At 43.3% G+C, this 144,179-nt stretch overlaps 1 protein-coding gene across 2 annotated transcripts; it reads left to right on the plus strand.

Annotated features, from left to right (window-relative positions):
* Positions 1–47,599: 47,599 nt before the first annotated feature.
* LOC147434696 (uncharacterized) lies at positions 47,600–97,599 on the plus strand. 2 transcript variants are annotated; one of them, XM_086491147.1, is made up of 6 exons: positions 47,600–47,781; positions 47,851–48,589; positions 48,708–48,766; positions 70,519–70,647; positions 71,018–71,153; positions 97,193–97,599. In XM_086491147.1, exons 2-6 carry the CDS (start codon positions 47,897–47,899, stop codon positions 97,388–97,390), a joined length of 1,215 nt encoding a protein of 404 aa, XP_086347273.1. In that variant the 5' UTR covers positions 47,600–47,781; positions 47,851–47,896; the 3' UTR covers positions 97,391–97,599. The 2 variants fall into 2 exon arrangements, with proteins under 2 accessions (XP_086347273.1, XP_086347274.1); XM_086491148.1 differs by having other exon boundaries at positions 47,643–47,781; positions 47,868–48,589.
* The last annotated feature ends 46,580 nt before the right edge of the window (positions 97,600–144,179 follow it).

Consider the following 144,179-nt stretch of genomic DNA (forward strand, 5'->3'; position numbering starts at 1 on the left):
GTGGAGTCGGTCCCCCCTCCAATAGGCTTTTGTATTATAGATTCTCCCATAAAGAGAGACTTGGTATAATACAATCTTTGTGTTCTTTGTGACCTTGGTGATGCTATGAAGATGGAAAGCTTCATGCATCACGAGCATAACATAAACTATGTAAAAGAATTAACCATCCCCCCAAGGCCTCAAACACCTTCAAAGGTGGAGAGAGCTAGCGAGGAACGAGGGTAGGGAAGAGGAATAAGACACGTTCATAGGAGAAAGAAATAGTTCCTTACTTATTATCACTCTTCTTGCTTAGCATAGCATAATAGCATAGTAATGCAGATGGAGAAGATGGCAAGCTTAAGCATTGAAGCATGGCTCTTGGTTGGATTTGCATTCCATAGCCAAGAGTGTTGGTGTAGGCTCTCAACTTCTCGACGAGCTTGGAGAAGGAGATGGAGTTCTTGCACTTTCACCAAGTGAGAATGTGTGAAAAATGAGTGTGTAGAGGGTGTATCCCCCCAAGCACACCCCTTGCTTGCTTTGGTCAAACCCTCCGTTTTGCTCAAGCTTGAAGCTCATTGGACCCCTCTCATCCTAGCCAATCACATGCATAATGCATTTCAAGCAACACGGGTAGCATTAGGACAAGTGTCCTCCTTGCCTCTTTGAGAGAGAGAACTTGAAATTATCGAGATATTTGTTGAATTGAACTAGAAGCTCATTGGTCCCCTCGTTAGCCAAGCCAATAGGATTCAAGCACACCATGTGGCTAAGCATAGGGAGAGCCTAACATGTGTCCATGCGTCCCTTGAAAAAGGGGGTACCCTTTGGGTGAGTGGGAAAATATTGAATCTCTTGTAGGAAAAATTCACTTTTCTTTTGATTAATGAAAAGCTTATTCTCTCTCACAACTTGAAAGATCACCTAGAGGTGTCGCTTGTACTCCTCAAGAGAATTTTAATGGCTTGAAGATTTTTGTCCATCATGAGTTTGAATGCGTTCGGAGCATTTGTTAGGTCAAAACTTGTAGCTTATCAAATAGATCTTCTATCCGCAGCATGGGAAATATTTTTGTTATAGTGATCTTATTTAGTGCTCTATAGTCCACACACATGTGATATGTGTCGTCTTTCTTTTGTACTAAAAGTAATGGTGAACAAAATGGAGAGGAGCTAGACCTCAACACCCCTTTTTCCACCAATTCATGCACTTGCCTCATGATCTCCTCTTGTTGAGCTTGTGAAACTCAATAAGGATGTTTATTAGGCGGTGAGCTTCTTGGTAGAAGCTCTACTGCATGGTCATCGTCCCCTCATTTTGGAGGTAGCTCACTAAGGATGTCATTGATGAAAACATCTTGGAATCCATTGTCAAGGCTAAGGACTTGCTACGCGCCGTGTGCGAGCCACAAAGGCTCCTAGCACACAGTCATACAACAGACAAGCTCACAAGGAAGAATGGTGTGTCACTCACCTTCCTGCGTAGTTGCGAATGAAGGATTCCCGCGCCGCGAAGAAGAGGGAGACGCCGCTACGCCGCGCTCAACCGCCTCGCCGTCGTCGTGTCGTCGCAACGCTCGATCACACACACACTCTCACACTCTCTCTCACACGTACACACACACACACACACACAAGGAGATGGTGAAGGAGAAGGTGGAGATGGAGCAAGAGCGGCTTCTATTGCACAATGAGAGAATGAGTAAAAATTAGGTTTAGTGGCTTTTATATGAGCTCACCCCATTCACACTTGGGCGCCCATACTTAGCCAACTAACTCCTTGAATATTCCAGTTAGAGTGCGCCTGTCATCGGCAATCACCCTTACCCTGTTCCTATTGGTCCGACAAGCCCGGTACCTGACTCTAAATAATACAACGTTTATAGATCATAGGGTGTCCGTGTGCCGTGAGGGTTAACATGCCCCCCTTTCTGATGTAGATTTCATCTTCGGAAGCTATCCAGTTGAAGCTCGTTCGTCGAGATGGAAGAGCAGTCGACATGGATGTGCGTAGCCTTCTTCAATCACTGCAAAATCAAACAACATTGCCACAGTAATTTCATTCTCATATACAATTAAAAATCATAAGCAATAGACAGACAAATTGATTGATAATAGAATTTTAGACAATTTGTCAGCAATAAACATTAAAATGCAATATAATCAAATGCATAAACAGATGTAAAGGTAAAAAATTAAACAAGTCCGGGGTCGCTAATTTAACGGTCAAAAGGCACTAGAGCTCGACTATTAATACCATGGGTAACTTCTCAATTTTCTCTGGTCAATTAAGTTGTTTAATCGCGAGAGCCAAGTATTTGATGTTCGAGGGCTGACTAGAGGCTATACCTAGAAGACCTTGTAGTTAAGCTACGATAAAAGGAATTTCTCATGAAATCATCGCCTGACTGATTACCTTTTCTTTGTCCCCCCAAAGTCTTTTCACATTGATTCAATTTTGATGTGTGTGCTTATTTTGTATGCCTTGGGTTTTTTGCTTTTCAAGGAAAAGCGCCCACACTGGGAACCTCTAGGGCTCTAGTACCATAGGCGATACATGTGAGTGAAGTACCAATTTAAGCAGGGATTTCTCTTTCACCTTAAAATTTTACATTGTGGCACTTTGATTTTTTGTTTGTTCATTTTCAGCACATTAGTAAACTCCCTTTATAATACTTAAGCTAAAGGTCAATAGGGTTAAGCCCACTAGAAAGCCCTAGTACATTTCACACAATGCTGCCTAAATCGGATTAAGAACCTAAGTAACCATTGCGTATTAGGAAGGCATTCCCCATGGTATTAAGAGAATATTTCTAATACCTAGCTTGGTCAAACTAGCTTAGTCGGATTGCTTGATTTTTAAACCTAGACAAGTGATTATGACAAAACATTACATTGAATTAAATGTTTGATACTAAGCAAATGCGTTGAATATTATGCTACCAATCACAATCAAAGCAGACAAACATGGATGCAAAAAGATAAAGGCAATGTTAATGGACATAAAACACCTGTTTGTGTTGATGGTCGCGCTTGATTTGAAGTGTGAACGAGACAAAGGTTCCATGAAGGTCCAAATCCTATCAACAGCAACACGCTCCTGTACACACTAGGAAACAAAAGGAATACCCCCAGGAGGCACATTAGTGGGAAAAGGTACCAACACTTATTGAACACAACAAAAAACATAAGGAACCCTAACCTAATTATTTGCACTCCCCCTAAAGAGTCAAGGGAATAGGATATTGTAGAGGTTGGGGGGAAACCCTAAGGCTAAACCCCTATCCTCGTCGTCGAGATAAACAAAGTCATCATCCATGAGACCATATGTGCCATCCGTGTAGTCATGTAAATTTTCTTCTTCATCATAGGTACCCATGTTTACTAAGAAGGTCACTAGATGCCTATAGTCATCTTGGTCAAAAGGATAGGCTTGTGCAATGGGAGAAACGCTCTCTACTAAGTATGGATCAGACGTGGTCAAGAGACGTATCAGCCATTCTAACTCCTCAAAATTCCTCTCACATGCTAGCGTACCTATCAAATCCCATTCACATGCAAGCACTGGAAAGACCATGTGAAACATTTGTGAAAAGTAACGAGGGTACCTCTCACCCAAGGCAGGAGTGGATGACTCTAGCGTACTAGCCATATCTGTACATGCAAATAGATGATGGTTAGAGTGCAAATATTACAAGGATCGTGTTTTTGTGCATAATTTGTTTTTATTATTTTGTGTTATGGCTCTTGCTCTTTTACTTTTTTATCTTGTTTTTGTGAGTATAAGGCTTTATATATACATTCCCTAAGATTGGAGATTGAGAGGTCAGGGAGGAAGGTTGAGAGGGAAGCAAGTGAATGACACATGTCAGCAAACTCTCCCCCCTTCCTTGGGTAGATCATACCTTTTGGAATGATGTCGTCACCTTTTGAAACCAATTGTTCCAAGTTGTTATGGGTAAAGGCTTTAACCAATAGTTTTCGATCACCCTATGTGTTTCATCTAGTTGCAAGGGTGGTAAGGTACTCTCCCATGATTTTATTTGCAACATTGTTGGAGGTGGTGAATCTACAACGGGAGGTGCAAACTCTTTCTTGCTTGTATGGATATGTACAATGGTAGGTGGAGGTTGTGTCGAAGCTTCTATTTCCATATAGGAACTACATGAAGAGCAAGAAGCTTCATTTGCTTTTCCTGTTCCTGAGCTAGGTGGAACAAATCGTTCTTTCTTTGGTACCCAAACTAGCTCTGGAGCAGGTGTGTCGCATTCCGTGATTTTTTCCTTTCCACGATTTTCAATTCGTTTTGGAGCCACAGGATTGGGTTTACATGGGCCAGGTGACAGGTAAGAGTACAATTTACGTTTGGGCACCCAGATTTGATCATTTCCTTTATAGTATCCTTGGGCTTTTAATAGTCGTTTAGGAATCCAGCGCCACGTTTTCTTACATTTCTTGGAGCGAGTGGGACGTTTCTTACGAAGCTTCCGTTTTTTAGCATCAGCCATGGTTACTAAAGAAGATTTAGGGACCCACTTGTATGCTTTCTTTGTTATATTAGGATGGTTCTTGAGTGTCTCAAGCTTTCTTTCAACTACATCAGTTGAAGATCTAGAGAGTTGGGCTATGGGGACGTATGGTTCAACCTCCTGGACATGCAATGTCTTGGGTTTTATTTCCTTAGGCAATATCTCAGGGACTATGGCTTGAGTGGTAGGGATAAGAGTTGGTTTTTGCGTTGTGACACCCCCAGTCCCCCAATCAATAGTGCATTTGGTGGCTATCATCCACGTGCGTCCTAGGTTTATATTACCCTCTATAGTTCCAGTAGGCATGACCAAAAAGTTTTGAGCTACAATTCCATTGTCATAACTGACAGAAGTGTGCCAGATTCCAAAAACCGTAGTTTTTTTTTTGTTGACACCCTTGACTTGGATAATACTCTCAGATAGAGGTGGCTTCCCTAACTGACACCACACCCCATAGGATAGCAGATTATATTTAGCACCTGTGTCCAATAAGGCGTTATATAGCACTTTTCCATAGGCACTATTTAACTCAATAGGGTATCGTAGAGGTGTGTCAGAGTCCAACCAATCCTCTTCGATTTCCATGTGGAATGCATTTGTGACTCCAAGGTTAGCCTCTCATATTTGTCTTATACGTTGTTGTCACTCCTTAGCCTCAGCTTGAGCTTGTATCTTCTTTAACTCGGTTTGTGCTTTGGCGGCCTTCTTTTGATGAATGGCCCGTAGTTCTTCTTGGCTTAAAGGATCATAATATCTTTTGAATTTACTCTTATTGAGGAATCCAATGGTTTCAACTCCATCAAGAGTTTCCACACGAAGGGTACCTTGTGGAGTAATTTCACATACTCCATATGGTCCTTTACCAACATATTTCAACTTTTTCTTCTCTTTACGTACTCCATACATAAGGACTTTATCACCAACTTTGATGTCCTTGTTCTTCACATGGCGATCAAACCACTTCTTTCTCCTATCCTTTTCCACAAGAGCATTTTGCACAACCAACTGTCTCTCTTCGTCTAGTTTTTCTAAGATATACAAACGCTTGGTTAAGAGGTTACCATTCCATCCTTCTTGCGAAGCTACCCTAAGACTAGGAATGACAAACTCCCAAGGCATAACCGCTTCTTGGCCGTATACCATTTTGAATGGCGTACAATTAATAGCCACTTTATAAGCAGTACGATAAGCCCATAGAGCAGATGTCAACTTCAAATCCCAATCAGTGCGATGAGCTTCTACCGTCTTGGTTAAAATAGAGATTAGAGTCTTGTTGGTGCTCTCGGCTTGTCCATTAGCTTGCGGGTAATAAGGTGTAGACTTATGGTGGGATATCATAAAGGTCGTGGTAAGCTCTCTTATTACCTCATTTATAAAATGGGTACCATTATCACTAACAATTTCAAAAGGGCAACCAAATCTTGTGATAATGTTCTCAAAAAGAAACTTAGATGTTGTCCTCGCGTCAGCTTTTTGTGAAGCCTTAGCTTCAGCCCACTTTGTTACATAGTCCGTAGCAACTAGAATATATCGAGATTGAGTGTTGCGAGCTGCGGGACTAATTGGACCTACAAAGTTTAAGCCCCATTTTTCAAATGGTTGGGTTACTTTAATAGGATGTAAGGGCATTCTGTCTTTGTGCTGTGTGGTCTTGTAATGTTGGCACTCATCACACCCTTTTGTAAAAAGTGATGCATCCTTAAATAAAGTTGGCCACCAATAGCCTGATTGCAGCACCTTTCTAGCAGTCAGGTCTCCTGAAAAATGTCCTCTTGCTATGCCCATATGTGCTTCTTGCAAGATATACAAATATATATCCTCGCGGGCACAACGCCTAAGAATATCGTCCTTGCCTAGTCTATACAGAGTTCCGGCAATCAAACAATAGGGTTCACATTCTTTTACTAGCCTTCGAGCGATATCCTTACGAAGTTCCTTGGGTGGAAAACCATTAACTAAAAAGTTAACAATGTTCTCACTCCATTCAACCATAGTCTCAACTATGAATAGGGAAGTATCGGGTAATTCATCATCAACTCCTGTAGGGGCTTCACCATTGGGTATGCGAGACAAATGATCAGCCATGACGTGCCTTTTACCGGGTCTCACTAAAATCGTGAAATCAAACTCCAGAAGAATTAACAACCATCGTGTGATTCTTCCTGTGGAGCATGGCTTGTTTACCAGATACAGCAACGCTTGATGATCCACATAAAATACAAACTTGTTTGCCAGAAGGTAGTAGCGAAATTTCTTTACTGCATAAACCATTGCTAAACCTTCTCGCTCTGTAGTGGTGTAGTTCCTTTCAGCATCGTTCAATTGACGGCTTGCAAAGCTAATGGGATAGTCCAATTTATGTTCTCCTGGTTGATTGAGAACACACCCAATAGCAAAGTTTGATGCATCAATATGCACATGGAAAATGACATCCCAGCTAGGTGTCCTTAAAATCGGAGCACTTGCTAGTGTTTTCTTCAATTGTTCATAGGCCTGGTCACACTCTTCAGTCCATTTAAATTCAATGAGAAGCTTGTACAAAGGACGTGCTATCTCAGCGAAAAATAAAATAAACCGTCGATAATAACCCACGTGTCCCATGAACCTTTGAACTCCCTTGTAATTGGTTGGTGGTGGTAACTCTAGAATCACTTTAATTTTGCTCTCATCGGCTGAGAAACCATTCTTAGATACTATATGCCCTAAAATAACTCCATGCTTGACCCAAAATTGGCATTTGAACGGGTTCAATGAGATACAATATAACCTACACTTTTCAAACACCTTCCGCAAACATGATAGATGTTCTTTCCAAGAAGAGTAAACACAAAGGTCGTCTAAGAAAGCTTCACAAAACTCTCTCAAATATTCTTTAAAAGCAGTGTTTATTAATCGTTGGAATGTAGCAGGGGCATTTGTTAAGCCAAAAGCCATCACACGAAATGCAAACACGCCAAATTCTGTGATGAAGGCAGTTTTAGCTTGGTCCTCTAGCACTATCGTGATTTGGTTGTAGCCCGAGTACCCATCTAGAAAGCTATAAGCTTCCTTGCCTGCAACTCTTTCGAGTACATGTTCGGAATATGGTAGGGGGTAATGGTCTCTTCTAGTAGCTGCATTAACTTTTTTGAGGTCCACGCACACCCCGAGTTTCCCATTCTTTTTTGGCACGATAACTATTGGAGACACCCATTCAGAGTGTTCAATAGGATATATGAACCCACATTTGATAAGCTTTTCTAGTTCTTCTTGAATGATCTTTGCGTACTTAGGATTCATCGGGTAGGGTCTTTGTTGTACGGGCTTCGCAGTGCTAATCATAGGGATTGTATGTTGGACCACAGAAGGTGGAATACCTTTCATATCATGGTATGTCCAAGCGAATATGTCCTTGAATTCCTTGAGAAGCTCTTTGAGGACCGCCTCTTCAACTTCTGTGAGGTCTTGGGCAATAAAAACAGGTTTTGATTCTTAACCGGGGTTGGCTAATTCTATTTCTTTAACTATTGCCGGACCATCATAGATTCCATTATTCCCATCGATAGGTATTCTTTGGGCTTTTGTGTACACAACCTTTGCTTCCCCTGTGGTGTAAGATTTGAAATGTTCTGGTACAGGATGCAAGTCTGTGGATTCTGGTTGTGCTTTGGTCTGTGCTTCTATTTCTGCTTTCTTGTGTTGTCGAGCTAACTCTTGGTTTTGACGCCTCCTTGCAGTGCGGCTCAACTTTGGATCGTCTATGATCTCTAATTGGGCTATGTCATGGGGTCGTGGTCTACACCACATAACATTTTGGAGATACTCACCCCAATCGTCTACCAATTTTCGATGAGCATCACATGCTCCTATATAACTGAGCCATTCTGCTGAGGATCTCTTCTTTTTTATCCTAGCACGTACATTGGCTCGATATTGACGCCTCTCAAAGTTTTTCTTTTTCTTATTTGAGACCTGCTTTTGATTTGCATTTAGATCTGGCTCACTAAAGGAGTCCTCGTTGGTGTCCTCTTCACTCTCGGAGGAGCTATCATCGGTTGATGTGCTCGGTCCTTCCGAATGTTTTGACTCTGAACTTGCTCCACTCTCTAATTCATGAGATTCAGAATCCGTTTCACTCTGGGAGTCAGTGTCTAGGTCGTGTTGGTCAAAGTCTTCTATTGAGCTATTGGTGTCACTGTCAGATTGGTCTACAATTGCCTTGCCCTTAGAAGATGCATGTATGGCACTTATCATGTTCAGAGGTGCAATTTGTGGTACCTCTTCCCCCTCTGGTGTGACCCAAGTGGTTCCTCTATTTCCCTAGGTATCTATGGTTGCAGCTAGGTGTACCCAGTCTACGTTGTCTGATTCCGTCATACCTGGTAACACATCCATGTAAGGAGAATCTTGGCCAATGTCTGTATCCTTCTTACAAGTGTAACAATATTGTAGTGGGGCCGAGTGAACTGTGGTGTCAGAGCGATGATCAATAATGGTTTTACTCCCTAAGGGGTGTACCTTACCCGTCACCAAATCCACTCTAAGGACAGAGTCTTGGAATTGCAAATAGACATGATTTTTAGACCAATCATGAACCATTTGTGCTTCCCTCATGAATGGTCATCCTAAAATCATTTCATATGACATAGGGTGTTTAGAGAAATCCATTACAATGAACGTATGTCGTACCTTGTGTCCTAGAACTTTGATCTTAAGATCCTTGAGCATCCCCATAGGTTTGGCTATGGTACCATTTGCCATCTTTACCACAATGTTAGTAACACTGAGGCGGGGTTTTCCCATGGATTCCCAACAATCTTTTGTAACGATGCTAACTCCCGCACCACCATCAAGAATTCCCTTTATAGTTAATCCCTTGGTAGTGATGGGTAGGGTCTCATTAGACTCGTCGCCTTCAAACTACTGCCCTAATTCGTTAATGGGTACCTCAATCACAGACTCGTGTCCATCTAAGTCAAGTGATTGCACATGATTTTCCTCATCAATCATAATCGAGTCAGGCCTATTTGTTTGCGCAAACTGCGGTAATCCCGTTTGTAGCTCTCCGTTAAGGAATGCTCGAAGTGCAAAGAATAACTCAGGATCTCCATACAGCTTTGCTATGATCGTGGTTCGGACCTCAGAAGACATGAAGTCCACTAGTTTGGCAACATTCATTGGCATTTTGCAGGGTGTAGGTCCTTGACTAGGAACTGGTGAGGATGGAATCTCATATTCCTCAATGGGATCAGGTATTCCTTCGTTAAACATCCTTTCCAACAAGAAAGGTGTATGCTCACTTTCTGATGTCCCGTCCTCACTCCCTTCTTGGATGATACTAGGTATGGCTAACGGTCTATGGTTCATGTGGGGTGGATGAACTTGCGTGGGAAACACTGTGTCATGAATTTTGACATGCATGGGTTCTGGTTCTAGTTTCCTTTGAGTCTCCTCCACTAAACCTCTTAGATGTTTCACCTGCTCAATCTCGTCTACTGAGTTTAGGTACGTCCCAATCTTCTTTTTATGATTCTTCCCTTTTTGCCCCTGCGGTTTATCTTGGGGGTCTTGGATTGGATTTGGAAACACTTGTGGTGTTTTCAGAGGCTCTTTATGGTTTTCTCTTATTCGGTTTTCATTTGGTTCCATGTTACGGTTTTCTTTGTCGGTCTTTCCCTTTGTGGTATTGGTTCTAGTCTCCATTGTCTCGATTGAATCTGAATCATCCTCGAGGTCATTCATATACACGGGGTCATCTCCTGTTCCTATGTTTGTTTTGGAACTTGGCTTTGAATTTCCCGTATTCTGCGACCTCTTCCTTCGTGTCTTCTTTTTCTTTGCTTGGATAACTGACGCGGTATCTCTCTCTTCGAGGATATGGCCTGGCCCTTGAAGCATGGACCGTGTAATCGCATAAGCGGGTGCTACGGGTGGTATTGGCGATGTCACACTAGCAATTTTGACCAAATTTAGGGGTGTGATTTTAGGCGCATTTGGGTTATAGGGGCATTGGGCAATCAAGTGATCTATGCCACAACGATTACATGTGAGTATTGGCATTGCAGACGTGCTCCATTGATTCATTTGAATCTGTGCAGCATTCTTTTGCAGCCTAATAGGGCACTCCGCTGCCCGATGTGGTCCACCACACTTGTAGCATTGAAGAGGTGGCCTCCTAGCCTGGGTGTTGATATTTTGACCTCTGGATGCGAGAGCAGCAGCTTGATAAACCGGCTTGACTTGCCCCCAACAATCTTCCATGTAGTATATAGGACACTCTTCCAATATATCAAGTCTGTAGGCAATACTAGTGTCTATTTCCTCCTCACAGCCATCTGCATAAGCATTAGATGGCTCGCAACCCACTTGGTTCATAGGGGCGACTCTTGGATGCGGGGGTTGCGGTCCTAGCACAGGAGGTGGTAGCGGTGTAGCTTGTACAACATTTTGAGATCTAGGGGCCATGTGTTGCGGTAGTTGCTCAACAAGTGGAGCAGGCATCAATACAGGAGCTCGAGGCGCATCCGTCCAGGCTACAGGTGGTCTATTTGCCATCATATGTTTGGTCATTAAACAATCCTTAGCTTGGTGACCATACCTACCACATGCGTTGCAAGTTCCATTAAATTTTACTCTAAACGTAGGGCACTCACTAGTGCTATGTGGACCTAAGCAAATGGAACACCATTGTTGCTCCCTTCTTGGATACATGTGACTATTTTGAGGGGGTCGATTATCCTTAAGAGACTCTTGGATTGCCTTGGTGAGGTCTGTCAAGAATGTCTCAAATACCTTTGGCTCATTGGCAATGGGCTTTGCAGTCATGGGTTCATACTCAATGGCTTGTGAGCTAGTGGATCTCGTGTCAGTAGACACCCTCATGCCTGCTATCATCAAGTTGTCCTCTAATTGGATTGCATTGGCAGTGACATCTTCCCAGGTTGTGATACCTCTAATCACTAGTCCATTATAGATTCCTTCATTCCTCAACCCTCGAATGAATCGATCAAGCAGTTGGTTATTCTTGAAGCGCTCATTTACAGGGCAGCGAGAGTTTAAGTGCTTTAGACGACTAATGAAGTCCCTTACTGACTCTCCTTCCTTACGTTCGGCCTTCTGTAGCTGAGATGCTACACCCCAAAGCACACCTTCTCGTATGTACTCCTTTAGAAACAACCTTCGAAGGGTAGGGTAGATTGTTTTCTCGTCCACCCTTAGGGTTCTATACCAATCTCCAGCCTTCCCACTTAATGTCAAGCTTAAGGCATTGCACTTATGTAGTTCGTTGCGTTCCCCTAAGGAATCACATACTTGTTCAAACACTTCAATGTGTTTTCTAGCATCTTCGTCCCCATTGAATTTTTGCACGAGTTTGGCAATTTGTACTGCCTTACTTCTAGGCTCTCTATCAGATGCATGACGCATATTTTCCGCGATAGATCGACCTATGGTTTGAGCAAACGCTGCCAAGTCACCTATGTGAGGAGGCAGGGCCTGTGGAGGTACTCTTGGAATCATATGTGGGAGAGGGACGGGTACCGGTCTTGGCATATGTGTGGATGATGCAGGATATGGAACATAATCAGGCATAGGTCCACTCGGATAAGGGCTAGGGAGCGGCACTCGAGGAGCATAAACAAGTGGTACAATTGGAGGTGTGGGGGCCATGTGTGCACAAGGGGCTAGAGGCACATACGGTCGAGGCCCCATATTAGGTACTACGACACTAGGTAGTGGCACTGCGCTAACCGTAGATGTCATCGATACATTTTCTGTAAGGCCTATCCCTGGAGTGAGCACTGTGTTTTCCTTAATAGAGGGTTGAGCCAAGTTAGGGAAGCTAAAGTTGTCGCTCGGAGGCTCAGATTGCATAGAGACCCCAGGTGAAATGACGTAAGATGGGTCCATGGGACTCATTAGAGGAGTCTCCATTTGTGATAGAGTAGGCTGTTGAGCCTTGCTCGTATCCAGAAATCTCATGGGGCCAGTTGAGAGTATATTTACCCCTCGGTTTTGCCTTTCTGATTGAATAATGCCATGGATAACATTACAGATCATTTTCTGTTGATCTTCGATGCTCGTGGCACTAGAGGTGGATTGTACAATCTCTATCCATCCTACATGGTAGGCGTGGCCAGAGTGTAGATCCGTCAACACCTGAGTGTGGAGGTCGTATGTCCAATGATCATTAATGAACAATCCTTTTAGAGTCGACGAGTTAACGGTTTCTTGTAAGGTAGAAGCAATGTTGCTCCCCGTGGTTTTACTTGTCACCAACGGTACTCTAGAGGGAACTTTTGAAGGAGGCAGCTCAACAGGGCCTTCTTGGTAAGAAGTTGGCAGGATATCCACATGGACACTCTTTGGGGGTGTGGGGTCCACGTGCGATGTGATAGGAGAGTCCACTTCCCCACCCCCTTCGTGTGCTTCATTTGCATCAGGTTCCGAGCGAGTAGCTCTACCTAATGTTTCCATGAAACGGCTAAACATACTAGTACTAGGCTGTGGAGCTTCGGGAGGTGCATGGCCTTCTCTCTCAGTGTTTTGGGTAGGGTATGCTTCCATGATTTCTGAGTCGGAGGAGAAATCACTAGCGGCTATTTTAGGGTCTTGGGTGGTGCTACCTTGTGTCCCCGCTGAGGGTCTAGAGCCTATCGTGGATGGGTAATGGGTGTCCGTATGAACAGAGGCACCCTCAATATGCTCGTGTTCTAGCACCCGCCCAGAGCGTAAGTGCATGTGCTTTTGATACCCTAAGGTGTCAAAAAGCTGCTCTAGGAGGCCTTGTGACTAGTTTTTTGCGTGTTTTTTGTTTGTTTTTTTGCTAGATTTTTTAGAGCGTGTCGTGGAATGGGCCGTGTGATAGCTCAAAATGAGCGTATCGCTAGGAGGGACGCGTTGTGCTTTACAGCCCACCGTTTGGTTCTATTTTGCTCCAGAAAAGCCCGAAACAGTCTTTTCCTAGCTGAGGAACTACGCTCCAAATAGCAAGTCCTAGTGTGCAATGAAGGAGAGGAGAGTGTAGGACTTATCCCACATTCCTCACTCCCTCCTTGTGAGTCTAGCCTATATATATAGAAGTGAGACTACCCTATATCATAAGACAGAGACAGAGCCTAGGCCTGGGCTTGGGATTGGGATTGGGATTGGGTCAAATGATCCAGATCCCGATCTCACTTTTATACAAACCACCCCGTCCGTTTTTATAACCTCCTCCTCACTCACGTTTTTATTTTTCGATTTTTTCCCGTCCGTTTTTATAACCTCCCCCTCACTCACGTTTTTATTTTTTGAATATATATATATATTTTTTGGAAATTGTTTGGTACGCGTTGACCTCACCTAACTATTTACTGTCTCACCTACCTACTGACCTGCTAATCAGTGGTTCACCTAATTACTAACCTACTTAATTAACTAATTGTGTGCCTAACTGTGCACAAACCAGAAAATGCAGAAAATTGAAACTTGACAGAACTCTGCAGTGCAAACCAGAAAATGCAGAAAACGCAGAAACGCAAGAAATGCTAATTGTGTAAGCTGAAATTTGAGCTTAATAGAACTAGCAAAACAGAGCTTAACAGAACACAGAAAACTTGAATGCAGTCAACAACATTGTGTCTTTCTCTACTGTTTTTGCATAACAACAATAATAAAACTTAAGCCGCACCTTTCCTACATAAAAAATAGCTTCAATACAATTTACAGGTCGCCATTGGAGCTTCACGCGCAGCAGCGCCCCGGCAACGGCGCCAAAAATGTCAAGGCTAGGGACTTGCTACGCGCCGTGTGCGAGCCACAAAGGCTCCTAGCACACAGTCATACAACAGACAAGCTCACAAGGAAGAATGGTGTGTCACTCACCTTCCTGCGTAGTTGCGAATGAAGGATTCCCGCGCCGCGAAGAAGAGGGAGACGCCGCTACGCCGCGCTCAACCGCCTCGCCGCCGTCGTGCCGCCGCAACGCTCGATCACACACACACTCTCACACTCTCTCTCACACGTACACACACACACACACACACACAAGGAGATGGTGAAGGAGAAGGTGGAGATGGAGCAAGAGCGGCTTCTATTGCACAATGAGAGAATGAGTAAAAATTAGGTTTAGTGGCTTTTATATGAGGTCACCCCATTCACACTTGGGTGCCCATACTTAGCCAACTAACTCCTTGAATATTCCAGTTAGAGTGCGCCTGTCATCGGCGATCACCCTTACCATGTTCCTATCGGTCCGACAAGCCCGGTACCTGACTCTAAATAATACAACGTTTATAGATCATAGGGTGTCCGTGTGCCGTGAGGGTTAACATCCATTTAGGAAATTAGACAACTCTAATTCCTCTTTATTCTTTTTATTGCTACTTGTGAAAACATTGGAATCATTTACAAGTTTTCCAACAAAAATCATATACGCAGAAGTAGAGCTTTTCATGGACTTATCAAAAGCAAGCATATTTACCAGGGATATGGTGTTCCCCGACTCATCAACATTTATGTATATGCTCTTTTTCCTATAGGTGAAGTAGATTCTCCTTTGAGGAAACTTCATGTTGGCAGCCATGCGGTTGAACCATGGTACCCCTAAGATAACATCCTCATGTTGGAGAGAAGAGATGAAAAAATCTTCTTTGTCAACATAGTCTTGGACATGAAGCCTCAATTTCCCAATCAAGGGAGTAACTAAGGCTTCTTGCCCCTTGAAGGCTTCGGCTACAACCACATCTCCCATCTCATGAGCTTGAATGCCTAACTTGGTCGCCAACTCTGTTGATTTGGAATTTTGAGTAGAGCCAGGGCTAAACAAGATGAAGGCATCATGCTCCCTTACCTTTTCCCAAGCATAGGATAGAGGTGATTCTTTGCAATGAGCATCCTCTTTTGGAGCTTCGATCATGGAAGCTCTAGGAGTCTCATTGCAGGTATTTCTTTTGGGGCAAGAAGGATAGCCACGTCCTTGCTCCCCACACTTAAAGTATTTGTGGTCCTTACAGAAATCTTCTAGCTCTTTAGGAGAGAGTTTTTATTTACCTTGGTAAACTCCCTTGTCCTTGGACCGATTGTTGTTGGAATTCCCTTGGGAAGAGTTTTGGGCATTGTTTTTCCCCTTTGCTGCTTTTCGGTCCCTAGTTTTTGGGGGCATATAATTCCTTTTAGTCCCTTGTTGGAAATTGATTTGTGAAATGACCATAGTATGGTGAATCACTTCAATGATATTCCTAGGCCTTGAGAGTTGACATACTCAGATAGCATGATGGAACATTGGTTTGCCTATTGTAGTCCACTCAAGGTGCATAGGTGGAAGCAAAAAAGAGTGTCTAATGCATATGTCCAATGATGGGACATCCTATATATGCATACACAAAAATGCATTGAAAACAATATGATGAGCAAGAAAAAATTTTGAGGGGTTCTTTAAAAAAAAACGTGTAGCTATAAAGCATATGTCATGGCTTTACAAGATGTCACCCCATTAAGAAGGGTTTTCGTTGTTGAGGATATGTGCGTTGTGCGTGAGTGTTGGACTCTACGTCACCTCCACCATAATTAAGTTAATAGACTTCAACTCGTATGCTCATCTCATCCAGCATAAGCGACAGATAAGTTCAACTATTCCAGCTGGAGCATAAGCCTAATAACTACGACTCTTAGCATATAGTTTATTATGACTTGAAGCTTTGGGACTAACGCTTTGCTCATTTTGTGGCTCAGCAGCCCGACTCTGACTATGCCAAAGAGTGTTTTTTGCACCCTGGCGGGACGACTTTTTACATTCTTGAGCTTACTACAAACATTTCTTCAAGTAAAAATAAGCTTGAATCCTCAAAAAGAGGATTATTAAAGGACCAAGTTGGCATTAAGGGTTTCTCTTTCTATTTTATCTTGGAATTTGCAACTGTGTTGGTTAGCTTGTCCTTCTTTAACTGTGAAGACTCCATTGTCTCTTTGATTCTCCAATTAGGCATGTTGAAAGGAGTCTTTGATGTTGTTGTAGGCCTTTGTTGATTGTCAGTATCTAGCTTTTGACTCGGTTCATTGGAAGACTTATGAATCTAAATCTCTTGATGACCTTTATAACTTTTTTGTTCTTGTTGAGCTCTTCAAATCTTCTTGCACAGTTGGTTGATTGACCTGTAGCCAAATATTCATATAGCCTATGTAGAATGCTTGTCCAAGAGGAAGGTTCTTTGAAACCCATCTCTATTTTGTAAACTCTTGTGAGTTGTGGTAGACTTGAGTAACTTTCAATGTTGTCCTTTTGTACATTTGCTTCTTAGGTATCCTGGGATATTGTTGAGGTTGATACCTAGTGGGCCTTCTACTCCGGGAGGGTCTTGATTGCACTTCATATGCCCTGATCTTCGATTTTGGTACCTATATCTATATGTTACCTCTATAGTACTCCTATTCTTTTAAGCTCCATTGCAATGCTATCCATCCCATGTGTTTGTCTTTCTGTGTTGATCTTTTGTCTTCAATTCACATTGGATCACTAACTTTGACTAAACTGCTCCGAACAAACACTTACTTGACTTTCTTTTGCTTTCTCGAGTATTTGGGCTGATATACCTTTGATTTTTTGGGTGTCTCCCTAGAGGTTTCATTTGGGTCAGCAATTGACTTGAAGTTTTTGCAAATTGAACACACAAATCTCTAATTGGGCAGGACCATAATAGAAATCAATCATCACATTTGCCAAATTATTATGCACACATTGATTTTTACGTGCGCACACAAGGGCAAAATAGTGCATACACACCTAAAATTCGGCATACACGCTCTCAATTAGAATGCACACACACTTGATTTTAGTGCACACTTGCAGTTGATCATTCAAGCATGCAATTAGGCAAATTCACAATGCACATTAGCACATGAAACCATCAATTTGGAAATTCAATTTTAAGAAAAACTCGGCATTACGACGGCACGCAAATGAGCAAAATCAAAAGTTCCAAATCACCAATTTGATAACGACTAATTGAGTCCAATGGCACCATCCAACCACCAATTACACAATGTGTAGGCCGCTCCCGTCGATGCTCCAAAGCCCTAATCTTGCATTCAAAAATCAACAAATCATGAAGTGATTAGCACGAACCAACATTGTTAGAATGCAATCCAAGCCTCTAATTAGGCAAATATCAAAGTATAAGCACAATTATTAGTCCAAATAGTAAAAAATTAGTGTGTAAGTTAACAAAAATTAGTGAAATTTGCAAGGGGTTGGTGTGAAATTAGAGTGTGTAGACACACAATTAGCAAGATATGGTATCAAATTAGAGAAAATTGAACACAATGTCATATGCACACACATCTAAAATCCACAAAACCACAAACACAAAGTGAAATTAGTGAGGAAACCAATCCAATTATGCCAAAATTACACTAGTGTAGGCCATCGCTCCCCGGAAACGATGCCAAATGTTGGGGGTACCATCCTAGCATAGCTCCAATGACCAATATTAAATGTCAATCCGGAGGGATGAGCTACGCAGCTAGAGCATGGAAACACTCACCAATTAGTGAGCTAATCATGGCAACACTAATGGTGACTCTATGAAGTGAGCTTCCGGTCTATGGAGGAGCTAAGCCACAATGTCTGGCAATCTCCATATCCACTTCTCTTCACCTCAAATCAACCCAATCACACACACTAATGATTGCAAAGACACACATCACTAATCATATTATGCAACACACTAATTACAAGCACATATACGTAGATCTATTGAGCATCTGCACTCCAATCAAACCTACATGTACACACAAAGAATAGAGAGCAATCAAACAAGATTAGACCAGGATTAACCACTAAGAGTTTGCTCAGCCGTAGGCAAAACAACTCAGGCATCAACAATCCTGTTTTTCAAACCTCCAACATCCTCAGCATCCCCTATATCCACAGAATCAGGATGTACATCAATACCCTACACAATATTCCAAATGCCCTTTGATACAAGGACATGTTTCATCATGTAAGTGCACATAGGGTAATTGTCCCCATCCAATCTGTCCTCAACAGCAAACATCTTGAACACATCTGTGTTGTTGTCAGCCATGGTGAATGCATGCACTTGATGTGAAAACTGCTCGAAAAGAGGAGAAACAAAGTGAGACCAACATGTGCTATATAGCACAACACATAGAGGACTGTAAGGGGCCTATTATGCAAAAAACGGCACTGACAAAAATTTTGCACAAAATGACAAAATTGCATGCACAACATTGCTTGTAGTGGAAACGGAGAACGAAATGAGTCCGAATAAAAAATTTGATCCTGAAGTATTTTTCCAACCTGCTGACGCTCACCAAAGCTCACAGAAATATAAAAAAGTGAGCACGCGTGTGCTGGCGATGCTGACGACTAAGCCCGGGAGGACGCAACCTGCTCTGATACTAATTTGTGGAATTAGGGTTGTAGGGAAATGCACACAGCTTGGAAAAGATGAAGGAAGCTCAAGGCACACAACATAGAGAGTCTTACTTAGTGTGCAATGGAAAGATTAGATAGCCCTAGAGTGATGGGCGTATATACAATGCACGGAGGAAAAAACCTCATGGTGAGGGAACGAATACCTCAGTGGTCCTAAGTGTGTTCATACACATCACTACCACATGTGTATGGTAACAGTGGCAGGTTGCATGAAAGAACAGGTCATTCTAGCTTGTCAAATGTATCAAGAAAAGGGAAGAAAAAAGTTGATGATGCCTCTAAGCTGCCAAATTTGAGTGTTGGTCATGATGATAGTGGTAACAATGGTTCTCAGTAGAGTTAGATGAGGAGTTTGGCATACCCTCTTGAAAACTCTCGGGTGCAAAAAGAATGCAAGAAAGAAATAAGGCACCTAGAGGTGATCCTAGACCAGGTAGGTCTAAGAGAGTAAGGAGTCCTATTGAGAGATTGACTTATGATAGTTACCGAATCTATATTGTTCATATATGGCAAAGATTGCATATGAATTGGAGACCATTTGTTTTGAAGATGCTATCAAAGATGAGAAATGGCAACAAGCTGTGGATGAGGAGATGGCTACCCTTGATGCAAATGGAACGTGGGAGTTTGTGCCATTACCACACGAAAAGAAGGAAATTAAATGCAAATGGGTTCACAAGATACAACACAATTTTGATGGTATTGTGAGTAGGTACAAGGCGAGGCTTGTGGCCAAGCGCTATGCAAAATGTATGGGATTGATTATGAGGAGACATATGGCCCTATAGCCAAGATGGCTATCTTTCATGTGTTTATTGCAGTGGCACGGCTTTAGGATGTGTGTTGAAATAGATGGGTGTAAAGAATGCCTTGTTAAATGGCGACTTGGAGGAAGTTGTATATATGATGCAACCACAAGATTATGTGAATGTGAGGCTACATGACCTTGTATGCAGGTTAAAGAAAGTACTATATGGGCTGAAGCGAGCACCTAGAACTTGGTATGACAGGATTGTGGCACCCCTCGTGTCTTTGGGTTTTGAGATGCCTAATGCATGTCATTCATTGTATGTGAGAAAGAATGAAGCAGGAATTGTTGTGATATGTGGACGACTTGATTATTGGAGGTGATCATGTCCATGAAGTAGAGGTTTACATGCTCTACTTATGCAAGAGTTTGAGATAAAATACTTGGGAGACTTGCGATATTTTTTGGGCATTGAAATTGTTCGCACAGAAGAGGGTGTTTGCTACCACAAAGACAATTTGCTTTGGACATGCTAAAAAAGTATGGTATGGTTGATTGTAATCCATTTACAATTTGAGGTGAACCACATTGAGTTGCATTACCACTTCATCAGAGAGAGGGTCTTGGAAAAAGTGACATTGAGGTTGAGTATGTGACGACAAATGACCAAGGTGCAGATATCTTCACAAAGGCCCTTGGCTTGTGGACGTTGCTACAGTTTCGAGCAAAACTTAGCATAGGGGAGATTGCATTGATATTGTAGGGGAGTGTTGAGATTTCAAACTCAACATGTACTACTCTTAGATGCCTTGATGGATATGCATATCTTCACCAGTGATACCATAGTTGAACTACATTGACTTGGTCTACCTACTAGAGTAATGGCACTCTTATCCATCCAACTCAATCATTAACTAGTTTCCTCTTACGTTTAATTTTTCCATTTATGCTTTATAGACTTCTTATCTTGATTAAGTGAAGAAGAAGAAGAAAGGTTTGCCTCCATCTCTTTCTCTATGTGTATGTGTGGGTGGGTGGAAGTGTGTGCACGGACGCTTACAAGAGCTCAAGCTCTCTCCTTCTATATCTCTTAATAGTGTTGCTTCCTAAAAGAATTCAACAGTTCATAAAATAGATGAGTTTTGAGCGGCTTACAAAACTCAGACAAGAATTTTCATTGAAAATCATCAAAACTAGTCGTAGATTGGGTGGCAAATCCATTAAACCATGCTATTGCTTCTCCCTTCAAGGTGGTGCTTAAATAATTCATGAGATGCCCCTCTTCAAGAAAGCATCTCATCGTAAAGTTTTTGATATGTTTATCAGGAATTTTTAAAGGTGAACCATAAAACTTGGGTAATGGAATCAGTGGGGCTTCAAGACGAGCCAAACTAGAAGGTATTAAAAAGAGGTCATTGTACAATAAAGTAATCGAGCCATGATAGGGTTGGGTAAAGGTAGAGGTGGTATAGCCAGAGAGGTAATTGGTTGAATAGGTGGAATAATTAAAAGTGGGTATAATATTGAGGTGCTCAATGTGGATCTCCCAACTGATGAACTAATAGATCAAGATTTCTCCCACGTTTTCTTCTTGGATTCTCTCCTCAAATATCTACAAGCTCTATCACTCTTTCTAACATGCTCTTGCCAATCACTCTAACATGCTCTTGCCAATCATGAGTTTGTGAAAAAAAAAACTTCTCTCTTTTCTCTCTCCCTTTGGATTCAAATGTAGAGAGCATGCTCTGTCTCTTCCTTACTCTTTAATTCGCCATGGAGAGCTTCTCTCTCTCCCTCTTTTGTCCCCCTACTTTACCTATAGCAAGGGATGCTCTCCCTCTCTCTCTTCCTTCCTCTTCAATTCAACTCGGGCTGCATCAAGGTTTCACCCTCTCTCTCTCTCTCTCTCTCTCTCTCTCTCTCTCTCTCTCTCTCTCTCTCTCTCTCTCTCTCTCTCTCTCTCTCTCTCTCTCTCTCTCTATTCAGCTTCTATAGAGAGGCCAATCCTCTATCCTCAGATCAGCCAGAGGTCGTCCTCTCTCTTCTCTCGACAAATTGCAAGAAATGGCCACTCTCTCTCTATCCTTTGACTAGAGAGGAGAGCCCCCACTTTCTCTGTTTTTGACCTAATATCCTTCTCGGATTGCAACAGGAAGGCTTCCCTCCCTCTTCAATTGGTAATGTAGAGAGATTTCTTCTTTTTCTTGATTCACTACAAAGAGGGAAAACCTCTCTCTCTCTCTCTCTCTCTCTCTCTCTCTCTCTCTCTCTCTCTCTCTCTCTCTCTCTCTCTCCTGATTTCTCACATGCGATGTAATTGTACGCACACACAAAAATGCTCATAGCTTGCCCTGCTAGCATCCGACCCTCTGCAAATGGATCTCCTTTGCCTCTTCTCCCTCGTGAGTAGGCACCTCCCAAAACGCACCTTAGACTTATTGCAACTTGACCAGTGCTCTCCCTAGAAAAAATCATCGCTAACAATAAGTCTAAGGTTGCTTTTTAATTCTTTAAAAAAACAAACTTAGACTTTTTTCAACTTGATCAATGCTCTCCCTAGAAAAAATACCCCTCCCATAATTTTTATCCACCTTTGTGGTCACAGATTGAAGGATTTATTGATTTTCTTTACACAAAAACATGTGAGATTTTCTCGTTTTCCTCCAAGACAAGCTTAAAACTAGTCGAGATTTTACACTTTCAATCAGTTAAACATGCAACATGCAATTTGGTTTATAAATGTACGTATTTCAAGTACATCATGGGCACACACTTGTTTTGCTTAGAAAGTTTAGTACGAATGAACACCAACCAAGAATAACAGCTGGCATGCATAGCCATCGATGGCGTGCTTATATGTCAAACAAATGGAAAATGAGGTTCAACATGAAATTTGATCTCAAGGGAATTTACCCACAATTTTAAAGATTTTTTAAAGCTTGTTTAGGCTCTTTACATCCAAAATGGATTATTTTTGGGCTAAAAATAGCCAAAAAAAAAAGGCCATAGAATGGGCTAAAAATACCCATTTTGGGAAAAAAAAAGTCCACATCACCCATGATTCCATCACTCTAAGCAAGGGTTTGATTATTCTTGGCTGAATATAAACACTTTAAGCCTCTTTGAGATGGGATACAAAGGGTTCTCCTATGGTGTGTTGTGCAATGCCAGACAACTCCTATCTTGACTTGAGTGTGTGAGGGTTCCAATTAGGGTTCTCTCCCCTTAAAAATGTGTGTGGGCTTGTCTATGGAAGGGCCCAAGGTTCGATGAAATTTTCTCGATGAAGTATTAGAGGAGGAAGATAGAGATTTCTATAGGGTAAGTAGACACTATAACTATGCTTAAGCCACGAAACTCTTACATATTGCATCCGTCCTCTTTTTCTCTCAAGAGGTCACCTTAACCGATAATATCATTTTGTTTTGTAAAAGGTATTAGAAATTTTCACAAATATGTACAGTGGTAAGACCTTCTCTATGCTTCCTACCTCTCTTGTATGCCACACATCTCATGAGGTTATTAGGTGATCTAAACCGAAAATTTGGGAGAGAACCAAAACTCCCAAGTATGATTTTAGGTACATTTACCTACACCCTATGTGTTTAAGGGGAGGTTCTTTGTGGTATATACCTAAAACCCTTGACTCAGAGAAAACCTAAAACTCACAATTTTGAGTTCCTCTATGTGGCCTGAGTGTGATGAGTATAGTTTAAGGAGGCAAATGATGATAGTTGTAAAAGGTCCAAGTTTGGCTAAAGGGCTCAGTTGTTGGGGTTATCCCAACTTGGGCAGCCACCTTCTATGTGAACACCATGCACTAGCCTTCATAACACTCAAAAACCTACTCAATAATCTTTTCTTATTTTTGCGATACTCGTGCATATTGTCTTCTTCTTCCTCTCCTCTCTTGTATTCTCTCATCCTCTCCGAGCTATGTTGATAAGAGAAGCCATAGGATTCACCCATCAAACAAGTCTTGTAAACCAAGTCTTATAATCCAAGCCTCGTGATCAAGTTTCCTTAATCAAGTATCAAGTTCTATAATCAAGATCGAGTATTATAATTAAACACCAAGCTCTTGTATTGTGAGAGCCTTCTCTCCTCTAGCACGAGATACACTCACAAAAATTTTCATGATGTCATCTTTTATTTTACTAAAGGTGCTCTATGCTGATCAAGCCTTGATTGAAAAATAAGAATCCAATTTTCCATTTCATTATGAATATCTCTACATCCTCCCAAAGAGATAAAAGATTTGTCATCACCATCCTTTCTAAGACTATGTTGAGATGGCCACTCCATTGCATTTGTTGGCTGTAAATTGGATTGAAACACCGTATCGTTAAAGTAAAATTGTAAATTGCAATATATTTTGATTGAAACACCGTATACTTAAAGTAAAAATGAAAAAATCTAAGATTCACAAGTATGCATAAATCATATGATTGAAAAAGGAGTTATAACTTGAGACACACAAACAACATACAATTAAAATGGCATCCAAATGCTAGAAAAGAGAAAGTTTTAACATACAATAGAGCATGTACATAAAAATAATCATAATAGATTAAAGAATTGACATATAGATTGTATACAACTTAAGAATGCAATCATTTGTTAAGATGTTGGTGAAATTGGTCTCCAACTAGATCGATGCTTCATAGCATTCATCATCTACCTCTATGCTAACACAATGGCAACATCTCCTCACACACATGGCATATTGCAGACAGCAACAAAGCAATGTATCATAAATCCTTCTTCTTTTTCATTACTTATTTAGATTAAAACAATGCACCACAATAAATGAGTGTTTTAAAGTAGACATAAAAATCTATCCTCATCATAAATCTTCAATGATTGATAGATACCCACAAAAGTTTGTGTGATGCTCAATAGCCCCTCAAAGGGATTTAAAATGTGAATTGGTACCAAAATGCACTTTTTCCTCGAGGTTCTCTATAAAGTTATATGCATGTGGATCAAATGAGCCTTACATGACACTTTTTGTTGTAGATGATTTGTCCAAAATATTGTGTCCTTTGACGACAAGAAAAGAAAGTGACTACAAGGGTAGAAACGTACAAATGAGACGTATAAAATGTGAGAAAAATAAGAAGTTGTCATACTACAAAGATTGGAATTGGAGCTGATCTCTTCAGATAGCTGATTCCAGTGTTAGAATTAACAGCTATTGGTATGTCGTCAGTTCAGATAATAAGACTGGAACAAAGCATTGACTGAATTGAAAAAGATGATTGAACTGAAATTGATACTGAAACGAGAGACATAGCTAGAAAACTAAGAAGAGTAATTGCCAGTTTAGATTAATAACTCAGGGTTTACCAGTACAATGTGTAACTGTTCAAGCTCAGGTAATTACAGAGTGAAGCTAGAGGCGAAGAGCTTGAAAGTGCTAAGAAAGCTATAGCCAAGTATACATAGTTCGGAACCCCATTGCAATGTAACGAGTCCTATTTATAGCTCTCATGAGTTACTATAGTAACTACCTGTGGTAATTACTGCCTGTGGTAATTATCGATCTTCTAAGGGACAGTTCCCACCTACCAGGACCGTCTTCGCCTTCTATGTCCTTCCCTCCTTTCTTGAATTTTGGTATGACTTCAAAATTTCTAGAAAAAAATCCACCGCCTGATTCTTATTTGGTGTTGCTGAGTTGGCCTATGTTCCTCATGAGGTTAGCCAATGTTCCTCATGATAATACTCTTTTGGTATGGCCTTATGCCATACTTCATGCTTGTTGATCCCAGTGCCCTACTAGAAAAATCCATCATCTGATTCTGAGATGGAACTACCCAGTATCCTTCCACTGAACCCGCTTCTTCTTGCCCTTCTTGGTGTTGGTGCCTCAAAAGTCCCAATGCCAGCATTGTCCTTCTGGATAAGTCTGTAAATGGCCTCGTGTTCAAGCTAATCCCGCCTTTCAGTGGACATCTCAAATTCATAAGGCGTGAGAGGGTTGTAAGTTTTGGTGTCGGGATCATACATAATGCATTTTCCTTTCATCAGACAAGTTCTGGCCAATTTGTGACAACGGAGGTAGTGTGGATCCATCCTTGTGGAAGAGGCTGATTCGTCTTCATTTGAGCTTTGAAGAGAATCTCAGCCATTTCTCTGTATTGTGGGCCCATTCCTGGTTTAGCCCGTGATATCTTTTTCAGGAACTTTGTAAGACTCCATAGTTAGTTGCAGCAATTGATTTGTGATCTTCGTCAAACCTCGGAGCCGGATCTTCATACAAAATTTTACTCTCTACATCTCTGCCTGCAACTCCATGGCATTATTCCATTTGAGAGCATCATCAATAAGTGTTTTCCAAGTTTTCCATTCCACAGTGGCCCGCTCATACCAATCCTGAAGGTCATTAGTGATACCAAGGTAAGCGAGCTGGTCCACTGGTTCAAGATGTTGGGGATACAGGGCCGGAAAGAATCTGGGCAGTTCAGCTTCATGAGCAGGTAAGGCATACAGAAGAACTGGAGAATCATGTACAAATTCTAGAAAATTTAAAATGGTTTGATTCTCCTACTGCATCATCTTTCTGGTAACCCAGATTAGCTGAAAAAGTCTTCAGAGAGCAGTTGCATGTTCTCCTACTGTCATTTGAGTCCGAGGTCCCTTGCTACTGGAAGCCTGTTCTTCAATGATGGCCTGCACTCGCTGGTCTAGAAATCCTCTAGCTATTTGCATCTCAAGTAAAACTTCTTTCAACTGAGTTATGACTTCTTTCATACATTTGTATGTTGGCATGTTTCCAAGGAGCAAGTCCAACTCCTGGGCTAGGGAATGCCGGTCTGCAGTGGACTATCGTTGCCAATGTGGATTGGCTAGCCTATCATCAGAAGTGAGCGCCCACTCAGGTACCCTGTCGAACAACTGAATTCTGTTGGGATGCTTAGGCAATTGGCACACTTCTTGATCATGAAAGGCAACTGATTTCCAGTGCTGTACCATCTCTCTAGCTCCCACATATAGCATCTAAAAACATGTCAAATCAAAGATCAGAGTATCATCCTCCAGATACATCCTTGTAGTAGGAGCATATTGATGTCTCAATCTCTTGTTCAGTGTGATGAGTTGTAACGAGTGTTGCTCATCGTCCTCCAAGGATTTAGTCACAGCTTCAGCTTTCCCTCTGTTGTCAACAACGTGCTGTGACTGGTGCACTGGAAAATCTCTAGTTTGTCCCTTCTCTCCACTGCCTAGCTGCTGATCGTGAGCTCGTTGGTCTGGCTTGTCTTTGTACTGGTCTGGCTGGTCTAGGTTGGGCTGATTGCCCCCTGTAGTAGCAGATCCACCAGCTCCAGATCCTAAAGGAGGAAAGTCATCGTCTTCACCACCTGGCTTGTTGGCCTGGTTGTCCTCTCCTTCTTCATCCTTCTCTTCCTCTCTCTTAAAATCCTCATCAGGATTATTTTGTTTTTCAATGTAATCCATGATGGCTTGATTTGCCAACTCTTTATTGTATTCTGAGAGTTTATCCTACAGATCACTCTGAATAGTCTCCATCAAGGCTTTCCGATTGTCCATATTCATAGTGACATTGCCCTCTGGATTCAGAATATCAACAAGGTTATTGCAGAGATATCTCTCAGTCAAAGAATCCTTGATTGCAGTGTGAGTTGTCATCAGTTCGTTGAGATCAATCCGCTTCATTCGGAGCAGAGTCTCAAAGCGATCAGCATCTCTCAAGGCTGCTGCCTTGTCTTCCTTTAATTGCCTGTTTTCAGTTTCTATCTTCAGCAGCTTTGTCTGCAATTCATTGATTGTCCTTACTGACTGATTCTCAACAATAGTATGCCTGAGCCTTTGTGCAGCTACATCCTTCGGGAGTTTTTGAACCTACTGTTGGCTACTCTCCAGATCTTCTTTGGGCTTAACCACTTGCTCACTCGGCGTCGATGTATCCATCATCTGACCTAAGGCATTGACAATGGTATCCATGATGATTGGATGAGCATTGAGCATCCATCAACCACATTTTTCTGGTCAGATTGTGTTGGCTCATACACCATCACAGGAGCCATGTACGGTAGATGTGCTAAATCAGTAGTTTGAAATGTCAGTCTGCCTTTAAGGGGATTATGCTGCAATTGCTACAGTTTATCTTTCTTGGCTATTGACAAGGCTAATTCACTGAAAGGAATTTTGCTCGGACTGTCAGGTATTAGACCCTTGCCCTTACCTTTGACTACAGGTTGTTCAACGCTTGTCTTTTCTTTGGAGCCCTTTCCAGTGCTGCTTTCTCTACTGGAGTCTGTTCCTTTTGCTGGCTCTACTCAGCACAAGTCTTTGTTGGAGTTTGTTCTTCAGTTGTAGCTGAAGTTTGGCATGCTAAAGCTTTTCCAATAGTCTCTACGTGATTCTCAAGCTGCTTAAGAAAAGTAGTTCTTTTGGCTAGCATCATCCTTGGTTTCTTAACCACTAGCTTCCTCCTTGGTGCCTTTTCTCTTTTGTCTGGTCAAGGTCAGCTGATTGCGTGGATCTTCTTCATCTGAAAGCTCGACATTGGCAATCTCTGGGATGGGCTTCTGACTCCAAGCCATCCGTAACTAATCATGAGCTTGCAGTTGCCCAGAATAAAAATTGCCAGACATACCAAGCCTTGAATACACTCTGGGATTTTAGCTTGGCAGTCTGTTGGAGCACATTATGAGATAAAATCTGACACAAATTTATCTTAGCTGAAGCATTTGACCTTTTTGCCAATAGCATAGCAAACAATTTTTCTGACACATATGTAGGCTTGTTTTTCAGACTAACAACCTCAGCCACAAACCTGTACACTGAGGGAACGTCCAGTCCTGCTATTGGAACCCCTTGTGCATTGGCTTTGTGTTTCTTCATTGCTGCTTCATCACCGTGCTGATCTGTTCTGCAGAAGCTGTGGTCGGCTTTGGCTCATTAGGCATTTTGAAGGCATATGCAATGTCGTCAGGAGTTGCTGTAACTCTAATACCATTGATAAGAGCACTACCATCCTCGGCATTAAATGAATCAAGAACCTGCTTGATTATGGCCGAGTCAAAGTCTATTCTTGTGGCCTGTACTACCACATGCAAGTCCCAAAGTCTTAGTAGCACCTCAGCCTGCTCAGTGAATACATACTTTTGTATCTTGATATGCAGAATAAGTAGTAAGGAAGCCTTAAGAGAAGTGATGATAGTCGAGGTTTCATCCATGTTTCTTGCATCTTCTCCGACATTTTCTTCCTACCCATACACTATAAAGACGGTGAGTCTGTAGAGGAAGAAGACTTACTTGGATACTCAAAACCGTACCCAGGTGTGTCAGGAAGAGAGAGGTAGTGATCAACAGAGTTCGTTGACGATGAAGTTTGTGTTTGTTGTGAAGACTCCTCAGAGCTCGGCGATGGCGAATGTGTAATAGCAAGGAGACGTCGTGCAGGAGATTTATGAGGAAGAATACCCACCCTCCTTACTGTTATATGCGTTCTTGCCATAAAAGCTTCACTACTTACCATTCCTAGAGTTGTGTGCACCGTCGGCGACATGGCATACATGCATTGGCTTATACTTCCCATGTACCCATTAATGATTATCACTGGCCCTTTTTCCCCATAAAAACTTGGACTGACTCTGACATGGAACTGACTCTAACACTGGCACTGGTTTGTCATGTTGGAACTTTTCTGTCACCTTGACTAGCTCTGGTACTGATTCTATATGGAATAGGTTCAGAATAGATGGTTCTGAGAATTCCTGACCATTAGTGGCTAGAACGCCAGTATCCTCTTCTTGAAAAGTCTTTTTCTCATTAGAATAATATAGCTTGACCTTGGCCCCATTATAAACACCCTGCAACAGTAATTTAGATAAATCCTTCTGCCTTACTGTGCCATTGGAAAAGACCAAGTCCACTTCATACGGACCAGCCCAAGCTATCTTTAAGTTTGGCTTCTTCGGGCCCAATCTGGATTGATAAAGTAGAACCAAGTCACCTTTCTGGAATTCCCGAACTTTGATTCTCCTATCATGCCAGTGCTTCCTTCTTTGATGAATAATCTCATGTTCCAGCATAGCTCGTTGTCTTAACTCATCCAACTGTGTTAGTTCCTCTAGTCTCTGTTTAAGATTGTGATTAAAATCCAATCCATATTCCACTACCATCTTGAGACTAGGAATTATGAATTCCATAGGCACTACAGCTTTTGTACCATATACCATTTTGAACGGTGTCAGTCCAATGGTAACTTTGTAAGTTGTCCTATAAGCCCATAAAGCAGTTTGGAGCCATTGGTGTGGCTCCTTCTACACAATCTTGGTGAGAATGTTCTTGATGGTTTTGTTACTACTTTCAGCTTGCCCATTACACCTGGGATAGTATGGCATTGACTTTTTGTGTTTTACTCAAAGCATTTCTATCAGAATATCCATAGTATCATTAATAAAGTGTGTTCCTTGATCAGATACAATCTCCACAGGGAATCCATAATGACAGATAATATTTTCAAATAAGAAGACAACAATGGACTTCGTAGTGTTATCTGGAAGAGCCTTAGCCTCAACCCACTTGGTGACATAACAAGTGGCCATCAGTATATACCGGTTTTTCCTAGGGGTAATCTTCTTGAATGGACCCATGAAGTCCATACCCCATTTCATAGATACTCCCAGTGGCTGAACTGGATTAAGCGAAGTCATATCTGCTGCTATTTGTCTGCCTATCCTCTGACATATATCACATGTTTTACAAAAACTTCGAATATCATATATCAGAAATTTGCCACCACAATCCTGCCTGCAAAATTTTCTTGTAGGTAATATCAATGGAGGAATGTCCTGTAGAATCCCCCTCATGTGATTCGGAGATAACTTGCATCCTTCCTTCCATCGGCACACACCTTCGAAGAACCCCATCTACTCCCAGTCTATAGAGCAACCCTCCAATAATGGTGAACTTCAAACTTTTAATAATCAGAGCCTTCTTCTGATTTTGAGTCTAGTTCGATAGGAATCCTCCTTTGGAAGGAATTGATATACATCCGTCCATTCTGGATTTGTGTTCTCCTTAGTTGTTACCTGGAATAATTCTGCATCCACTGGCTCATCTCTCAAAGATACTTTTGAATAACCCTCGGTGCTTTTGGACAGGAAAATCAGCTCCACAATGGGATTTATCGGGCTTATGAAATATACAAAATTCAAATTCCATGAGGAACATCATCCATCTAATCAACTGGCCTTGAATAATAACTTTGTTGATCAAGAATAACAATGCCTGATGATCCACATAAAAATGAAACAGCTTTCCCAATAAATAATGTCAAAACTTAGTGGCACTGAAAACCATTCCTAAAGCTCTTCTTTCTATAGTACTGTATCCTTGTTCAGCCTGACTGAATCTCCTACTGGCAAAATATACTGGATAGTCGGTCCTTCCTTCTGGTTGAGCCAAAATTGCCCCCATTTCCACTCCCAATGCATCGACATGCACATGGAAAATCACTTCCCAATCAGGTTATAGGAGTACTGGCTTACTGATAATGGCACTCTTCAAACATTGAAAACTCTCCTCACATTCAGCAGTCCAAATGAACTTGCTGGTCTTCTTTGTGAGCTCATACAAGGGTAATGCCTTAGAAGCAAACATATGAATAAATCTTCTATAAAAATTGATGTATCCCAAGAATAAACTTAACTTTGATGTTGTGCGAGGTGCCTTGGCCTGCTGGACACTCTGAATCTTATCATTGGCCATCTCGATACCATTCTTGGACACTATATGTTCCAATAACTCTCCCTTCTAGACCAGAAATATAGATTTGAATGGGTTCAAATAGATCCTCTTTTCCTTACATCTTTGGAAGACCATTTCCAAAAATAATAAATGCTTCTCCTCTGTTGAAAATACAATGAAATCATCATAAATATGGCAAGGAATCAGTGCAGGCATTCACTAAATATTTCCATCATGCACCGTTTGAACATTGCTGGAGCATTGCAAAGACCAAATGGCATGACCAGATACATGAATGCACCCCATTCAATAATAAAAGTGGTTTTACTCCGATCTTTAGGAGCAATCTTTAAATGATTATAACCACTATAGCCATCCATGAACTATACATCTCATCGCCTGCAATCTCATCAAGAAGCATGTCAATAAAAGGTAATGGAAAAGGATCCTTGATTGTTTGAGCATTCAACTTTCGATAATCCACACAAACCCTAAGCTTGCCATTCTTCTTGGGCACAACCACAATTGGAAACAACCAGTCAACTGGCCACCTCTGTGATGAATCCAGCCTTAAGAAGGTTGTCAATTTCTTCTTTGAACTTCTTAGCGTAATTTGGATTCATTCTGTACCATTGCAGACGCATTGGTCTAGCATCTGGCTTCAGAGGTATTTTATGTTGACAGACCTCTGGATCTACACCTTTTAGATCAGTATGTTCCCATGCAAATACGTCTTTGTACTTTTGGAACATGTGTCGAGATTTTTCTTTCGTTCCTGGGTTCAAATGCTTGTTTACCTTGATGAGTCGAGCATTTTTGTCAGAACCCAGATTCCACTCTTCGGTTTCCTGGTCATCTGGGAGCAACCAGTTAGGCCTGCCTTCCTTCCTTTTAGTTGACTCCTCAACGTAATTCCAGGAAGGTCCTTGTAGTTCTAGACTGTCATTCTGAACTTCAGAAACATTTCCAGAGTGCCTTTCTTCAGTGCTCACTGGTGTACTAGAATGTAACAGTTCTTCTTTGGAGACTTTGGAATCTCTGGCCGTCCAGTTAGCTGAACTAATCTTTCTCCAGGATTTAGTTCAGTGAACTGATCTAGAAATTGCCTCCTTTGTTTTTCAGCTTGGTCTTTGTCAGATAATACTGTATTCAAATCTATCTTAGTCAAACGAAAAATATTCATTGTTGCAAGCATTCTCTCAATTTTCTTTATCCCATATTTCTAACAAAGCTCCTCTGGTCGCAATGCCTTCTTCCAGTTTCTGGTGTTGTTTGTCTCGACCTGAATTTTTATATTGGAACCCTGTATTGTCAAAGTCTGATTGGCATAGTCGTGAATAGCCTGTGTCGTTTGCAGTCATGGCCATCTCAGTAACATCCCATATGCACCTTGCACATCCAAAACTAAGAAACTGGTCTTGAACTTTTCTTTTCCTACCCTTATCATCATATTTTGTATCATCCTAGCTGCTTGCACACCTCTATGATCAGTCATCCGAATCTTGAATGGTGTTGGTTTCATGTTTGTTATACCCATTCTTTACTGAAGGTGTGTCCTCAGGATGTTGACACCTGACCCTCCATCCAATATGACATGGAATAGTGGTTCCCATTGTTTTCTGACTTTGTAGTCTACCTGGATCACTGGCACTTCATCATCCCTGACAGTCGCAAGGTCAACTGCTCTAGTGTTGGCTTCAATTTTCCTTTGTTGTTTGATGAATTTCGGTGCTTCAGGCAAAGTCTTTCTGATATCTTCTAAATCAACTGTCAGTTTCTGAATTCTTTCACAAATCTTCACATGTATTTTCTCTCTCTCCATATCAGAGTTATCCTCAGAACTTGAGGAAACTGAACCATCTGTACATTGCCAATCCTCCTTTCTGATATCATCTTTTCCTTCTGCACTGTTTCCTATTCCGGTTAGATCGGATTTGACATTCTCTAGAACTTTTGCCCGTCCTTGGACTGCAGCTAGCATAGTCTCAGAGAGTCCATATCCTAACTGATCTGACTGTCCTTTCTCAGAAGACTAGGCTAGTATCTTCTAAATGACTCGAGCCCCACCGAAGGAGCGAGAAAGAAGTGAGTCTCCTACCACCTCGGTGGAGATGGCTCCACGAAGACTGCGGCCAAAACGCTCTCCATCACCCCCTAAACGGAGAAGACCATCGCACACTTTTCCACACCATAATTCAAAGAGGGATGACAGAAAACAAGAGAAGAAAAAGGCGAGAAAGAGGTCACCCTCTTCTCCATCTTCTTCATCCTCTTCCTCTTTTGAAGAAAGTGATGGTGCAGACATGGAGGAAGAAGGCAAGAAAAAGGCAAGAAAGAGGTCACCCTCTTCTCCATCTTCCTCAAATTCTTCATCCTTTGAAGAAAGTGATGGTGCAACTTTTGAACCACCAAAAAGAAGAGGCCATAGGAAATCCTATGCCATGTGGAAGAGGTTGTCCAAGCTCAAGAAGTTCAAAGAGGGAGGAAAGAACATCTCTTTCCTTACCTACGATGGCAGCTTTGGTGCTACGGACAAAGTCTTGGCCTTCATCCAACAATTCGATGCGGCATTTGGAGATGAGAGCTTCACGGAGTCCTCTAAGCTAGCCATGTAGCTATGCATTTTCAAAAGTCCGTCAGGCAATGGTGGTCTAGCCTACGGGCAAACGGTGAAGCTCAATGAACATGGAAAGCTTTAAGAGCTTCCATCATGAAGCAGTTTTTGGCTACTGATGCCAAAGACAAAGTACTCACCGAATGGTGAAGCTTGAGATCTCTCCCTACGAATCTATTCACAAATATGTAGACAAGTTTTGGGACTTACATTTCAGAGCCACTGTCTTCAAAAAGATGGATTTTGGAGAGCAAAAACAACAATTTTGTGCGGGTCTAACTGAAGATATGGTGGAGTATGTCAACTCCCAAAGGTCACGCACCATATCTGCGGTCATATACCATACTATGGTGGCTTCATGAATCCATCTCCAACAAGGGGCTAAGAAAAATCTTAAGCCCACGGAGAACAAGGACTGTAACAATGAGCCTACGGGGAAGGACGATGTCCAAAAGTCTCCTAAAGGTAACGCCAACAACAACAAAGCTAACGAGAAGGGAGTTTATATAGGCAAAAATAAACTCTCTCCTGAAGAGCTTGAGCGTTATCGTAAAGATTACCGTTGTTTCAAGTGCGGGGAGCAAGGACATGCCTATCGTGCTTGCCCCCACAAGAATACACGAAACGAGCCTCCTAGAGCTACCTTGGTCGAAATCCAAGAACAGGAAACTCACCACAAAGGATCTCCTCTATGCCATGCTCGGGGAAAGGTAAGAGAACATGATGCTTTTATTCTCTTTGACCCTGGCTCTACTCACAATTTCATATCCACAGAGTTGGCCACCAAGCTAGGCATCCAAGTCTATGAGATGGGAGATGTCCTACCCGCCGATGATGCTTTTAAGGGGCAAGAAGCTTCAATCACTCTCTTAATTGGGAAATTGAGGCTCCATGTCCAAAGCTATGTGGACAAAGAGGACTTCTTTATCTCTCCTCTCAAGCATGAGGATGTCATCCTAGGGGCACCATGGCTTGATGGCAAAAGGCCAATGTTAAATTTCCTAAAAGAAAAATCTACTTTAGGTTCAGGGAAAAAGATATGTACATAGATGCCAAAGAGTTGGGTAACACCATACCCATTGTACATACACAAGCTTTCAATAAGTCAATAAAGAGCTCTATTTCCGTGTACATGATTTTTGTTAAAGATTCTCAAAATGAACCTAATGCTTTAGCAAAAGAAAATATAAATAATCACAAGGAATTAGAGTTATCCAATTTCCTAAAGGGATTTCAAGATGTTTTTATTGATGACATCCCTTGTGAACTACCTCCTAAATGAGGCAATGATGACTATGCAATTGAACTTCTTTCTGGAAGTTCACCACCTAATAAACCTCCTTATAGAGTTTCTCAAGCTTAACAGGAGGAGATTATGCGGCAAGTGCATGAGTTAGTTGAGAAGGGCATGGTTAGGCCTAGCTCATCTCCATTTTGCTCACCCGTATTATTAGTGCAAAAGAAAGATGACACATATCGTATGTGTGTCGACTATAGAGCACTAAATAGGATCACCATCAAGAATAGGTTTCCCGTTCCACGGGTAGAAGACCTATTTGATAAGCTACAAGGGTCGACCTACTTCAGTAGGATTGACCTAAAAGTGACTACCATCAAATAAAGGATTGTTATAATAATCAATATCTAATTCTCCTAAATGATTTTCTCATGTTAAACTGATCATTTAATATGGGGAAGTGCCAAGGGAGAAAAAGCTAGAATATTGGTTAAGCTAGCAGACCGGCCAAGTAGGGATCCAAAGGAGGGAAAATAGGGATCCAAAGGGGGGTCCATCTGCAAAAGAGCCATGTGCAACAATGGGCTAAAAAGACCCTAAGGTTCAGCCCATTAAGACTTCCAAAATGCTAAGGTTCCAAAATTCAAAGGTTGAGTCCAAAGGTTAACCATGGGGGAATTGGATGCTTTGTGTGTGTCAAAAAAAGTCTTTACAAATCCCTACTTAGGAGGGGGCGAGCCTTGCTTGTAGGGGATGAGAGAGAAAGCCACACACACACACACACACACACACACACAAGCTCCCTTTACACAAAGGGAATGAGGGACACATGTCAGCTCCCTAGGCGAGATGCCCACAAGGTGTACCCAATTCCTATTGGATGGCCTTAGAGGTGGACCAATGAGAATTAGGCTAGAGTAAATCTAGTTTAATTAATTTAAAAACACTTAATAAAAGAACCAATGAGAATTAATTCCTCTAGAAGACTATTGGACACTCTCCCAAGGGGCCCAATGAGCATTTAGTAGCCCAATGGCTTGCCTGATTCCTATTGGCCAGGAGGCAAAGGGGTCCAATGAGAGTTTAGTTGAATTATTAAATTACCTAAAGCTCTCACAAAAGGGGAAAGGGGGACACATGTCAGAAGGCTATCACTTATACTGCTTAATTACCATTGGCTAGGCCTGGGGAGGTCCAATGAGAGTAGAGCATGAGCAAATAGCAAGAGGGGTCGACCAAGAGAGAGAGGGGGCTGATTTTTGCAAGGCATTATCACACACACACTCACACAATCTCATGTGTGAAGAAAAGAAGACTCTCTCTCCTTCTCAAGCTTTAATGGAAAGCTTATCACCTACTCCAAGCTTGTGAGAAGGGAGGCCTACACCAACAACTCTTGGCTTTGTGATGCAAATCCAACCAAGAGCCAAGCTTCAATGCATGCTTATCTCCTCTACCATGCTAATTACTAAGCTAATCTATGCTAATATGAGTGATTATGTGAGGAGATGTACATCTTTCTCGTAAGAATACTCCTTCTTCCTCTCAATCTACTCTCATACCCTGCTAGCTCTCACCATCTTTGAAGGTGTGTGAGGTCTTGGGTCTGAGACTGGGGATAATTGATGTTGTGTTTGCTAAGTGTTTTGCTTAGTGCATGAATCTTTCATCTTCATTGCACTAGCTAGTCTTGAAGGAACACAAAGAATTGTATTGTACAATGTCTCTCTTGATGGGAGAAACCATAATACAAAGCCTTTTGGAGGGGGGACTGGCTCCTTGCAAATCCGGTCCTCAACTGTTGTCAATAGCTTAATTTCTCTCTCTTTTGAAAGTATTGTTCATGCTATCTAACTAGGTGTTATGCTTTTTGTTGCTCTCTCCACCCAAGCACTCTTGTAATTTCTCATTAGGAATCTATTCTAATGAAATGCCCACTATGTTCATGCTAATTTCCGCTACACACAAGTTTTTAGGCCATTAAATGTTACAAGGATAGTTGATCAAGACATTGTAAAGACCGCATTTCGCACCACATTTGGTCTTTACGAATACATTGTCATGCCTTTTGGCTTGACCAATGCAACAACCACATTCAACCACTTGATAGAAAAGCTATTCAGGCCTCACCGAACCTTTACTGGAGTGTTCTTTGATGATATAATCATCTACTCTAATTCATTAGACGAGCACAAGCAACACCTACAAGTAATATTTCAAGTCTTACGAGAGCTCATGTTAAACTGATCATTTAATATGGGGAAGTACTAGGGGAGAAAAAGCTAGAATATTGATTAAGCTGGCAGACCGACCACAATAGGGATCCAAAGGAGGGAAAATAGGGATCCATGGGGGAGGGGGGGCATCTGCAAAAGAGCAATATGAATCAATGGGCTTCAGTGACCCTAAGGTTCAACCCATTAAAACTTCCAAAATGCTAAGGTTTCAAAATTCAATGAAAAGTCCAATGGTCAAACCTTAGGAAAATTAGATGCCTTTGGAAGAACAAAAAGTCTTTGCAAATCCCTAGATGGGAGGGGGCGAGCCCTAAAGGTAGGGGAAGAGAGAGAAGAGGTGAGTGAACACTCACACACACACTCAAGGCTCCCCGTACACAAAGGGCATAGTGGACACATATCAGCTCCCTAGCCAAGTTGCCCCCAAAACGTATTCAAATCCTATTGGATGGCCATAGAGGTAAACCAATGAGAATTAGGCTAGAGTAATTTTAGTTTAATTCATTTAAAAACACTTGATAAAAGAACCAATAGAAATTAACCTCTCTAGAAGACTATTGGACAGTCTCCCAAGGGGTCCAATGAGCATTCAGTAGCCCAATGGCTTGCCTGATTCCTATTGGCCAGAAGACTAAGGGGTCCAATGAGAGATTAATTGATTTCTTTAATTACCTAAAGCTCTCACAAAAGGGAAAAGGGGGACACACGTCAGCAGGCTAGCCATTATGCTTCTAAATTCTCACTAGCTAAGCCTGGCATGAGCCAATGGGGTGCCAACATGAGTAAAATGCATGAGGGGTCAACCAAGAGAGAGAGAGGGGGCTGATTTTGGCAAGGAATTAACACACACACCCACACCCACACAAACACACGTGTGAAGCAAAGAAGACTCTCTCTCCTTCTCAAGCTTTGATAAAAAGCTCATCATCTACTCCAAGCTTGTGAGAAGGGAGGCCTAAACCAACAACTCTTGGCTTTGGGATGCAAATCCAACCAAGAGCCAAGCTCCAATGCATGCTCATCTCCTCTCCCATGCTAATTACTAAGCTATGCTAAGCTTTTATGAGTGATTATGTGAGGAGATATACTTCTTTCTCGTAAGAATACTCCTTCTTCCTCTCAATCTACTCTCATACGCCACTAGCTCTCACCATCTTCGAAGGTGTGTGATGTCTTGGGTCTGAGACTGAGGGAATTGATGTTGTGTTTTATAAGTGTGTGCATGGTGCTTGAAGCTTCCATCTTCATTGCACTAGCAAGTTATTGAAGAAACACAAAGTATTGTATTGTAAAATGTCTCCCTTGATGGGGGAAACTTATAATACAAAGCCTTTTGGAGGGGGGACCGCCAGCTCCATGAAAATCTGGTCCTCAACTGTTGTCAATAGCTTAATTTCTCTCTCTTTTGAAGTATTGTTCATGCCTATCTAACTAGGTGTTATGCTTTTTGTTGCTCTCTCTCCATCCAAGCACTCTTGCTATGCTCATTAGGAATCTATTCTAATGAAATGCTCACTATGTTTATGCTATTTTCCGCTACACACAAGTTACTAGGCCATTAAATGTTACATATTCGTTGATGACATAATTATCTACTCCAATTCTCTTGAGGAGCATAAGCAACATCTCCATGTAATCTTTCAAGTACAAAGAGAGAATAAGCTTCTCATTTATAAAAATAAGAGTGATTTTTTCCACAAGAGATTCAATACTTAGGTCATATTATCTCTTGAGATGGCATCCGTATGGATCAAATAAAGTTAGAGGTAATAAAAGGGTGGCCTAATTTTAGGAATCTACACGAGCTACGAAGCTTTATTGGTATGTGTGCATACTACAAACGCTTCATATAAAAATTCTCGCTAATAGCAAGACCATTACATGATTTAACGAAAAGGAAAATTAAGTATACATGGACTGCAAAAGAACAAGATGATTTTGACAAGCTAAAAGAGAAGCTTATCTTTGAGCGTGTGCTTACACTACCGGATCTGTCAAAGTCATTTGAGGTCCAATGTGATGCTTGTGGTGATTGCCTTGGAGCAATTTTGCTTCAAGAAGGGCATGCCATAACATATGAGAGTCAAAGACTCGACTCCGATGAGCAAGTATTGGGCATATACGAAAAAGAGCTACTAGCTGTTCTACACACCCTAGACTCATAGAAGAACTATCTTTTGGGGACTCCATTGAAGGGGATCGGGGAGCACCAGAGACGGAGAGTGAGAGAGAGAGAAGGAGACACACAACACGATGTGGGTGGGGAGACCTCCCCTATGCTCTATGCCGAGATCAGTCATCGAACAACTAATCAACCCTACTGCAAATGCTCCCACTGCAGCTACTATGTCAGGCCTCGAGATCAACATCTCATACATGAGGACACCGAATGTTGATGCAACCCTGGCAGCCTCTGCCACCTCCAACTCAGAACTCAACTCATGGCAATCCTGTCCCCTATCATAGAGACCATGGCACTCTGACTCCGAGCTCTGGAGTGACTCCTCGTGCCCACCACATATCACATGTGTACCAAGAGTATCCATGTGTCCTGAATCTGCATCAAGCTCTGGCATAAGCATATCAAGAAATGACTCCACAATAGTTGACATCTCAACATCCATGTGAGTCATCTCTGTCATCACCTCTGATGACTCATCCTGCTGTGACTCACTAGAGCTGTCCCGCTCTACCTGTGCATCCGTAGACGCAACCTGCACAACAAGGTCACTGCTCTGCACTCCATGCAAAGCATGCTGCAACCCACAAGCAAAAGAGACTCGCCTGCTCTCTCGCTCTCTACCTGGCTGCATGATCACAGAGACAGCACCGTCTCTCGTGTGATCCACATGCAATGGGTAACTTGTACCACTCCTGGCACCTCTCGCAATCACTAGAGAACCCAAATGCATCACAAAATCTCGCTCTCGTAGCGAAATCTGACATCCACAATCTCTAAGCTGACCAATCGAGATCAAACTCACTGTCAAATCTGGTACATAGCGCACATGTCGTAACAAGTAAGATGCACCACTCGGTAACGACAGTCTCACATCTCCTGCACCTGCTATCGCATGCACCGATCCATCGGTCAAACGTACACTGCCAAGCATCCCGCTAGAATAGCTACAAAACCATTCACGATGCGGCGTGACATGAAACATAGCATCTGCGTCTAGCAACCACTGCGAAGGGAGTGCACTATCCACATGTATAGCATCTCGTGCATAGCTCGAGGTAAAAGTGACATCCCCGTCACTAGTATACTCCGACACTACATCTGCCTCAAATGTCAAAGCAACTGAGTCCATGGCATCACTACATACATCTCTGAGACTGCAATGTCTCCTACGATGTCGCATACGATGAAAACAGCGCCGTCTAACGTGTCCAGAATGACCACAATACCAACATGTCACCTGTCGGCGTGCTCGTGAATGTACATGTCTCACACGAGTCCGTGATGACTCAGATCTATCATACATATCATGTAATCTGCGCCAAAGTGCTCTCGAAGTAGTCTCATACATAACAAGAGCATATACAGATTCCGCAAGGTGCAAAGAGAGCGTAGATAGTGCCATCTCCTCTAGCTCCTGCCACTGATCGTTAGACATGTTTGAAGGTCTACCTGCATCACCACTCAATGGTCGATGCAACCCTTGCTGTGTCAATGCGTCAAGCATACACTCTCTCCATGCCGCAAAGTCTGACCCATCAAACACGCGCATCTGTGAGCGGTCACAATCTGATCGATCACCTGTCTCTGCCATGAGCACAAGTAGCAAGCTAGATAGCAAAATCACCTCACCAACAACACCTGGAAACTGTCTACAAATATGGCCAGAAACACAATGTAAAACCTGTGAGACACACTCCAAAATAGAGCTCCCGCAATGTCAATACAAGCCTCGCATGCTCTAGTATCACACTGCAATCTGTGAGCTAATCACCAAGCCCACACTGTGCGGTATCGATGCATACATACGCACAAATCTCCCACCTGCAGAGAACACTGCACGCAAATGCTGAGTGCAACCCGCAATCTCTACCTAGATCGCATAAATGATACGCATAAAACTCCTGGGAAAATTTCGCCAGAGTTTCGACGTACAATGGCTATCAACACAAAATAACCATTGTCCTGCAAGCTCAATACAATGAGCAATCAATACGCATCAAACTACACTCAATATACATGCATAAGCTCTGCAAAACTATGGCTCAAAACCTGATGCAAAGTTGCACCAGTAACCGTGCAAAACCTTGCACAAAATCACAAGTCAATATGACTTAATCGTGCATAAATATCTGACAAAATTTTGGCAGAGTCTCCTTTGTAACTAGAGCAAAAATCTCAACAGTAAACCTCAAAGAGACAATAATATATGCCACAATGGCCAATCCGGGAATAAACTCGACCGGAATCACCTCACAAAGTCATACATATGAGCATACCCGCTCTTGCCGGAGTACCACTCAACGGCACCTCAAATGACATACATGTGAGTGATGATTGCTGCCAAAATACCTTTCAATCGATGACCAAATGTCTGCCAGATAACTATAGCAACATTTCGCAAAACCTTGCAAGATCTGTCGCTATGCGCAATGCGAAATACGGCACACAAAGGCATACACAAGTGACTCCAAACTCCAACCAAATGATGACTGAAAATCACTTGTCAAAGTGGGAGTAAACTCAACCACTAAACTGTCAAAGAGCAACCTACGGATACGTAGAAGCTATGGCGAGAACCTGGATAAAATCCAATAGAGTTTCTTCTATAAATTGAGCCAAATCTCAAATAATCTCAGCCATAAACAAATACACAAATCCATATATGGCATACATAGACCGCCAAGACCATGGAAACATAGCTCACTCTTGCATGAGTGGCTCTCTGGACAAATGCATTTCCAAAAACCTGTGTACACCTATGAATTTGTTGGTTGCTACAGAAAATACTCCGTGTGTGTGAGATATACCAAAAACAGTGTTTTTGGGACCCGAAAGTGCACAAATAAACCTACTGCTGTACCTGCTGTAATTCAAAGCATAATTTCAGCAAATAGACATCACCATCGCGTCCGGAGCGTGCCAAAACCTTGACCTAAACTCCTGGATCATGTAGATCTGACTATGTATGACGGAGCTACGCAAAAAACTGCGTTTTAGAGCCCGAAAATGGCAAAAACGAGTTGCACATAGTTTTGAACCTGCTCCTGCTCCACTCTGCGTGATGCAATGTCCTCTCAATGCAAGCTCCAACACAAGAGCTTTGCCACAACAACATCCAAGCACTCGAATGTCAAGCTCTCCTCCACCGAGCACTTCTCTAACGAGCTCCACTAAGCTCAAAAGCTCCTCTCACCAAGGAAGCCGCAACCGCCTCCTCGACCAAGCTTGACCACACCAAGCTCCTAAGCTCCAAAGACAGTGCTCCTCAAGCTAAAATCGCTCTCCGTGAAACTCCGCGATCGAACTCCACCGTCGAGAGCGAGCGAGCTATCGCCTCGAAGCTCTCAAAGCCGTCGTGCTCTCCGCGGTCACCATAGCTCTGATACCAATTGAAGGGGATCGGGGAGCACCACAGACGGAGAGTGAGAGAGAGAGAAGGAGACACACGACACGATGTGGATGGGGAGACTCCAAAAGAGTGGCAGCTCCCCCTATATAGTATACTCACTAAAAGTATAGGGTAACAGTGGGCGCCCGCCCATGACCTGGGCGACCGGTCAAGGCACATAGGCCTTAACCCCAACATCCATTTATTCTACAAATAGATAACCAAAGCCTCAAGTACTTCATGATGCAAAGCAAGCTCTCCGAGAAACAAATGAGGTGGGCAAATTTTATTTCGCAATTTAATTATTTTTGGAAGGGTTTCTTTGAGAATATAGGTACAAGGTTAAATTTTTCATCGGCCTATCATCCCCAAACGGATGGCCAAAGTGAGATAGCTAACCTTACAATTCTAGATCTGCTAAAAGCCTATGTTACAGAAGTAGATCAATGCTCACAATGGGAGAAGTACTTACTCCTTGTAGAGTATGCATACAATAACACTGTACATACTTCTACAGAAAAGACACCTTTTGAGGTCATAGAGAGAAGATCTAAAAGTCCCTTGCTACTTAAGCCACATGGGAAGATCTTTGTTGTTGATGAGTATAGCCGAGAACTAAAAGAATATTTTTAAAAGATTAAAGAGGCTATATCCATCTCACAGCAAAAACAAAAGGCTCTTGCTAACAAGCACATAAGAGCCTTAGACTTTAAAGAAAATGATTGGGTCTTGCTAAAGTTTCCCAAGGCTTGTATAAGGCAAACTATGGGTAAAAATCCTACGGGACACCAAAAGTATTATGCTAAACTAGCAAAAAGCTACTATGGTCCTTTTCAAATTCTTAAGCTAATCAACGAGATGGCCTATCAATTAAAGTTTCCCAATCATTGGCCTATACACAATGCTTTTTATGTGAGCCTACTTAAGCCTTACAAAGGAGAGCCACCAAGAGAAACGATAATTGAGGACCCTCTCGAGATCGAGGATCAAGAAGAGGTGCTCCAACTCGAATCCATCCTTCGAACCTCAGTGACATTTATACATATCTTTTTCATTCTTCAAATTACATCAATCTTTGCAGGACAAGGTTCATTCACACCAAACACTGACTTTTGCCGAGACAAGGTAAGGTTCACTTCTTCCAACCTTGACAGGATCTTATCACAATCTTTGATATGATTTGCCACATACTTGCGGCACCCTCGAGTCTAGAGCCACATCTATATCACTTACATCACACCCCTTGATTGGCACATCATCAAGGAAAGGCATTGTAGTTTGAGGTATGAAGTCACATAGGACTGTGTTCATACCATTCATCATATGCGCAACTGAATTAGTTGCTCCCCGAGGTAAGGTGCACATCCTTACCAAGCCCACAGGTGTCCTCATGGTAGTCAGGTCCCTGCTTTCCTTTGCTAGTTGGAACTAATCATACCTCGAGTACAAATATCCCATAGAATATATTGACCTTCCTGCAAATGCCTCTACAAATTCATCTACAACTAGCCTTGTACCCACATTTCTAATTGTAACCTTATTGACAGGTTGCATATCCTAGATAAAGCGTAAAGAACCATTTTTCTTTGGAACTGTGAACCACCTGTTTGAATATGGACTAAAGATAATATGAACCTTGTAATGTTTACAATGCTACAATAGAGTAAGCAAATGTAATGCTCTTTTAAATAAACAATGTTTTTGTCTTGTAAGGCTTTCTCTCTTTCTTTTACTGTGCACAAATTTAATTAGTATGCATGCTTAGAATCATGTTTGTGGTGACAACGTCTCCCAAACACCAAGTAGAATCTGTCACTCTACTTTGGAAGTATGATATGGACTAAAGAGCAAACATGCTTGCGGCAGTTAAGTCTCTCAAGCAGCAAATGGATTAGTCATCCATTCTGGAATGATGTCTTAGGGTAGAAAGGGATCCTTTACCCGCTAAGAAACCATGGACTAATGACTAAGCTTTATTTTCTCTACCTCATAGTCGAGAGGACAACTATGATTTTAAGAGAGAAGTAATGTCATAAAATCTAATATCTACCTATCCCAAATGATTTTTCCATACTAAACTGATCATTTAATATGGGAAGATAAAGGGAACAAGAGTTAAGATATGGATATGTACTGCTAGATCTATTCTCAACAAGGGGCCAAGAGGAGAGATAAGCTTATCTCATTAAGGGCCCAAATGGAGAAAGGTCTATCAAAAAGCAATGTACACTTAATGGAGCTTTGCAAGACCTTTGTTTAAGATTCATTAAAGCCTCCAAAGGTTAGTGTTAAAAGTCCTTAGGGCCAAGACCAATGGGATAGTCTATTACCAATGCTAGGTAATTTTAACCTTTGAATTTGTGGTCTAAGTTCTCCTAGTGGGTGCAAGTGGCCAAGTGGATCTCCCACTTGCAAGGGGCAAGCCCTCCTTGTAGGGGGATGAGAGAGAACACACACACACTCACCAAGAGTCATCTTTTCACATAAGACATAAAGGAGCCATTAAATGAGTCAATAAAATTAGGACCTCCTTTATTCCTATTGGACAATGTACCTCCTTTATTCCTATTGGGCAATGTACCGAGGTGTCCAATGAGAATTGAGTAGACCATGTGCAAGCTTAATTCCTCTTGGCCAATTCACCATGAGAGCCAATAAGAATTTAGCTTCATTTAATTAATGAATTAAACACTCTCTTAAAGAGGGAAAGAAGGACACTTGTTACAATACTACATCCCTTGCTTGAAATGATTTGGAACTCCCATTGGCTAGCCCCAGGCTTGAGCCAATGAGCTTCAAGCTCGTGTATTGAAGCTAGGTTGACCCCCCCCCCCCCCCCCCCCCCCCCCCCCCCCCCCCCCCTCTCTCTCTCTCTCTCTCTCTCTCATTGTGTGTGAAAAACAAAGTCATCTCCTTCTCCAAGCTTGAGAAGTCGAGAGCCTAAACCAACTTCTTTTGGATATGGAATGCAAATCCAAGCAAGAGTCAATCTTCAAAGCATGCTCATCATCTCCTCAATCTCCATTTCTATGCTAAGCTATGCTCTAAGAGTGATAATATGTGAGGAGAATACTTCTTTCTCGTATGTTACATCTTCTTCCTCTTCACTTCCCACACTCCCTGCCTGCTCTCTCCACCTCTGAAGGTGTGAGGTCTTGGGATTGAGGCCGGGGACGAGTTCTTGTTTATTGCAAGTAAGTTAATTGTTGTTTTGAGCATAATATTGGTGCATGAAGCCTTCCAAAGATTGCATTGTACCAAGTCTGTATTTATGGGATAACATATAAGACAAAAGCTTTTTGGAGGGGGGACAAATAAATCCGGTCCTCAATTGTTGTCATTTTCTCTATTTCTCTCTCTTTTACAACTATTGTTCATGTCAAGCTAAACTAGGTGTAATGTTTGTGTTGCTATCTTTAATCAAGATTTCTCTCTATATCTTCATTAAGAATTCTTTGAATGAAATGTTCACTACTACTTTAATTCCGCTACAATCAATGTTATTAGCCTAATTACGTTACACAAAGTAATTTCTTATCACAATGGATTGAACTTTGATGGTGAATACACTCTAATCATCCTCCGGTGGAATCCATTTGAAGATGAGGTGAAGTGTGCCGCTTATGTGGACGTCTAGTAGGAATGTGAGGCTCTGTCAACAAAGCAGCCACGAGAGCCGCCTCTTCATATCTCGTAAGGGCCACCATGGAGGTGACCCTCCGTATCTCATTCGAGGTGATAAATACCATGCCAAGGAGTGATGAGGGGAGCAACTCTTGAGCCAGTATCCACTATCAAAGGCAAGTGGAATGCTAGAGTTTGCCCTCTTCACCCGCCTCATCAACAACTCATGATTCATCTCCTCTCTCTCTATGCTAGATCGCATCCTATCTACCCTATGTAATAAGCTTGTATTAGGCATGACAAATAATGTAATAGTCGTTCATCATGTGTCTTCCAATTCGCAGTGCTATACATTACATTAATTAAGCGATCCTCATTTAAGGGGGTATTTCACAGGCTTTTGTGCTACTTTAAATAGAGCGCGGCACGATTCATCCGAATGACTCCGTAAACTAGCCTTGGTACTAAGTGACACCTATATTTAATGCGGGGGGGGGGGGGGGGGGGGGGGGGGGGGGGGGGGGGGGCAAAATCTCGAGGTGCGTTAAACTTGGCTAACAAAAAAAATGAAGCACGTCGCCAAAATAGAGGGGCGTAGTAAACCTGACTAGTGGAAAAAACGAAGCACGACGAAGAGATTTGAACCTGAGACCTCGCAATCCGAATTTAGGGTCACATAGGCTAACCACCTCACCCGTGCATGCATTGTGTGTCCACAAACATTCTTACAACGTTATATTGTAAGTAAACATACATTGCCCAGGTTTAGTGTGTGTCGAGGTTTAGTTTTTGATTTGATATTTGCGGTTGCGATCTTCTCGGCCTTCGTGCGTGAACTTCTCCATGTTTGATCCCATTGCCTCCCCTCTTAAATATATATATAGGTGTTACTTAGTGCTGATGATACCGTCTGGGAGAACGGGCTACGGGATGTCATGCTGACGCGTATCACTCATTGAGAGTGATAGCGAGTGTGCGTGTTAAGCGAGCTATTGCGCCAGCGTGGATAGCAGAGAGGTACTAGCAATCGAACCTTGACAATCGCTCGCTGGTATAGTACATTGGCGATCGCTGCAGAGAGAGAAGCTGCCCATCTTCAAGGTAAGCCTGGTAGATCTTACAAATTGAGATTTTCATGGTGGGTTTTGATTTACCTCATCTTACTTGCAGGGTCTTCCCGTTTGTAGTTTTCCTGCTATCTGAGGCCAGATTCTGAATGTCCCTAGGCGTCGTAGAGGTTGCGTCCCTGTTGGGGTTTGGCCGCTATTTTTGCAAGCGCTGCTGCCATTCGGGCTACAGCGATAGCAGAGACTGGAGCCCTGCCTCTTATGATGATTTTGAACCTATCCCGCGCATGTGCAGAATTGTGCTTGCTGTGTATGAGGATGATCTCAGCAAACCCAAGTGGGCTCCCGAGGGTGGTTACCGAATGGACATTGAGTCTGTTTTAAAGCGAGCTGTGTACAAGGACACCCATGGCCACGTCTCTCCTTACCTCATCTATGTCGACCATGATGCCCAGGACATTGTTCTCGCTATCCGTGGGCTCAACCTTGGAAAAAAGAAAGATTATGAAGCTCTCCTCGATAACAAGCCTGGAGAAGAGCATTTTGACAATGGTTTTGTACACCATGGCCTCTTGAAGTCAGCCAAGTGGTTGCTTAATAAGGAGGCAGATAGATTAAAAGGCTTACTGTCACAGTATCCCTCTTACAAACTCAGTGTAGCGGGTCATTCTTTAGGCTCTGGAGTTGCAGCTATGTTTGCCATGCTTGTGGCCAATGACAGATCCATATTAGGCAATGTAGCCCGAAGGAGAATCCGGTGCTATGCCATTGCACCTGCTCGATGTATGTCATTGAACTTGGCTGTACGACATGCTGACATCATTTACTCAGTTATTTTACAGGTGAACAATAAGGACCTCAATGAGCTGTTTTTCCTCTCCGCCCTTTGTTTTGCCCTGCTCTACTCTAACCATAAAATGTGTGTTTTTTCTTATCCGCTTGTTTGGCACAAATATACAGGATGACTTCCTACCTCGTACTGTGACTCCACTGGAAGACATTTTTAAAAGTATATTCTGGTAAGGGTTCTATTCTTTCAGTGTGTGCTGTCAAATACTTTGTTCATGGCAGTTCAAAAGACTCATAGAATATACTGTCTGAGTATCCTATTAATTTTGGTTTTGCACGTTAATAGCTTATTTGTTAGAATCAATATGGGCGAGCATGAAGGAGGAATAGGATGAGTGATTTTGGATGTTCTTGCTCAACTCCTTATCTTTTTTAGGAAGAGTTTCAAGGCCTAATTCGAGGCCTTTCCAAAGTAGGCCCAAAGTCATGCTTCGAAACCACTTGCACTCATTCATGTAGACTTATGTGGGCCTATGTCAGTTCCTTCCTTTTGTGGATCCTTATAGATGCTAGTGCTTGTTTCAGGAAGAAGCCCTTGAGCATGACTCTTGGGTGCATGCCATGCATACATAGTTAGATGCTATTGAGTGGAATGGCACTTGAACATTGGTTCCTTGGCTTAAGAAGCGGAAGATCTTTGGAACTATGTGGATCTTTGAGACAAAAGTTCAAAGGTGACATTTACATTTAGAAGCACAATGTGGGAGGCTCGTGGCTGAGGGTTATACACAATGCCCTTGTGAAACGAACACGCAGAGTGGATCTCCCGGCTACACGGACCGCATACAGACACGCGTCAGACGAACCACCCGACCATAGCCACCATTCGGTAGCTCCCCCGTGCTGGGGCAGCATTCGAGGACGTAGACGTGCACCTGTAAGACCGAGCGTCTCATACCACCCAGCCTCACCTCTTCGAGGTGACCTTGCACACTCCTGCAAATGAGGTCGATAGCTACAAATGAGGTCTTGGATTCCCTTTTATAATAATGGCTGGCCACACTGGCCGGGCTCACACTACGTGCGCCCGGACATTGGATGCCCATTCCTACGGCGTCTAGGCTAGATCCCCGCTCTTGTAAGCGGGACATAACATACTTCCCCCCTTAAGAACCATTGATGTTCTCATCAACAAAGTGGGGATACTGAGCTTTCAAAGCTCTAACCGATTCCCAAATAGCAAACCTTTCAGATCGACCCTTCTATTTAATTAAGTACTTGTCATAAGCTTTTTGGCGTGAATGACGGGTACGATGATCTAAAACAGCCTTTGGTTCTCGAGGAATATACTCAATTTGCATATCTTGCCATTCATTTTCCTCGATAGGCACAATAACGTCAGCATCCCCTAATTTTTCTTCAAGGCGGCTGACATGAAACAGTGGATGTATTCTAACATCCAAAGGAAGAGCCAGTTTGTAGGCAACTTGGCCAATTTTCTTGGTGATCAAGAACGGACCACAGTATCTAGCTGAAAGCTTATAATACTTTCTTGTTGGCATAGTCTTGGAATCCTTGGGTATCTTTGTCACGTGCGCACTTTACTTGCGCTACGTGGACATGCTTCTACCATGGTTTAGCATCAGTCATAGCCTAGCTTAGGAGTGAGCATGGCGCGTTGTGATCCTCTAGTAGGACGTGCATGCCCAGGCCGGTCTCAGTTGCATACCCTCTCTTGCACAATCAGTTAGCATGAGCATTTTCTAGAGCATTGAACCCTTTTTGCCAAAGTACACAGTTTTCACTTATTTATTAATAAGTGACTTTTGTTGGAAAAGTAGGTTAGGAAAATTGCTAAAGAGTTTTAAAAGAAGTCATTGGGTACTCAGTAGAAGTAGAAGAAGCAGGGACACAAAGGATAGGCTCCGCAATAGACCGGCAAGCACCCTCAAGCTCCCTAGCGTTTTCGTAGCAGTTCAGCCCAACGTTTTTCAGCAGTAGCAAATCAGCGTTTTCAGCGATCAGCCACCAGCGTTTTCAGTTTTCAGCCCTTAGTTTCGCAGGTCCTCCCCATCCCGTGGCAGATCATCGCCGCATCGGCCAAGCAGAATCCAAATCAGCCTAGCGTTTTCAGTTCTAGCCAGATTAGCCTAGCGTTTTGTAGATCTAGCCAAGACAGCCTGGCATTTTTGCATTTCAGCACTAGTGCGACGAGACGGTTGCAGATCCAAGCCGCAGTGCTGCAGCAGTAGCAGATTCCCAGCAGGAAGTCTAGCGTTTTCAGTTTTCAACCTTGACGCTGTCGTCATCGACGCCTTCGTCATCGTCATCGCAGTCCCGGACTGGAGTCATCGTCATCGCAGTCCCGGACTTGACGACGACACCATCGTCATCATCCTCACAGTCACCATCGTCGTCGTCGTCGTCGACATCATCGTCTTTGACATAGAACCTCAGTACCCAGTACCCAGCATCAATAGTGTTAGTATCCATCAACATCAACATCAACATCTCAACATTTAGTCATTGTATCGGCATTGTGCAAGAATAAAGAAAGTACTTGCTCTAGCAATAGAGCAAGGGGGCCCTTGAGGGTTGGGACCCGACATCCCTGTGTCGTCTCTTTTCTCTCTCTCTCTCTCTCTCTCTCTCTCTCTCTCTCTCTCTCTTTCAAGTGAAGTAAAGTGTCCCTTGTGTTTGCGTGTGGAGTAGAGCAAATTCTTACTCTTCCGCTGCACCTAACATTGGTATGAGAGCTCTGTGGGTGCTTCGGCTTCGCGAACTCAAGGGAAGAATCATCAAGTACGAAGAACCTCAAGAACCAAGAACCCCAAGAACCCAAGAACCACCACCAAGAACCCAAGAACTCAAGGAACCTCGCCCAATTTTTTTTCTTGAAGAATCTTTGAGTCCCGACCATGGACTTACCAGATCCCATCTTCATTGCAATGTTTTTGGAGGAAGATTGACATCGGATACACGACAACCCAGACTCTTGAGGGTACAAAGATCTCCTAGCCTTCTATGCAGATATGGAAGGAGTTGGAGACTGGGTCCCTAACCTCTTCTGCATTCGCATTCACATGTAGTGTGCATCCATTTCCCTCGTCATTGAACCTTTGGAAAGGACTCGGTGTTTCTAGCCCTTAGCTTCGCAGATCCTCCCCATTCCGTGGCAGATCATAGCCGCATCGGCCAAGCAGAACCCAGATTAGTCTAGCGTTTTTAGTTCCAACCAGATCAGCCTAGCATTTTGCAGATACAGCTAAGACAGCCTGGCATTTTACATTTCAGCATAAGTGCGACTCGGCGGTTACAGATCCAAGCCGCTGTGCCGCAGCAGTAGCAGATCCCCAGCAAGAAGTCTAGCGTTTTCAGTTTTCAGCCTTGACGCCGTCGTCATCGACACCTTCGTCATTGTCATCATCATCGCAGTCCCGGACTTGACGACAACACCATCGTCGTCATCGTCACAATCACCATTGTTGTCGTCGTGGACATCATCGACATAGAACCTCAGTATCCCTTTAGTCCCTGTAATGTTTTCACTGCAGTCAGTATTTGGGAAACAACTCTTGCTACAACAAATAGAGTCAACACTATCTGGTATAGAGCCCAGGCTGAGATTTGGCAATCGTAGTAAGGCTGGACAGTGACCATTACGTAGTGTTTGCATTGCCAGTAGTACCCACAACACCCACAACACCCGTAGTACCATCAGTTCCTGGTTTCGGAGGAATCTGCATTGGTTTGTGCATCCACAACATCAAATGCATTCATCAGTCAGCATCAAAAGTAGAGATAGAAGTTCGGCAGCTGTGTCTCACTTCTAACAGGGGGGGATGTCACGTGCGCACTTTACTTGCGCTATGTGGACATGCTTCTGCCATGGTTTAGCATTAGTCTTAGCCTAGCTTAGGAGAGAGCGTGGCACTTTGTGAGCCTCTAGTAGGACGTGCATGCCCAGGCCGGTCTCAGTTGCATACCCTCTCTTGCACAGCCAGTTAGCATGAGCATTTTCTAGAGCATTGAACCCTTTTTGCCAAAGTACACATTTTTCACTTATTTTTGGAAAAGTAGGTTGGGCAAATTGCTGAAGAGCTATAAAAGAAACCATTGGGCACTCAGTAGAAGCAGAAGAAGCAGGGACACAGAAAGGGAAGGCACCGCAACAGTGTTAGCAGGGGGGGATGTCACTTGCGCACTTTACTTGCGCTATGTGGACATGCTTCTGCCATGGTTTAGCATTAGTCTTAGCCTAGCTTAGGAGAGAGCGTGGCACTTTGTGAGCCTCTAGTAGGACGTGCATGCCCAGACCGGTCTCAGTTGCATACCCTCTCTTGCACAGCCAGTTAGCATGAGCATTTTCTAGAGCATTGAACCCTTTTTGCCAAAGTACACATTTTTCACTTATTTTTGGAAAAGTAGGTTGGGCAAATTGCTGAAGAGCTATAAAAGAAACCATTGGGCACTCAGTAGAAGCAGAAGAAGCAGGGACACAGAAAGGGAAGGCACCGCAACAGTGTTAGGCACCCTCAAGCTCCCTAGCGTTTTCTCAGCAATTCAGCCCAACATATTTCAGCAGCAGCAAATCAACGTTTCCAGCCATCAGCCACCAGCGTTTTTAGTTTTCAGCCCTTAGCTTTGCAGGTCCTCCCCATCCCGTGGTAGATCATCGCTGCATTGGCCAAGTAGAACCTAGATCATCACTGCGTTTTCAGTTCCAGCCAGATCAGCCTAGCGTTTTGCAGATCCAGCCAAGACAGCCTGGCGTTTTTGCATTTTAGCATTAGTGCGACTCGGCGGTTGCAGATCCAAGGCGTAGTGCCGCAGTAGTAGCATATCCCCAGTAGGAAGTATAGCGTTTTTAGTTTTCAGCCTTGACGCCGTCGTCATCGACACCTTCTTCATCGTCATCGCAATCCCGGACTTGACGACGACACCATCGTTGTCATCGTCACAGTCACCATCATCGTCATCGTCGACATCATCGTCTTTGACGTAAAATGTCACAAACTGGTGACGTGGAAGGTCCCCGGGCTTCCATGAAATGTATCGACATGCTGACGTCGCAGCAGGTCAGCAGAAATCCTGTCGGAAAACGCGTTGATAGGTGACGTGGCAGGCAGTATGGACTTCCACAATATTCGTCGGCATGCTGACGTGGTAGTGTACGGATTTTCGGAAATTGCGCTCTTGCTTTTGGCTGAATTAGCGTTGGCTGCTTTTGGAGAAGATTGCTTTTAAGTTTTTAAGCGTGAACTTTTGGGGCAGTAAGCTTTTGAGTTGAGATTTTGGGGCTCTTCTTTTTGGGCAACCCTTGTAACAATTAAAAGGTCATTTGGGCCTCATTACTCAGAGCATCTAGACATAGAGTTTTGAGTGTGAGTTCCCAAGAAATCGCTTGTACTTTGCATATAGATTAATATAAAAAGAAATACCAAAAGGGGTGCCAGTCTTTGGGGTCAATACCTCTGGGCACGGAACTACGTCGGGCCGTGTCGTCTTTTGTGAACTGTTTTAAAGTGAATCTCTGCTATGTCGCGGTAGAATCTTGATTTGGGGTGTTGAAGTTTGTTACTCGGAGCACGGAGAGATTCTTTCCTACAAAGGATTCGATTCTTTTTGCAGCACACGCAAACTATTGTGAAAGAATCTTCGTGTCCCGACCTCGGACTTAATAGCCACTCCCACCCTTCATACATCGAGCATCGGGCGCGCTTCGTCTTCATCGCTTTGTCTTACAGGGCATAAAGCCATAAAGAATCCCAGATTACACATGGGTTCTCATGGGAATCTGACAGAGATGACACCTCGCAGACAAAAAAAAGTTGAAAATGCGCGGGGACTGAAGAAAAGAATGAAGATTTTGGCAATTTTTTTCTTCGATGGATAGGTTTGCCAGAACGGAGTACAAACGTCAACTGCAGATTGGCATATGTGTGAACAGATTGATTAAGTACTCAAGGGACCCGAGATTGGTGAGGCACCTGAAGAATCACTCGATTGATAAGATTTACTCAAGATGGCATGTAGCCATTGCTTCTCTTCTCAGGTAGGGAGGAAAGCCGAAAGGACAGACGAGTGCTGAAAAGCGGAACCTGTACACGCAAAAAGAGATGGACCATAACTCAAAGGACCACCCGAAGATAAACTTGAGAGTTACAGAGCAGTAGCCGAGTGCGGAAGAAAAGGAGTGATGAAAGCAGAACTGGTACCACATTGAATGGGGCCCGAAGATTGTACTTGATGAAATTCAGTTTCTTTACTCGATTTTTCTTGAGAGAACTGAATGATGATTGAAGGTCGAATATGTTTGACCTCAAAAAGAAACGACAAGATTTTTTTGCAATAGAGGCTGACTGTTTCTTTGAAGGCGTACAGAGCGAGTTACCTGCATTACGTAGTGAAGATCACACGATTGATTTGTGGTAGTATACCATCAAACCAGTCACCTTACAGAGTTAGCCGAGGCCAAGATAAAGAAACAATGAACCATAACAGATTTCCACATTACGAGGATCGATGATATACTTGACAGACTTCAGAATTCTACTTTTCAAATTGATATGAAGAGTGATTACCATCAGATTTGTATTGTTCTTGGAGACGTCTACATGACAGCTTTCAGAACGACTTTTTGGATTTTCATAGAATATCAATTATTTGTGCGTTTTCCAGACACTAAGGAAGCATAAATTGCTTATAAATGTAAAAAAAAAGAGCGACTTTTTCTTGCCTGAGATACATTCCTCGAGACACATCGTCTCAGTAGCAAGGGTACAGATAGACTCGGCCATATACAATTTGACGTCGCCTTCTCTGGATAGTGGCTCTCACAAGAGTCCTGGGAGCGACAGGCGGCATTTTACTTCAAAGGAACGGTGCGGATGAATGTCATCACGACTTGGAATCACTTGAAAATGACTGAGAAAGATACATTGGATGACTATCACCAGAGATTTTGGGACACTTGTTTGCCAGCGTCTTCTTTTCGGAAGATTACTTTAAAAGACCAGATTGAGCGGTTTTGCTGTGGTTTGCTAAAGAGATTCAAGACTATGCTTTGAACCAGAAGTCTGACTCCATTCAGAGACTTATGGGACATGACTAAGCAACGATTTGGAATGCATGCAGGCTCATTGACTTATGCGAAGGGTAGGATAGTATCCACCTCAAAAAGGCAAGAGTTGGCCAGTGAAGAGAATGAATCAAGGGAACCAGATGATAGCTCATCACAGGATTTTGGAGAATCAGAGGGTTCCGACGAACTAAGGGAACCAGATGCAAGTTCATCAAAGGATTCCAGAGAGAGCGGAATCAGATGATAGTTCGTCTTAGGGTTCTGATGATTGACTCTGACGTGCCAATGGACAGGGGAAGCGAAAGACGCTTGCAGGTCCCAGGGCACAAGGAAAGAAAGGATAAAGGGAATCGGCTGGTAAATCATAACATTTCCCAGACACAAGATAAGATTGAGACTATTTCCGATTGGCAAGATTTGAAGAAAGTTCATGAAGTTGGAAGCTTCTTCGCCTTGTGTTCTTACTACCGGTGGTTCATTCAAAAGTTTGCAGAGGTAGCTTCCCCTTTGCACATTCAGACATAGAAAGGAGTCCCTTTCTCGTGGGGACCCACAGAGGTGACTACCTTTTAGACATTGACAGAGAATTGACACTGGACCAGTGTTGGCTTTGCCGGACTTGCAAAAGCCATCCGAAGTATGTTGTGATGCTTGTGGTCGTAGTTTGGGAACGATCTTAATGCAAGAAGGCCATGTGATTGCCTATGAAAGCTGATTGTTTTCAAGGCCAGAATTGACATCACAGATTTATGAGAGAGCTTTTGGTAGTGATCCATGCTCCTACTAAGTGGCGACATTACCTACTTGGAGCCGATTTCATGGTGTTCGTTGATCATCAAAGTTTACGCTACTTCTTGTGACAGAAGCAGCTTTTGAAAAAGCAGATGCGTTGGCCTAACATCTTGTCACAGTTTTACTTCCAGATTGTCCATGTTCAGGGACAAAAGAACTGGTGGCAGATGCTTTGTCTCGGAAGCCGCTAGTTTTGGCTATTTCCACGATTCATCGTAAAAGCTTCGAGGACATGGTTGATCAATACGCCATAGATCGAGATTTTTCCGATGTATTCACTCGAATACAGAATGGGGAGGTAGTAGCGGGATATTCCATACAGGATGGCTACTTGATGAAGAAAATGATGTTGTGCGTTACACAGCCGTTGAGGGAAAAGGTTTTGACCGAGTGCCATTGTCCACCTTTTATGGGTCACCGCGGCATCGACACCACCTTGAAAGGTGTGGAGCGTTACTTCTTTTGGCCGAGACTCAAGAAAGATGTGGACGCCTTTGTATGCAGTTGCTTGGTATGCCAAAAGGTCAAGTTTGACAGGCATAAAGCACAGGGATTGTTACAGCCTTTACCCATTCCCATTCGCCCCCGAGAAAGTGTTGCTATGGATTTCATTTTTGATCTCCCGAAGACACAGAGTGGGCATGATGGCATTTGGACGGTCATCGACAAATTTAGCAAGCAAGCTCACTTCATTATAGTGAAGAAACCAGTCAAGTCGGATCATTTAGTGAGACTGTTCATTGCATAGATTTTCAGATTACATGGCATGCCTGAGACAATAGTTTCTGATAGAGATCCCCCATTCACGAGTTTGTTTTGGAAGGCTATTTGGGAGAACATTGGCACACGGTTGCAGTTCTCGTCATCTTTCCACCTGTAGACAGATGGGCAATCTGAGATTGCAAAATTCAGTTGTACTGGATTTATTATTGAAGTCTTACATTTCTGATCAGAAGACTCAATGGGAATTTTTTTTGCCCTTGGTGGAATTTGCCTACAATAACACGATCCACTCTTTGACGGGGAAGGTGCCATTTGAGATCATTGAAGGTGCTCCGAAGGTTCCACCCTTCCTTAGCACGAAAGATAAGATTTTTGAAGCCGACTAGTACACGAGGAACTTGAACATTGCTTTTGCTAAGGTCCGGGAGGCTTTACCGAAATCTCAGGAACGACACAAGAAGGTAGTAGATTGACACTGTCGCGATTTGAAATTAAAGAAAGACGATTGGGTGCTCTTACGTTTTGAGAAGGCACGCTTAAGAAAGAAAAAGGGAAAGGAGCGGCTTTTTCCAAAGCTTAGCATGAGGTACTATGGCCCTTTCCAGATAAAAGAAAAGATAAATGATGTCTCCTTTAGACTGAAGGTGCTCGATACTTGGAAGATTCATAATGCTTTTCATGTGAGTCTATTGAAGTGGCGATGTGCTCGATGATGGGGAGCCAGATGAGCAACCCGAAGTGGAGGAAAGCAAGGAGATACTCGTTTCAGAACAGATATTGCCACACAAGGACAGAAAGATAAAGGGTAAAGTGATTAGGTGGTTCTTGGTTAAGTTAAAGAACTATCCTGCATTGGATGCGAAGTGGATGGAGGAGGAGGACCTAGCAGGTACTCCTCAGATTTTGGAACTTTACCTTGAAGCATTCGCTTTAGCATAGTCTACTCCGGTAGAATCCCGATTTCAGCATGGGTGAATCTAGTGCAGTGGGTTTGCACAAGAGGGGAGTCACTCCACTCCCTTGTCAACGGACTTCTCCGATTTTGAATAGAGTCACTGATGTCCCCCTTTGGGTTTGAGGGATATTGATGGGTTTACAGTATTCTGCTGTATGACTTTATGAATCGGAATTCACGATAATGAAAATGATTGATTTTTACTTGACTTGTTTGAGTGCAGGAACTGAAAGACGAAATGACTGCAGCATTTCGGTCTCATAAATCTCTATAGACATGATTGCAATAAGGATTAGTTAATCGGGCATCTGTGAGGTCCCGATTGGATCTAGATGCGATTACTAAATACATTGCCGATTAATCATGGTCTGAGATTTGGAATGAATTTCTATGTGATTTGTCATGTGATGTCCTGTGATGTTCGGTGATGTGACTCGATTTGTACAAGTGCTAAACGTGTTGTGTCTAGTGCATCAGTACTAACAATCAGTTAAGACATTTTATGGCCTCTGTCTTACAATTCTTTCAAGAGGGGGGTATGTCACAAACTGGTGACGTGGCAGGCCCTCGGACTCCCGTGAAATGCGCCGACAGGCTGACATGGCAGCAGGCCAGCGGAAATCTTGCCGGAAAACGCGTTGACAGGTGACGTGACAAGTAGTACGGACTTTCGCAATATCTGTTGACATGCTGATGTGATAGTGTACGGATTTCCGGAAATTGAGCTGTTGCTTTTGGCTGAATTAGCGCTGGTTGCCTATGGAGAAGATTGCTTTTAAGTTTTTAAGTGAGAGCTTTTGGGGCAGTAAGCTTTTGAGTTGAGATTTTGGGGCTCTGCTTTTTGGGCAACCCTTGTAACAATAAAGAGGTCTTTTGGGCCTCATTACTTAGAGCATCTGGACGCAGTTTGTGTGTGAGTTCCCAAGGACTCGCTTGTACTTTGAACACAGATAATATAAAAAGAAATAGCGAAAGAGGCGCCAGTCTTTGGGGCCAATACCTCTTGCACCGAACTACGTTGGGCCGTATCGTCTTTTGTGAATTGTTTTAAAGTGAATCTTTGCTGTGTCACAGTAGAATCTTGACTTGGGGTGTCCCAAGTTTGTTACATAGAACCTTAGTACCCCTTCAGTACCTCAGTACCCAGTACCCAACATCAATACTTTTAGTATCCATCAGCATCAACATCTCCGCATTTAGTCATTGTATCAACATTGTGCAAGAATAAAGAAAGTACTTGCTCTGGCAATAGAGCAAGGGGGCCCATGAGGTTTGGGACCCGACATCCCTCTGTCGTCTCTTTTGTCTCTCTTGTCTCTCTCTCTCTTTCAGTTCAATTTTTTCAAGTTAAGTAAAGTGTCCCTTGTGTTTGTGTGTGGAGTACTAAATCCGAGCAAATTCTTTTTCTCTTCCGCTGCACCTAACATTGGTATGAGAGCTCTGTGCGTGCTTTGGCTTCGCGAACTCAGAATCATCAAGTACGAAGAACCTCAAGAACTAAGAACCCCAAGAACCCAAGAAGAACCACCAAGAATCCAAGAACCCAAGGAACCTCGCCCAGTTTTTTTCTTCTTGAATCTTTGAGTCCCCGACCATGGACTTACCAGATCCCATCTTCATTGCCATGTCTTTGAAGGAAGATCGACATCAAATACATGACAACCCAGATCTTGAGTACCAAGATCTCCTAGCCTTGTATGCGGTTATGGAAGGAGTTGGAGACGGGATCCCTAACCTCTTTTGCATTCGCATTCTCATTCACATGTAGTGTGGATCCATTTCCATTGTCATTGAACCTTTGGAAAGGACTCTGGTGTTTTCAGCCCTTAGCTTCGTAGATCCTCCCAATTCCTTTGCAGATCATTGCCGCATCGGCCAAGCAGAACCCATATCAGCCTAGCGTTTTTAGTTCCAGCCAAGACAGCCTGGCGTTTTTGCATTTCAGCATTAGTGCGACTCGGCGGTTGCAGATCCAAGCCGCTGTGCCGCAGTAGTAGTAGATCCCCAGCAAGAAGTCTAGCGTTTTCAGTTTTCAGCCTTGACGCCGTCGTCATCGACACCTTGGTCATCGTCATCGCAGTCCCGGACTTGATGACGACACCATCGTTGTCATCGTCACAGTCACCATCGTCGTCGTCGTCGTTGCCATCATCGTCTTCGACATAGAACCTCAGTACCCCTTTAGTATCGGTAATGTTTTCACCATTGTCAGTGTTCGGGGAACAACTCTTGCTACAACAAATAGAGTCAGCACTATCTGGTATAGAGCCCAGGCTGATATTCGGCAATCATAGTAAGGCTGGATAGTGACCCTTACACTGTGTTTGCAGCGCCAGCAGCACCCACAACACCCGCAATACCATCAGTCCTTGGTTTCAGAGGAATCTGCATTGGTTTGTGCATCCACAACATCAGAAGCATTCATCAGTCAGCTTCAGAAGTAGAGATAGAAGTTCGGCAAGTGTGCCTCACTTTTAACAGGGGGATGTCACGTGCGCACTTTACTTGCGCTACGTGGACATGCTTCTGACATGGTTTAGCATCAGCCACAACCTAGCTTAGGAGTGAGCCTGGCACTTTGTGAGCCTCTAGCAAGGTATGTATGCCCAGGCCAGTCTCAGTTGCATACCCTCTCTTGCACAGTCAGTCAGCATGAGCATTTTCTAGAGCATTGAACCCTTTTTGCCAAAGTACACATTTTTCACTTTTTTTTAATAAGTGACTGTCACCAACGAGTGACTACTATCTATCCTTTTTGTTGATTTCTTTCTTATTATTTATTCACTTTCACTTTTTTGAAACACCCCTCTGGAAATCTAACAGCCCTGCATTGCATAGCTAGTGTGGAATTGTTCAGAGGGAGTCCAAGCCCGAGGGCAAGAGAGCACTAAGGTTGGACAAGGACTATGGTTAGCCAAAGTGGGGTCATTGACTAGCCAAAGTGGAATCCTTTGCTACAGAGGCTACATTTCAGTTCTTGGTGTGGTTGCAGTGTACAAAGAGGGTCAGATGACCTAGAAAGATACAATGGCAGCATCTCCTAAAATTTAGGGAACTGCTATTTTGGGACATGAAAATGTGTTCGCGTCATTACCTCCGGAATGACAAGGGGAACATTTTATTACTCTGCCGTGAAGTCAATCGGGCAACCGATCGGGAGATTTTTAGGTGGCAACCCCGAAACGGGAAATAACCTGTAAATGTGCCAAGTGGCACATTTCTGTGCACTTTCCTCATGCAGGAAGAAGTGGCGCTGATTTTAGGAGAAGGGAGGCTCATTTTCAGTTTGACACAGGTTGAGAGCTATGGAGTGCTTCCTTTTCCTCTTATGTATAGTGCGGTGCCAGGAATGATGCCCTGCATGCTACGCACTGCCCTCTCTCTCCCCTATGGCAGTATGTTATGCCCCTCTAGTGGGCTTTTCAATTGACCAATGTACAATTGTGTGGGTTCATGCGCGATTGCCGAGGCAAGAGCCTCTTGCATAGGTACTGGATTAGCTAGCGGCTAATCCCCTGCAGGTACAGGTGATTCGGAGAGGTTTCACGTGCGAAATCTTGTCCGATTCAAAGGGCAAGTAGCCCTACAGGTGCGGGAGCTCGAGGACATGCTACGGATGCAACCGGCACGCAAAACGGAGCCCGAAACAGTGAATTACAGCCTGCTGTGTATTTTTGCAGGTTTAGGGTTTTGGTCCTAAACGGACCCTAATACCCCCAGGAGGTTCGGGGACGCGAGGGGACCGCTCTACAGGTGATCTGGCGCATTTTCGGGGCAGAAAACAGAGAATTCATTGTGCTGCAGATTCTCGCCAGGTTTTGCAAAGTGTCCGTATGCGTGGGGAAAGTCATCCAATGCGTGGGAATACTGACTGTGAAGGGTCCTAGTACAGTTATGTTGCCGAAATCGGGCCAAAACAGTTGAAATTCAGCCAAGGTTGTGCGGGGCAGCTTGTAGGGAACCACAATGTTTATTCCCTCTTTTAAAGAATAAAGAAATACCGAAAGGGGCGCCTATTTAGGGGCCAATCTGGTGTCGGTCTTCTCATACAGGTGCAATCTAGCAGCGTGTATCCCTTTCCCCTTTGTTGTGTCTTGAAAGTACAGGTAAAGTGGGCGACAAATTAAATGGGTGAAAGCAAATAAGGTTTAAGTGTAAGGTCTACCGCCCTTTTCGGATTAAACAGGCCGGTTTCAGTGACTTTTGTTGGAAAAGTAGGTAGGGAAAATGCTAAAGAGCTTTAAAAGAAACCATTGGGCACTCAGCAGAAGCACAAGAAGCAGGGACACAGAAAGGGCAGGCACCGCAACAGTGCGTTTTCTCAACAGTTCAGCCCAGCGTTTTTCAGGAGCAGCAAATCAGTGTTTTCAGTTTTCAGGCCTTAGCTTCACAGATCCTCCCCATCCCGTGGCAGATCATCGCCGCATTCGGCCAAGCAGAACCCAGATCATCGCTGCGTTTTCAGTTCCAGCTAGATCGGCCTAGCGTTTTGCAGATGCAGCCAAGACAGCCTGACGTTTTTGCATTTCAACATTAGTGTGACTCGGCGGTTGCAAATCCAAGCCGCAGTGCGGCAGCAATAGTAGATCCCCAGCAGGAAGTCTAGCGTTTTCAGTTTTAGCATTGATGCCATCGTCATCGTCATCGCAATCCCGAACTTGACGACGACACCATCGTTACAGTCACCATCATCGTCGTCGTCGACATCATCGTGTTCGACATAGGACCTCAGTACCCCATCAATACCTTAGTACCAAGCATCAATAGTGTTAGTATCCATCAGTATCAACATCTCAGCATTTAGTCATCGTATCAGCATTGTGCAAGAATAAAGAAAGTACTTGCTCTGGCAACAGAGCAAGGGGGACCCTTGATGGTCGGGACCCGACATCCTTGTGTCGTATCGTCTCTCTCTCTCTCTCTCTCTCTCTCTCTCTCTCTCTCTCTCTCTCTCTCTTTCAGTTCAATTGTTTCAAGTGAAGTAAAGTGTCCCTTGTGTTTGTGTGCGGAGTACTAGATCGGAGCAAATCCCTTATTCTCTTCCGCTGCACCTAATAATCTTAAGATAGACAAGAGTCCTGGGAGATCTCTTCTGATTAGCATAAATGGTGACTTGATCACGAGCCGTGCTTATACTATCCTTAGCCAATTCGAGCATTTCTTGCAAGTTATACAAGAAATCACGAGCTTGGTGATCCTTGACTTTCTCTAAGCCAATAGCAATAGGGGATTTAGGCTCGCATCCAAATATGAGCATGAATGGGCTAAATCCAGTAGCAGAATGCTTGCTACTATTGTAGGCAAACTCTAATTGTGGAAGATACCTTTCCCAATCAGACTGCCTGCGAGAGACATAAGCCCTCAACATGTCCTCTAACGTCTGATTCGTGCTCTTAGTTTGCTCGTCGGACTCACGATGGTCAGAAGACGACATACTCAACTTCGTCTGAAGATGAGCAAACATATCTCGCCAAAATCGCCCAATGAACTTAGTATCTCGATCACTGACGATATCCTTTGCTAGACCATACAGCTTGTAAAGCCGGTCGACAAATAAAACTACCAATTCATGGCTTTTTACTGTCGACTTCGTTGATCTCCGGAGTCATGACAGAAACTCAGCACGCTGAACTTTGTGTTGATGTATGCTCATGTGTGTGTGTGCGTGTGGTGTGTGTTGTGTTGGGGAGCATATGTTAGTACCTAGTTCTACATCCACTATTGGGCACTGACGACGTTAGTGGGGATGTCGTGGTATTTAGTCAATACTATGCATGATGGAGCTGATGGTTATATTGTCTTGTGGGTGACTACCATGGGTCTATACCTTGCACTTTCCTTCAAGGGTGAATCTGGGCTTATCCTGCATTCATCTAGGTATATATAAATTTTGCCATTTTTGTAAGTCTATCGACCACAACCCAAATGATATGCGTAGTTGGTTCTAGTTGTCATATGTACCACACTTTCTATGAGTCTAGAGGCTCGTGTCTTGTGTCCAACACCGCACATCTGCACTCTCTTTGCATAGTGAAGCCTCGACACCCCCATTGAGTCCTGGGCTTGGAGCCGAGTGTGCTGCCAGCCAGAGTCGTTCTGTCACAAAGTGATGACGTGGCGGACAATAGAAACCCTAATTTCTGCCAAAAACCCTAAAATTCTTGCAAACCCTAATTTTTGCCAAAAACCCTAAATTCCGGAAATCGCGGAGGCGGATTATTATTATTATTATTATTTTTGGAAAATGATGAGCAACGCGAATTTTGCTTTTGCTTTTTTTTATAAAAAAAAAAAAGAAAAGACTCTCTAAGAGAGAGAGAGAACTGATGCTTTTGATTTTAAAAGCTTTTGGGGCTCTGCTTTTGGGCATCCCTTGTAACCTTTAAATTAGTGGTGAGGGCCTCACTTCTCAGAGCATCTGGACGCAGAGTCTCAGAGTGAAACCCTAACCGCTCTCTTGTACTTTGATGATTGATTAATACAAAAAGAAATACCGAAAGGGGCGCCAGTCTTTGGGGCCAATATCTCTAGGCACGGAACTCCGCTGGGCCAGTGCAAATCTATTGTGATCTGTGAATTGTTTTGAAGTGGTTATTTGGTGCTGTCGCGGTTGATTCTTGACTTGGAGTGTCCAAGTTTGTTACACGTTCCATGTGTTAGTCGAGGTCAATTGAAATCTGAATCGGTTGTTGCGTATTTGAGTTCCTTGTTCCATTGCTCTTCCCACTACGGAGTCCTCTGCAATACTACCATAGAAAGTGACAGCCTTTCGTGCCGAGTAGAAGTCTTTCACCTGAGGCGTAAAATGCAACAGATGTCTTGCATAAAGCAGGGCTGAAGATGCAGATGTGGATGATGCCGACTATGGACAGCAATGGAGCACTTGATGCTGGTGAGGGAATGCCTGAGGAGAGGCTCAATGGGCTTCCGAAGTACCGGACCGCATCCGTGAGGACTAGCGTTAGTAGATCCAGCTCAAATCCGGCAAGGAAAAGGGCTGAAACTGAAAACGCTGGCTGATCCGCAAGGCTGAGAGCCAGCGCTATGGCTGATCTTGACGTTTTGTGCAAAAACGTTAGGGCTGATGGCCACATGAGAGAACGCTGGCTGACCTTGAAGCAAAATGCTAGGATTGCTGTGCTCCTCAAGCTAGGGTTGGTAAATCTGCTGAAAATGCTAGCCTCAGGGGCTCCTTTACAGGCAAGAATTTTGACTTAAGAATCTCCTTAGGCTGTAGTTACAGGTGCGGGAGCTCGAGGGCTTGCTACGGAGCCCAAAATAGAGAATTACAGCTTGCTTTAATTTTTTGCAGGTTTAGGGTTTTGACCCTTTTTGATGCCTAAAGGTCCCAGGAGTTTTGGGGAAGCTAGGGTTTGCTAAACAGGTGTTCTGGAGCATTTTATAGGCTGAAAACAGAGAATTCAGTGTGCTGTATATTCTTGCCATGTTTGTAAAAGTGCTCTAGTTTGTGTGAAAAGTCATTCTAGTAGATGGGGATTTTGTCTGTGAAGCCCTCTACTGTCGTTACGTTGCCGACATTAGAGCAGGCAATTTTCAGCCCAATGAAAGTGGAACAGCTTGTAGAAGTTAACAGGTTTTCTCCAAGTTTAATTGGAATAAAGAAATGCATATTGTCAAGGTTGAACTTAGTAGTACTTTGATTATGTTTGTCTCTTCTAGGTAGGCTCGTAGTAGTATTCATTTCTAGTGTTTAGCTTACTTCTGGATTAAAAATTTGTTCCTTTAGAAGTTGTTGTGTGGAGTATGATTTCTAGGACTAAGTTTTTGAGATGTTTTGTCCTTGTTAGTTGAAAGTTGAGTACTTGTTTCAAGTTGTAGTTAAGTAAGCTTCTTTAACTTATTTTGCTTATGCTTTTTTCTGAAAGCATTTTAAAGGGAACAATGGTTTGTGTCATCTAGTTTTGCTTTGTAAGTAATTTAGTTTTTCCTTCTTCTGTTTTCTTGATCGTTAAAGAGTCGATATTGTTGAGGAAAGCCATAAAAAATAAGGGGGAAAGTGCTACGTGCCCAAACATCAGGATGGGCGCATGAGGTATGTCGTGCTAAGTCTGGTTAAGGAATCCTATAAATAGGAACCTAGGCTCATTTGTGAGTTATCTTGTGATATCACCACACTTGGACTCTAGGCCCTTGGCAACTCTACCCACACACTTGTACTGGTGTGGGCTTGGTGGTATGGGACACTAGCCCTTGTTGTTTAGGCCAGCCCGTTCGCTAGGCTTGGGGGTGAGCTCGTATTGGCTTTGTGGCTGGGAAGTGAGCTCGGTGTCCGCTTTCTACCCGTCTTTGTGTGAGTATGGCTTGTCTCATGTCGTGTGGGGGATGGATCCGGCGAGTAACATGTACTCTCCGATTGACATCTCCATATGCACGTACGACACCAATCACTAGACAAAATAGGAATATCAAAGGTCATAACCCTAAGATAGGGTGCCCTCTATGAGTCGCTAATGAAATGGCTGGGTCGTTGGACGTGAAGTACGCACCGCTCAAGACCTCTATATATGATAAGACCCTCACAAGGCCAAGCATAGCCACAAGGAAGCCCTCTTTCCAAGATCTAGGTGGAAAACCAAGGAGATGACCCTCAAAACTCCAACACCCCCTCTCAAATCTTGGGGGCATAGCAAGGCGAGGAATTTGGGGACCATAGAGTGATGAAGAAATTTGACGAGTCTAGTAGCAAACAACAAAGACCACCACAATATCAAACCCACCACCTCTAAAGAGAAACATGTAGGGCACTAGGATAGACAATCCCAATGGAAAAAACTGTAGTTTTGGGATTGTGAAACCACCGTTAGCGTCAGTTAGGTTCTAGGAACCTGTTTTAGTCGTAGGCTACTACTCCATTGGTTGGACATCATGGTGTGAGGGCATGTAATCAATAGCTATACTTTGTAGAAGGTAAGTAGGAGATTGATCACACCTCCTTTGAGAACGAGTTGAACTACCTAGATCTATTAACCGGCTCTCAATGCCAGAAGCTAACATGCCGGTGTGTCGTGATTGAGGATCACAAAGATGAACAACCTTTGCCTCATTTGCCACAACATCCTCCCAAGACTGGATGGGTCCTCTAGGCTGTGTCAAGGAAGTAGGAGCAACCACGTGTGTGGTGTAGCGAATGAAATTGGGCAAGAGTGCTATCCTTATGTAGGTCTTTGAATGTATCCGGTGAGATACAAGCAAGTGAACTAAATGTGTGAAAGCCACAACATGTGTAACCTGAGCCGCCTCATCGAAATCAGAATCTGATGCAACATTAGCTGACTCAGACTTCTTTGGGAATTCCTTTGAACATGTCCTTGACCACCACGCTGGTGACAAATCAACTCTCACTAGATCCAACAGTAGCATCCTTTTGGTGCTTCTACTTATGCTTTGATTGGATGATACTCCAGTCAAGGCCTCAAGCCCATTATGGAAACAAGAGCTCAATAATTGATCCTCTTGATCCAACACCATGAGAATAAGCCCTCCCAAGCCAAATCAGTGCCCCTTGCCAAAGTAAACAAGGTTTAGCAGAGAGCACGATGACTCATCAAGATGATAGCATATCTTCCTAAGAGGTCAACTTCCTTACCCAAAGAATCACCTGTTACATTTCCTGCATCTTGGGTATACGATTCTTTATTGTCTTGGGCTGTCGAGGGTCGATAGTTTGGAATTGTACCTCCAAGTGAGCTCCCTTCATAGACATCGTTCGATTGTAAACCTTGTCCAGTTGATTCCAATTCTACTGAGCATTAGTCAATACCTGAACATGTTCATGTAATGGGAGGGCACCACATGCCAACTTAAAAGAATAGATTGGAATAGACTATTAGCACTTCAAAAAAATTGAACAAAGAAAGAGAAAAGATCCACACACTAGACACGGAGTGGCCAGAACACTAGCCTGGCGCCTCTTCCGGTGTAATGTGTGGCATAAGTGATTGAAGGTGACAACTCAGGACGCGTGCTTAGTGTGTACTCAAGGTTCCTTTTAGTTCATGTGAGAGATGTGCAAAGACTAAGAGAGACATACTGAGTGAAATTTTTGTGAGTGATAGGGAGAGAAAAAAGACTAACACCGGATGGGTCTCAAACCCCCTCCAAGGGTCCCCCTCGTATCGCTAGAGGTATTTGCTTTAGATTGCACTAGTGATGAGACAATGGTCCTAGATGCTGAGATGTTGATGGGATCTTGCTACTGATGCTTGGATTTGAGAGGCTAAGGGCTGAAGATGGAAAACTCTAGGGATGCTCTCTGGATCTGCAAACTTGACGAGGCCAAGGACTGATCTGGTATGGTTGATGTCAAGGATGGCTTAAAATTGAAAATGCTAGTGCTAAGGATGGATCTGATAGCCGAATACTGCAATTGCTGATCTGTAGAAAAAACGCTAGGCTGGATGCTGACCTGATGAAAATGCTAGTGCTAAGGATGGATCTGATAGCCGAATACTGCAATTGCTGATCTGTAGGAAAAACGCTAGGCTGGATGCTGACCTGATGGTTGAATTCTGGAAATGTTGGTACTATGGGCTGGAATCTGCAATTACTAGGCTAATCTGGTACTAAGACAAGGCGCCAAGGATTATCTGTAGAAAACGCAGGGCTTGATCTATGATGATGGTGAAAAAATGCTATGTTGCTGGTCTTGATGAGGGTACCACTAGCAAAACGCCCGAGGGTTGATGAGGGTGCTGCTCATGGGCTGTACTGACTTATGTGACCTTGGGGGTCTCCTTTATAGGGAATGCAAGTTGGGTTGAGCAGTATAATGAGGCCTAAAAACCCCACGACTTGCAATTGCTGGACATAATGTCAATTATTAATAAGTTTAAGAACCTACTAATAAGAGGTGCTTCGTAAGCAGATACTACCCAGGCTTGGCACTAATGATACTGTATGGGAATACTCCCCATAGCCTACACCTGGCAGACACTGGCTGTGCTCATAGGTTATGCAACTACTCTAAAGTGCTTGGACATGCACGTCCTACATACATGCTCACAATGGTGCCAGAACACTTCCTTGGCTGTCCTAAACCCTAGAAGTAGGAGTTAGCTTGTCCACGTGCCATAGGGTTAGATGTGCACGTGACTTTTGGATGCTTTTCATGTCTGATGCTTTTGGGGCCGAGTGCCTATAAATACAAGCCTTGGAGGCTCTCTCTGGCATTCTCGCATGTGCGGAATTAGAGGCAGAGCTCCCCGACACTTGTACCTTTTGTGAAGCAATCTTAATCCCTCCTATGTTCTCTCGAATTTTCCCAAAAATCTTTCTCCTTTGCACACACTGGACCAACACCGGAAGAGACACACACCCCCGTAGGCTTGCACAAGACAAAGAAAGAGATGGACAAAAAGTAATGAGGATGAAACCGTAGTGTGGAATAGACGGCTATGGACAGCTTGATTGCATAAACTACATGTGTACAACCATGGAGAAGTGTTCCCTGCTATCCAAACTCTCTCTACACTCTCCTCTCTCTTGCGCAGCTTGAAAAACTTCAGAACCGAAAAAAACTGGAGAGGAAAAAATGCTCAAAACACCGTTTTTCTTCCTCCCATTGAGCCGTTTTTTCAAAAACACTTTTTAATGAAATTTTTCCTAATCAGCACATTTTTTCGCATGAGAGATCCCTGCGCTCACATGCACTAGAGTTAGTTCTCACTCACTTTCCTCTTCATAACTCACCCCTTGGCACCATTCTATCCACCCGCTTTGCATAGTTTATGAGATTATTCACACCAAAAAGCCCTTTTCCCACCTTTTGGTGCACCAGCTTGCATTCACCTACTCTTGGCTTGTGTCCAAACACTGCATCACCTTCAAACATACATGCACACGCCTGCTTCTGGCATCTCTTTATGTCGACATGGTTTAGGTGCACCAATGTCATCATCCGTCTAGAATCAAGTCTTTGTGCTATCTTATCCTTATTGTGATTGCTCAAAGCTGCATGCTTGTTTTATAGTTTCAATCATGTAAGCTTTTCAAACTTATTTGTTCCTAGACCTTTTTTAAAGCAATTTAAAGTAGATATTGGTTTGTTTTAATGAAGTGTTTGTTTAGAAACAAATAAGGTGCTCTAGTTTCTCTACTTTATGTGTTTTCTTGTGTGCCTCGCTTTTGTGTTTTAGCAGTAAGTTCAGACTTTCTGACCTTATGAAGGTATATATATGTCTTTGCTTGTCCAAGTCCATCAGTTTGTCAATACGTTCACAACCTGGTTTCTCTTAGATTTGTCACATAGTTGGTATGTCTATCTATATGATAGAAACTAAGTTTTGTGCAGAGATTTTACTGCTGTTTCTTGAGCAAATCATTTCTATTCTTGAATTCTGCCTTTTTTGCCTTGTTCCTTGAATGTGTAAATGCTACATATAATAATTCAGTGATTGAACTTGTTACAGCTTGCCATGCTTGATATTCAGCCGATGCTTGAAGGATACATTTATGTGGGAAAAGAAAGTATTGAAAGATCCCAGAAGGCTGTACACTCCTGGAACTGTGTTTCACATAGTGGACAGGAGATTTTGTGGGTATGTAAAGCATAGGCTTTTAAAGCACAGCAACACCAATTATCTGGAAGTAGATCCTTGAGTATGAATCACATATTGTGTCTAGTTCTCTCTCAGCACAATTGCTTGTCATTTGGCTTTTGTTCACCACTTTCAGTTGCATGACTTTAGTGCATGCTAGGGTGGTGGGTCTGTTATATTCTTGGATTGAGGATTATCTGGAAGCTTGGCAAGAGCAGCTGCTTACAAAACACAATAGCAAGAAATAATTTAAGCTGCCACAAGATATTTCTGTTCCTTGCTTTAATGCTCGAAAAATTCAGGAATGGTTTTTTATTGAGAAATGTTCAGGGACTTTGGTTTCATTGATAATAAGCTTTCATACTTCCAGGATTGGTACATTGCCTCCTTTTGTAAGGACAGCTGTGCCAGTTGAAGGGCGCTTTGAACATGTGATTCTTTCTTGCAATGCAACCAAAGATCATTCTCTGATCTGGATAGAGAAGGAATCACAAAAAGCACTAGAGGTATGTTCATGCACTCAATCTTTATGTTGTGTGTTCTTTCAATGCTCAGTTTATTCTATGTCCCATTGTTGCCTGTGAAGCTGCAGGAAGTTATGGCTTATTAATGATTTCTTTTCAGGACAAAATATTATCTAAGTTGAGGATGTGTTATAATCTGCTGGCTGCTTTCACTTGCAAAAGTCGAAGGAGGTCATTTCGGAGATTGATGCGTCTTCTTGCCCTGGGGATGATGTATCATGTTCTCTGTAGAGAGCGTTTTTTGGCTTTTATGGAGTTCTTATATGCTCGTGGCTTGCAGCATATGTGTGATGTTGGATACATGCCAGAGTCTTTGTGCTCAGGCTCAATCTCTCTTATTTGTAAGGGAGGTGACACAAGCTTTGGGCCTCAAAATCCGCTTAAGTGGTGTAACCTGAAAACACACACCATGAAACTCGAGACTGTTTGTATAGCTTTTGGAAGATGCCAAATCTAGCCAATGACACTACTTTGCTTTTTTCCGAGAAAAAGATCCTTCTATTAGTTAATGGAACTGCCCATAGGGCTACAACAGTCATAAGGAGAGACTCTCCCAATAAAAAACAACATATGTACAATGAGGCTAAATCAAGAGATGGGAGGAGGGAAAAGCCACACAGGTGGATGGTAGTGCCATCTCAGCACACCCTGGACCACTGCGAAGAAAGGCCCAGGGCGCCAGGGTCGAAGGAAAAGCCTCTCTACGCTCCCGCATGCGGTCGGAGCTGCCCTGGAGTCTCTCGAACTGTCCTTTGAGAGTATGGACCAGCTCTAGCCAAAGGTCACGAACAGTCTCTGCTGGTGGTACAGGGCGAGCCTCAAAGATGCGGAAGCAGCGGGCCCGCCAAATGAACCAGAGTGTTAGGCTGCAGATGAGCTCCCAACACTCCTCTCTCTCACTGCACCACTCCTGTGGAGTAAGCTCTGTAGCAGGCTGGAGTGTAGGTCGACCCCCTGCATCACTATCATCCTGCTGGTTGTGGATAGCTCAAACTGAAGTGCCGGGCACATGAGAGTGGACCAAACAGCTGCCCCCCAAGTGTACTGCTGTGCCGTGAAAAGAGCTGGCATCAGCCAAAGGACACGAAGCCAAACCTGTTGTGCCAAAGGACAATCCCAAAGACAATGGCGTTGACTCTCCACAGGATGGTCACAAGCTGCGCATGCTACTGAGAGACCACTGTGTACAAGCAAGCTCCCAACTGTTGTAGCTCGATGTGCAACCAGCCATTGGAACAAAGTGACTCGCCACGGCTGTCTAGAGTCCCATAACCTCGCCCAAAAAGCTGACAAGAACTCAACTGTGAGACCCTCCTCCTGCCAATGAGGTGTTGCAGCAGGACGAGCCTCTCTCCGTGCTGCCAGTATGTGACGTCCCAGTCGAGCAGTGTACTGAAAGAAAGGGACACCTGGATGGTCGGTTGAGGAGAAAGGGTCCCTCCAAAACGACTCTCCAGGATCCCACTGTACTCGTGCTAGTGGACAACACTCCCAAGCCCACAGCCTATAGTCTCAAGACCTGCTGGGTCAGGATCTATGACACAAGTCCTCCTACAAATGCCCACAACTTGGATCCTCTAAAAACAGCACTCTGCCACATGTGGGGCCTCTACTAAAACTCGATGTAAGCGACCCTCACCTTGTAGCTCGAAAAACAGGGAGGGTACAGTCTGTGAGCAAGCCCGAATTGTGATGAGAACCTCCAATCGCGTGAATGCCCCCATCCATCTGGGCGCTGTTGACTCGAGAGGTGTGAGCCACTCAGCCGGTACTGCCTCTGTGATGTCCTTACACATGCTCTGCACCCCTCTCATACCCTGTAGCTGGATGGTCTGAAGCTCCTCTGATAGGCCTGAAAATTGTAGCCAATCACTTAAAGTGCGTGCTGGATCCTCTGCCAAGGGACCCCAAGAAACATGAGGCCTACTACCAACCAAGTGGCCTCTCTGAGTGCTAACCATGGGATTCCAAACAAGGGGCTATCTCGGGCGCTCCTCCGTGCAAGTAGACTGATGCAGCTCCAAGCCTCTCCGCAGCTGCTCCCAGGAGCGGAGCATACTCATAGCGAAACGGTCCTCCAGTCTCTTGCTCAGGCCAACTCTGCGCATCTTTGTGGAAATCCATTTGGTCGAAGGTCGCCAGGGGCCTCCGGCTTGAGGCACTCGAGCAGTGAGCCGCTGAAGCAAAAACTCCTTCCAGGGCTCCTCCCCTGGAAGTAATCCTCTGACAACAAACTTCCCAAGAAAGGCTCTACTATGCTATGCTGGGTCTATGATCCCGAACCCTCCCTGAGAACAAGGAAGAGTGATGACGTGCAAGGCCGCTTTGGCCCGGGCTATCTGAGTGCCCTGGCCAAAGGAAGTTCTCAATCAGCTCCTCTACTTGGCTGATGCAGAAACTCGAAAAGATCCAGCAAGAAGTGATGTACCACATAGTAGCCAACAACACCTGGTTGGCCACTACAACTCTGCTTGCCAGAGAAAGTCGTGCGGAGCTCCAATGTAACAACTTCCTCTTGATGGACAGGAGGAGGGGAGCAATCTCTTGCTCAGGAGACAAGTCCAAGCCAACCTGACAGCCCAAGCATCAAACTGCAGTCCCCGGGGGAATCCATTTGAAACCCTCACCTGGTAGCCAATCAGGCGTAGGTGCACTACCAACCGAGAAAGCCACTGTCTTTCTCTAGTTGATCAGTGCGCCTCAGCATAGAACAGAAAGAGGAAGGGGGCAAGAGGGCAGCCCAGTCTGACCTAACGTGTGAGCATGAAGCGATCTCCTCTACCACATGACAAAAGTACCTGACTGTGTGCCCGTCTGTAAAGAGCTGACACACCTTTGATCCAGGCATCTGAGAAGCCCATCCTGCGTAGAGGACATAGAGTGTCCTCCAAAAAGTCCAAGTCAACTCTATCGTAGACCTTCTCAAAATCGAGAAGAAGTATCACCAGATCCTCACCACGGAGGCGCGAGGGCAGATGCCTCCTAGAAGGTAAAGATGTTGTCAAGGATACTACGCACCTTGACAAAACGTGTGTGTCCCATGTATGATGCTCTCTAGAAGTGGTTGAATCCTCAAACTCAGAGCCTTGGCAAGAATTTTGTAGGCTGAGTTGAGGATGGTGATGGGCCGCCACTATCGAATCTCATCCAAGGAGCCACCCTCCTTGGGAATGAGGTAAATTAGGCCCTTAGTCATGCTGTCAAGCATCTCTCCTGTGTGTAGGATGTATTGAAAAGCGTTGCAGAGATCTGAGCCAAGCAAGTCCCAGTACCCTAAGAAAAAGCTGGGAGTCAAACCATCCTCATCTGGACAACTACCACGGGGAAGTGCTTTGAGGGCCGCATGCAGCTCCTCTAACTGAAGAGGCTCAAGCCTCTCGCCCATCTTCTCAGTCACAAGACAAGGCTTCTGTGCCCACACCTGCTCTCTGCATGCATCTCGACGCTCTGACTGAGGCTCTGTTGACAGCAGGTCACGGTAAAAGTTGGTGGCAATTGCACGCATGTCCTGTGGCTCTGAGGCAACTGACCCAATAGGCCTCCTCAACTGGTTGACCTTGGCATGCGCATATCGGGGCCCCACTGTCTCAAAGAAAGCCCCTGTCACTCTCTCACCCACCTGGTTCCACTGAGATGCCCGTCGATGAAAAGCAAACTCCTGGCGCCTCTCCTCTGTGCTGGCAAGCTCCTGGCGAGCCTACTGTAACTGCTCCTCCAACCAAGGACTGTCTGGGTGCTGCTCCTACATCCTCTGCAAGGAAGCAACGCCCTGTCGGAGATGCTGCTCCTCCTCTCTCGCTGCAGCCAGGTGGGTCGTAGACTCCTGGAGAAATAGCCGACTAAGCTAAGCAATCTAAAGGTCACTCTGTTAGCAGGAGAGTCCTACATGTCTAAGTCCTCTGTCCAAAGAGCCACCACTCGCTCTCTGAGCACAGAGTCCAGCAAGACCCTCTTATGGATGTGAAGCATCGTGCTTCCCCTCCTCTGTCTATCTGTCACTGTGAGGATCACTCGTGCATGGTCCGAAAAAGAAGTCCCAGCTAGAATGCAAACTGACCCACCCAAGTCACAGAAGTGGTCACTGTAACTAAGTCAGACTTTATAAATAATTAATTTATTTACGAGAAAAGAATTATCTAATTAGTTGTGTGCACACCAGAATAGACCTAGCAGTTCTAAGGCCTCAGGTGAGCCTAAATGCGGGCTAGAACACCTCAGAGGGACCTTAGCAGAAATTACCCTGAAGCCCTAGTGATTGGGAAATCGGGTCTTCAGAAAGGGGTAAGCAGTAGCCTCAGATTTTAGGCTCAGGAAAAATACGCGCGTCAGTACAAGCACATGAATGAGATGGGGTCCTTAGAACAGTGACCCTAAGGCTAATAAAGCTAATAAAGCCTTAGGGTAAGTTTCGTGAAATTAAATTTAACGGTCCGTGCCGGGGCAGGCGGCCGGACAAGTGTGAACAGGTAAAGGCGGTGCAGTGCAAGTGCGGCATTGCGCCGGCAGACCTTTGGTGTTCTCATAAAAGAATCATTGGTAGCAGTTGTTAGTTAGTTGCACATTTTTTTAAATTAATGAGCTAGAAGTTTTTAAAGTCAAAAGTTGAATGGTTTTTAAGTTTTTAAAGTAAGTGTGCCACTTACCAATGCAAACTAACTCTCTCTCACTCTCACTCTCACCCTCTCTCTCTTCCTAGCGTCCCCTCTCCCTTATGGCTATTTAGGAGCCCCCCCTCCCCCATTTTTAGGGCTGGCAGTGCACCTACCCCCCCCTAATGTGAGCGTGCTCTACGCGGTGGAGCCCTCCATTGAAGCTTGAGAGCAGCCCCTTGCGACATATGTGGTAGCTTTGTGCTCCCATTGTCAAGAACAAGGGATCTCACAGTCATAGACACCTTCTGGTGAAGTTTCATCGTGAGAAGCTGCCGTAGACGCTCTCTTAGCAGAGTGCGGCTGTTGTAATTCTCTGTTTTCAGCCCCTAATCACCTCGATTAGGGCTGTTTTCAGCAGATCAACCATAGAAATTCTCTTCTCTCTCCTTGTCCTAAGCCTACATCAAGTTTGGTGCGATTCCATCGCGAAGAAGACCTCTGTTTCAGCGTAGGGGTGTGCACAGGTAAGAATTTCAGGTTATGTGCAGAAAATTACAGCAAGCATGTGCGTGTGCATTTTGCTTGTTTCTCTTTTGTGTTCGATGCATGAATGAATGAGCATGAAGGCAACACATAGCGGAAGATGGACTTTCCTCTGCGAGAGCTTCCGATGAGCTGTTTTGGAAGATAGACTCTCTTTTCCAGAGCTTCCAACCAGTCTCGCAGAATAGGGGAAATCCCCTAAGCAGAAAGAAAGTGGATACACTTTCTCACTCAGTAGTCAAAACAGAATTGAAGAAAGAATAGAGGACGGGCGTATGCCCCGTTCCTGTGCTTGTAAAGATTCTCCCTTAGTAATAAAGATATTCTCTTTATGGGGGGGGACCAGCCCATCTTCTGGTCCCCAATGAAGTGTCAAGTTTTCTCGCTCCCTCTAATTCTCTTGAGTATTTGAAGTGCAATTAAACGTCAGTTTACGCTTCCGTATTTTTGTGACAGTCACTAGTGTAGAAGCGATCTATCCGAGATAGATTCACTCCCATTCTGCGGTCCGAACGAGAGAAGGCCAGGTTGTCTGGGGGCCTTACAAAGCTAGAATGCTGCCACACATCTGAAACCCGTAGAGTCATACATAACCTCTCCCAAGTTGCCAACTCAACTCCGTACACAGTAGTATGGCTACCTCCAATCCTGTCAGAGGGGTGTCACGTGACACATCCCAACCCTATGTGTCCGTGGACAAGCTACACCATAGCAGGGTTTCCGTCAAGTCCAGTCAAGTTAGATTAAAAGTGATCTGGCACTTTTGTGAGTCTATTCGTAGACCGTGCATGCCCAGTCACTCAGTATAGATACATATTCTCTGGTTGCACCTTGCATAAGCATAAGCATTTCCATCAGATTCCATCAGAGTCAGTTTGGGGATTTTTCAGATGACTTTATCCCATTTTTCCCTATTTTTGACATTTTTCACTTATTTATTAAGTGACTTTTGTTGGGTACTCAGTAGGGCAAATTGGGTAAGTTAATTTATAAGCAAACCCAAGTTAGCACTGATTGGCAGATGAACAGAGAGCACAACAGGCTTCCCCAAGCAGCAGGTGTTCCCTCCCTCTCTCAGCAAGAACCTCTCCTACCCTTGGCGAGGCCACACCCCATCAGCCAGCGTTTGTCCACAGCTTGCTTCCTACCCCATTTGGCGTTTTCCCCATCCAGCCATCATCGCCAGCAAGACCATAGACCTGGCGTTTATTCCTGCTCTCAACAGCGTTTTTTAGAGACACTACCGCTAGACAGTCACCATCAGCATTGGAGGTTTCTCACCATCAGCGGGCAGCAGCAGATAAGTCCTTCCATCGCTAGCCTTGCTTGGGAAATTCAGCAGTGTTTCCAATCACAAAAACGCAGCCAGAACCAGCCTTCAAACTGCAGGAATTTCAGCGTTTTTACATCAGTCAAGACCTTGGAAAACACAGCATTCTCAGCAGCAATCTGCTTTCAAAGGGCAGAACTCAAACTCTACTCCAATCATAGGGAAGTTGAATCTAAAGGTCGACGACTACAAGGATCAAGAGTCTTTCTTACTAGCTTCACTTGAAGGATGCGATGTTATCTTGGGAATGCCTTGGCACTACAAGATGCATCCCATTCCTGAGTATGTTCAGAAAACCTTATCTTTTGCTCATAAAGGAAAGGAGTATCTTGTACTTGCAGATGCAGGTGATTGGCGTATTCCTATCGCCAATCACGTTGCCATCAAGAAAGAAATGAAAAAGTGTGTTTCAACGTACTTGATTTTTGCAAGAGAGAGAGATGTGTCTGTTTCACAACTTTCTTCCTCTTTAGAGCAAAAAAGAATTAAGTTAATAGAAAGATATAAAGATTGTTTTGCAGATGAACTTCCAAATGAACTCCCACCTTCGTGACCTGAGGATCATACGATTGATTTGATCCCAGGAAGTTCTCCTCCAAATCAGCCCCCTTATCGAGTTAGTCTAATGCAGCAAGAGGAAATTCTCAAGCAGGTTAACGAACTTTTGGAGAAGGGCTTAATAAGGCCTAGTACTTCTCCATATTGTTCACCTGTCTTGCTAGTACAGAAAAAGGATGGCACATTCCGCATGTGCATAGACTATAGATCTCTAAACAAGATCACAATCAAGAATCGATTTCCAATCCCTCGGATTGACGACATTCTTGATAAGTTACAAGGAGCCAGTGTCTTTAGTCGTATAGACTTGAAGAGCGGTTATCATCAAATCCGCATAGCTCCTCAGGATGTGCATAAGACTTCATTTAGAACTACCTTCGGGTTGTATGAATTTCTAGTGATGCCTTTTGGGCTCACTAATGCACCAGCTACATTCAACAGAATGATGGATAGAATCTTCCACTCCTACAGAAGCTTTACAGGCGTTTTCTTTGATGATGTCTTAATCTTCTCAGAGACGGAAGACGAACATTATAAGCATCTTGCCTTAGTGTTTGAAGAATTACGCAAACACAAATTATTTGTGAATGCTAAGAAGAGTGAGTTCTTTCTAAAAGAAATCCACTATTTGGGCCATATACTATCTCACAACCAGGTGAGAATGGACCCTGATAAGATTCAAGCAGTTGTAGAATGGCCTACGCCAACTACAGTACATGATGTACGAAGTTTCCTTTGCCTCTGTTCTTATTATCGGCGTTTCATTCGAGCTTTTCCCGCGATAGCAGGTCCCCTCCATGACCTGACAAAGAAGCGGATTCCATTCCATCGGGGGTCTGGACAAAAACAAGCTTTCGAAAAGCTTAAGTATCTACTTAGTCACGGACCTGTTCTCACCGTCCCTGATCTTCGCAAACCTTTCGAGGTATACTGCGATGCATCTGGAGATTGTGTAGGAGCAGTTTTGAACCAAGAGGGTCACGCGATAGCCTATGAAAGTCGGCGCCTTAAAGATACAGAGTTGCATGTCTCCATATATGAAAAAGAGCAAATGGCAGTAATTCATGCTCTTTCCGTTTGGAAACACTATCTATTAGGAGCCGATTTTATTATCAAGACAGATCATCAAAGTCTTCGCTACTTTCCCACACAGAGAAAGTTATCAGAAAAGCAGATGAGATGGGCCAACTTTCTTTCAATGTTTCATTTTCAGATTTTACACACTTCTGGAACAAAGAATGCAGTTGCAGATGCTCTCTCCAGGCGTCCAAAGATCAATGCACTAACAACAATTTATCATGAGGAACTAGAATCTCTCAGCGAGATGTATCCTCAAGATCCAGACTTCGCCACAATTTGGGCAGATCTTCAAGCTGGTCATTCAAAGCCACCTTATTGTATCAGGGATAATACACTCTATCGTCAACAAGCAATATGCATAGCTCAGCCCTTACGACAAAAGGTGATGGATGAAGCATATAATTCTCCTTATGCCGGGCATCGAGGAATTGCTTCCACCACTAGTGCCCTCGAAAGGTATTTCTTTTGGCCAACACTCCGTGCGGACATTGAAAAACATGTACGTGAGTGTTTAGTATGCCAAAAAGTGAAATATGACAGACATAAAGTTTATGGCAAGCTTCAGCCGCTCCCTGTGCCTAACACGCCATGGGAAAGTATTGCCATGGATTTTATTACGGATCTTCCTAGATCCAAGAATGGAAATGATGCAATCTGGACTATAGTAGACAGGTTCAGTAAGCAAGCACATTTTCTTCCAGTAAAAAAGATGATCAAAGCTGATCACATGGCTAGAATATTTCTAGCTCAGATTTTTAAACACCATGGATTGCCAAAGACTATTGTCAGCGATAGAGATCCCCGCATGACTAGTCTATTTTGGCAGGCATTGTTTGAAAACTTGGGAACTAAGCTTGATTTTTCATCAGCTTATCACCCTCAAACAGATGGTCAAAGCGAAATCGCTAATGCCACTGTTTTAGATCTCCTCAAGTGCTATGTTTCGGAACGACAATCCGAATGGGAACATTACTTACCAATAGTTGAGTTTGCGTATAATAATACCATACATTCCTCAACTGGTAAAGCCCCCTTCGAAATTATTTACGGGAAGCTACTCTTACTTCCTATTATGGTGACCAAAGAAAACATCTTCGCCGCAGATTAATTTGTGCGCAATATTGATATTGCCCATCCACAAGTAAAGCAAGCGATTCTTCGTACTCGAGCAACAGAAGAGAAAAGCAGACAAGCACAGAAGGAATCTCAATCTTGAGAAAGGACAATATGTCCTGCTTCGGTTTGAGAAAGCTAGATTGAAAAAGCGGGTCGGCAAAGGGAAAGTTGTCAAACTTTCCCATAGATTCTACGGCCCTTTCAAAATTACAGATAAAGTCAATGATGTGACTTTCAGGTTGGATTTACCTTATAATTGGCGAATCCATAATGCTTTTCATGTCAGTCTCCTCCGACCCTACACCTCAGAGGGACCTTAGCAGAAATTACCCTGAAGCCCTAGTGATTGGGAAATCGGGTCTTCAGAAAGGGATAAGCAGTAGCCTCAGATTTTAGGCTCAGGAAAAATACGCGCGTCAGTACAAGCACATGAATGAGATGGGGTCCTTAGAACAGTGACCCTAAGGCTAATAAAGCTAATAAAGCCTTAGAGTAAGTTTCGTGAAATTAAATTTAACGGTCCGTGCCCGGGCAGGCGGTCGGACAAGTGTGAACAGGTAAAGGCGGTGCAGTGCAAGTGCGGCATTGCGCCGGCAGACCTTTGGTGTTCTCATAAAAGAATCATTGGTAACAGTTGTTAGTTAGTTGCACATTTTTTTAAATTAATGAGCTAGAAGTTTTTAAAGTCAAAAGTTGAATGGTTTTTAAGTTTTTAAAGTAAGTGTGCCACTTACCAATGCAAACTAACTCTCTCTCACTCTCACTCTCACCCTCTCTCTCTTCCTAGCGCCCCCTCTCCCTGATGGCTATTTAGGAGCCCCCCCTCTCCCATTTTCAGGGCTGGCAGTGCACCTACCCCCCCCTAATGTGAGCGTGCTCTACGCGGTGGAGCCCTCCATTGAAGCTTGAGAGCAGCCCCTTGCGACATATGTGGTAGCCTTGTGCTCCCATTGTCAAGAACAAGGGATCTCACAGTCATAGACACCTTCTGGTGAAGTTTCATCGCGAGAAGCTGCCGTAGACGCTCTCTTAGCAGAGTGCGGCTGTTGTAATTCTCTGTTTTCAACCCCTAATCACCTCGATTAGGGCTGTTTTCAGCAGATCAACCATAGAAATTCTATTCTCTCTCCTTGTCCTAAGCCTACATCAAGTTTGGTGCGATTCCATCGCGAAGAAGACCTCTGTTTCAGCGTAGGGGTGTGCACAGGTAAGAATTTCAGGTTATGTGCAGAAAATTACAGCAAGCATGTGCGTGTGCATTTTGCTTGTTTCTCTTTTGTGTTCGATGCATGAATGAATGAGCATGAAGGCAACACATAACGGAAGATGGACTTTCCTCTGCGAGAGCTTCCGATGAGCTGTTTTGGAAGATAGACTCTCTTTTCCAGAGCTTCCAACCAGTCTCGCAGAATAGGGGAAATCCCCTAAGCAGAAAGAAAGTGGATACACTTTCTCACTCAGTAGTCAAAACAGAATTGAAGAAAGAATAGAGGACGGGCGTATGCCCCGTTCCTGTGCTTGTAAAGATTCTCCTTTAGTAATAAAGATATTCTCTTTATGGGGGGGGACCAGCCCATCTTCTGGTCCCCAATGAAGTGTCAAGTTTTCTCGCTCCCTCTAATTCTCTTGAGTATTTGAAGTGCAATTAAACGTCAGTTTACGCTTCCGTATTTTTGTGACAGTCACTAGTGTAGAAGCGATCTATCCGAGATAGATTCACTCCCACTCTGCGGTCCGAACGAGAGAAGGCCAGGTTGTCTGGGGGCCTTACAAAGCTAGAATGCTGCCACACATCTGAAACCCGTAGAGTCATACATAACCTCTCCCAAGTTGCCAACTCAACTCCGTACACAGTAGTATGGCTACCTCCAATCCTGTCAGAGGGGTGTCACGTGACACATCCCAACCCTATGTGTCCGTGGACAAGCTACACCATAGCAGGGTTTCCGTCAAGTCCAGTCAAGTTAGATTAAAAGTGATCTGGCACTTTTGTGAGTCTATTCGTAGACCGTGCATGCCCAGTCACTCAGTATAGATACATATTCTCTGGTTGCACCTTGCATAAGCATAAGCATTTCCATCAGATTCCATCAGAGTCAGTTTGGGGATTTTTCAGATGACTTTATCCCATTTTTCCCTATTTTTGACATTTTTCACTTATTTATTAAGTGACTTTTGTTGGGTACTCAGTAGGGCAAATTGGGTAAGTTAATTTATAAGCAAACCCAAGTTAGCACTGATTGGCAGATGAACAGAGAGCACAACAGGCTTCCCCAAGCAGCAGGTGTTCCCTCCCTCTCTCAGCAAGAACCTCTCCTACCCTTGGCGAGGCCACACCCCATCAGCCAGCGTTTGTCCACAGCTTGCTTCCTACCCCATTTGGCGTTTTCCCCATCCAGCCATCATCGCCAGCAAGACCATAGACCTGGCGTTTATTCCTGCTCTCAACAGCGTTTTTTAGAGACACTACCGCTAGACAGTCACCATCAGCATTGGAGGTTTCTCACCATCAGCGGGCAGCAGCAGATAAGTCCTTCCATCGCTAGCCTTGCTTGGGAAATTCAGCAGTGTTTCCAATCACAAAAACGCAGCCAGAACCAGCCTTCAAACTGCAGGAATTTCAGCGTTTTTACATCAGTCAAGACCTTGGAAAACACAGCATTCTCAGCAGCGTTTTGTAGCCGGTAGCAGTCCCCAAAAACGCAGCCTGAAACCCCTAAAACCAGCGTTTTATTCAGCCTTAAACCTCAGCAGAAAACAGGGAATTTCAGCCCTTAAAAGTCACCGGATATTCAGCCCCTAATCCTTTGTGGACAGGAGACAACAGGTGGTCCAGATCAGCCATAACCAGTCCCAGTTTTAGCCACGAAGCCGCCGTCATCACCATCGTCGTCGTCACCGTCGTCGTCATCGGCCTAGTCCAATAGCATCAGTCCTTTGCATCCGCATTGTACTCTTTCGTGCAATCAAGTAGACCACTCTCGCAGACGAGGGTGGGGCCTCTGGAGGAGGGTTTACAACCTCTCGGTGTCGTAACTTTCTCTCTCCTTCTCTCAGTCTCATTCACTTGCACGCACAATCCATTCACTTTGTTCCTGATCATAGCACTCTCCATAAGACGGAAAGCTCTCTCTTTCCCTAAGAACTAAAAGGAACCTTGAGCAGTAAAGATCACTAATCTTGAGAAAATACAACATTCATTCCGCTGCACCTAACAAGAGGTCCTTCAACATGTTGAGTCACCCCTAATACACCATTGCTCTGCTTGCGGCAGAGACTCTACAATATGAGACCAAAACTCTGCACATGTTCTCGCCACATTGGGCGCGTAGATGTTTAGGAAGCCCATGAGGCAACCTTGAACCTGCATAGTAATCCACTGAGCCCTGCTTGACACAATAATCCCTTTGCCCACAATGGCCTGCTGCAAAGAATCTGCAATAGTCACGCATACCCCACCGTGGATGCCTCCATAGCGACTACGCAAAATCTGACCACACCGTCTAATGCGGCTCTCACAAAGGTGATGTTCTTGTAGCATGAGAATGTCAATCTCACCACCCACAAGGCATCTATGAAGCTCCTGACGTAGCGGACTCCTTTGACGTTGAAACTGGGGCCCTCCTAATCCGTGCACATTTCATGAGGTGATCCTCATGGAGTCAGTGGGAGAAAACAGCTGCTGCCACAACAGCCAACCTCGCTATCTTTGAGGCTTGTTTGGATGGGTAGTAATCCGCATCCGAACGACCTCTAGACAAGCGCGAAAGAAGTGACTGTCCGCCCAGGCCCAAGCCGAGCGTGCAGCCCGAAGGGCTACATCCTCTATCCAAGAATCCTCATGTACAAATACATAACAAGGAGGGCTCTGAGTGTCAACAAACAAATGAACCACAATGTGCCTGCAACCCGCTGCATCCGGAGGCGTGACGCTGAACTTGGCAAGAGGCCAAAGTGTCTACACCAGATCTGTCACCCCTAAAGTCCCTTGTGTGGTGTGAGAACTCAGTAGCCTGAGTCTGGAGCCAGTCAAGAACTTTGTGCTGAGTCCACTCTGTGAGATTCCTACCGCACAGTGGGAAGGAGAAACCCACCGTTGTGTCCAAAGCCTCAATGCCTCTAGCTGCAAGAAAGAGGACGTGGACTCGAAAGCAAGCCTCCTCCAGGTTGGGAGAAGAGTCATCCAGAAAGCGTGTGAAATTGTAGTTGAAGAAGTCCCAGCGTCTGTGAATGTGAAAGCTAGTCAAACCTCTAGGGACTGCTGCAAAGGGAGAAGTCTACACCAAAAAAGGTGGCCTCAAGTGGGGCTGTCCCTCACGAGTCACACAGCTCGTAGCAAAAGCACTACCAAGAGATCGCCTCGCGGCAGACACGTGACCGGTTCCCTGCGTCTGAGGAGGAGTGGTGGAGGGGTCGGGAGATGAGGCTGTGGGCCCCATCGGGGAGAGAGGAGGGACGGGAGACGAAGGTGGGGGAGGGGGAGGGGCGGTAGCGTCTGAGGGAGGAGGGGGAGGAACTGAAGTGGACAGGGACTACTCATGCGGGTCCTGCTGAAGGGGGTCAAAATGGTTCCCAATCGGAACCCAGTGCTGTTGAGTTGCAGAAGGTCGATCACCAAGGGGAGCAGTGGGGCGAGCCCGCCCATGTCGGCGGCGGCCAGTCACCTGCTGCCAACTGTCAGCCCATAAAGCTGCCAGTGTGAATTGCTGGAATCCGTACAGCCTGCCACGTGGCACAACCAGTGCTGCTGAGCTGCAGAAGGTCGACCACTAGGGGGAGCAGTGGGGCGAGCCCGCCCATGTTGGCGGCGGCCAGTCACCTGCTGCCAACTGTCAGCCCATAAAGCTGCCAGTGTGAATTGCTGGAATCCGTACAGCCTGCCACGTGGCACAACCATCACAAAACGTGGGAAGATGTCACAAACTGATGACGTGGCACAACCGTACAAAAGCCCCGCAAATTGCGTTGACATGTTGACCTGGCAGCAGTACGGACATCATCGCCACAAAAACAAGTGCGGAGTATTGAGACAGGAGCTCAATTACACACACATAGAGAGAGAGAGAGAGAGAGAGAGAGAGAGAGAGAGAGAGAGAGAGAGAGAGAGAGAGAGAGAGAAAGAAAGATTTTTAACGTCTATGTCAGGCCGAAATCGGCCTATGAGACAAATCAAATGTACATGGTGTGTATGTCATCCGTCTATCGGAAAGACAAATGATACAAAACTGAATTGAATGTAGGTAGTGGAGTATCTGAGGAGGGATGGAGCTCTATCTCTAGGGGTATATGCATGTCTATATGCTCAAGGTAGTACAATCATGAGAATGCATCAAGCTATCTAGCTCCATCCTGTACTAATGGGGGGATGTAAGATGTGGTACATGGGCGGGGTTGGTGCCAAGGCTACCCGGATGAAAGCTGTCGGGTCGGCCCTCATCTGAGCTACTCGCTCCTCAGTGGCACGACACTCCCGGGCTCGGATCTCCTCGATCTGTCGTTGGTGGGAGCTCGCGCCCCTGTAGCCTGTGACTCGTGGTCGTCGTCTAGCTCGGCTCACCTCCGCCTGTGGGAGTGTCACTCCCCTCTGAGTGTCTGGTGAGGGAGGGGCGGCAATCCTCTGAAAGAAGTCTGTGAGCTGCGACTGTCTCCCCTCTGTCTGTGTAGCTGTGTGTGGCTGTAGTAGTGTGTCCCGATGGCTCTGTATCTCTAGTAAGAAACGTCCGAGCTGTCTCTGATCTCGAGAGTCCATGATCTGTGGGGGAGCAGGAGAGAGAGCCCACTTGCTGTCCTATGCAATGAGAGTGAAGGAGAAGAGGAGAGAGGCGCTGAAGAAGCACACGCAGAGAAGAACGTGAGAGAGAGAGAGAGAGAGCTCGTTGAATTTGGGAAAAAGCCACGCTATATCTTTTTGTGCTTCACCTTTGAGTATATGAGTAAGTGACTAGGGGGCCATTCACACTTGGGCCCCCTCACTTATAAGTCTTTTTAACTCATAAGTTAGTAAGTACAAGGCACTTAGGCCTTTATTCCCTAACAACCTCCCACCTAAAGGCAATGTACCTTGGGAGATCAAAGAATCAGCTAACTATGATACAACAGCTGATCATGCACTTACTCATCCAACACCCATCATTTGACGGCAATATGCAAACCGCTCTGCTGGAAGACTCTTGGTCAAAAGATCTATAGGATTGTCATCTGTGTGCACCTTGACAAGTGTAATGCTCTTGTCATCAACTTCACTTCTGATAAAATGATACTTCACCTCTATGTGCTTTGTCTTGGCATGAAAAACAGGATTCCTTGCAAGCATAATAGCACTCTGACTATCACAGTGTAGCACAGGAACCGGTGACTTAATGCCAAGCTCTTCTACCAAACGCATGAGCCACAAAGCTTCTTTGCATGCCTCAGTGGCAGCCACATACTCAGCCTCAGTGGTAGACAAAGCAACACATTTTTGCAGTCTAGAAATCCAAGAAACTGCACCTCCTGTGAATGTAAACACATATCCAGAGGTAGACTTCCTGCAATCTGGATGTCCAGCAAAATCTGCATCTGTAAAGCCATGCACAGATGTCTCACTCTTCCCAAAACAAATGCACAAGTCTTTAGTGCCTTTCAAGTATCTCAAGATACACTTCACTGCTTCCCAATGCTTTTTGCCAGGATTGCTCATGTACCTGCTTACCACTCCCACCGCAAATGCAATGTCCGGACGTGTAGCAACCATAGCATACATCAAACTGCCAACGGCTGATGCATAAGGAATCTTGGCCATTTCAGCCCGCATATCATCTGTGTTTGGGCAGTCATGTGCAGTCAGTTTTACATATGGAGGCAGCGGAGTACCAAGTGCCTTTCCCCCATCCATATGAAAACGATGTAGCACCTTATTAACATAATCTCGTTGAGATAGATACAGACGCCTGTTGAGTCTATCTCGAGAGATACGCATGCCCAAAATATGATTAGCATTACCAAGATTCTTCATGTCAAAGCGATTCTTTAAGCTTTGCTGTAGTGCATCCAACTCCGTGACATTTTTACCCGCAATAAGCATGTCATCAACATACAAAATCAGCAATAGAAGAGATCCATCACTTGCCGTTTTGATATACAAACAGTGATCAGAATTACTTCTTTTGTATCCTTGAGACCTCATGAATGTATCAAACTTGTGATACCATGCACGGGGAGACTGTTTCAAACCATACAAGCTCTTCAAGAGTCTACATACTTTCTTCTCTTGCCCCTTTGACACAAAACCTTCTGGCTACATCATATAGATCATCTCAAGCAAATCGCCATGCAAAAAAGCTGTTTTGATATCCATTTGCTTTAACTCCATATCTTCAGAAGCAACCAGGCCTAAAACAAGACGTAATGTGGCAAGCTTTACAACAGGAGAAAAAATCTCATCAAAATCAACACCATGCTTTTGCTTGTACCCTTTAGCAACCAAACGTGCCTTGTACTTAGAAGAAGCATCAGATGTGACCTTGGTCTTGTAAACCCATTTACATGGCAGAGCCTTATGCCCTTTAGGCAAATCAACCAAGTCCCATGTATGGTTTTTCTCCAAAGACTGCATTTCCGAAACCATTGCTTTGAACCATTTCTTACTGTCTTCCCGTTGCATAGCCTCTTTATAGCAAGACGGCTCACCACAATCAGTAAGCATGACATAGTCCAAAGACGGTTCATATCTATCGGGGGGCCTTGTCACCCGAGTAGACCTACGCACCCAATGATCCATAACAGGTGGATTTTCAGCCTGTAAACCATCAAAAACAGCAGGCTGTTCAGCCGGTTGCATCGCAACAACGGGCGGTCTAGGAGCATCAACCTGTTCCTCTACCTGTGGTGCATCAATGGCAACTTGTTGGGGCTGATTTTCAACACCATTTTCAGCATGTAAAGGCTGCTGAACATTGGGCCTTCTTGGCTGTCCATATGTAACATCTTCACGAAAAACAACCCGGCGCACTTCCTCGACCTTTGTGGGCTGTTTGTGCATGCAATTCTCATTGAAGATGACATCATTGCTGCGTATGATTTTCCGTAATGCGGGATCCCATAATCTATACCCCATTTCACCATCCTCACCATATCCTAGGAAAATGCATTTATGAGACTTTGGTTCTAGTTTGGTGCGCAGTTCACTCCGGATGTGAACATAGGCCTCACAACCAAACACTCTTAAATGTGCATATGAGGGTGGCTTGCCAGACCAAACCTCCTCAGGCACCTTTCCACCCAAAGCCTTGCTAGGTGAGCGATTAATCAAGTGAATAGCTGTTTGTACAGCTTCTGCCCAAAAACCATGAGGTAATGCAGCATGTGACAGCATACTCCGAACTTTCTCTTGGATAGTCCGGTTCAACCTCTCTGCAACTCCATTCTGAGAGGGATTAAAAGGAGCCGTGAGCTCTCTTTTAATACCTTTAGTAGCACAAAAGTCAATAAATGCTTTTGATACATACTCCCCCCCATTGTCTGAGCGCAAAGACCTAAGCTTCTTGTCAGTTTGATTCTCAGCAAACGCAAGAAACTTCTTGAAAGTATCCAAAACATCGCTTTTAGCACGTATTGGATACACCCACACCTTACGTGTAGCATCATCGATAAACGAGACAAAATATTTCTTTCCCCCTAAGGACAACTGTGGCATTTCACATACATCGGAATGCACTAAGTCTAACCTGTCAGACTTCAAAGAAAGTGACCTTTTGTGCGGTGTTTGACTGTGCTTACCATAAATACAGTGCTCACAATGAGAAAAATCAGCATACCTCAAACACGGCAAATAACCACAACGAGACAGAGTTTCCATTCCTCTTTTACTCATGTGTCCCAACCGGCCATGCCACAAAGAAACACTTGGCTGCTCGGCTACGGCGACAACATGGTCACGCACACTAGATACATGCAAAGGATACAAAGTGTCCGATTTACAACCCTTGGCTACAATCCGGGCCCCTTTACAAATTTTCCACTTGCTATCACCAAAAGTGGTGTGATAGCCTGCATCATCTAGCTGCCCTGTACTAATCAAACTCTTCTTAAGTTGTGGCACATGGCGCACTTTGTGCAAAACAAAAGTCATACCATCAGCAAAGGAAAACTGGACACTGCCAATACCTGCAATGTCACATGCATAGTTGTCTCCCAAATAAACAGTGCCCTGCACCTCACCTGAGTACTGTGTAAACCAATCCCTATGAGGTGTTACATGAAAGGAGGCACCTGAATCAAGAATCCAAGTATGCATGTCCACATCAGAACCCATAGCAAGGGTATGTGCATCCACAGAAGAGGCATTGAGTACATCAGTGCTGTTGTCACTGTCACAACTACTAGCAACATTGATTTCCTCAATCAACACAGTGCTCTTCTTGGCATTTCCCTTGTCCTTTGCATCAGTTTCAGCACCCTTGTTCTTCTCTTTCTTCCACTCATAGCATTCCCATTTATAATGCCCTTTCTTTCCACAATGATGACACACAACATCTTTCCTACGAGATTTGCTGCGTGCCCTGTCCTTACTGTCAGATTTCTCCCTCTGTTGAGACCTGCCTCTCAAGTGCAATGCATTAGAAGACCCACCTGTGGTGTTCTTCTTGTTCATCTCTTCCATCAGGAGAGAACTCTCTACATCTGCATACTTAAGTGACGCACTTGAGTTACTAAGAGCTGTCCGGAATACATCCCAACTCTTGGGCAATGTGCATAGCAGAAAAGTAGCTTTGAACTCCTCATCAATCGTGAATTTCAGCTCTGTCAGTTGGCTGAAAATAGAATTGAATTCATTGAAGTGCACTGACATGTGCGTGCCCTCCTTCATGCGGAGATCCATAAGCTTCTTGAGCCAATACACTTTACTGGCAGCACTCTGCTGTGCATACAACTCGTCTAAACGCTTCCACATGCCCCATGCTGTCTGCTCATTCTCTACATTGAAGAGTAAATTGTCAGACACCGAAAGCATGATCGTGGAGCGAGCCAACTCGTCCACTTCTTCCCATTCTTCAACCTCCATATCAACCGGTTTCACACCCTGTAACTTAATAGGTTTCGTCTGTTTCTTCTACAACATCACATTATAACATTGCTTCTTCCATATAGCAAAGTTATGGGCACCTTCAAGCTTGCGAATGTGCAACAAATTGCCACTTTCACTGCTAGAAGCCATTCTGAGTGATTGCAAACACCGAAACCCTGTTTTGCCGACCTAAACACGCCCAAATGTGCGTAATCGGGCAAAAAACAGCTTGCTGTTACAGAAAAACAGCGAGCAAATTTCACGCGAAATCACCCCAAAACGGCGTACATTCACTGCCAAACCCTTACCAAAGGTTTCCACAAGGTGTATACATCATTTGCTTGTTGAAATTCCCTGTTTTAGGGCAAAAATCAGACCTGTAAACACCTGTTTTGCTGAATTTTCAGAACCTCGTTGGTGGAAACACCTGTAAGATTGACCTGTGAGACTTGCCCTAATGAAATTGCATCAAATTGACCCCGAAATTGGTCAATTTCAGCAGAAATAGGCTGCTGTTCGCCAGTTTTTGAAACCCTCATTTTGGGGAAACTGTCACCGGAGGTCGATTCTACACGGTGAGAGGATCCCTTCGCGACAGAGTTGATCGAAAACGGTTGAATATCCTTCCCACAGCGAGCAAGAACAGAATTCTGATCTGTGTTGCGAAGATGGCTCTCTTGGAAACCCTAAAGCTCTGATACCATGTGTGGGGGAGCAGGAGAGAGAGCCCACTTGCTGTCTTATGCAATGAGAGTGAAGGAGAAGAGGAGAGAGGCGTTGAAGAAGCACACGCAGAGAAGAACGTGAGAGAGAGAGAGAGAGAGCTCGTTGAATTTGGGAAAAAGCCACGCTATATCTTTTTGGGCTTCACCTTTGAGTATATGAGTAAGTGACTAGGGGGCCATTCACACTTGGGCCCCCTCACTTATAAGTCTTTTAACTTATAAGTTAGTAAGTACAAGGCACTTAGGCCTTTATTCCCTAACATGATCTCTCGGAGAGTGGGCTGTCCTCTGAATAAGGCCTCATACCTGCCTCTGATCTCAGTGTATGCTTTGCATCTACATACAAAGTGCTCCTCACTCTCCACCTCCTCTGTGCAGGCTCTGTAGACTCGCTCCTCCCTGGGAACACTAGTATGTCTCCCGATCTCAATCTCTAACCTGTGTGAAGCCACTCTCAGCTGACCAATCGCCACCCGTGAGCTATGTGGCATATATGTGTCCATATAGCGTGGTCTCTGTATGAACCCCCCAGACAATATGGTGAGAAACTGGTCTCTGTAATCTGACATCCTCGTCCCCAAGCCAGGTGACTCTCAGACTCTCCTAGTGTATAGCTGCCACAGATCCTGTCTCAATACCAAGTTCCTCTCACTGCGAGAGAGGTGAACATATGGTGAGTGGGGGTCGTACTGGAATGGTGGTAGGCTCTCCATGTCAAGACCGTGTCCCTCAAACCATGCTCTGACCTGTGAGTACCATGCTCTCTCATGCCCACTCTTTGATAGCTGTATAGCTGTCTCAAATGCTCTACGAGTAAGTCTGTCAGGAGGTAGCTCTCTCATCCTCTGGATGAAGCAGACTGTCTGGAGTAGTGCCTCTACAACCATAGGTGGTGTGGCGAGCTCGGCTCTAATAATGTCATGTGGCACTGTCTTCTTGCCGCGGAGCAAGCGTGAGATCATACATACCTGTGGCCTCTCAAGCTGTGTCCACTGGTCAGCTGTCAATCCTGGTGCCCATACTGCCGCCGAGTACATCAGGGCCGGGGTGACTAAGGTGTCGAAAAGCCACCCCTTCGTGCGGGGCTCCTGAAAGTGTGCCTGGTGGCATCTCCGCTCTAGCATGGTCAGAGCTGCATATCCTCGGGTGAGCCTGTCAGCAGCAGCCTGCCTCATAGTGAAGGGTCCTGGTAGGCTGGTGAATGTGATGCCAAGGTAGACATAGGAGGTGACTACATCAACCTGTCCTCCTGCTGCTGTGAAGGTGGCAGCGCTCCTCACTGCACTGGATGTGTGAAAGATCATAACCTTGGTTTTGCCAAGGTTCACAGTCAACCCCCTGTGTGTGCTGAATTCGTCCAAGGCCTCAAGATGGCGTTGCAAGCCCTCGGGTGACTCTGAAATCAACACAATATCATCAGCATATAACATGATGTGGACCGGAGTACCTTCCAAGTCGCTCCCCTCTCCCCCTGCTCGCAGTATGTAGTCGGAGATCTCGTCGATGTAGAGCCCAAAGAGTGTCGGGGAGAGTGGGCATCCTTGCTTAACACCAATGGTGCCAGCAATGGTCTCTGAAAAACCGCCTGGGCAACGAACTCGACCCGTCACCCTCTCGTAGAGAGCATATATGGCCCAAATCATCTCTGTTGGTACCCCAATGCGGTGAAGGCGTTGGAAGAGTCTCTCGCGTGGGACTGTGTCAAAGGCCTTGCGGAAATCCACAAAGCAGCAGTAAAGCCTCTTCTTCCGCGCCTTTGCCCCATCAATGAGGCAGCGCAGAACGAAGATGTGATCAGTGGTGGAGAAAGCTCGTCTGAAACCTGCCTGGCCTAGAGCTCGTAAACCCTCGGTCTCTGCGTAGCAGCTGAGCTGTGCCTCAAGTACTGCTCCATATAGCTTGGCCATCGTGTGGCCAATCATGATAGTCCTGTAGTTCCCTGGGTCCAGGGTGTCGCCAGATTTGTGGATAGGCACTATGGTGTGCTGTGTCCACTCCTCTGGGAAGCCCTCCCCTATAGCCCGGTTGAAGACATGTGCAATCAACGGGGCTATAGTGGAGGCCGCATAAATGATGTGCTCACTCTGTAATCCAGTATGGTCAGCTGATCGTCTGTGCTGCATGCGGCGTATGGCCCTCTCTACCATCTCTGCTGTAAAGAAGGAGGAACACGTGGGGCGTGGCTCGTGTGGTTGTGGGATAGGAGGCTGCCCTGGCACCTCATAAAGTCGCTCTTCATAATCATGCCATATCTGTGGATCCTCAATAGCTGTAGTCGGACGTGGCTCACGCAGGGTGCGCCATGCCGTCGCGCTATCCATGCTCATGAATAGGCGGTATAGCTCAAGCTCCTGTGCTTCTTCGAATGCTCGCCGCTTTTGGCGTGTCAGCGTCTTCATATGCCGTCTGGCCTCTCTCTCTGTGATCTCTCCTAAGGCTCGCCGTGCACGGAGGCGTCGGTATAGCTCTCTGCACTCATCATCATACCAGCGGTTCTGAGGCATAGTCCCGGGGGGGGGGGGGGGGGGGGGGGGGGGGGGGTGCGTCCTGTGTGAGTGGTGTGTGGAAAAGAGCTAATAGCTGAAGTGTGGAGAACGGAAGAGATATGTGATGTGAGAACTGAGAGTGGTGTGGATGGGTGGAGGAGGCATAGGCCATGCTCGACCTCGGCCGAGTAAAGAGAGGCTAGCTCATGTGTGAAATGGATGGTGGTGTGTGGAGTGTGTGCTGTGGAGCTGTGTGGGATGGTATCTCCGGTGATGGAGAAAGAGAGGTATGTGTGGTCGGCTTCGATGGGTATGGGTGGAATGGTGAAGGATGTGATAAGGTGTGTAGCCTCCCTGGGTCCCAGAATATAGTCGACTGTACTCCCTCCTCCCTCTGTAACTCCATGTGGCATACAAGTCAGGCCCCCTGAGGTGGGCCACTGGGCCATCCCGTTATAAATAACGAGACGGTGTTGGGAGCCAAGTCGAAGTAGATGTCGTTCGTAGGCTTTGACTGGAGCTCTGTCTGCTGTATCTCTCATAGTAGCCTCCTCATCTAGAGTGTGTAGTGCCTCTGGGTCCTCGTGGTCATATGCCTCACACTGCTCACTGCGCGTACGAGCATTGAAGTCTCCCATAAGGAAGACTTCACCCAGTGTGGAGTACTCCATAATCTCCTCCGTGAGGCATGCGTACGGTGACTCCTGCTCAATAGGGGCGAATCTGGAGCCTGTGGGAGCAAAGTAGCAAAGGGCAATGTAGACGATCCTGTCTCGTGAGAGCTCGAGGCGAATCCACATGTAGCGGGCATGTGGGTCCCGGGCAAAAATCTGTAGTCTGCTGTGAAGCCCCTGTCTAAAGAGTATGGCCACTCCTCCTGAACCGCGAGTGGTGTGCTGGCGCATACATCCCCGATGTAGAGACTCCCACTGGAATCCATGTATCCGTGGTAACCCTCTCTCTAGGCTCTCGTGTGTCTCTGTAAGTAGAATGATGTCTCGACCTCTCATCACCTCCTCAAGTCTCTCTGGGTGTGTCCATAGGTCTCCATTGCAATTCCAAACCGTGACATGAATCTCCTCGTGTGTCCCACAGGCCGCGAGTCCCTATGCGATGGTCTTGCCATCAATGATAACCCTACCATCTCGATATACTGCCTTCTTCCCTTCTTTGCGGGCTTGGTGGACTCTAGGCATGCACGCGCGACGGTGATCTTGTTGCATCTTTGTGAGGTCATCATCAAGATAAATCGGGGGGCCTTCTAGCCCTCTCAAGATGACCCTCTTTCGGAGGAAAGAAGTTCGAGACTCCTCGGAGGCGAATTGGAGGATGAGAGCTCTCTTCTTTGGATCTTTGCCGGCTCTCCAAACTTTGGAGAAAGGGATCTCTTCTTCCTTGTATCCCACTTTCTTGCATAAAGCTTTCCCATTTCTCTCGGGTGTAGACCCTTCTTCTTCTTTGATGCCGGTCACTCGCACATTGAGACGGCGAGCATGTCGCATCTTCTCCTCCTCGATGATTGTGTGTACGATGAGTACCTCATCTTTTTGGGCTTCCTCTCTTGCTACCTTCTTGATATTCTTTTTGACCACTTCGACCCATCCTTCTTTGGTGGCCTCTAATTTGTCCTCAATGCTTGCGGTGAGGGCTTTGGTGATCTCCTCCTTGAGGGCTTCCTTAGCCTCCTCTTTAATCTCTCCTTCCTCGGGGGTGAGGGATGTGATGGAAGCATGAAGGAGATCGATTTGTGCCTTCATCTCTTCTTGCTCTTTCCTCCATCTCTCCCTCTCCTTGTCGTTCTCCCGTTCCCTTCTCTCCTTCTCCTCTTTGAGGTTTTGGATTTCCGCTCTCATGTCCTCCTTCTCTTTGTTCCATAGCTTGATGAAGGTGGCTTTCTCCTCCCTCCATATCTCTCTCTCCATCCACCATTCTTTCATGTCCTTCTCCAATTGTGCAAGCCTCTTGTTCGTGAGCATGAAGGTTGTCTTCATTGTCGATGTCGGCGTCTTGATGATGGGGGAAGACATGGTTGTCTTCGAAGCTACCCTCTCTTCATATTGTGAAGAAGAGGGGAGAAGGGGAAGAGAGGGAGTACGTGTGTGTATGCGTGTATGTGTGTAGTGTGTGTGTGTGTATGTATCCGTGTGTGTGTGTGTGTGTGTGAGAGAGAGAGAGAGAGAGAGAGAGAGAGAGAGAGAGAGAGAGATGGCTGCGTGATGGGGAGCGAGGAGGGGCTGCGTGAGGGGGAGGCTGGAGGGGGGCTGCGTGAGGGGGAGGCTGCGTGAGGGGAAGAGAGGGAGTATGTGTGTAGCAAGGAGAGGCAGTTCAGCAGCAGCAGCAGGTTGGTATAACAGCGGCAGCAACAGGCGGGTACTGGGGGGGCTGCGCAGGTGGGGTGGGCGCGCTGAGCAGCTGGGGTGACACAGCAGCGCGCAGTACAGCAGTAGTGTGCCTGGAGCAGCACAGCAGCAGGTACGCGCGCTGGTGCAGCAGGAGGAGGGCGCTGGTGCAGCAGGTACGTGCGCTGGAGGGAGAGAGAGAGAGAGAGAGAGAGAGAGAGAGAGAGAGAGAGAGAGAGAGAGAGAGAGAGAGATGAAACGAAATGTTATATTAAACGTCTTCAAAAGGCCAAAATGACCTATGAGACCAAACTGCTACAATCCTTGTGGATCTAATCCAATGTCTGGCTCTCCCCGAGTTTGATGCAGAGTCCATGTGCGGTGGAGATGCTTATTCTGCTGAGATGCACCTTTTGGCCTTGGAGGTCTGGAGTTGGCTATTAGAGATTCTTTGGTGGAGTTTTCGTCCTCGTGAAATTTGGGTCGCTTGTTTCTACTTCAGCTCTCTGCTACCTTCTCCCATTATTCCCCCGCTCCTAGCTTGGTTTGCCTACGGGCTGATGTAATGCCTTTGATTATGTAATACAAAAGGATACCACGCCCTTCTTCTTTGCACGAGAGAGAGACGGGCGAGCGAGTGGCAAGGGCTTCCTCCACGCTACTTTAATGTGTCATGTCGCTCTGCCTTCCTCAAGAATGTCATAGCCCTGTTGATCATTGTCAGGGATGGCCAGAGGCTATTTTGGTGAAGAGTTTATGTGGTGGTGATACTTGTTTTGTTGGGATGTGTCGTGGGCCTTGGGAGTTCCCGAGTCTGATATTGGAGATTCTTTAGTGGAGGTTTCGGCCTCCTTGTCGAAGTCTGGGTGGCCTTTTTTTGCTTAAGCTCTCTACTACTTTCTTCCATTGCGTTTTTGTTCCTAGCCTTTGATGTATCACCCATCTTTTGTAACTCTATATCACGTGGTAGTTTTTCCCCTATTGTTTGTTGTCATTGAATATTTCAGGGTTTTTTTCACGACCAGTTCGGTTATAATTGTTTGTGCCTATGGACTGATGTAAAGCCTTCGGGCCGGTTTGTAATACGAAGGGTATCAAGCCCTTCTTTCTTGGAGAAATGAAATGAAATGAGAGAGAGAGAGAGAGAGAGAGAGAGAGAGAGATTCTCATCAATTTGTTTTATTCTGTATGGTGTTCACATTGGCAGATACTGCGGGAGGATGATGCTGCCCTGGAACTTCCAACTCCGCAGAAAATGACACGAAAGAAAACCATAAAGGAGCAGCATAAGGCAGCCTTGGAGAAAGCTCAGTCACTAAATATACCAAATGCATTTTCACAAGACATTGAAGATGACGAGAAGAGCGTTAACAGTGAAGAGGAAATGAAAGGAAGAGAGAGTTGATCCAGTAGATATTAAGGTCGATTGATTATTGATTTCTCTGTGCTTTTCTGAGGGTGATACCGAGGCAGGCACTTGTCCCCCTGCTAATTCAATATGAAGATTCATGTTGGAACATGGGCTTGTACAACAAATACACGAGCAAGTTTTGGAATTGTTTGATTACAATCTATGTGACCGGTGCAATAAAATGTTGCTATCAACACTTTCAACTGTTTTGCAAAAAAATCCCTGTCCAAGAGAATAAATAAATAAAAAGTAAAAATTATATATATATATATATATATATATATATATATATATATATATATATATATATATATATATGTAGAGAGAGAGAGAGAGAGAGAGAGAGAGAGAGAGAGAGAGAGATTAGGTGATAATTAGTGTTGCAATACACATCTAAATTTGGGCCTTGTTGGTGTGAGACCCTTCTTTACTTGGTTTACACCCTAATGATTGAAGGAATTATTTTGATTAATCTACATGAAAGCGTTTGCTCATGTTTGAATGCTTTGAACAATCTTATGATTATAGGATATCTTCATAACCTTTGGGTTCTTTAGGTGGTCTTTTGTGCATATATATTTTACTTGTCAGATGGGATGAGCCCAAAGGATGAAACATTCAGATGCCACCAAATTGCTTATCCCATCGTTGCAGCATTGTATTGTTGAGACAATGTGTGTGTCACTGAAGTGTCCTTTTCAATTGCTTACATGTTGCCTACTAGGTATGGTCTTCAATTGCTTGTATGTTGGTCCCAAATTATGCAAGGATGCTTCCACCTTGCCTACTAGGTATGGTCTTCCATTGCTTGTATGCTGGTTCCAAACCACACAAGGATGCTTCCACCTTGCCATCATCATCGACTTCTACACCAATAGATGCAGGGGATTCACACATTGATATATAGATGCCACTCACACGAGCTTACCTCGATGCATATTGTTGCAATGTTACCTACTCACAACATAATCTTGCTGGATTTGGGTTGCTTTCTTGAAGAAAATAAAATTATCGGCACACAATCCCCTAGGTGCTATGCCATTGCTAGATACAAAATTGTCTCAAGATGTTGATGAAGCAGGTCCGCATAGCACACAGAGCCAGTGTGCACACGACACAATGAGTATATTTCAGAAGCAAAAATTAGTGTTGCAATTGTTTTGAAATTGCAATTAGTGTTGCAATTGTTTTGAAATTGGACTCACTTTTGGTGATTGTCAAGCTGTCAGTAATGTTTGGGACAAGTGTTCATGAGACACTAATAGGTAATGCTCTTTATCGATGCCCGAGCCTAGTTTCTGTAAATACTTTAATTATGTCTATCATGAATGATACAATGGTCCTAGAAATCTAGCTTACAAAGGGAAAATAGCCATAAATGTAGTACATGCAATGCAAGGATCTCATCTGTACCAATTGTTCTGATTCGGATAGTTACCAGGTCACATGCCAAGAAAAACAGTCAAAACAATGTAAGCGAGTTTGAAATGACCAAAAAGTCTTCTAGAGACTCCAAGAAAGAGAGATGAAAACGATACAATCTTAGAAGAAAAAACAACGAAGAGAAAGTTCAGAAAAGGGTCAAGGAAATGACTCAGTCAATGTCATTAGAATTTAAGAAATCAAAACCAAGATTAAAAGGATTCTTGTTGGTAGACAAAATATACAAACCAATCAATGTAGCCTTGGAAGCTTTCCAAGCGGTGCTAAAATCTTGTTAAACATTGCAAACAAAATGAAAAAACTACCCAACACCTGACATGGAAGCTGCAAAGCTTGAAGTTTATAAGAACTTGGTGCAAATCATGCAAACAATGCTTGAAACACAAAAGCCAAAACCAAAAATCGTAGAAAAACCAGAGAAAAAGGAAACAAAACCAGAACCTACAGAAACAAAGGACACTAAAGAACCGAGTTGATAGTTTTAGATAGTGAGGAAGGGCTAGATGGAATTCCCTTAGTAGAGGATGACTAGGCAAACCATTTGTGGGGAATGCATAAGGGAAGTGAACGATGGAAGATTAACTCTGAAATTGGCTCCAATTAAGGAAGTTTGGTTGGATCAATCACCCATGGAGCTGGACGAAAATCTTTGCATGGAGATTTGGGATCATAGCAATCAAGTCTATCAAAGGCCCAAACACTCCACACATTGCCTTCATACTTGGGAGAAAACGAAGAAAAATCAATGGTTCTAAAACCACAAAATTGAATAAACCAAAGCAGACTTTGGATGTGGAAAAATTGCAGCCAATCATGTTAGCTCACATTCCATGTCTTTGGGTGATTTGTTGAATATAAGACCACATCTATGGAGGGATCTGCAAGGTACCATGGAAAAAATGGGCATAACGGAATTAACCAAAGAAAACCTTGAAGAGTTAAGGAAGAAGCACGAAAAAAAGTTGTTAGATCCGTGCCTATGAACAAAGTTGGAGATTACTACGAAGGAAACAAGGGAAACATGACCCTTCCAGTGAAATACAATGAGGTAACAACCATGGCTATTCTAGATAGTGGGCCAGGTATTTCCATCACAACAAAAGAAATTTGGGAAGCTTAGGGAAGGCCAACAATTAGACAAACATGAATGAAATTACAATTGGTAGATGGGCACATTGTGAAACCCATGGGATTACTTGAGAATGTGATAGTCAGCTCTTACGGAATTGACTACCAACACACATTTGCCATTGTAGGTTTCGATAAGAAATCGAACTATGAAATCATTTTGGGATGACCTTTCATGAGGCAAATAGTTGAATCAAGATTGGGGAAATGACTATCTCTATTTGAAACAAGTTAGATCAGTCACATGGGTAAACCTAAAAGACCATTCATATAAAAATGTTTTGAGGACACCAATACAAAGAATTGGATTGAGAGCATCAATTGAAACTAAATTTCCATCATGGTTGAACAAAGACACACCAATTTGGATGTGTGGAACCTTTGAGAGTGATAGTTTATGACGAAAGGATTGAATCCTAGACCGAGAGGTAAATGATGCTGACTATGTACGAAAATCCTTTCCGAAACATTTGTTTGAACCTTTTGAGTGGACTCAAATTTTTGCCACTATGGATGTGTGCATTAACAAATCCACACCCACAAAATTCTATGGTGACGAAGATATGACATATGGTATCCATAGAATCGATCGAGGAACAATAGGTTTTCTATGATCACTTATATGACGCCACGAATGAGGTGGAGGAGGAAAGACTCACGACTGAGGAATCTCACTCTAAAAAGGGGTATGTCCAGGCCAAGCTACTACTCAAGGGCGGGGAAGAAAAGTTGTTTGTGTTTTTTATAGATGCCAACAAAGATATTGCAGGAAACGAGAGAATAAACTGAGAAAAAATCAACCACTACTCAAAATAGGGGACAAAACTCAGTTCCTAATAATGATAGTTGATTCCAAAGATTGCATCAAGGACAAGATAAAGGGCATATATCCTATCTTGAAGAAAGAAAAAACACAATTCAACAGAACAAAACCAATCTAAAATCAAGCAAACAGGATGAAACCAAAGAAAAGGAACCTCTTATGAACAAAACAGAACCAAAAGGCTAAATATAAAGAGTTGAAACAAACCTTGAAGGAGGTCTAGACCACTAAAATGAAATCCAAGAGCAATAAACCAGGTAGAATTAGTGTTTCTTCACATTATAAGAAGTATACTCTGCAAGATTGACGGATCATAGTGGAGAAACCAATGAGACGACCCAAGGAACTGGGAAAATCCTATGGGGGTCTGAAAAATTCTAGAAGGATTGACATAGCATAACCTAGAGAAGACTTGAAGCCAACGTGCATAGCTACAGATTTGTCTCAAGAAAAAGAGAAAATCCTCATTAAAACATTTAGGGGGAATAGGGACGTCTTCGCTTGGTCTTACAAAGAATTCAAGGGAGTGGATCCTAAAATCTGTTAGCACACTATCCCTATGAGAGATGATGCTAAACCAAGTAGAAAAAAACCCTACATCTAAAATGAGACATTCACTAAATAGATCAAAGAAGAGATATAAAAACTCAAGGAATTTGAGTTCATTTATGAAATTGAACATACTAATTGCGTGTCGCCAATTGTGCTAGTACCAAAAAAGAACGAAAAAATCAGAGTGTATGTTAACCTCAAGAAGGTATCATGGACCATGTTTTAGAGAGGGTAGCTAGAAAAGAAGCTTACAGCTTCTTGGATGGATTTTTCTGGTTACAATCAAATAGCCATAGATCCAAAAAATCAACATAAAACGGCTTTTGCTATGGAATGGGAAATTTTTGTGTATAGAGTCATGCCTTTTGGACTGACCACTGCACCAACAACATTCCAGAGGCTAATGAGCCAAGCTTTCAAGGAGTATCTACAAATTTCCTAGAAGTTTACATGGATGATCTTCGTGTGCATTCCTCAAGAAGAGAAAACTATTTTGAGCACCTCAAGTGCATCTTTGCGAAATGCCATCTATATAGCATTTGCTTAAATCCTAAAAAGTTTGTGTTCATGGTTAGACAAGGCAAAATTCTTGGACATATTGTCCCAAAAAATGGTGTTGCAATTTGATACTAATATGGGGAAAGTGGCAACAATTGCTGAGATGTCTAGACCGACGAGTGTCAAGGAAGTTCATGCATTTATGGGGCATTGTAGCTATTAACGTAGATTTATCTACATGTATGTTGTCATTATGAAACCCACTTATGGCCTCATTACTCTTTGAATGGATTGAGGAATGCGAAGCTTCCTTTCAGAAGCTTAAACAAGCCTTGTCATTAGCACCGATATTGAAAACCCTAGATTGGGTCAACGTTTTCATGTGTATGTGGATGCTTCAAGTTTTGCTATTGGTTGCATATTGGCTCAACCAAGAGAGGGGAAAATGGATTTCCCTATTTCATATACTAGCTTGCAGCTAAATGTAACAGAAAAAAATTACACCACGACAGAAAGGGAAGGACTTGGAATGGTGTATGCAGCCAATAAATTTTGACACTACTTATTAGCTAATAATTTTATCTTTTTTGTGGACCATCAAGCCTTACTCTATGTGGTCAACAAGCCATGCAATACTCGCACGATAGTAAGATGGTTCATCATCCTACTAGAGTTTGATTTCACAGTGGTAGTCAAGAAGGACACCACTTATCAACGAGCTGATCATCTTTCAAGGATCACTTCAGGAAAACCTCCAAAAGGAGTGGATGATGATTTGCCAGATTTCATATTGACTTATTACATTCTCATGCAGGGCACGAAATCTTGAGTACAAGCACATGTGCATAGAAAGGTAAATAATGAAACTTTGTTAGTTTCATTTGATAAATTTTCCTTGTTTGCATGCACCAAGGAGTCCAAGGGAAAAAAAAAGTAGAATTTTGGGAGACTCTATTAAAGTATGGTCATTGCTACAAAAGGATGGTTATATTATGAATAAGAACAACCTTGTTTGGCTCTTCATCTAGACCACAATGACAAGTTGTCTAAAGAAAGTAAAAGAAGATGAGCTCAAGAAACTAAACAGGTCATTGTGATTCTCAAGATGACACCATTTCTTATTTTGTTCAAGCACACTTGGATTTTAAAAGATGATGGTGGATTGCTTTATAGTTGAATGGCGCAAAGTGACGAGCGTGTGTGCATGCAAGTGCGGTGAGAGCAAGGAGAAGCAAAGCCAACCATATGAGAGCTCCTTAATCATATATCTACAATGAATAAGGTATGAGATAAGTGGACAATTGGACACTATTTTTGGCACCAGGGTGTAGCATATTGACTTTATCCCAACAACCTCCCACTTAAAGGCGAGTGTGCCAATACGTGGATCTACAATAGGACATAATAGAATATACAACAATAGGTGATAGAATCTCTCAAATCGCACCAATTGGCTCTCTCAAACTACATACACACCCTGGTAAAAACTCAAGCAATGTGTAGAAGCATATATCTCAGCTAGAGTGTGCATGCACATCCCGCCTAGGTTGCATGATACGTTATTCATGAAATGTTTAAACGTGAATAATTGATGTATAACATATCAGCTATTTAATTCGAGTATAATTCAAACATGTCATATGATGACACGTCATTATATTTCAAAATCTTGTATTTGTTCTCACATATCAATCAACAATGCTATTGATCGATTGATTTATGGATCAATAATCTTATCACTTGATATAAATGGGGTACTACTATATTTTTCTTTTGGTTTAGCATCTCTCACTTTCTCTAAGCTGCAACGTTAACCCAAGCAGTTGCTAAAAGAATCATTAAATTGATTTTTTTTACAAGGAATCCTAAATTGGCTAGTTAAATGTAGCCTTAGTATAGGATATTCTAATTTTGGATTTTGAAGAAATACAATATTGAAAATAGATGAGCTTTAAAGAAATTTTTAGGCCCACCTTTTTTTGGCATAGAAAAATAGTTGATGTCATTGGTGGATAACTATTGGCATTGATATCATTAGTGTGGCATGGACAATACTAAAGCATTAAGGTCATGTGTTAAGTTTAGAAGTTCAAAACACATCATATAGATTTAGGGTGTTGAGGATTAGGATAGGAAATAGTGGTTACTTTCGTGGATTATGGTAGAAATTTAGTTAACCCCTTGAGAATGATTTTAGGACAATAATGTAGTAATTGTTCTCTTGGTTGTTTGAGCATTTACTCTTACTTCTAAGATTGATTTGGTGTGAAGAGTTCTCTTGGTTGTTTTGAACCTTCTTTTTTACTTCCAAGTGGACAAGAGCAACACAACAAACAAATCTCTTGATTGTTATGAGATGATACTCTTAATTCCAAGTAGGCTCTATTTGTAAAGGCATACAATAGGGCTTGCTTAGTTTTTGAGCAAACGAGCTTACTTCTGGATGGTAGCTTAATTGGAATTCAATAGTTGTGTTTAAGCCAACGGCTCTTACCTCTTAGGGAAAACAAGGCCATTGGTGAATTTAAGCATAACTTGGTTGTAACTAATCTGAATAGGTCCTCTTTAACAACAAAGGGAGAGGACAAGTATGTGGTACATGTCATGGATGTGGTCAAGAAAAGGCAACCACTAAGCACAAAAACAAAATAATACTCAAAGATAGAACACAAGTGGTCAAATATATTTTAAAGCCATCGGATTCCAAGAGGTCTTGGTCATGTGCAGATTTGGGAGCGTCGAATCACATGACCAATTATGGTGGTGAGTGGTTCAAGGAAATGTAGACTTTGTAGAGTCCTGGCTACACATCCCATTATACATATAGGAAATGTATCATTGTCTATGACAAATAATATAGTAAAGTATTTGTATGAACCTAATACACAAGGAACTTGGATTCTGATGGTTGAGCACGATTTGCAAGTCAAGTTTGATTTTGTTGGTCTCTTTGTTGAAGAGCATAAGAAGGATGAAAATTTAGTTGCACAATGAAATAAAGTGGGGGCAAAATATTTACTTTAAATGTAAATGTGCCAAAGGTGAATGCTACCATGTTTGCACAAGGTGCAGGAGTTGTTACAGATATTGAGATCTTGCACAAACGTATTTGTCATGTAAACTTGCAAAGATTGAGGACGAATCAAACTAAAGAGATGGTTACATTTTTTTCAAATCTTAGAAGTTGCTAAAATGCTAAAAGTTTGTGAGGCTTGTTAGTTTGGGAAGTAGGAAAAATCATCATTTCCTCATGATAGCATGTAGAAAATATGCATTGGATTTAGTACGTAGAAATGTATGGGGTCTGACAAAGATTGCATGTATGGGTTGATGCAGATACTATGTGAGTTTCATTGATGAACATACAAGGAAGGTATAGGTCTATTTCATGAAGCAAAAAAGTGAGGTGTTTATGCACTTTCATAATTTCAAGGCTTTGATTGAAAAACAGACTAGGAAACATGTAAAGTGCCTACCATCAGATGGAGGGTGTGAATACTTCTCCAATGAGTTTAATGGTTTTCTAGTAAATCATGGTTCATTTAGAGGCAGTTTTAATATTTGTTGGATTTAGGGTTGCAGGAAAACACACACAGCTTGGAGAAGATGAAGGAAGCTCAAGGCACACAACAGAGAGTGTATTACTTAGTCTGCGATGAAAAGATAGGTATCCCTAGAGTGATGGGCATATATACAATGCACGGGGGAGAAAACCTCCTAAAGAGGGGAAAAATGGCCCGATAGTCTTAGTGTGTTCACACACATCACTACCACATGTATATGGTAACAAATCCCCCCTGGAGAGATGCGGTGAACGAGAGCTGGCACATGAGTAAAGGGAAGTGCCATGCGCTTAGGCCATGCTCAGTCCACAAAGGGAGTAAGCCCAAAGCTCAAGCTTCTTATGAGACAATGCCTTTGTGAAAAGATCTGTAAGGTTGTCCTGTGTTGGCACATAGGCCAAGTTGATCTCTCCTGCTGAGAGCCTCTCCCTAACATAGTGGTAATGAACCTCAATGTGATTTGTACGAGCATGAAAAACTGGGCTCCTCGCAACTACCAATCCACTCTGACTGTCAGTGTAGATAGTGTTGGCAGTGTCCTGTTCAACACCCAAATCAGCCATAAGGCGAGCCATACACACTCAATCGTAGTTGTGAAGATTGCCCTGTACTCAGCCTCACAACTAGAAGTGGCCACAGTAGGTTGCTTTTTGCTCAACCATGATATACATGAAAGGCCAAGCATGAAACAAAAACCACTTGGGGACACTCGCGTCTCAAAACAACCAGCCCAATCTGAGTCCGAAAAAGCATGTGAGTCTGGCGGCAATGATCCCCCCTTGGGATAAAACAAGCCAAGATGTAAAGTGCCACTAAGGTAGCAAAAAATCCTCTTGACAGCCTGCCAATGCTTAGACCCTGGGTTGTGCATAATTCTGTTGATCTATGAGACTGCAAACTAAATATCCGGCCATGTGTTGCATACATAAATGATTCATCCAATAGCAGTTTGGTAAAGAGTGACATCCGCAGGATCACCAGCATCATGAAGAATCAATTTTAAACCTATTTCCATGGGAGTGGCAATAGGTTTGCAGTCCTCAGGTCCAAACTTACATAACAATGTCTCTATGTAAATTTTCTGACACAAGGCAATACTACCGTCACACTACTTAAACTGTATACCCAAGTAATGATGCAACAACCCCAATATTTCATCTTGAAAGTAGTATTGAAATCAGCCTTAAATTCAGCAATATGTCTCTCATATGGTCCAGTGATCAACAAATCATTTACATAAAGAACCACAAGGAGAACTACATCACCCTCATGCTTTACATACAATGTGCTTTCTCTTGGACTATTATGAAAGCCTTGTTTGACCAAATGGGTGTCAGCTTTCTCATACCAAGCACGAGGAGATTGCTTCAACCCATACAAAGCCTTCTTACATATGCACACTTTGTCTTCTTGTCCTTTCTTGACAAAACCGCGAGGCTGTGTTACATAAACTTCCTAAAATATGTCACCATTCAAGAAAGCAGTAACAATGTCTGATTGATGTACATCCCAGCCAATGCACATAGAAAATGCACAATAATCATACGACAAGTGGGAGCAAAAGTCTCTTCATAATTTATGCCTTTTTGCTGTGCATAACCCTTTGCAACAAGTTGAGCCTTATGGTGATTGATCTCACCATCCGGCTTGCATTTCAACTTGTAAACCCACTTCATACCAATGACCTATTTGCAAGAATGCAAATCACAAAGTCCATGTGTCATTTTCTAAAAGTGCATCATATTCTGATTGCATGGCAGCCATCCAATTTTTTGAATTTTGTGCTTCATCAAAAGATAGAGGTTCCTCAACATCATGTAAGCTAGACATAACCAAAGCATAACAATCTGATGCATAAGATGCATGGCGAGAGCTTGAATGAGTACAACTACACAAAGGTGCATCCAATTTACTCACGCAATGTATGCACCATCCATTTTGGCATACCTCTAGCCTTCTCATTTTCAGCCCTTTCCTCATCAAGTACATCATGTACATTTGCATCAGTAACAGGCTGATCCGTAACGTTTTTGAAAACCCCCATAGGCTGTACATTTGCTTCATAGGAATTTACAATCGAACTTCTACCACTAAAAAGAGGCAACAAAGTGTCATAATGTCCTGTGAGCTTACATTATTGTCTCTAGTACATGATAGCAAGGGCTGAACATAATCTTCCACAAACACTACATCGCGTGAAAACAGAATACGCTTTGTTTGCAGATGATACAACTTGTAACCTTTGCTTTCAACATTGTAACAAAAAAAAAAACATTTGACAGCCTTATCGTCCAATTTTTTGCTCTGTGTTTGTGGCACCAAAGCATATGCCAAATAGCCAAAAACACGCATGTGCTCAATAGAAGGCTTTCTATCATGACATGCTTCATATGGAGTAATAGATTGCAAAGCTTTTTTAGGACATGTGTTCAGTACATAAGTGGCACACATGATGGCCTCAAGCCAAAAAGAATGCGGCAACGCTTGACTTTTGACCATACATCGTGCCATTTCCATAAGTGACTTGTTTTTCCTCTCAGCAACACCATTTTGCTGAGGTGTATAAGGAACTGTACAGTGGTGTTTTATCCCACGACTAGCCAGAAATGCATTAAATTCATGAGACATATACTCCCCCCCTCGATCGGAACGGAGAGTGCCCATAGTACATCTCGAGACATTTTCAGCCGTAGCTAGAAATTGTTTAAAGCACATAAAAACTTTGGACTTCTCTTTAAGCGGAAATACCCATGCATGCCTGGAGTAATCATCAATGAAAGTCACAAAGTACAGGTAATTGCCCAAGGACGGAGTTTGCATGGGCCCATAAACATCACTATGCACAAGCTGCAACCTGCATGTGGCCCTAACTGAACCATCCTTTGGAAACTTTGAATGCTTCATCTTACGCAAAATACAGCCTTCACAAACATGTTTGACAAGTGCTTCAAGAGGCGGCAAAGAAGCAACCACATCAGATTTTTGCAAACGCAGCAAACTGGCAAAATTCAGATGACCAAAACGTGCATGCAAAAGTTTTGCATCTGAAATAGCCGTTGAATCTGCAACTGCATTTGCAAAATTTTGTCCACACTTGTCATACAAAGTGAGCTTATATAGCCTACGACACAAAAGACCAGATGCAACAATTTCATTACCAAAAGTGAGATCATGAACTGCACATCTGTCATCCACAAATTTGATTACAAGTCCAAGTCTAGCAAGTGTAGATACAAACAAAGACTTGGCCTGCAAAAAAAAGTTGCTCATTTATATCCTTGACACCAGCTTCATCTTTGACTCCAATTCTTTACGGAACAATGTAATTTTTACTTCATTGTGACTTGCATAAAGACCAACTAAAATATCCCAAGCCCGTTTTCAAGATTTTGTTGAACAAATATGAGGAGTAATAGTACACTTCATAGATAACACAATCAAAGCATGAGCTTGTACATCTTTTACACCCCAATACCCGTAATGGGATTCAAATGAGGTTTATTACATGGGAGGAGTCCACTAATCATCCAGGATAAAAGGCAATGAAGCTCATTGGCCGGTCGGTGCGTAAAGCCATGGGAAGACCATCAAACAAGCGACAACAAAGGAAAAAAATGGGCACTGGCTAGTTTGTTAACTTTGGATCCAAACCCTTTTATAAATCCACTTTGGCTCACATTTGACATCCGATGGGTGGCCAGCTATGTGTGGGCGCCCCATTCTTAGTCTTTGACCTCTTTGCCTCCTATTAATAGGAGATTTCGACCACAAAGCTTTGAGAGTATGAGCTCCAAAAAAGGACTTAAAGGCTCAAATCCACACACACACACACACACACACACACACACACACACACACACACACACACACACACACACACACACACACACACACACACACACACACACACACACACACACACACACACACACACACACACACACACACACACACACACACACATCCTCTGATCATTAAATTTGCAAGAGTTGCATTAATCAAGAAATTGGTTGCTCATATGAAAGTTGATTTGAGATTGTAAGTATTCTATGGTGATAGCTCTTGGCAGGGTGTACATGGAGATGTGACCAATGGTAGAGACCGATGTACAACTTATTACATAGACTAAGTGCAATGCAGGAGGTGTGAGTAATGACCGATACAAGCAAAGATAGAGAGTGAGCTTGAATGATCTAGCCTAGAAATGGATTGATTGAAAATGAAAACCTACTAGGATCTAGTGCTAGAATAAAAGCAATCTAGCTTTAAACTCTAATACCATATGAAAAGAATGCAAAATTATGGTGGATAGACTAAGATAGAATCATGTTTTACCATGCAACTAATTAGATTAAGCTGGTGATTAGAGAGAGAGACAATAGCAAGTGCACACAAAGTAAGCTTGATTAAGATAAAAATGAGCGAGCACAATAGCCATTATATAGACCTAGGATGTGAGCTTCTATTAACATCATTGCCAATGTTTCCAATGTGCAAGAATCAAAACAAACATGGCAAAGGCATCTCTAGTCCAGGTGAAATGTATCTGGCCAAGTGTGATAAGAGGAGAGCTCCATGGTGTGGGCTTAGACACAAAACCTAACAACTTTATCTTTTTTTTATAAAAAAATTCCTTTCTGTGATCACTGTCATTATGGGAAGGAAAAACATGCTTCTCGTAATGTCTTTTTTGAGAAAGAGATGGCACTTAGAGCTTGTACAGAGTGATGTATGTGGAACCATGCTAACTCAGTATCTTGGTGGCACATTTTATTTTGCAACATTTGTAGATTATGCAACACAAAGTTTGGGTTTATGCATAAAAGTTGAAGTATGAGATGTTGTCTTGCTTTAAGCAATTCTTGTCAAGTGTTTAAACTTAGTTTTAAGAAGCTAAAGGATTTACATTCAGACAATGGTGGAGAATACATCTCCAAAGAGTTTGTGTGGGACATATGTCTAACCTCACCATCCTATCTTATTGCAGTATTAGCGAGAACCATGATTAAATTGTCAATCCATGGGACGAAGCTGACTCGACTAGTGCATAGAGGCTACAAGAGGTTGTCAATCTCTCAGAAAATAACTAACAACCTGCATCTAACTCAGGCTACACTCAAGTGACATAAATCACCAAAATCCAATCGCTCATAGGTAAACAATTCACATCCGTTACAGCATCAAATGACATCCAAACATAACGAAAGTTCTAGGACATGTTTATAAGACCTAAGCACACATGCTTATGGTCTCAAACCCCACTTTAGGTCAAGTTCCAAAATCGTGATTATTAACAGCAGTGGATTTTTGACCTAGTCGTTTTCGACCCAGAATGCATCTAAATGCTTAGCAATGATGCCCCAATACCCTGCCTATGCTTAGTTTTTGATTTGAAAGTGTAAATTCCTAATTATGAAAGCCAGGCAACGCCAAAAGCTACAAAATACTGTGAACTGCTTACATAAATGCGTAGAGCTTTTACCTGTGGTTGCAATGCAACAAACGTGACTGCAATGTGACAACTCGGGAGGGAGTAGGAAGCGCGAGAAGGAGAGGAGTGAATGCTGTTAGCTCATGCTGTGTGTTTCTTATCCAAAAACTTATAAAAAACTTACAAAAATTGGCTTTTATACCTTAGCCAAGGTTTTTGGGTGGTCAAAACTAATAATCTGGAGTTCTACCAAAGCTCGGAAATGACTGGCTGATACAATCTGGAAGCTTGTAGCCCCGGCTCATTAATTACAAAGTTTATCCAAGAAATTAGGAGTTACAATATTTCCAATTTATCAAAATAATAAATGTTTTACAAAGAGAACTCCGAAAAATGGTGTCCGTGTTAGCTTACTGCTAAAATTCCCCCCCTCCTTGCCTGTGTTGTCCCTTGACATAGCTTTATGGGCTGAAATAGTCTTCGAGTTGACGGCTGGAGAGGCGGTCTTTAAGCGCATCCAGTGCCTTCTAGTATCTGATTTTTCTTTCTTTGTCTGGCACTTGCAGAAATTGCATGGTCAATCTATTCTTCAGCTCCACCGCTAAGTAGCCTACAAATCTGGATGTGAGGTTACTGATCACTGGCACAAAGATATTTGTTTGCCAAGTGAAGATTGCAGTGTAAAAATATTCCTCAAATGCCAACATATTGCTTGATGGTAAAAACATACATCTGGCATAGAAGCCGTAAAGGACTTCTTTCGAAGGTTGACTACTTAGATCATAGCATAACCCCTTATTTTCCTCGAAGAATGACATCCACGGGGTGCCGGCTTGCTCTGGCTCATGAAATACTTCAATACAAGTGAGCAACATTCAACATATTTTATATAACATGGTGCAGGAGAGGTCTGGTAAAGTCTTGAAGAAAGACATGGTGCCCGTTGGGGTTTTCACCATGTATTCCTTTGTTGCTTGTCCTCTCTCTAGAGCTGGCAGTCTGGGGTAGTTCAGCCAGGTTGGCTACTTCTTTGTCAGTGCGTCATGCTCTTGCCATGTCCTTACTCTGGGTATAGGACAAAATGTTAGATCTCTTTGAAAGGCTGCAGGTGCTCTTGTGAATAGAATCAAATACCGCGGATTCTTGTTCAACCAGCTTAACCTCCACTTCGGGTGGTCTGTATCTGCGCCATCTTCTTGCATGTCTTTGTACAACCTCTCTTTTACCTGTAGTAATTCTACTTTGATGAGAGGATATGGCAGGGATTGTTGATGCCATTGCACATTGATCTGATTGGGAGTGACTTAAGTGACGTTGACATAGTGTAGAACTCTCAACTCCCAGTCCATTGTGGCTTTCCATTACTCATCCACCTCTTGGGTGATCTTCTCTTTCAGTGCGTCCTCCTCAGCTTTTGATAGCTGGACCATAGGCACTGTGTCTGCATCTATGATGTTAATATGAAAATCCTCTTCACCACTCAGCTCTTCCGTGGACTGTGTCTCAAACTCAGCAAATGAGACCGAGGGTATGTCTATCTACGGCAGATCTGAAGTGCCTGCCTCTTCCTGCGTATACGGCCTTCCTTCCCTCGGGAGCTGGTTAACTCTCTTGAGCTCATCTATTTCTTTGAGGAGCTCTTCTTCTCTCTGGACCCACATCAATGCCAGGTCCCTGCACTGTGATTGCTCTAGCTTTAATTCTAACTCAAGGTCCTTGTTCTTCTTTTCTAGTGCCTTGTATACTTCATTAGTCCCTTTGATCAAGGCCACGGTTGGATTTTCTCTGATTTGCTATAAGAAGATTGCCTGATCATTGATTCGTTGTTCAGAGTACTGTAAAGAGGTATTTGCAACATCCAATTGCACTTGAATTTTTTGAGGTGATAGGGATATCGTAAGAAGTTCATTTGTAACTTCTGTCAGCTGCTCGTCTTTTGCTTTGCAAGCATCGGATAACTTGGTGAGCAGATCACCTAGCTCCTCCATTTCTTTCTGCTGTCTATCACTAGCTAGCTGATGCTGTTGAGCTTCTGCTTTCATCTCCTGCACTTGCTGTTGAAGATCAGTGATTATAGTCATCCTATCTTCTAACTCTCCTTGGAGAGCGTCAATCACCATCTCGAGCTTTTTAGCCTTGGTACTGCGGCTAAGTGCTGCTGATCGGAGTCTCTCCATCATATCTTGCATCTGCCTTGCATATTCGTTTACTTGCATTATGATCTCGTCATTTGACTCCCAATCCTCCTATCTTGCCAGCTGAGTGGATGTGCCTGCAGCCTCATGTGTGTCTTTTTGTTGCGTCGTAGCTGCTGGTTCTTCTTGCGTGGAGGTAGAGGGTTGGTCTTTTTCTTTGTCATCCTGAGGCCCTGTGGATGCCTTGGCTGTGTCTTGCTGTGTGGAATTAGAGGGTACTGGCCCATACTATGTAGTCTCTTCAGGTGCATGGCTCACTTCCTTCTCTGGCTCTGGCTTTATTATGTTGTTGCTGCTCTTGTGTAGCACTTGCCTTTTGTGTAGTGGTAGCCTCTTTATCTTTTTGTTTCTCGTGCTGGTCAGCCTCTTGTGCAGATTTTGTTTCTTTGGTTGACTCAGATTCTGTCTCTTTCTCAGGCTCAACTTCTTTATTGGTGTCTTTGCTTGCAAGTGATGGTGGTTGGGTTGACATAGGGTGATCATGTTTCTCTATAGGCGGTGAGGTGGGTCTGCGAGACTCGTAGCCCTATTCTTGTGATTTTTCCCTTGCTGTTTCTTCAACTCGTCTCTGTTCCTTTGCCTCTTTGGCTTTCCTAGCCGCTTCTTCTGCTTCCTTCAGCTTGAGGGCTTCAACTTCTTGGTACATTTTCTCCAAAGTCTCTGTGGGGTCTTCAGCCTCTTTTTTTGTGTGATGCTTCGTTCTTGGGCCTTTAAGTCCGCTCGGCACCCATTTCTTTGGGTCCTTTCCTTGTGCTTGTCGGCTGCACTGGTAGGCTTGTTTTTCTCTTTCAAAACGAGCTTATTTCTGCGCAGGCTCTTCTTGGTGGGCGGCCATAACTTTTCTCTTCATTTCTTCTCTTCTCTCTCTCTTCTCCTCGTTATCAGAGCTCTTGCTGCTGTGCCTTTCCGGAGAGCTGTCAGCTGATTCTTCATCGGATTTATAAGATCTTTTTCCTGACCTTGTAGCTCTTGGAGATGGTTGTGCTGCCAATTTCCATGTATTTTGATCAGGAGCAGGTAGATTGTTAGCCATGCCAATGGCATGGTATGCTATCCTCGTTAAGACTTCGGGCGCACCCATGTAAGTGATTTTGCCTTCTTTCTTGGTGCCCTTCAAGGTGGTTAGGACATACTGCACGTGGTCCACTGGTTGCCTGGTTGTTGACTTTAGAACTTGGGTAAATGTGGTGGCAACCGCGTGATTTGGCGTAGTGTACCTTGGTGGCCTTTTTGCCAAAAAATGGAAGTGCTGATGGTATAATCTGGCTGGCTCTTCCACCTGTTTCTGAATCAAATCTGCAAAGGTAGCTATGGTGGTCTCTTTGGTATTAGTCCCTGCTGTTTTCCTGTCCCTTGCTCTCATGGTCATTCCTTCTGTGGGCAGTCTGAGTGCCTCTGCCACTATATCTTTGGTTATGACCACCTCGACCTTGTTTCCCTGAGTGTCACATATCTGTGCGGTTCCATCTTCTTTAATCGTGGATGGAAGCTCGTAAGCTTTCTGAAAATCCACTCCACAAGGCCCCTGTTTGTAGAAGTCTCTGAGTCCAAGCCTGCGGTTGGTTTCTTTGGTCTCTGGCTTGGTGGCAACATCATATGCTTCTTTAGGTAGGAGTTGCAACTCCACCTAATGCCCCTCTTCACTCTTGAATCTTCTAAGTAATGGGTGCTCATTTTGGCTCATACTTGATTTTTGGCATGTAATAGGTGTGTGCACATGATAGGTGAGGTGAGGTGACAATTTCCAAGCAAAAATGATGCAAAAGTAAATAATCACAATTATTTACAACAGTGACAAATTCTTTGCTAAACTTACAAATTTTGACCTAGACATATTCTATACACCTAAATCAAGTCCTAAATTGAATTTGGTCAAGTTTGGTCATGCCGTCATCACTTTGTGTTTTATCGAATATGAAATCACCGTTTTTTGTGACTACACTGCCTGTTGGGTTGGTCAGTCAACTTTGAGGCTTTGGACTTGTCCGCAACATAGTCGTGAAGCAACCTGTCCGATTCTGACTCATTTGGAGTCAGTTTGATCCCGTATGTCGAATTTGACGCTTTATAACCTTCAAGCCATTTTCTGCTTTTCAAGGGCTCTACTTGATTGATTTCACCAAACCAATCATATACGTTGTATATGGAGCTCATAGGCAAGCTATCTGTGGAGTCAGATCAAAATTATGGCATTTGCCAAAAACCTAGCTTTTCTGTTGGGAACCCCCTCAACCCCTGTCGAATGGTCAACTGATGATATAGAAAGGTTCTATTATGTTAGAGCATGCTATGGTTCAAATCCCATCTGATTTGGTCAAGCTGGCAGGCTGCTATTGTGTGTTTTTGGTCGTAGGTCTTCGTGCGCTACTCGATTTTTAGGGTTTTTTCTAGGGCTTTAGATTAGCTACCGGCCATACAAAATGGATCATTGACGAGTAAAGAACTTACCCCTCATGTCTCATGTGAGACGGCGTTGAAAATGGTCAACTGTGGGCTCCGGAAAAGTCGCGCGAAAGAGGTCAAAATCTCTCTCTGCAAAGGCTGCAAGTGGAAATGAGGTGGTTTTAGCATACCTTGGATATCTATACCCGGACTTCCCGAACCAAATTTTCCCCAGATTCTCCTGTTAGTCCTACTAGGCCGGGAAATCTATGTTAGACTCAAAAATTTCCCTGATCAGATTCTTGTAGCTCATTCTGCAAGAATTTTGCAAAAGTAGGCTTGGCCGCCTAATTTAGGCTTTCCGCTTCCATCTTCTGATTTCATTGAAATTTTTTGTGCTTGTCTGCCTTGTCTTTTTGATCACCATCGTGTCTTCTGTTTTTCCATTTAAGCTTCCCTGCTATTTATTATTAATTTTGTCTTGTTTATTAGAAAAAACCAAAGAAAATAGCAAAATGCTCTAAAAAATTTAAGTGAAAATCTAATAACTAAGAAAATCCATTGCAAAACACATCTTTATTGTTTTTTGTTGGATTTTTCTATTTTTAAGCCTCATTATCAATAAAAATGATGAAAAATATCCCAAAAAGGACTATTTTGGATGATTTCTGATAATATACACACTATTTACACTCGTCGGGAAGATACTATCAATGAATTTTCCCTTGATGAAGAATTATAAGGACATTATTAGGTAATTTTGCAAAAAATCACACATTAGCATCGAACTTTTCCTCCCTCTTCAAACATCGCCCTTAATTACGTAGTACTTAGTGCCCTTCCACCCCTCCTAGATGGCGTACTCCAGGACGATTGTGTGCATGGGTTAAACAATTGTGTCTATGCATAGCCATGGTTGGCTCTACCATGCTAAGAAGATCAATGCAATTCAAACCAATATGCTGTGCAAGAACTGAGTCTTGAGTATTTAACTCAAGAGTTCTCAATGTCGAGGTTTGCTGCTGCTGATGTCTTCCAAAGAGCAAATCTTGTAGCTTATGTGCTCTCTGTTTAATTGTACCATCAAGATGCTCTAGCGGTAGCACTTTTAAATGTTGTCGAGCTTTTTCTCGCCATTGGTAGCTTGGTCTACTTGGTGTTGTATGGTGTGGTGGAGTCTTTTGAGGCTTAACTCGCCATTGCTTGATTGGTTTTACGTTTTGTGGAGAGGATAAGTGCTCCTTTTTCTTCCAAACCATTTTCATGTTAGGTTCCTTGCTCGGAGATGCTCGTCTCTGTGTTTTAACCCTTGGAACCTTCTTTTGTTTTGTCGGTGAAGTTTTAGACACCCAGATCTGAATTGGTTTATCCTTATGCTGTGCTTTTGGTACCCAAATTTGCCAGACTCCTTGCATGCTACTTGTAGCATTTGATTGTCGAGGGGATGGAGAAGATTGATTACTTCGTGGTTTGGTCTGCTGAATGCTTCTTTTCCATTCCTCCTTGCTTGGTGCAATTGGAACAATGAGTTGCTCGCCTTTAGGTAATAGCTTTAGTTGATTTGTATCCCAATCTGGTACTGCTTTGTATGTTCGCATCCAAGGAATTCCAAGAATCATCGTCTCATTCACGTGTTCATCTGGTAAGCATACAAATTGATGAGGACATAAACATCCATGTACTATCACGTTCAAGTTGACTACTCCCAATGTTGGAGTTGGGTTTTTGTTGCATCCTTTGATTGTCGTTATTCTTGTTGTCAATGCTTGACTTGTTTCCTTTTTGTACGTGGAATAACTTACTGTATTTACTCTAGGTCCTGTGTCGATTAAAGCATTGGTGCTATGATTGTTGAGCTGTACTTTGATGTGCAGGTCCATTCCATCTAACTAGTCATCATTTGTTGAAACTACGTCTTTAGGTAATTCCCATTGTCGGTCATCTATTTCCAGAGTGTTGATGGGAATCGGTATCTGTTGATTCTTGAGAATAGCTTTCCGCTTGAGTACCCGAAGCCGAGCTTCCTCTTGGGCTTCATCAATAACCTGCTGTCGTTTAATCTTCCTTTGCTTGGCTGCGTGCATTCTTTCTAGTAATCCATTGGTTAGTGGAAAATTGTATTTCTTTAAACGACATTTACTAATCCAATTAGCCATTGGTTCACCATTTAGGGTGGACAATTTTACTACTCCACTTGGAGATACATCTTCAATGATAAATGGCCCGTTTCCCTTTTTCTTAAACTTGGGAATGTGTTGCTTAATGGAATAGACTAAAACTAAGTCCCCTTTCTTGAAGAATTTCGTGATTAAGTGGGAATCAAAAAACTATTTTTGTTTTTGCTTTTGTGCATAGATCTGAGCTCCAGCAATTAGCCTTTGCTCATCTAGCTTTTCCAAATCTTCAAGTCTTTCTGACAATTCATGTCCAGTCCACTCAAGATTAAAGGGTGTAGCATTTAAGACCATAAACAAGATTAAAGGGTGTAGCATTTAAAGCTGTTTTGAATGAAACTCGATAAGCCCATAGAGTAGCATGAAGATTCATTTCCTAGTCTGTCCTTCTTGAACTAACCACTTTAGTCTGCACCAGGCTAAGAATTTTATTCGTATGCTCAGCTTGTCCGTTTGCTTGTGGGTGATAGGGAACTGATTTGTTATGGATGACCATAAACTCATTAAGCAAATACTCGATTACCTCATTGAGGAAATGAGTTTCCAGATCACTGATAATCTCTATTGGTAGTCCATATCTCGCGAATACATACTTATATAAGAAAGCAACAGTGGTTCTGGCATCATTGTTTTGAGTTGCTTTAGCCTCAGCCCACTTGGTCAAATAGTCCGTAGCTACAATGATATACTGAGATTGGGTTCTATAAGCAGGTGGCTGTATTGGTCCAACAAAATCTATACCCCATTTTGCAAAAGCTCTAGCCTTTATCATTGGTCTTAAGGACATACTATCTACTCGTGTTGGCATTTTTGCTCGTTGACAAGCATCACACCTTCGAACATATTCTTTAGCATCTGCAAAAAGTGTTGGCCACCATATTCCTGCCATCAAGATTGCTCTTGGGGTGGTCGCACTAGAAAAGTGACCTCCAGCTAATCCAGTATGTGCTTGTTCTATAATCGGATATACTCGTTTTCATTTGTACAAAGATGTAAATGTTGATCTTTACGTCTCCGATACAATTGATTCCCAATAAGTGCAAAGTCTTTTGCTTCAGTTTCAATTGCTCTTTGACAGTGTTTACTCATATCCTCAGGAAATGTTTGGCTTGATAAGTAAGTAACCAGATAATTACTTCACTTAGGAACAGGTAACATTTGAAACAATGTTACATGAGGTATGGGTGTTTGTTTTTGACATTGAGGACAATCCTTTACAAAAGATCTAACATCTCTCCTCATAGTTGGCCAAAATACTGCATAGTTTGGTCTTTCGCAAAGTGAAGCCCTACTATGGTAACATGTGCTGGACTTAGATACTGTTCTTTTTCTTCAGGATTAATGCATAAAATCAATATCCCGTCCCGATTTCTTTTGTATAGAGTATCGGCTAGTAATTGATACATAGCTGATTGCTCAATCAATCTGATCGTAATAGGAAGTGGTATTTGTGAATCCACTTGAGCTATTGTCATCAATGCCAATGTTTTCTGACCATCAAGGTATCATTTCCACGGAGAACAAATAGGTATCTGGTAGATCATCATCTACCCCTTTAGGTGATTCCCCTGAAACAATTCTTGACAAATGATCTGCTCGTTGATGTGTAGTGCCTTTTTTTACAACCACAGTGAAATCAAATTCCAGAAGAATGATGAACCATCTCACTATTCTCCCTGTGTTGCATGGCTTGTTGACCAAGCACAACAAATCTTAGTGGTCCACAAAGAACACAAACTTGTTGGCTAATAGGTAATATCTATACTTTTTAACAGCAAAGATAAGTTCTAATCCTTCCCTTTCGGTGGTGGTGTAGTTCTTTTCCGCCATGTTCAATTGTCGGCTAGCATAAAAAATAGGAAAGTCAAATTTTTTATCTCCTGATTGAGCTAGTATACAACCGATAGCAAAATTTGAAGCATCTACATGTACGTTGAATACCTTATTCCAATTTGGTGCTTTCAATATTGGAGCTGAGGTGAGAGCTTGCTTAAGCTTCATGAAGGATTCTTCACATGCCTTGGTCCATTCAAAGTACGTAATCAAGCTATACACGAGTTTTGCAATTATAGCAAACATGTAGATGAATTGTCGGTAATATCCACAATGCCCCATGAAGGCTTGTACCCCCTTGATTGTTGTTGGTCTAGGCAAATCAGCAATGGCATGAATTTTTTCAATATCTGTAGCTATGCCATTTTTAGACACTGTATGTCCAAGAATTTTTCCTTGTCTACCCATAAATGTGCACTTCTCAGGATTTAAGCAAATCCTATAAAGTCTACATTTTTCGAATACCTTTTTGAGGTATTCAAAATGATGAGTCCGGGTTGATGAATGTACGCATAGATCATCTATATATACTTCTAAGAATTTCCTGAGATATTCTTTGAAAGAATGGCTCATCAACCTTTGAAATGTGGCTGGAGCATTAGTTAACCCAAACGTCATAACCCAATAGGCAAATATATCCCATTTTGTTGCAAAAGTAGTTTTATGATGATCTTTTGAGTCAACCAAAAACTGATTGTATCCCGAAAAGCCATCTAAGAAGCTGTAAGCTTCTTTTCCTGCAACTCGTTCTACAACATGCTTAGTGATTGGAAGAGGAAAGTTGTCTCTAATAGTAGCTGCATTCACCTCTTTGAGATTAACACATACTCGTAAATTTCCATTCTTCTTGGGTACTACCACAATTGGAGACACCCAATATGTGTGTTCAATTTCGTAAATGAATTTAGCTTCCTTTAGTTTTTCAATCTCTTCTTTTATCTTCCTGGCAAATGTTTCATTATACGTGTATAGCCTTTGTCTACTTGGTTTCACATCATCTCTCATGGGTATGGTACGTTGACAGATCTGTGGATCAACACCCTTGAGATCCTTGTAAGACCAAGCGAAGATATCTCGGTATTCCTTTAACAAGCTCAACAAGAGCTCTTCTTCTTCTTCTGTTAGGTCATTCGCAATGTAAGTAGGTCTAGGCTCTTCTTCGGGTTCAGCCAAGTCTATCTTTTTAGCGTTTTCAGGCCCTTTGTAAGACTTGCCCTGTTTCCGTAGTTCCCTAACATGTTGTTCAACTATGATTTTTTGATCTTGGAGAGTATACTTTTTGTAATGGGATGAAACACTCATTACATCCTTACCATCCTCTTCTGTGGTTTCCATTTCGGTTGTGTATATCTCCTTTAGAGCCTTTTTCAACTCTTGATATTTCTTTTTCCGCTCGGCTCAAGTCATGAGTGGTTTCTTATCCTGTGGGTTTGCTTGAGTACCCTTCCTTGTTTTTCTCGATGTTTGAGACATTTTTGAGTTTTTGTTTGAAGGATATCTGCCAGTGATTTTGTCCTTGACACAATCATTTGCATCTAGCTGCATCAGGAATTGTGGTTTACTGGAGACTGATGGCATAGGCCGTGTCTTGACAATTCTGGTGTCTCTTTTTTGTCTATACCATTTTTTTCTTCTCGATTTCTGGTTTGGAAAGTCAAAAAACTTTTCCTCCCCTCCTTTTAAGAGTAGCTTAGCTCTCATATGCTCTTTTTCTGACCCTGAACCTTCTGAGGTAGCTGAGTGTTCATCTAACTCATCAGTTGCATCATAATAGAGGTCTGGAAAGACTTGTTGAGCTTTCATTAAGTCCTTGGGTTCCTCATCTTCGTCTTCAATGTTGAGGATTGAAATCATTCGGATGGAAATTATGTCATAGCCATCCTCATTGAAAACTTGAGTAGGCAAAGACGTATTCACACATACATCATAGTCACTAAAATTTGAGTCCACTCAAATGGCTCAAACAAATGCTCTAGAAAGGGTTCAGGTACATAACTTCGTCTGTGCAATCCCTTTCTAAGATACATTCTTCTCGTCTTAAGCTTCCGTTTTTTGAAGCTCCACACATCTAAATAGGAGTGTCTTTGTTTAACCAGGATGGAAGTTTAGTTTCAGCCGAAGAGACTGCATCAAACTCTTGGATGGGTGTTTTCAAGACATCTCTATAAGTGTGATCTTTTAGATTTACTCTTGTTATAGATCCCACTTGCTTCAAGTACAGATAATTGTTTCCCCAATCTTGGATAAGCTATACCTGTCGCATGAAAGGTCTTCCCAATATGATTTCATAGTTGAGTTTTTTTCCCAAAGTCTACTATGGCAAAAGTGTGTTGATATTCAATTCCACAGGAATTGACTATCACTTTTTCAAGCAGCCCTAATGGTCTCTCAATGTGTCCGCCAGCCAACTGCAATTTCATTCAAGTTTGTCTAATGACTGGCTGTCCCCAGGATTCCCATACTGCTTTAGTGGCTATGGCTATGCCCCCTCCACTATCCATGGTTTCAATGTCATTATATTTCACTGGGAGGGTGGTGTTTCCTTCTTCCCCTTCATAATATTCTCCGACATTGTTCATGGGAACTGATCAAATCTCTTTGTTGTCCATTGCATTTTTCAAAATTTTCAAATTTTTCGAGATTAACCCCGTTATCCCCACCTTCTCTAGGGTTTTCTATAAATCATTCCATAAGTATGGTGCGAGCTTTAGAAGTTCTCCCAAGGTAAGAGTGCATTGGATGGGTGTAGACATGATTGAATGAATGTTGTTTATTTCTAGGGCCTGTTTAGCTCTTTTTACTTGAGTGGTCTTACACACGATGGATTCATCTTCGTTATCTCCCAAAGTAAGAGGGTACTGTTTTCAAGGTCAATGGCTTTGACATTACTGAAGCTTCAGATCCGCAATCCCCGTACAAGGATTGTACATCCATGTTCATATCAGAAGGTAGATTATCCAACCAGACTTCCTCTATAGGAGCTGACTTTAGAGTTAGGCTCCCATCATTGATCTCTCTCACTTTTTTCCATAAGTGTCTTGGCCAGTCTTCCTCCACAAATGGAATTTCGTCGAAAGCATCTTCACTGTCAGACACTATAAGCTCTGGTTCTTTTGTTTCAAGGTGGGGTTCTGCCACTACATCGGATTTTTCTTTAGTGTCTCTCAGCACAAGCTCTTCAGGTTTTGTGATACTTTCAAGGTTGGGTTTTTGTTTTTCCAACATTTCTTGCGTGATTCTTACCAAATTTTGATAAGCTTCCAGCTTAGCTGCTTCCATGTCTGGAGAAGGATAGTTTTTCCATTTGTTTTCCATGTGTTGGCCTGCTTTAAGTCCTGCTTGGTAGGCTTCCAAGGTGGCATTAATAGATTCAAAAATTTTATCAACCAGAATGGATCCTTCAGATTTCACGGTTGTTTCCTTGAATTCACTTCCAGTTTCTTTCAACTTTTCCTGGAATAGATTTTTTGCTTTCTCCTCGATTTCAACCCGTTGTTTTCATTTTCTCATCTCATATCTTTTGCTTCTACTCCTTTTGATTCTTTGAGAGGAGAATTTTGTATTATCTGAATCACCAGAGGATTTGTGTTTCTTTTTCTTGGCCTGGGCTCTAGTGATTACCTTGATTGGAACAATCGGTTCACTCTCTGATGAGCTACTAGGTATCACTTGGACTATGTTTACTACGGTTTTACCCTTGTTCAAAGGATTTTTAGGATAATCTTCTAGAAAGTGTCCTCCCTTTTTGCAACATTGTATGCAATAGGCTTCAACTGGTTTGAGGTTTTTGTCAGGCTCTGGACATTCATTTTTCCAGTGATCATCAACACCATAATTATGATAGTTTTTCGTTCTTGGCTTCATCATGGGTCTTACTATGGGAAGTCTGACACCTTGATTAGCTACATAATACATTAATGAGAGCTCTGGTGGAGCATAAGTCACGGTTTCGTCCATTGGTGGTGGATGTGAATTATACCAATCTCCTTCTACCATTACTGTAGATGGACTAGGCTCTACATAGGATGTAGCAGGCACTAATGCTTGTTCATCTATGACTCCTTCAGAGTGCATGTACTTTATAGGCACTGCATTATATCCTGTATACGGAGGTTGTTGTCCCAACGCAGGTTGAGGTCTTTCCATATCCATTGGTGGTCTTTGAGCTTGGACCATATTAGGCTCATATCTGTTCATGGGTTGTCCTTGTGGCCTCATGGACACGTACTAAACATTCCCATCATACTTTGGTCTGAAGTAGCACTCGTAGGTCTCATGGTTGGTCCATTTATCCTTGATTGCACACCATTTTTGTGGCCTAATTGGTTGTCCCTGTGGAGGTATCCCTTGTTTTTTCCCATCATAGGTGCTTTTTGCATGTTATTCATCATGTCATTCATCCTTTTAAGCATATCTTCTATGGCTGAGAGTGGTGTTACAGCAATTGTTCCCACTTGTGCTGGTTTGGTCACGATGTTGTTTTCTCACTTTGGTTATCCTTAGGGACATCTTCTTCGTTGAAAATATCACAATTGTCTCCTAAGTTGATAGCATCTGACACACACTCTTCTAGGGTTGTATGCTTTTTACTATAGAGTATAGCATGAAGTTCTTTGTTTAGCAGTCCCTCTAGAAACAAGGATACAAGTCGTTCTTCTGCAGGTATCTCTAGCCCTGGGCATTTGGCTATATATTGTTTCATTCGAGTTGCACAATCCCTAACAGACTCACCATGTTTCTGTTTAAAGATGTAGATTTGAGCTACAATATTATGTTTGATCCCCGTTTTGGAACAAGCAGCTACAAATCCTTGAGCTAATGTGTTCAAGTCCATGATTGACCTTGGTGGAATGTTTTGGAACCATGTCAATGCTTTTCCTTCTAATGTCATTCCAAACCCCTTGAATTGAGTATGGAAATCAAGTATATGTTCTGATCTTAGCACTTGCATAAAGCTTGCTAAGTGGTCGTATGGATCCTCTGATCCACTGTATTTTCTGACCCATTTCTGAAAATCAGCTGTTTTGACGCGTCTGTTTGGTTCAACTCCCAGTCTCCTAGCAGTTGGTCCTGTTCCGAGTCCTTCGAACCAATCTGTTGGAAATAGTGACTCATGTGAAGGGGATCGGGGAGCACCACAGACGGAGAGTGAGAGAGAGAGAAGGAGACACGACACACAGATATGGGTGGGGAGACTCAAAGAGTGAGCAGCCCCCTATACACTTATGCTATGTATAAGGTATACAAGTCAGTGGGCGCCCAGACTCTGGGCGGCCGGGCAAGGCACAGACGCCTATACCCCAACAACCTCCCACTTAAAGGCGACTGTGCCTTTAAGCAAGAGAATCTAGTCTAAAGACTACAAAAGGTGAGAGAAAACCGTTCTCAACCGATGCCCACTGGTTGGCTGTGATCGTGTGCATCCGGCTGTCTTGATCCCGTGTAAGTCCATACACCACCAGACGTACCGCACACGTACTGCAAGTATGTACACAATACCTGCATATCTCCCTCATGCACTATGCCATCATCAGTCAACAAACGACTGACAACCCCAACTGCAAATGCTCCCACTACAGCTGCGATATCCGGTCTCAAGATCAGCATCTCATACATGAGACCACCGAATGCCCATGCAATGCTAGCGGGCCCTGCTAGCTCTACGGAGCATGCATCAACATATATATCCCTGGCAATAGGTATCTCTGACTGACAAGGCGTGTCAGCCACATGCATCTCCTGACTGTCCGCAAAAGACGCATCAACTTGTCGTGCAACCTCAGAGCAAACAAGCTGCTCTAGGTGTCTGCTGGAAGACACATCGTGCACAACTATATCCCCATGCTCACTGTCGAGCATAGAAAGAAATGATTTCATAATTGATGACATCTCAGTCTCCTCTGCAATCATCCACTGCAAACATGACCACTCAATCTGCTGTGACTCACTAGAGCTCTCATGCTCTAACTCCGTATGCATAGAGTCTTGCACAACGTCCTCCTGTCGTGACTCACTAGAGCAAGACCGCTCTATCTATCTATCCTGCATAGAAGTATCTCGCACAACTGACTCTCTGCTTTGCTCAGTCACTAGCAAAGCATGCATGTCTGACTCTGTCACCTCTCTGTGTGACTGCTCAAGTTGTGCCCCAACTGTGTACACAACGAGCTCACTACTCTGCACTCCATGCAAAGTACCCTACAACCCATGAGCAAAAGAGACTCGCCCGCTCTCTCGCTGTCTACTTGGCTGCATGATCACAGAGACAACACCGTCTCTCGCGTGATCCACATGCAATGGGTAACATGTACCATTCTTGGCACCTGTCGCAATCACTAGCGAACCCAAATGCATCACAAAATCTCGCTCTCGTAGCGAAATCTGACATCCACTATCCCGTAACTATCTGACTGAGATCAAATCCCGTCTTAGATCTGGCACATAACGCACATGACGCAGGGTAAATCTCATACCAGTGGGCAAGGACAAACATACGTCTCCTTTACCCTCAATGTCATACACAGCACCATTAGCCATGTGCACACAACCAAGTCTCCCACTAGAAAACGTGCTAAACCACTCACGATGCGACGTGACATGGAAAGTAGCATCTGAATCTAGTAACCAATGTGAAGACAATGTGCAATCCGATGTGCAATCCGTAGACATAAGATCGTCTGAAGACAAGCTAGATGTAAATGTGACATCACTGTCACAAGCTTACTCAGTAACCACCGTACTGATCTCACTAGCATCTGTCATGTCCAAGTCTGCATCACGCATCTGTCGCCTCCGTTGTCTCAAACGCCTGAAACATCGACGCCTAATGTGCCCTCTATGTCCACAATGCCAACATGTCAAGTCTCTATGCCGTCGAGACTTGCGTGTGGGATCAATCTCTCCCATCGACATAGAAGTGGGACTAGACTCCCCTGTAGACATGGATGTCGCGTACATAGCATGTAAACTCTGCCATAAAGCATGAGTTGTAGTCTCCCTCGAGACCTGCCAGTCAATAGACTCAACCAGATGCAAACGAATCGTAGACATGGCTAACTCATCAAGATCTTGCCAATCATCATCACGCATAGACTTGGGCTTTGCCGATAAACCACACAAGGGTTTATCCTGCCCCAAATCCGCCAATGCAACAAGCATATGCTCCTTCCAAGCAACAAAATCTGCACCATCAAACTGTGTCAGACCATAAAGCTGGAAGTCAAATGAAAAATCAGCCATAATGCTTGCAAAAGAGCAACCAACAATGAGTAGCAAATGTCAACCAAATCAGCCCTAAACTGGCTCGAATCGCATCAACAAAAGTCTGCAAATATGGCTGTAAGATATGGCTGCAAATCAGCCCCAAAACAGCCCCAAAATTCAGCTCTTAAACAACTGCATAAACAAGTCACAAATGTGTCCCAAATCAGCCTACAACTGAGCCATACATGGACACCTGCAAAGAGGAAACAATGGCTAAAAATTCAGCACCCAAATAAGCCCTCAAACCTGCCTGTAAACTTGTAAACCTGTAGCTGAAACCTGCTGAAAAACCTCAAGCCATTAGTGCTCGAATCCGGCTACCTAGCTCGTAGCCACACAAGCATACATCACAATACTGACTCCTGTGAGTGTGCCAAGATAACTGTACGCGTGTCAAACTGTGAGCTAATCACCAAGCCCACACTGTGCGGTATCGATGCATACACACGCACAAATCTCCCACCTGCAGAGAATACCGCACGCAAATGCTGAGTGCAACCCGCAATCTCTACCTAGATCGCATAAATGATACGCATAAAACTCCTGGGAAAATTTCGCCAGAGTTTCGTCAGTAAAACGGCCACAAAACCAGTAACCAAACTAACTGTACGCTCAAAACCATGAGCAACCAAAGCGCATCAAACCGCACTCCAAATGCATGCACCAATCTCCACACTTTGCATACATCATTGCAAACACCTGCAAATCTAGTACACAAATATCTTCTCTACCTCTGACTGCCAAAAAACATGCTCGAGGCATACATTGCCGAGCTCAAAATGCAATCACATTAGTCTCCCTGAGCATCAAACCACATAAGGCATACATTGTATCCTCCCACCTGTGAGGAAACTTGCAACAAATATCACTCTCACATCTGAGAGCAAACCATGTGTGGAATCCTCGACACACAATAAACAACTGCTGCTGCAAAAAAATTCAACGTTCAGAATTTTAAAATTCTGATATGACGAGCGCGTCTGGAGCGTGCCAAAACCCCAAGGTAAACTCCTGGATCACATGTATCTGAGTCCGGGTGTGAAAGCTATGCCAAAAACCTCCGTTTCGACCCAAAAACGCAGCATAAACTACCAAAAGAGGGCTGAAAAATGCAGCTCCTCAACCGTAGCTCGAATGAGGTTTCTGATGGCTCGAATGGCTTTGAAAGGGGGGTAAAACGCTAGAATACCTGGTGGAAACGCTCTCAGAAAGCTGAATTTGCCGATGCCGAAGTCGAAACCCTGTTTGCACTCTTGAAAGTGCGCGCGCGCACGGACGCAATTTCGGGAATGAAACTGGCTCTCCGCTGTCGTCGTGACTGTGCACACATGCGCTCCCTCCGCACCTACGCTCTGATACCAATTGAAGGGGATCGGGGAGCACCACAGACGGAGAGTGAGAGAGAGAGAAGGAGACACGACACACAGATATGGGTGGGGAGACTCAAAGAGTGAGCAGCCCCCTATACACTTATGCTATGTATAAGGTATACAAGTCAGTGGGCGCCCAGACTCTGGGCGGCCGGGCAAGGCACAGACGCCTATATCCCAACATCATGTAGCCCTGGATTGGCCTTAGTGTCACCCGGTTTTCTACGTGATCTCTCACGGTGTTCATCTCTTGGAATTGTCTTTGGTCCTTGTCCCAGTATCCAATCCCGTATGGAATACCCTTGGTATTTGGTTTGTTCTACCTCCTCAAGAGTCATCATAACAAAACTATTGTTATAATAATGCCTAAACATGTAGGTTGTTAGGTCTACTGATCCCTTATCTTTGATCTTGAAGATATAGATGATCTTCATGGCTGTTAGTTGTCCTGGTTTGGCATGCAAAGTCCACAAAAGATCTTTTATGTTTCTATCTTCCCAACAATAGACCCCGATTGTAGGATTATCCGTCCTAAGCCGTTTCAAAGGCTTCAAATCTACTTGATTGTATCCCTCAAATTCTAAAGTTAGCGGTCCTTCTTTTGATGACATATTTGGGATTATGGTGTTTACTTCTAACCATTATTTGTCTATGACGTCAAGGTTTTCAACTTGTAAATACCGAGTTCTGTTTCTGTCCATGTACATTTTTCCTTGTTTGTTTGCCCTAATCTCTTCTTCGCACTCAATACCATGGTCATCAATGCGAATAGTATACTCCTCGTTAGGGTCCAAGTAAACCTGGGCTCCATGACGGTTAGTCTTGTAAAAAGAGAGTATATGCTTATAGCGCATTGTCATTCCGGTTTTCGAGTGAGTCGAGTAAGAAGACATTTCGGATGTTGAATCTAAAAAACTGTCTGAGACTTCTTCACGAATTGTATGCAAGGAATTGCCTTGATTCACGCTTTCTTCGGTTGATACTCTACTGGAGGTTTCTCCAAGTATGCCCTGATTTCCTAGTACACGACCATATCTAAGGTTCATATAGACTTATGAAGTTATGGATAGAGTACTCACCTTTGGATCGACTTGTCGTCAATTTCCACTTGATTCGATTGCGACTTTGCGTCAAGCCACTGATTCTTCGTTTGCAACCTGATTCCTGTACAAATTTGATCAAGTTAGATATTTTTCTATAAAGACAGTAAAGTTTTTGCTAACTCCCGTGACTGGTCTATGTGTATCAAGTCAAAATTTGACTTCCAAATTCGTCTTTAGCAAAAAATCAAAGGTTTAATCTGCAACCTGGAAACTAAGTGAACATGTACCAGTTTTGATCCGATTGAACTCAAAATTGCCCGGTGGCTTAATATTATGTTGGTCTAACACCGTATAAGTTCAAAAGTCAAAATTGATATCTCTGGATAGTAGAAGTAAATAATCGCGATTATTTACTTTTGTCAGTTTTTTGAACTTTTTTGATTGGTTTGGCAAGTATACAACTTGTTAAAGTCCCTGGACAAGTTTCAACAAGTTTGGACAAAATCTAATCAAGTTTATCAACTGTTTTGTGTCTGTAGACTCTGATTTCGATAATCTGGCTTAAGTCTCACTTTTGTGATCCAAATTTCACCAAAATTGATTTGTGAAGTCCACTTGGTATGCTTGACCTTGTGGTATACTCAAATTTGAAAAATTCTCAAGTTTTGAAGTAGATGTAAATAATTGTGATTATTTACTCCAGTTATTTTTTGCAGCTTTTTGCCTCAATTTTGACATAGATCTGTTAAGCACCTTAAGTTAAGGTCACTAGCCAAGTTTTATCAAATTTGGACAATTTTTGGTCAAATGGTCATCAATTATCTGTCCGCAGATTAACTTTGCAATTTTAGTCACAATTTTCAATCGAGTGATCCAAATCTTATCAAATTTGGTTTGTGGGCTTTTTACAACATGGTAAAACTAGTGGTATGCTGACTTGGTCAAAAAAGTTGAAAAATGGGACAGATATAAATAATCATGATTATTTACTTTTGTTAAATTTTTGCATCTTTTTGATCAACTTAGCATGTACACATGTTTATCACATCAATATAAGTTTATGAATCAATTTTCAACAAGTTTGGACAAATTTTCCCCAATTTACATTCAAGATTCAAAAAGTCAGTACAAACTTTAGTTTTTACCCAGTTTTTTGCCAGTTTGGTGATCCAAGTCTCTTGGACCTTTACAAAAATTGTTTGTACACATGCAATGAGTCAATGGTATGAACCTTGGTCAATTTAGAGCAGAAAGGTAATAATCGTGATTATTAACGTCAGGCTTGAAATGAACACTTTTTTGCAATTTTTTGAAAGACAGTCTTTACATGAGCCATTTGAAGCCTATGAATTAAGTAAAAACTTAATTTGACCTAAAATGTCAAGAAAAAGTAAATAATAAGAGTTTTGGCCAACTCTTGAAATTTTTACCTCGAAGTGTCTTTGAGCTTACCAACTGGTTCAGACAACTCTTAAGCTTACTCTCCAGTCGGATTGAGTGGTTTCGAGTCTTTTCGAGCTATTTCTAACCGTAGACCTGAAATTTTGTAACTTCCAATAACAATTCAGACTTAATTCTTTCAGAGAGATCCTACCTCGGATCCTACCTACCCTACTTCTAGATTCTCATGAACTGGGGTTATGAAAAGTGTCCACAAACACTCGTTTTCTTATGTTTTATGTTTTTCTGAGCACTGATCTTAAGACTTGTCTCGTCTACCAATCATTCTCAAAATCCTAATCTAATTCTACAATCCTACAATCCTAAAGACACTCAGCAAGTACGATTACTTCCAAGCTAACTCTAGGAGAACCTAGAGGAAGTTAAAGGACAACTACACAAGACGCTCATGTTTTTATCTAGTTTAGGTCTCTTCGATCCTCGACAATGGCGCCAAATGTGGGACGCATGTCTAACCTCAACATCCTATCTTATTGCAGTATTAGCGAGAACCACGATTAAATTGTCAATCCATGGGACGAAGCTGACTCGACTAGTGCATACAGGCTACAACAGGTTGTCAATCTCTCGGAAAACAACTAACAACTCGCATCTAACTCAAGCTACACTCAAGTGACTGAAATCACCAAAAGCCAATCGCTCATCTGCAAACAATTCACATCCGTTACAGCATCAAATGACATCCAAACGTAACGAAACTTCTAGGACATGTTTATAAAACCTAAGCACACATGCTTATGGTCTCAAGCCCCACTTTAGGTCAAGTTCCAAGATCGTGATTAGCAGTGGATTTTTGACCTAGTCGTTTTGACCCAGAATGCATCTAAATGCTTAGCAATGATGCCCCAATACCTGCATATGCTTAGTTTTTGATTTGAAAGTGTAAATTCTTAGTTATGATGAAATTAGGCCATGGGTTTTGGCGACGCAAAAAGCTACAAAATACTCTGAACTACTTACGTCAATGCGTAGAGCTCTTACCTGCGGTTGCAATGCAACAAACGCGATTGCAATGTGACAACCGGGGAGGGAGCAGGAAGCGCGAGAAGGAGAGGAGTGAACAGCGTTAGCTCACGCTATGTATTTCTTATCCAAAAACTTATAAAAAACTTACAAAAATTGGCTTTTATACCTTAGCCAAGGTTTTTGGGTGGTCAAAACTAATAATTTGGAGTTCTACCATAGCTGGGAAATGACTGGCTGATATAATTTGGAAGCTTGTAGCCTCAGCTCATTAATTGTAGAGTTTATCCGAGAAATTAAGAGTTACAATATTTTCAATTTATCAAAATAATAAATGTTTTACAAAGAGAACTCCAAAAAATGGTATTTGTGTTAGCTTACTGCAACAGTTTGCTGACTTTTATGTAGGAAGAGGAATTAAGCATGAGTTCATTGCTCCTTATACCCCTACTGAGAGAATGAACAAGACAACTCAAGAGACAACAATGACTATGCTATCACATGCAAGATTAACCCAAGGATTTTGCGGGAAAGCACTTTACACATTGATTTATTTGATCAATATATTACCACATGCATTATTGCGTTTTGTGTTCTGAGGAGTTATGGTCAGTCAGAACATAAGTTGGCATATGAAAAACTCATGAAATTTGACTTTGAAGCTTATGCACATGTACCAAAGGAGCTGAATGTTAAGGTAGATCCAAAGTCTTGGAAATGAATCTTTATTGGCTATGGATTGGATGGTCACTTTGGCTATCGTTTATGGGATCTAGAGGGGTGATATGTTATCCATAGTAGTGATGTCGTCTTCTATGAGACTAATATGCACAGACATGAGCTTGAATTCCAAAGGTCACATTCTTAAATGTATCACCTCCAATGCAGATATCACAAGAGCATGTTGTTCCACAAGTGAATGATCCAGATGATAGAGCTACTAAGAAGGCTAGTACTAGTCAATCAAGGAGATCTTAGAGAGCCTTGAATCAGCCAGGGTGGTTTGTGCATGGCATGGATTTTGGGTTGTTGATAGATAGTGGTAAGCCTTCTTGTTACAAAGAGGCCATGCTAGCCAAGGGTAAGGCTCAATGGAAACTTGTGATGAAAAGTGAGTTGTCTAGCATCGAAAAAGAACAAAACTTGGATTTGATTCCATTGTCAAAAGGTAAGAAAGCATTGCCTTGTAAATGGGTCTACAAACGGAATTTTGCATCCATTGTTGAGAAATACAAAGCTCAGTTTGTAGTTAAGGGATTCAAGCAAGAGTACGACATATATTTTGACAAAATATTTTCTCTATTGGTGAATATGGAAGCATTGAGATTGATGCTTAGATTAGTTGCTACAGAGGACCTAGAGCTAAGTCAGATGGATGTAATAACAACTTTCTAACATAGTGATCTGGATGAGAAGATTTATATGCAGCAGCCTGAAGGGTTGTGCAGAAAGGCAAGCAACATTTGGTTATTTAGTTGAAATAATTTAGAATGTTTAGAATCGTCACCTCAATGCTTGGATTGTTTTCTTAAGACCACCATATCCAACCTTCAATGTTTCAAGATTCTGTAGTTTCTTCTTTCACACACGAGCACCTAAGCTCATATCTTTGTTTTGTAAGGTTCATACATTTTTTGCAGGACCTGTAATTCCTATTTGTGCTGTAATATGGTTTTTTGGTGATTACAACACAAATGAGAAAGACATAGAATCTCATTTTCTTGAGCATGAACCATGCATTTGTGAATTTTAGCTTGGCCAATTAGAACTTTACAGTAGACAAGCAATCCATTCTCTCCATCACCAACAAAGGTTAATAAACCAGTAGGATTTGCACACGCCATAGAGACATTAATCATAGGATTCAAAGGATAGAGAGAACCATGTATTCAAATGTCTACATGTTTTGCTCCCTTTGCTCTAAGTCTTTCTTTCTTTTCTAATGTCACTTGTGTGTTAGTTTTGTTTCACTTACACAATGGCTCATATTGAGGATCCAAGTCAATGTGTAGATGATATTTAGGATGTTTGGCGAGGAGGTTTCTGGGTGTGGACAAGAGATCAATTAGTGCTCACTGCAAGGGACATTGCAAAGAGAAGAAATTTGAGTCATTGAATCTCTCTCCAAGATGACAAGGTGTATTTAATGTAATTAATTTTTGTTTCTAACAACAATTAATATCCTTGCTAGCTGGCATCCCCTCATTTCCTTCATAGGTTTTTTTTCCCTACTTTGTCTCATCTCACCTAGGGTGCTTGGTGCCCCCCCCCCCCCCCCCTCCAACTTTTGGTTGTGCATAGACTTTTGCTTTGCCATGGTGCTACGAATGGAAGCCAAGGTCCTGTCCATGGAGGAAGACATCATCAAGTTTTTGCAAATGCTTGTGGTTAGGAAAATGATGACGAACGATGGAGCCATTTTGATGGATGAAGGGGAAGGGACAACTTTGCATCCTTCGAACAACATTGTAATGAAGGGCACGACTACAACCAGGAGTCCAACCCAGATGATGAATGATACTCTCTTGAAGGACAATGCCCTCTTGATTAAAGAAAAGGGAAAAGAGCTAGTCCAAACTGCTCAAGTAATCAACTTCGAGGTGAAGACCCTCAAGGCAGGTGTGCCTCAGGGGCTGATTTGTACCAATGAGAACAAGGGTTCATCATCTTTTGCCACTATTAGACCAAACATCTCATTTGCAAGCATTCTAAAGGGTCCGAACTCCAAGGACCAGTGCTGAAGTCACAGCTACTAGAGGCATCAAGAAAGGGAGGCCAAGAAAAATTGAAGAATGTAAAAGCTCAGCTTGAATAGGAGCTTAAAGAAGTAAACAAAAAGTTAGAAGGTGGCCCAAATGGTAACAAAAGAACTTGATCCCAAGTAGAAGGCAGTGGGCTGTTTGAAGAAGGGCTGGTGGATTGAGCCTATAGTGCTCTAAAGAAGTCTCTGCCGCAATAACAAGTGGAGGTTGCAAAGGCTATCACTATCACAATTCCGCCAGCACTTATCAAATTCCAGGGGTTTCATCCTGTCTGGGTCAACAAGTTTGCGGGTCTGGCCTAGTGGCTCTAGGATAACATCAGGTTGCTTGCCAGTTAGTTGGACACCCCATTGTTTGTTGCTAACAAGAGGGGACTTGGCAGATCCTCTAAACGAGTTTTTATAGGTTGGAATATTTCTAAGTCACCACCAAAGAGCATGGCAATCAATGTTGGAGCTGGGCTTATTACTATCCCCCTCAATTTTGGGACGTACTTTGGGGCATGCTTTGAGTGTAACAAATTTGGACACTTTGCCAAGGACTTCCCCATGAAGATTAATAGTAATTCATCCTAAAATGAAAGATGATAGTGTAAGGCTCGACAACCATGTCCCTATGAAGGAAGCAACTTTGGAAGAGAAGGAGAAAAAAGTGAAGGATACGTAGGGACAGGAGTAGGGGAGGAAAAAGAGGATATGATGTGCGATAATGAAGCCACCAAATTGCAAGAGAAGTATGTGGAAAGGAGAATCCTCACAATGCAAATCCCCAAAGGCCCAAGAAAGGATAATTTGATTGTTTTTCATGCACCTAAACTTCGCATAGTAGCAACCTTGTCGGCTATGCAAGTCCCAGGACACTGAAGAGGATCAAAAGGGTGAAGGCAATGGCAAGAGTATCCGTACCAGTGAAGGATATTGGAGCCCTGAAAGGGAAAGTATCCTCTCCCCCCTCACTCAACTAAAGGGAGGGACTTGTGTCCTCCTGCTCCACAATCCCTTTGAAGCACTTCAGGTAAAAGGAACCCCGGGCTGCTTGGGAGCCTCCTAACTCTCCTAGATTCAGGGATGTAGATACGGGGCAAGGATCAGATGTTGAGGAATTCATCCCCCTCTCCCAATGATGGAAGTTCTAGCTATCAAATCATGGAACGTTGGAGAGGTGGAAAGGGAAACACACCCAGAATACAATGAAATGCCTCTCTATAGCCCATGGCATACACAACGCCCCAATCCACTAGAGTCCACCTTCAAAACTTGACACTATCCACAAGAAAACCACTATTTGCACCCTTCCCAACTTACTCACCCTTCCCAAATCACCACTATTTGCACCCTTCCCAACTCACTCACACTTTACAAGACCACAACTCGACGCATACACTCCGCATGGCACATCCCGCTACTTTCCATACACAACAACTCTCCTTCTCTCTATTTGCAATTGAACACCATCTGTTCGAGAGGGGCACACTTGCCAACACACACACCCAACACCACAGACACAAGCACAAAAGCAATAGAACAGAGAGGGGGGAAAGGGGGAAATGATTGCAGAAATGGCAATGGTGGTTCTTTTTTGCTCAACAGCACAATTACAAAGCTCACTGTGCCAACGTCATGGCTAACCATAAAAAAAAATCCCTTGGTCTCTCCAAAAAGACCCTCCTTGGCCTCAAAAAAGAAGCCCTAAAAATAGCTTTAAAAAGTTGATTAATAGAGCTCCATTGGTCTTTTTTAGCAAATTGTGCACAACCGAACACTTGTCCCTGTCTTTATAGTAGTTTTGCATGTGAATTTGCCTCTTGATGGGCCTCTCTCTCTCTCTCTCTCTCTCTCTCTCTCTCTCTCTCTCTCTCTCTCTCTCTCTCTCTCTCTCTCTCTCTCTCTCTCTCGGCTCATTTGCTTCACCACCATGGGAAGGCCCCCCAGCTGGGTACTAGCTCCAGCGCTAGTGGGGCCTCCCTTTATCTTCAAAAATATGGGGGCCTTGAGGTCATGGGACACCATCCCTAGTGAAATCCACCACGTCAGCAATGCACATTCACCACCCCAACAAACCAAACTGGCTGCTGCCACGACAAGAAACACCGCCACCAACTTCAACCCCCAACGCCCAGCGATAATGTGCATGCAGCACCCGGAGATGCCATGCAACACCACATGATGGCCAAGGAGCTCAAGCTCCCTCACTCCCACTTGCTGGTCAATAGAGGCACCCCCCCTTGGCTTTATATCCCATGCTCTCATCCCCCAACATCGTATGTGGGATCATCGATTGCCACATAGCGGCCACTGCTCACTTTGCCCTCCAAGTTCCCCCCCAATGGCTTCAAAGAGCACCAAAAAATTATCCCTTCTCCCCCAGCCTTTCAAGTGTTGCCATTTTATGCCTAGCATCCCAATCTCCAAGCTGCAAAAACCGTCCAAAAGTTCATCGTGCCGACTTTGAGCTTTGCAAGACTCATCGGATTTTGATTTCCTCCAGCCTGCAATTTGAGGCCACAAAAAAAGGAAAAAACGTCTGACATCTTTTGATCGCCAACTGCACCAAACCTACAATCGGCCATAACTTGGCACTCGAGACTCAAAATGGGGAGTCATCACTTCTTGTTAGCTCCATATGCTGTGCAAATTCGTCTACAAACCCTATCGAGGCCCAAAAAACTTGAGATGGCACACTAATCAAGGCGACTAAATCGCACATAACTGGCTCCCAACAAAACTTCGTCTGTTGGCATCCAGAATCCCAATTGATGATTTGAAAAGACCGACATCACCCACATCCTAAGCTATACAAATATATCGCTTCAAATTGGTTTTGACCCCATGGCATCATCTGCCCTGTCCGGCTAGGATCTACAACCACCTCCAACTTCAAACTTTCATATCGTGCACATCGTGGATTCGTTGATGAGCTGTATGAACCTGCTTGCTCAACACTTGAAGCTCTACATTTCTAAGCAAAAAAACAGCCCTTCAAACATCTTTTAACTACCACCCAAATTGACCCTTTTGGAGCCCTTTTTGGCCTATAAAACTGCATCAGACATATACCTCCGCTCCTTCCTGGCTATCCAGGACCCTTGTACCTACTTCAACCCCCTACCATGCACGTTTGAGCCTATACATATCGACATGTGCCATCTTCCATGATCAACCAACTTTGGCTGCACCATCATTGCCCAACCCCCTTGTTGAACATTTATGTTCAACCACAAAAAAGCTTTATTCATCTACAAACTGCACACACTTGGCAAACACTATCAAAAAACCAAAACCATATGTACACGGTTGCATCACAACCTATCCTCCACGTGGATCAAAAAACGGGCTCTGGTTTTGTCCATCTGCCTCTAGCACTTTCCCATAGTGTTGCACCCCCAGCACATAGCCCACCATGCTCATCAGCTACCCTTGGCATATCCTCGTCACTCCAAGCATCCACTAGCAAACAATCCACTCCATACCAAGGAATAAAACTCACCATCACATTAAAAAAATGTACCCGACCCTCCCGCCCAACCATATAGAGTGAGCGCTCCATGCAAGGAACCTCCTCCCAAAAAAACCTGCGGTTGATACAAAGTTTTTTCCACATTGGCCTCTGTCGGCATAACCATAACACACTACTCATCCACTGATAACACCTCTTTTGGTGAGCCTAACTTTTGCATCACATGTACCCTGGCCAAAGCTTTATCAATGAGCACGTGCATCCTTTCTTCCATATAAACCTTGGCATCATCAAATCCCCAATCACACTAGCTTTCAAGGCACACTTGGCCCAAAGAATTTGTTTCCATAGCATCATCATAGAAATCCATAGACAAATCCAAATGATCCTCCCTTTGATCAGCATCTAGCTCATCATGAGCTCAAGAAGAATGCCTAACCCCCTAGGTTTGCGATTCATCATCATCCTCTTGTCCACTTGGTAGACCTGCTTGTCCATGGATAGATGCAACTTTGCTCTTCTCTGCAAAAATCCAAACCAATTGCACTACAGGAACACTTACCACTACTATTCCCACTAGCATGGTCACCACCCTAGTATTGCATGCCCTTTTTGACATCACATCCTCTTTGACAAGCTTCGACACATCAACCTGCTCTTCTTTCACATTGGCTATCACCATATCATCACACATAACAAGATAGATTTAACCTTACGAGCACAAGTTCATCAGACTTTGTTTCCTTGATGTAGGATGTGGACTCATCCACTATATCCTCCTTGCTTGTCTCCCAGAAACTTGAGCTTGTAATTTCACCATCATCAACACCACATGCAGACTCTCCATCAGCATCCTTAGAGCTGCAATCATTTGGCTCAATCTCATCCTTTGGCTTAGGCTCAAGAATCGTCTTCAACTTTATTGCCTGAATTCATCTACAAACCACACTCTTTGATATCTACCACACTTCAAAGGAGCCTGAACACTCATACCTTGACTTGGCAACACATCTCTTGCTTGATCTGGAACCACCTGCACTTCCTCTACAATTGGAGCCGCTATGATTGGCATTCTTGGCATGGGAATCACCTCATAGCTTTGCAACCACAAGACCCTTGGTTCTTCTCGCCCTGGCACATTTGTTTGCACCACCTTTGGCTCAACTTTCACCGCTTCAATTGGCTTAGGCACCACAACATTGGACAACCCCTACCTTGCCTGTCGCTTCTTCAAAATCTTTTCGGTTCGGCCTCTCGCCAACTCTACCGCCTCAGCATACATCACAGGTCCAACCGCCTCAACTTTTTCTCTAACCTCCTCATGTATGCAATAAAAAATATTGCTCACTTTTAGCAAATCAACACTTTCTGCAGCAATTACCTCCATAAGCTTGTTAGGAAATAGGGCGTAGCTAAGTAGATAATTGAGTAGATTACTTAATGGAGAGAGATAATTTTCACACACAAGAGATTATAGAGTAGAGAGAGAGAGAGTATACACGATATAGGTGGTTCACCCAATGTGGGCTACGTCCACGGGAAAGTAGCCACTCAATGGCTTTAGTACTTCAAAACAAGAAGTAGGTTACAAAGGGATTATACCCTTTTGGAGCCCGCCTTCCTTGCTTCACTCTCACCACCTCACACCCACCTTGTTGCATCAACTTCACACTATGAAATGTGTGTAGAAATGGCCTCCTTTTATAGGCCAAAATGGCTGCCCTCTCTCATGAGAGGTAGCCATGTGTAGCCGCCCTTGTGTAGATAAGTCCAAATCGGACCCTCCAATCTACCCATGTGTGGCCGCCCTTGAGAAGACAAGTCCGCTTTTGAATTCGACCACCGGCCATTGAATTCGGCCACCGGCCACCAGCCATCAACTTTCGACCATCGACCAATTGGCCAACAGACCGATCGTTTTTCGACCTCTTTTCGGCCGTCGTCCGACCATAATATTCTGGCGAAAAGGAATATTCTAGCGTGAAAATTTTGGTTTCCGACGAGTGATTTTATTTTTTGGTGAGTTATTTTTCTTCACGCACGATGGCTTCTCCTCATAATGGGGGCCTTACAAATGTGCGTTTTTAACACAAAAAATTACAAGGGGTAAATCAGGCTCCATACTTAACAAGGGCTTGGAATTCCCATGCAAATGCTTGAAAATTTCCGTCCAAGCTTGCTTTAGACCATCCAGCTTTTGTTTTACTTCATGCATCTGCAACTCTGGCACGTATTCACATTTAAAATCCGCTTCCAAAGTCTCACAATACGTTCTTTCTCTTTATGTAGTCCATTGAACCACCATTTTGTATTTCCACGAACCAATAGTAGCGGAAAAATCTATACAGTGCCTTCTTATCTTGTCAGCCTGCTCTCCAACACAAACATACCATAATCTTGTAGCTAGGTTTTTGCATCTTCAACCCTAGTGAAAATGGGTAAACCGGACCATTGCATCTCTATCAATACTTGCTCTTCAAATCTTGTACCTTCAACATCAGCAAAACCGCCACTTCTACTTCAAACCGGAGCATGAGTGTGCTCCTCAGTGGGGGCACCAAAAGATGGAGAGGAGGAAAGTGGAACACACCCAAAACACAACAGAATGCCTCCCTATAGCCTAGGGCATACGCAGTCCCCCAATCCACTAGAGTTCACCTTCAAAACTTGACCCTGTTCACAAGAAAACCACCATTTGCACACTTCCCAAATCGCTCACTTTGCAAGACCACAACTCGATCCACACACTCCGCACGGAACATCCTGATGCTTTCCACACACAACAAACCTCCTTCTCTCTCTCTTTGCAATTAGACACCATTGGTTTGAGAGGTCACACTTGCCAACACACACACACCGACACCACAGACACAAGCACAAGAGCAGTAGAATGAAGAGGGGTGAAAGGGGGCAATGAGACCAAAAATGGCAATGGTGGTTCTTCTTGCTCAACAACACGATTACAAAGCTCACTGTGCCAACATCATGGCCAGCCATACAAAAACAAATCCCTTGGTCTCTCTGAAAAGACCCTCCTTGGTCTCTGCCAAAAATCCCAAAAAATGGTTTTAAAAGGTTATTTTATAGAGCTCCATTGGCCTTTTTATAGCAAGTCATGCACAACTAGACACGTGTCCCTCTATTTAAAGTAGTTTTGCATGTAAATTTGCCTCTTGATGGGCTTGTGTGTGTGTGTGTGTGTGTGTGGCTCTTGGCTCATTTGCTTCACCATCTTGGGAAGGACCTGCTAGCCTGTACATACTTGCTTGTGCCATCTTCCATGGTCGACCAACTTTGGCTGCACCAATGTGAAAGAATTGAAGACCCAAAAGAATCATGCCCTCTTTTGTGAAGAGGTTAGAAAGGATATGGAAGTTAATTTTCCCGGGGATTCACTCTATATACAAAACGGGATGCCACCTGAGAGCGGACAACTTTGATAAAACCCCTATATACGACTCATATTAGGAAATATGACCCCACTTTCTACGCTTATACGACAATCAATGAAGCAAACTATCACACCCCTATCTTACATATAAAATTTAGGTCTCACATGATCTAACTAAATAAAAAATAGCCAAAGAGTGTGTAGCATAGTGACTAACAACGTACTAAGGAACCACTTGTGTTGATAACTACATGTACCCTCAATGTGTCTTAGTTTGACTTTCAAACTATGTGCCCGATCAACCTGCACTCTACCTACTCGTCCACCAATTCTGACCCATACAAAGCTGGTGTAAATCAACCCTTGACCTGCTCCAAATAAACCCTTATCTATGACCGTCTTGATGCAAAATTTGATGTGTGACCTGATAAAAAACTTTCCCAAAATTCATCTAAGTTCTAGTGCACACCTGTGACCAATCGTTACAAGTAATCAACCCGAGTTAGTCCTCCCCCCCCCCCCCACATAAATATGATACCCCCCTCCCTTATTTTTAAGCTTGGGAGATAAATTATTGGGGGCTTGCCCCTAACTTATACGCTTATGTAGCTTGTAAAAAATCCCCCCTCCCTTGCACCTACGTGGTGCGGTAAGTTTTCCATGGTGAATCCCTTGGGTTAATTTTTGGGCCATCCAAGAACATCATCTGGATGCTCGTAGCACAAAAAAATAGGCATTGGGGAAGAAGTTGGTGTTCTATGGAGAGGGAGTGGATAGGTTCAGTGGCATCCTCTCTATTGTGGACAAGGACCTAGAGTCCAAAGTGGTCCTCAATCACCCCTCTAGGAGAGTTTCAGGAGTGAGAGTCATTTGGGCAAGTCAACCTATCACCATAGTAAGCATATATAGCCCTTGCAATTCTAAGGATAGATCCAAATTGTGGATGCACCTTAGGGACTCCCCTATTGAAGGAGAGTGGCTATTGATAGGTGACTTTAATATGGTGGAGAAGAGGAAGGATAGAACAAGCTCAACCAATCTGTTGGCAGGTTTTGAAAAACTAAATGGCTGAGTCTATGTGAGAAATGGGCTATGATGGACTTGTGGGAGGTGGGTCCTTGGAACAACACACTGGGCTTCACATGCACAAGCCTACAATATGTCCACATGGCTTCCCGACTTGATAGGTCCTAATGCTCCTGAGCACCAAGCTGATTGGATCATGTCGCTATTGGAGATGGAGGTGCTGACAAGAAAGAGCATGTCACACCATTTACCTTTATACATGAAACTCAGTAAATCCAAAGCGGAGAGGCGGGCCCCTAGAGGGAGTAAGAAGATGCTTGTTACTAGGGCATACCTGTTCAAAGATCCTTTGTTTAGAAGACTTACCAAGAAAGCTTTGTGTAAACTCAATAAAGATTAATCTAGAAAAAATGAATTCATGGGACCTCTTTGCTTGGAGTATATAGAAAGCGATCAAAAGCTTGGGCTCTAAGATGAAAAGGGTCCAGAAAGAGCATTGGAAGCAGCTCAAAGAGGAAGTTGCTCGTCTTAACTTCCAAAAACGCTATTGGGCTGGCCTCAAAAGAAGAACACGAAAGGTGGATAGAATCCACCTTTAAGTTGGAAGCCAAAGCCAATTTGGCAAAGCAGCAGCTCGAGGAGGTCAAGAGGGAGAGATTGATATCCAAGGAGTCCTTCCTTCATCCTGAGGCCGCTAATCAAGCACACTTTTTTAGGGCCTTGAAAATCACAAAAAGCAGGGCCTCCGTCCACTTGCTCACAAATGAGAATGGGAATGCTACACAAAACCTAGATGAAATGGCTAGGATGATGCTTGATCATTTAAGCCAAATCATTGGGCAACCTGAGAGTTGCTCTTGAGATGTGGAGGAAGCTAGAGCAACCTTGGTTGAGAGTGTCAATAGGAAAATTCCTCTACCTGAATCCAATCATCTTTATAATGCCAAGGGAAAATCTAGGGGGGTCACGGACCTAGGCCAAGGGCTAGCTACTAAGTGTGGACAAGGGATTCTATAGAAGATGGCCAAGGGCCTATATAATGGGTGGCAGGGCGGATAATCTCTTAACGCAATTCACGGGTTTCTTACATTGGTATCAGAGCTCAAGGCTCAAGGAAAAGGGGAGGAGCTATGGAGGAGGGAGAAAGATTTGCATGAGTTTTGCATGCATGCATGGCCTTTCTCTCTCTCTCTCTCTCTCTCTCTCTCTCTCTCTCTATCTCTCTGTGTGTGTGTGTGTGTGTGTGTCTCTCTCTCTCCGACTGTGGGCAAGATGTATGAGGAGACCCTCTTCTCGATGCTGCAGGGTGGGCATGGCCCCTTCAGTAGAGGAAGAGAAACTCGGCTACCCGTGTGGGAGGGGCAACTAACACGGGGAGTGGGCTGGTAGTTGACTTGCACCATAGGCGATGGGATTGGTTTGATCGAAATGTTGGGGCCACCAAGATTCGCTGCAGTTGCATCATGAGATGATGCCCACAAAGCATGTGGTAGTCTTCTTTTTTCCACGTGCTGTGTTTGTCGTCTGTAAACCATGGCAAGTTTCCACACCTTTGCAATTTTAGGCGCTTACAAAATTCATAACTTGGGCCATTCCAAGGGGAGGTCCCCACGCAAATGTGCTCAAGAGTGTCAATAGGAAAATTCCCCTACCTGAAGCCAATCGTCTTTATAATGCCAAGGGAAAATCCAGGGGGGTCATGGACCTAGGTCAAGGGACAAATAGTAAGTGTGGAAAAGGGATTCTATAGAAGATGGCCAAGGGCCTATTTAATGGGTGGCAGGGTGGATAATTTCTTAACATAGTTCACGGATTTTTTACATTGGTATCAAAGCTCAAGGCTCAAGGAAAAGGGGAGGAGCTATGGAGGAGGGAGAAATATTTGCATGAGTTTTGCATGCATGCATGGTATCTCTCTCTCTCTCTCTCTCTCTCTCTCTCTCTCTCTCTCTCTCTCTCTCTCTCTCTCTCTCTCTCTCTCTCTCTCTCTCTCTCTCTCTCTCTCTCTCTCTCTCTCTCTCTCTCT

Source organism: Adiantum capillus-veneris, chromosome 19, assembly GCF_014529385.1.
Source record: "Adiantum capillus-veneris isolate H3 chromosome 19, ASM1452938v2, whole genome shotgun sequence".
Taxonomy (NCBI): Eukaryota; Viridiplantae; Streptophyta; class Polypodiopsida; order Polypodiales; family Pteridaceae; genus Adiantum; species Adiantum capillus-veneris.

What these genes read in the sequence shown, in the direction of transcription:
- LOC147434696 (XM_086491147.1), top strand. Translation starts at nt 47,897, where the DNA reads ATGTCCCTAGGCGTCGTAGAGGTTGCGTCCCTGTTGGGGTTTGGCCGC. An exon ending in ATTTTTAAAAGTATATTCTG is followed by an intron (nt 48,767 to 70,518) that starts GTAAGGGTTCTA and finishes AACTTGTTACAG; the next exon opens with CTTGCCATGCTTGATATTCA. An exon ending in GTGGACAGGAGATTTTGTGG is followed by an intron (nt 70,648 to 71,017) that starts GTATGTAAAGCA and finishes TCATACTTCCAG; the next exon opens with GATTGGTACATTGCCTCCTT.